Raw genomic sequence first — 144,179 nt, forward strand, 5'->3', positions numbered from 1 at the left:
ATAGCATATGACTTAAGAGACATTAAAGGCTCAATCAATCAACTGAATTTGGTCATTGTTAAATGTAGAGGGAGAAGAAACACAAAATCAAAGGTATTTTTCAGATTAAATAGTTGGAGGTTATTTAATAATACAGAAAAACTTGAAGAAGGGGTGAATTTGTGAAAAAAAATGACAAATCCAATTTCGGATACACTGAGTTTTAGGTATAAGAGCTGTTGTTAAGCATATAGAGGTTGGCATTGGGGAATCATCTGTTTACAGATGATAATTAGGCATTTGGGTTGGACGTTTGTATGTGGGTGTAGGTTTAGTTGTTGTCTTTTCCCTTATTATGTTGGTGCAAAAGTAATTGCAGTTTTTGCCACTGAAAGTAATGGGATAGCCATAGTCTGAAAACATAAGTGAATATAAATAATAATTAATCACCATTAAATTATAATATACTATGTGACCAATGACACTACATAATATATTTCATATGTTGTCCCTCATGAACAACACATAATACAATCCACTGTGAATTTTGCCATTATTTTCAATGGCAAAAACCGCAATTACTTTTACACCAACCTAATAAAATATTTCAAATATATTTAAATACGGGTTAGGGAAAAACTGGTGAAGGAAAAATTGAAGGCATCGGACTGAAAAAGAATAATTGTGTAGCTGAGTAGTTTCTTGGGATATTTGTAATTATCTATTACTTCTAAAGAAGGTGGTTTCTGGTAAGCGGAGGGTCTTTAATCTGTTGGGTAGAAATTGTTATTGGCAATCTACTGACTTTCCACATAGCTGAGAAGAGTTCTAAGCAATGAGGCAAGAATGGATTTAGGATAAATGTAAGTTAGCTTATTTTACCTGGATAAAAGGGAAATTAAGACTTAATGGGGAACACCTAGGTATGTAAAAATTAGGACCAGGACTGCTGGGCTCCTTATGTGGGAAGAAAAGCAAAAGGACATCATTCTGGTAACAATCTAAAGAGCTTGAGGAATAGTCACTAGACACTTTTAATTGAGTTTTGAGTGAAATTCTATTCAGCGTTTTACAATAGTTATTCCATTCCTATAAAAATCTCTGGTAAAATCATTCCTTCTCATTAATCCCTAATGTAAATTGACTCTTTGTAGTAAAGACAAAGAACCACATGTTTCTGTGTCACAGATTCTTTTAGACCAACTAATGTATGCATAGACATCCTTTTAGGTGGTGATAGAGAAGATGAGCATCAGAACACACACGTAAGGATATATCTTAGGGTGAACCAAACCTTTACACTATAATAGAAGGAAAACAGGATAAAACAATGATGGTGGATGTGTATAGAAAAAGTGATTTCATAGCAAGGTCAACTGTTGAAAAGGATGGATAAGGTGAAGTTACTGCCAGTTTAGAAATAATGGGGAAAACTGAAATAATTTTGAAGGGGTTGGGGCATGTGAGTTTGCAATGCAATATCAATGTACAATTGCCAAAGGGAATTTGGGAACGCAGTGAGTGTCGGTGTGCCTGCCAATGAAATACGCTTAGTGACGATGGCACGGTTTTTGACCAGAAGTTTGATTGAATTCAATCTGAAGATTTATATGTATTCGAGGATGGTGTAATGGAAGGGCAAAGAGGCAAGGGAACTCACCTACTGATTTGACTGTGCTTCCCACCCCCTGCAGAGTGTCTCCCCGAAGAATGTGACATTCTTGAGATGTTTCATCCCAAGAATGCTTTTAAATGTTGTTTCAATCATGTAAAAGAACAAATTCTCTTTTAAAAATACTGGCTTTCTAATTCCTATTTTATGTGACAGAGGTAAAAAACAAACAAGGACAGGTGGATCATGCTATGGTTTGGATATCAGTCCCCTTCAAACCTCGTGTTGAAATTTTATCCTCAGGGTTTAAAGTGGGGCCTGATGAAAGTTGTTTTTGTCATGGGGGTGGATTCCTCATGAATGCCTTGGTACCATTCTCGCAGTAATGAATGAGTTCTTGCTCTGATACTGGGAAAGCAGATTGTTTAAAAAGAGCTGTGTACCTCCCCTCTCTCTTGCTGCTTCTCTCAACATGTAATCTCTGCATGTAACTGCTCCCATTCACCTTCTGCCATAAATGGAAACAGCCTGAGGCTTTCACCAGAGGTAAGATCTTTTAGCCAGCAGAATCATAAGCCAATAAATATCACTTTCTAAAATTAATTATGCAACCTCAGCTATTTATTTTTATTTTTATTTTATTTTAATTTATTTTTGTTTTTATTTTTGAGACAGTTTCACTCTGAAAACAGTCACCCAGACTGGAATTCAGTGGCATGATCTCAGCTCACTGCAACCTCCACCTCCTGGGTTCAAGTGATTCTCCTGTCTCAGCCTCCCAAGTAGCTGGGATTATAGGCACCTGCTGCCATGCTTGGCTAATTTTTGTATTTTTAGTAGAGATGGGGTTTTGCCATGTTGGCCTGGCTGGTCTAAAAATTCTGACCTCAGATGATCTGCCCTCCTCGGCCTCCCAAAGTGTTGGCATTACAGTCGTGAGCCACCGTGCCCAGCCTCAGCTATTTCCTTATAGCAACACAAACTGACTAAGATAGATCCCTATTAACATCATGTATATCTCACAAGATGCACTCCTTTTTACCCAGAACTACCCGTAAAAAACATTGTTTTTCCAGTTCCAATTATTTCTTTTTAAGCAATTATTATTCTGCTTTATTTTATGAGGCAATGGTGGTTCATCCGAACTTGGAACAACAATTTTCTTGATCACACATCACCCATCTAAATGTGTTAAACCCAAGAGCTAGTAAATTCCTTAATACAAACCAAAGAGTTGGAAATGCTGGCCTGTGGAGAAAACCATGCATATGCTGCAGTGACGTAAGTATTTCTCTCTAGTTGTCTTTACAAAAATTTGTTAGCAATAGTAATGATATTATTTAAGCTGTGAGTCAGAAACCCAAGTGAACATTCTTCTTCAGGAACCAGTCCAAGAACAGTTATATATTTTGGAGCTTTCCTTTTATCTATTTGACAAAATTTTAAATGTATGAGTAATAACATTCTGAGAAGCCTGGAAGGAGAATGTAAAAACTTAAGTCCATCTTGGAAAACATACCCCAGATATAATCCTTCTATAACTCTAAATTATAAGAACAAAACAAAACTTCCTTATATTGTTCCCTCCCTCAGTCATCTCACCTTTTAACAAATGGCCAACCAGATACAGTATTTTCAGTGTTGTCTATTTGAAAATTCATAATCTGGAAATATTTTCATCCATTGATACCACTGAAAAAAAATAAAAACTTAAAAATTTATATTCATGAAATGAGAAGGCACATTATTTTAATGGCAAGGGTTTCGATGGCCTTCATAAAAAACATTCCATATGGTCCCAGAGCTTATTTTTGGCATACAATAAGAATTTCTTATGTTCTGAAACATCTAGCATATTTATTGTTCATTGAAGAATTCATTCTTATCCTAATAATTTACTGTAACAGCAATAAATATTGTGGCACTGCCAAGCTTCGAGGAACATATTTCCTCACTGTTTTTAATGAGGTTCTTATAGCAGCATCTATAATAGATATAAATGCAAAGTGATACTTAAAAATACAGATAATTAATCCTCATGACAGATCAACTAAACCAGCATTTCATAGTAGAGGGGTCCATATATTCATCTTTTAAAAAGCACCTTAGATGATTCAAATGCACAAAGAGGTTTGAGAATGACTGACATACAAGAACAATTTACTGATATATTGCCTTTTTGTTTGTTTGTTGTTATCGTTGTTTGTTAGGTGACTAGAGTGCACATAATCATTGTTTCTTGCTAGATTCTCAGCACATTTCAATGCCATAAGAACTTTTCAGGTGTTAATATTTAAAATACACTCTGTATCTGATTAGATCAAAAACTCTGAAAGGCATGTATCAACCCAGTTCTTCAAACAATTTAATTTCTGAAAGTTGTGCCTTACTTCATGGCTTGTGCTTGCCTGTCCTTGAATTAGGTCATTCATTTTTTAATGTCATAAAATGATCCTTTATTTTATTACAATTCTATTATAAGGGAGATAATTAGGAGTCATGTTCTTATCCTGGCTACACTAATATTTATAGAATATTGATACTCAGTGGACCTTGGAGAGCATATAATTCAAACTTTTAGTTTTCAGAGAGGCAATACTGTTTAATATAAAGGGTTTTGGCAACCAGCTGGCAAAAGTAGAAATAAAGTGTTTGATTCCCCACACTCCAATCATCAATTTCTAGCTTGGTGACAACAAACATTTAACCGCTATGGATTGTAATATCCTTTTATTGAGAGAATGTAGTATTTTTTGTGAGAAATATGTCTTATAAAGTACCTGACATATAGTATTTTTTTGAACCACTATCCATTATTTCTTAAGGCATTTTATCATCTATTGTCTAATATCAAAGGCAATAGTATTCAACGTAAATCTTGTTTTCAAATAGTCACTGTTGTTTACATAGAGTTGGGATTAACTGTCTTTGATTGACATGAACATATCAATTCTACTACATTAGCAGTAGAATAATTTTTCTGAAAGGGGGCTTCCTAAACCAAAAATAATTATGTATTTTTTTGTTTCTCACCTTTGTGATGATATGACACATCACTCTCATAGCAGTAGAGCAAGCTCTGATTTAGGCTGTACATGAAGATAAAACTATCAATAACAAGCCAAGAAGAACAATAAAGCCTTCTAAATAGTGTAATGTAAAAGCAACACAGTTCTTTTTATCTGTAAAACATCAGTTTTCACTTTGAATTTCAGATATTTTTACTCAAATTCACATATAAGCATGAAAAATTTAAAATCATATTTATGCCTAAGTATGTTCTAATTAGATGTAAACATTACTTTTTATTTATTGCTGTAGGAAGAAACTACCATTACTTCCTTATGTTAACTGACAATAAATGTTGATAAATAAGAGTAAAAATAGAAGGTTTTAATCACATCTATCTGCACTCAAAAATTATAATATTTTCCATATCTATATTCAACAAATAAAAAATTCTCTTCAAATTCAAAGTAAGATTTAGCATTTTTTTTTTAACATCATCATAGAAGTACATAATTAGAATTTCTTGATTTCATACTGTAATAGCAACCTGGAATTCTCCCTCCAGCCTTTTCTTTACGACAACTTTTGTTTTCTTTACTATTATTATATTGGAAAGTCAATGCTCATGGGGTAAGATGAAGGCTTTTTTGTTACATTTTCGAACTTTTCCATACTTTCTCCAAATCTAAATTCTCAAATTATTCTCTTTCTACTTGCTTCTGTGAATATTCTCCTGTCACTAGTTGATTAAAGTGTCTCTCTTTTGAGTCCATTTCTTCTTCATATCTTTGTTTATGCTGTTTTTTTTTTCTCTCCACCTGGACCTCGGTATTAAATTATTCTTTTATTTTGACAATAAGAAAATGCATCTAATCTTCAAAATGCAATTCAACTTGCTTCTCTTCTTCTTTTTTAAATTTTCAAATACAGATGTACTTTGGAGATATTGTGGGTTCAGTTACAGGCCATTGCAATAAAGCAAATATCACAATAACGTTAGTCACATAAATTTTTTTGGCTTTCCAGTGCATATAAAAGTTATGCTTACAATATGCTATCATCTATTAAGTGTGCAATAGCATTATGTCTAAGAAACAATGTAAATATGTGAATTAAAAAACACTTTATTGCCAAAAAATGCTAATGATAATCAGCCTTCAGCAAGTCATGATCATCTTGATGGTAGAGGGTCTTGCCTTGATATTGGTAGCTGCTAACTGATCAGGGTGCTGGTTGCTGAAGGTTGGGGAGGCTGTGTTAATTTCTTAAATTACAACAGCAAAGAAGTTTGCTACATAGATTGACTCTTTCACAAAATATTTTTCTATAGCATCCGATGCTGTTTGATAGCATTTTATCCACAGTAGAATTTCTTTCAAAATTGTAGTCAATCTTCTCAAATATCTCTCCTGCATTAACTAAATTTCTGTTTTGGCAGGCCAAATTCCAAGGATTTTCTCCTGCTAATAAACTTCCATCACATGCTAAAACCATTTCTCAACTTGTTCACTGAAGTTTTATTATGTGAAGTGTGAGAGGGTGAAGATGACCCTCCAAAGATGTCCACCTCCTAATCCTCAAAACATCTGAATGTGTTATCTTACATGGCAAAAGGGACTTTCCATATGTGATTAAGTGTCTTTCAACAGAGAGAGTATACTGGCTGATCCAGGTGGATCTAACATAATCACAAAGGTTTTTATAACATGGAGTCAGAAGGGCCCAAGTCAGAGACAGAGATTGGAAAACTAGAAGCTAGAAAAGTAAAGGAAATGGATTCTTCCCTACAGTCTTCCTTTCAGGATTGCAGCCTGACCAACAGATTAATTTTAGCCTTGTAAGACCCATTTTAGGACTTCCATCCTCTAGAACTATAATATATAAATTTGTGTTGCTTTAAGACACTCAATTTGTAGTCATTTTTTACAGCGGTAATAGAAAATTAATACATGTGGTAACCTCATGTAACAGTGAAATGGATGCTTTATTTTAAAGATGTAGATGGAAATAGAAAGAAACAGAGAGTCCGTCACAAAGTGTTGTCTTATTTCATGATATCTCACAGCAAGAACACAACCAGCTCCCAGTGGTTGAATAAACTGCCTCGTTGATCTTGAATGTATTTCGAGCATATCTACAAAAGTGGGAAAATGTCATACTTCATCATTAAAATTAAACAATTTTTTTTCTTTGACTACACTCCATGTGTGGCTACAATTAACTTTTCTCCCTCTACTCTATGTTTCCTATCACTACTCCATAACTTTGTCTCATCTTAGCTTCTGTTTCTGCATGACTTGCATCAATACTTTGTGGTTTTCACTGATGCACATATTGTGCACTGACATTTCTTTACAATATTTCAGTTCTGCTTCCAAACACCTGTCCCTATCTCTACATCTCCAGTTCAATTTTTGGGGAAACAGCATCATAATGGTCCACATACTACCTGATGATTTTCCATTTGGATTTGGGTTCATTGTATTTATACTTTGCATCCACAACCTGATTATGAGAACTTTGGTGTTTAGGAACAAATACTGTGCTGTATTTAATACCATTTCATAGCATAGAGCCCAGATTAGCTAGGTTTTAATTAATTACTTTGCTAATTGAATAATGAAGTATTACCATCAATATTGTCAATGGACAGGAAAATGACAAAATATTTTTCTGCCAAATTTGCAACATGTTCAATGTCAGGTAAATATGGATATCACAATCTTAATTATTCAATATCTTTATCAATTTTCAGGCATGTATTTGTGTGTGTGTATATATATATATTTATATTTGGAGCATAAGCTATAACTTACATATAGTGTTTCAAGTTGAGCCAATATTTATATTTTCACTAACTTCTCAGTTAAAATATTTAGTCAATTAATGCTTCATTAATGAATCTATTAACTTAAAAGTATCCCTTTTATTAAAGGGTATACACTTTCTTGTAGATTACAAAAATTAAGTTCTAATTAACTCATGCATTTTTCTATCATCATATTTCTTTTAAATTAATACAGCATGTTGAAACACTATAGGTAACTGTATAGCATGGTAACATTAATAAATATTGATGTTGATTATTTTTACTCTATTTTTTCTATACTCTTCCCATGCTCTAAGGCCCTATTACATAATACTTTCAATTTCACTAATGAATAAATGATGATTTCACTTATTAATGACAAACAAATATGCCATTCAACTCTAATTTATCTTATAAACTACGTTTTATTAAGGAAATAAAAACAGACTAAAGAAATAAACTAAGATTTATTCTTTTGCCATGATACATTTTTGTGAAACACAATGGAATAGTCTGCCTTACAAAGGACATATTTTACACTTGTGTATATCAAAACTTAGGTTTTGTCTACCAAATTACATTTTGCTAGAAAAAGAACAGTAATTCACATAAAGTACTGGAGATTAGGAATGCCTTCTTATTTAGTGTTTTAAATGGTAATGCATTTCTATTATTGTTTATCAAGAGAGTACCTCCCCTCTTGCAGAGATTAAAGACCTGTACAGAAATGCATATTTTATATTATGCATAGCATTCGATTATTTATTGGCAAGAGATTCCTCCTGAAAGGGGTCTAGGTACATTGTTGTGCATATTGTCTTTGATTGGTCATTATGCAATCATTTCATAATTAATTGATTAATTAGAATATAAAGTACATGAGATGGCCTATTTTTTAAGGGCATAGAGACTGAAGATATTTCACAATCTTTAAAGTTAACTGGATGAGCCAATAATGCCCACCATGCTTTACTCAAGTAAGCAGTGCAGAAAGTGAAACAGATAGTGTTTTTACTATTGGATACAGGTTATTATTTTTTTTAATGTTTGTTCCCTTATCATGAACTACCATCTAATCATTGTTTAAGTAGTAAGAAGAAAAACACCATAAACAAGAAAACTAGAGATCAAGAAAAGTCTGAAAGTAATGTGAAGAGAAAGCAAGTCTTGGAACTCTCAAATCATTAAGCTAAAGGAAAAAGTCAACCTGGGAATGCCTTAGAGCCAACCTGCCTCTCATTCTACTCAGTCACTCCTTTGCTCACTAAGATAAATTCATGTCTGTTTGCTTCCTTTGGAAAAGCTAATCAGAAGCTCAAAAGAATGCAACCATTTGTCTCTCCTCTACCTATGACCTGGAAGCCCCATCCCTGCCTCAAGTCTTCCAGACTTTGCTTCCGGTTGACCCACCTCTCCACACCAAATCAATGTGTCTTTACATAAGTTGATTGATGTCTCATGTCTCCCTAAAATGTCTAAAACCAAACTGTGCTCTGACTACCTTGGGCACAAGTTTCAGGACCTCCTGAGGCCGTGTCACGGGTATGCGTCCTCAACACTGGCAAGGTAAACTTTCTAAATTACCTGAGAACTGTTCCAGATATTCGGGGTTCACAGTAAGATACAGATAGTTAGTCTTGGCTAAAGTATTTTCTCCAAGTCCCTTTTTTTAATTGCCTTTTAGTTGCAAGAATAAGGAACTCAAAGTGAAAAATTGCAAATAAGTAATAAAAAAAGACCACACTTTTTTTGTAATGTCCTCTTTATTACACTCATTAGCTTCAGTGTTTGTATATGTTAAGAACCTCCTACCACTCTTTCACATTCACACAAGAATCACAGACTATGTCAAACCCCTGTGCTAATTTGACCTATAATCCATCCTTCTTTGAAGGATATTGTTTTTGTGCATTTACAGTCACCTAAAATCTAAATCTTGAATCAAGAATATTATTTTTCTACTTGGCTCAAATTTACAGCATTGTTAATACAAAATTAATAATTTATTTTTAACTTGGTCTATTACAAAATAAGATGCAGTGTGCAAATTATAATAGTATTATATTAACTTAAATAACAACTAGAAACAAAGCTACAAAAGTCTCTTTGAATGGTATGATGTTTTTCTCTATTGAGAAACCAAAATTTTAATCAGCAATAATATTAATATACCTGCTAATATTTAATTGTAAGTTTTTAGGAAACATAACAAGAAATATTCAAATGCATGTTTACTTATAATTATTTAAATAATTTCACGAGATAGATCCTGTGAAGTAAAGCTCAGAAAAATTTATATAAACAGTGTGGCTTATTAGTGTGACTGTAGCTGTGTGAGTAAAGAGAAAGGATGGAAGATGAGGTAGAGATGAGGTCAGAGAAGTGACTGTTGCATTGAAAATAGACTGAAGTATAAGTATAAAATAGAGAGATCACTGAAAAAGTTATTGTAATAATCCAAGTAAAAGAAGATGATAGCTGGGGCATGTGTGGTAAAAACGGACAGAAATTGGAAATATTCTGAAGGTGCCTCCTACCAGAATTACTGCTTATATTTGGAACATAGGAAAAAGAAGATACAAAGGTAATCCTAATTTTTTTTGTCCCCAAATAATAGGAACGATGGAATTCCCTTTAACTTGGATGGGAGAGACTTCAAAGGAGCAGGTTTGTGAAGTTAGGTCATGTTCATGGGTTCTGAGCCCTAAAGAATGGAGCTGCTGATGTTTGTCATCATGGGAAGAAAACTGTCTGAAAATGAAGCCAACACAGAGGGTAGCAGAAGCATGAGATAGACAGTGAAGCATTCCCATCGACTTTCACAATTTTATCACAAAACTACCTTTTATTGGTATCACCTTTACTTGCTAGGTTGTAGCCACTCTGACCTGCTTTCCAGTTTTCCAACAGGTAAATCTCACTTTAGGGCTTTTGCACTTGCTGTTTTATTTGACTGAATTGTGCCCCTCCCCACCACTTCTTTATGGTACCCTTTGGTCACCCTTCAGATATAAACACAAACTCTGAGAGCTATGATTCACATTGCTTCACTGACCATTCCAAAGTAGAGTACTCTGTCACCTTTTACCTTCACACACTCTGCTTTCTAGTGTATATATATATATACACACATACACACACATGCATGAATTTATTTGTATATACATATATTATATACATTCATTATAGTTATGCTTTTATGTATATGCTTATTTTATTAATACACGTTATTATGTGTTTTTTAATCATTTAAATTTGCTGATTTAATTTGACGAACACAAGGATACAACTTACTGCTATATTTTAAGAAATGATCACAGCCCTTTGAACACAGAAAATGTAAATAAACTATAAATTTGCTTTTTCTGTTTTTCTTTCAGTAATCATCTTATACTTTATTATTTATTCAGGGATCTTAATATTGTTAATGAAATGTTGACACTTCCTTTCCTTTTAAGATGACACAGCATAATTCTGCTTTGATTTTGTATATTTAGATCTACCATTTTACTGTAGAAGATACTTTTGTTTTCACTATCCAGATTAATGCAAACATCCATTCTAATAATTGGAAAAGCAGCTTTCTAATGCAGGCTGATTCCATCATCATTTGAATTTTAAATCTATATTCTTCGATGTGACTAAAAACTTCAATGCATACCCTTCACCTTACCATATGGAGTGTATAGTGGTGACACATTAGGGTAAATGAATATTTTCACAATGCAAATTATTTAGAACAGTCCAAATCATGCCTAAACTTTCACTGATGGAATTGCCTAATTTGCCAGTAGAAAATACTGACTTTTTATCCAATGTAACCGTGGTCATTAATCAAAGATGAAAAGAATTAAGAGACTTTAATTCTAAAGTTATGCCTCTAGATGAGGAGAAGATGTTCAATTTATTCTTTTAATTTGTATCATTTTATACTTTATTACTGAAAACTTCAGGATCATTTCAGATAATGATAACATGCAATTCTTGAGAGCATTATTATTTTTACCTCTCACCCTTGTCCACATATTTGTCAGCTGTTGAGAATTATTTCCACTGGTGTTAACAATTACGAGGTCTCTTATGAACCCACAATAAGTTATGTGGGAAATACAAGCGGGAGTAAGATGGACTCTCAATTCTGACTTCTAGTTGCTAACAATATTGAAGGGAAAGGGGGACTGTGAGGGAACTTTGCATCAGGAAAAGGCACGAGGTATTAAAGTGTTAAATGAGTTGAATGGGGCATAGGAACAACAACAGCAACAACATTTAATGAGGAAACTTTAAGAAGTTAAATTATAGGAATCTTTAATAGTGATGATTATATTTAGAAATTCCATATGTCTCTCTTTTCTTGACATATTTCTTAATATTCTATATTAGTTATATGATAACTAATATAGAAAACAGTCAGTACAAATGAAGTGAGCTGTTGCCCTACAGCCAGCACAAGAAAACTCTCTCATCTCATTTCTTTTTTTCCACTTTCAGTTCTGGGATACATGTGCAGAACGGGCAGGTTTGTTACATTGGTATATATGTGCCATGGGGGTTTGCTGCACCCATCAACCTGTCATCTAGGTTTTAAGCCTCATATGCATTAAGTGTTTGACCTAATGCTCTCCGTCTCCTTGCCCCTCATCCCCCGACAGGCCTGGGTAAGTGATGTTCCCCTCTCTGTGTCCATGTGTTCTTGTTGTTCAACTCCCACTTATGAGTGAGAACATGTGGTGTTTGGTTTTCTGTCCCTGTGTTAGTCTGCTGATAATGGTGGTTTCCAGCTTCAATCATATCCCTGTAAAGGACATGAACTCATTCTTTCTTGTGGCTACATGCTATTAAAAAACAAACAAACAAACAAACAAACAAACACTCCTCCTTTTTTTTCCTCTGGAAATATTTATGTTTGAATAGTTTTTTGTTGTTTCAAGACACATTGAACATACTTCTAAATTGTATGAAATGACATTTTTCATCTTTATAGGGAAAATATTGTGATAAAATATATTTGCATATTCTAATTTAGGTTATGTCAATATCTTATATTCACATTTGTGAATGCTTGTCATGCAACATATTCTGTATTATTCTTAATAAATGGGTTGAATGTAAAATTATTCAGTATTTTGGTATTTAAAATGAAGTAGTTTTATTATACTGTCTGACAGCTCTCTTTGTCAGTGAAAGAAAATTTTATTAATTAAAGTGTGTAGCTATTCAGGTTTAATTATTCAAATATTAATGTTAATAGAAATATAAGATCCTATAATTTGATTAACAATTTTTAATCAATATAAGAAGATATTGATTGTGTATTAACAGTTATTTCCATAGACAGGAAGTATAATTTAAGGTAACCAACGTAAAACATTGAGTGTACTTTGGGTTTGATAAAAAGTAATAAATTGAAATTAACGATATTTGAGGATATTCACATAATTTAGGCAATTTACTGAGTCCATCTTTGTACTTCCATATCCCTGGTCTCTAAACTGCATTTAGAGATATGAAACTTCTTGAGATTTCTTGACTCTGGCCTAGTCACTGATTCCAGACACATAGAAACATGGTCAAGAGAGATATCAGTAGATTTAGTACTTCAGTTTCCTCTTCTTCCTCATTCCACACAAACCACTGCATCACGTAGTAGATGATAAGTAAGTATTTTTAATTCTCCCAATATACTGGAGAAAAGAGACTTGAAAACTCATAATGCAGTCATATCCCCATGAGAAAATGCTTTTTATATATTTTTCTTGTTGCAACAAATGTTTATGACAACTATAAATGGCCTATGTTTGTGATAACAGCTTGCAGAAACCAAAGGTCTTGGCTCTCCCATGAATTATATCATAGAAATGCAATACCTGTTTTCATAACCTCTGTGCTCAGGTCATTTATGGGAAGAATAAAATTGGGAAAGCATATATTTTTTTAAACTCAAAACGTACCACTGTTAAATCTCTAATCTATAAGCACGGAAACAAAGATGAACACCAGGACTCTACCTTCAAAGAGCTTAGAGTTCAGTAGAGATGATAAAAGATGCACACAGAGAGCTGCAATACAGACAAGATTTCAAGAGGCTATGTGCTGTATAAAAGTTACAAAGAAAATGATGGTTTCAAACACTCCATTGTGACCATCTTTCCAGGCGTGTGAAGACATACAGCCGAGAAAATGTAGGGATGTGTATCGGGTATCAATTTGTAGTAAGTTTTGGAGTTTTTTAATTCCAAAAATTCTTGAAATTTGCTGACAAAATGTTATTTTAAGTACTGCTACTTTATATAGATAATGAAAAAGATAAATAGTTAATATGTCAATGATGTATTTTTAAACATATAAAACTCAAATTCCTAAGTAAATACTCAGCCTTCACAATTATGACTTTTTAACTTACGGATCGTTACTGACTTCATCTTAATTGATATGACAATTTTCTTTACATTCTGTGGCAGCATTTGTCATTGTGGTTTTATTCAGAACGAACAACTCAAATATCTGACATCTTAATTTGGGGACATCTGTCAGTCTAAGCTAGAACTGATCATTGAATTTTTAACAACAAAATGTAGCTTATAGTGATAGAATGTAAAATAATCTCTAAAATAATTTAATCATTTTCTATAAATTATGTATTCATGTCAAAATTATGCTATGTCAGCATGGGCAGTATATAATAAACCTCTTTTTCTTATACATATTTACTACACAATAAAATGTATTACCCACAATTTTGTGTTGCAAGAATATACTTTTCCTCTTGTTAAATTGCAAGCAATTTTTAATCCTTCTTTAGTGAACCAAGATAAAATGGACCTTCCTCTTGGCTAATTCCCAAACATCCTGTACTTCCATTACTACATGTGCGATGTTTGATCCAAAAATAAATATCTTATGAATATTGCCAATAATATTTCTATGATTTTTTCACCAGATTTCAAACCAGCACATTGTTGAAATTAACAATACTAATGGTTGATAAAAAGGCCATCACGGATTCTCAAATAAATCAGAGGTTAAGAGTCCTTTAATTAAGTACATGTCTCCTTTTCTTCCCATTTTTAGATCACTGCTTCAGTCAGCCACTTTTACTGACAGGAATGCATTTTATTCCTCAGTTGTTTCATGTAGAGGGATAGGCAAATGACTGAGAATCATTGTATTATTATACATTAAACAGAATTTCATATTTAGTAAAAATAAGTCACTTTTGATGCCATAATATTTAGACAATTTTCATAGATAAGAAAAGTCTACACAAATTATATTTTCCCATTCCAAAAGCTGGTCACATGGACAAAATAATTCTTTTCATTCATTCTTGGCCTTCGAAGTTGCCCTAAACCCTTAGGAAAACGTAGATGTTGGAATTGTGTATTAAGAATTGAGTATGGTCAAAATGTAATTATTGAATTAACATTGGACATACACATAGAAGGCACAGTGTGAGAACAAAATCTGCATTTTCCACTGATAATGACGTAATGTTTTCATGGCCCATATTTGGAGAAATACTGTCATGGAAGCTGCATGTGTCTTTGGATTAATACTGTTTGGTTTCGGACCCTGAGTCCGCCACTTTTTCAGATAAGCCAACTCAGGCATTACTTAATTAGTGTTGCTAAGTTTCAGTTAATTCAACTGGAGGCCAGGAATAATATGCTTTCTATTTCACAGAGATGCAGTGAGGATGCATTGAGGTTGTACATGCAAAGCATTGGCCCAGAGACTGGTATTAGGAGAGAGATTGATTAAGTTCTCTTGTCATCAATGTCACCATCATCAGAGGATAAACATGGTAAAACTCCATATTAAAAATATTTAAGATATGAGAGATACAGTGGATCATGGCGGACAGGAGGCAGGACTACATTGTAACTCTGGACAGAGCAGTATGCAGAGGCTTGCATTGTGAATTTCAGCTCCAGATTGACTGCAAGAACGAACCAGCAATACTGAGAGGACTCACAGACCCTCTGGAGGAAGCAGACTGCTCCTACAAGACCAGGGAAACACCCCAAATACTGTGAGTGTCCCAACTGCAGAAGTGGGAAAGAGAGACCCTCCTTTCCCCCCCACACACACCCACTGGAGAAGCTGAAGGTCTGTTTGCTGGAGACATTCTCGACTTTACCTGGAGCTGAGTCAAGTTAGAGAGCGGAGCTGACTGAAATACAGGGATGGAGGAGGCAGCAGGGAGACCCTGAAAGCTCGCTGAATCCCCTCAGCCCATTCCTGCCTGGCATCACAGGGATCCATCAGGAGGGTGGCCAGAGGAGCAGGGGGTAAAACCCCACTGGGAGAAGGACCTCCCCACCTGAACTTTGTAACAATTTGAGCAGGGAGAGAAGCCTCCTGGCCAGAGCGCAGGGGAGGGTGTGAATCCGGCTTGCAGACTTCACAGGTGGGGGAAGAACTGAAGCCCTTTTCTTTTGCAGCTGGAAGGCAGAAAGCCTCGGACAAGTTTTTAAGCCCGCCCTCCGCCTGTAAACAGGCTGTGGGTGGCACCGTGGGAGTGAGACCAGCCCTTCGGTTTGCGTGGGAGCTGGGTGAGGCCTGTGACTGTGGGCTTTTCCCTCTTCCCCGACAACCTGCATGACTCAGCAGGAGCAGTGGTAATCCTCCTAGGTACACAACTCTGGTGACCTGGGAATCTCACTCCATCCCCACAGCAGCCACAGCAAGACCCGCCCAAGGAGAGTCTGAACTCAGACACACCTAGCCCTGCCCCAACCTGATGGTCCTTCCAGTACCCTGGTAATGGAAGACAAAGGACATATAATCTTGGGAGTTCTAGGGCCCTGCCCACTGCTGGTCCCTCTCCACCTTACCACAGCTCATGCTTTCTGGAAAGCGCCACCTCCTGGCAAGAGGTCAACCAGCACAAAAATAGAGCATTAAACCACCAAAGCTAAGAACCCTCCCGGAGCCAGCACCCTCTGCCACGACCACCAGAACAGGTGCTGGTATCCATGGCTGAGAAACCCATAGACAGTTCACATCACAGGACTCTGTGCAGAAATCCTCAGCACCAGCCAGGAGGTGGATAGTCTTGCTGGGTGGCTAGACCCAGAAGAGAGAACACCATCACTGCAGTTTGACTCACAGGAAGTCATATCCATAGGAAAAATGGGAGAGTACAACAAGGGGACACCCGTGAGACAAAAAAATCTGAACAACAACCTTCAGCCCTAGACCTTCCCTCTGACAGAGCCCACCCAAATGGAAAGAAACCAGAAAAACAACCTTGGTAATATGATAAAATAGGGATCATCAGCACACCCCAGAAATCACTCTAGTTCACCAGAAATGGATCCAAAGCAGGAAAAAATCCCTGACATACCTGAAAAAGAATTCAGGAGGTTAGTTATTAAGCTAATCAGGGAGGGACCAGAGAAAGGTGAAGGCCAGTACAAGGAAATCCAAAAAAATGATATAAGAAGTGAAGGGAGAAATAGTGAATGAAATAGACAGCTTAGAGAAAAAACATTCAACAATTCAGGTAACTTTGGACACAATTTTAGAAATGCAAATTACTTTGGAAAGTCTCAGAAATATAATTGAACAAGTAGAAGAAAGAAATTCAGAGCTCAAAGACAACGTCTTTGAACTAACCTAATCTAAGGAAGACAAAGAAAAACGAATAAGAAAATATGAACAAAGCCTCCAAGAAGTTTAGGATTATGTTAAATGACCACACTTAAGAATAATCAGTGTACCTAAGGAAGAAGAGAATTCTAAAAGCTTAGAAAGCATATTTGGGGGAATAATCAAGGAAAACTTCCCAGGTCTTGTGAGAGACCTACATAGCCAAATACAAGAAGCACAAAGAACACCTGGGAAATTCATCACAAAAAGATCTTCACCTAGACACATTGTCATCAGGTTATCCAAAGTTAAGAAGAAGGAAAGAATCTTAAGATCTGTAAGACAGAAGCACCAGGTAACGTATAAAGGAAAACCTATCAGATTAACAGCAGACTTCTCAGCAGAAACTCAACAAGTTAGAAGGGACTGGGGCCCTATCTTCAACCTCCTCAAACAAAACAATCTTCAGCCAATACTTTGGTATCCAGCAAAACTAAGTATCATATATGAAGGAAAGATACAGTCATTTTCAGACAAATGAAAACTGAGAGAATTCTCCATTTCCAAGCCACCCCACTAAGAGAACTGCTAAAAGGAATGCTAAATCTTCACACAAATCCTGGAAACACCTCAAAACAGAATCTCCTTAAAGCATAAAGCACACAGGACCTATATTTTAAAAAAATACAAGTTAAAAGGCAAAAGTAAAAAACAAAAAAACAAACAATGAAGGCAACAAAAAGCATGATGAATGCAACAATACCCCACATTTCAATACTAACATTTAATATAATGACCTAAATGCTCCACTTCAAAGATACAGAACTGTAGACTGGTTAAGAACTCACCAACCAACTAGCTGTTGCCTTTGGGAGGCTCACCTAACACATAAGGACTCATATAAATTAAAGTAAGGGGGTAGAAAAAGGCATTTCATGAAATTGGATACTGAAAGTGAAGAAGGGATAGCTATTCTTAGATCAGGCAAAACAAACTTTAGAACAACAGTGGTTAAAAGAGACAAAGAGGGACATTACATAATGGTGAAAGGCCTTGTCCAATAGCAAAATACCACAATCCTAAACATATATGCACCTAACACTGGAGCTCCCAAATTTATAAAACAATTACTAACAGACCTAAGGAATGAGATAGACAGCAACACAAAAACAATGGGAGACTTCAATACTCCACTGACAGTACTAGAGAGGTCATCAAGACAGAAAGTCAACAACAACAACAACAACAAAAACAATGGATTTAAACTATATCTTGGAACAAATGGGCTTAACAGATATAGACAGAACACTTCATCCAATACCCGCAGAATGCCCATTCTATTCAACAGCCCATGGAACTTTCTCCAAGATAGGCCGTATGACAGGCCATAAAATGAACCTCGATAAATTTAAGAAATTTGGAATTATATCAAGCACTCTCTCACACCACAGTGGAATAAAACTGAAAATCAAATTCAAAAGGAACTTTCAAAACCAGGCAAATACATGGAAATTAAATAACCTGCTCTTGCATAAGCATTGGGTCAAAAATGAAATTAAGATAGTAATTAAAAAATTATTTGAGCTGAATGACAATAATGACACAACCTGTCAACACCCCTGGGATACAGCTAAGGCAATGCTAAAAGGAAAGTTCATAGCCTTAAATGCCTACATCAAAAAGTCTGAAAGAGCACAAACAGACAATCTAAGGTCGCACCTCAAGGAACTAGAGAAACAAGAACAAACCAAACCCAAACCCAGCAGAACAAAGGCAATAACCAAGATCAGAGCAGAGAGAAACAAAATTGAAACAAACAAACAAAGAAACAAACAAAAAGTACAAAAGATAAATGACACAAAAAGCTGGTTCTTTGAAAAAATAAATAAGATTAATAGACCCTTAGCAAGATACTGAGAGTGAAGAAGGGGTAGCTATTCTTATATCAGGCAAGACAAACTTTAGAAAAACAGTGGTTAAAAGAGATAAAGAGGGACATTACATAATGGTAAAAGGCAAAAATGAAATCAAGATGGAAATTAAAAAATTATTTGAGCTGAATGACAATAATGACACAACCTATCAACACCCCTGGGATACAGCTAAGGCAGTGCTAAAAGGAAAGTTCACAGCCTTAAATGCCTACATCAAAAAGTCTGAAAGAGCACAAACAGACAATCTAAGGTCAGACCTCAAGGAACTAGAGAAACAAGAACAAACCAAACCCAAACCCAGCAGAATAAAAGCAATAACCAAGATCAGAGCAGAGAGAAACAAAATTGAAACAAACAAACAAACAAAAAGTACAAAAGATAAATGAAACAAAAAGATGCTTGTTGAAAAGGGTATCCTTTCTTATATCATGCAAAGAAAAAAATAGAGAAAATCCAAATAACCTCAGTGAGATACGAAACGAGATATTACAACTGACACCACTGAAATACAAAAGATCATTCAAGGTTACTATGAACACCTTTACACATAAAAACTAGAAAACCTAGAATAGATTGATAAATTCCTGGAAAAATACAACCCTCCTAGCTTAAATCAGAAAGAATTAGATACCCTGAACAGACCAATACCAACCAGCGAGACTGAAATTGTAATTAAAAAATTACCAACAAAAAAAAAGCCCAGGACCAGATGGATTCACAGTAGAATTATAGCAGAAATTCAAAGAATTGATACCAATTTTTTTGACAATATTCACCAAGAGAGAGAAGAAGAAACCCTCCCTAATTAATTCTGTGAAGCCACCGTCATCTTAATACCAAAACCAGGAAAGAACACAACCAAAAAAGAAAAATATAGACTAATATCCTTGATGAACATAGACACTAAAGTCATTAACAAAATAATAGCTAACTGAATCCAACAACATATCAAAAAGATAATCCACCACGGTCAATGAGTTTCATGATAGGGATGCAGGGATGGTTTAACACACACAAATAAATAAATGTGATTCACCACATCAACAGAATTAAAAACAAAAATCACACAATCATCTCAATAGATGCAGAAAAAGCATTCAACAAAATCCAGCATCACTTTAGGATCAAAATCCTCAGCAAAATCGGCATAAAAGGGTTATATCTTAATGTAATAAAAGCCATCTATTACAAATCCACAGCCAAAAAAGTACAGAATGAGGAAAAGTTAAAAGCATTCCCCACCCCCCTGGGAATGGGAACAAAGCAAGGATGCCCTCTCTCGCCACTCCTCTTCAACGTAGTACTGCAACCCTTAGTCAGAGCAATCAGACAAGAGAAAGAGACAAAGGGCATCCAAATCAGTAAAGAGGAAGTCAAACTGTCCCTGTTTGCTGATGATATGTTCATTTACATTGAAAACCCTAAGGATTCCTCCAGAAAGCTCCTAGAATGGATAAAGAATTCAGCAAAGTTTCCAGATATGAGATTAATGTACATAAATCAGTAGCTTTTCTAATATGCCAACAATGACCAAGCAGTGAATCAAATCAAGAACTAAACCACTTTTATAATAGCTGAAAAAAAAAATACTTACGAATATACAAAACAAAGGAGTCAAAAGACCTCTACAAGGAAGACTACAAAACACTGCTAAAAGAAATCACAGACAACACAAAAAATGGAAACATGGCCCATTCTCATGAATGGGTAGAATCAATATTGTGAAAATGACCATACTGCCAAAAGCAATCTACAAATTAAATGGAATACCCATCAAAATACCACCATAATTCTTCACAGAGTTAGAAAAAACAATTCTAAAATTCATCTAGAACCAAAAAAGAGCCCACATAGCCAAAGTAGGACTACACAAAAAGAACAAATCTGGAGGCATCACACTACCTGATTTCAAGCTATACTATAAGGCGATGGTCACCAAAACAGCATGGCACTGGCATAAAAATAGGCACATAGTCCAGTTGAACAGAATGGAGAACCCAGAAAAAATAACAAATACTTACAGCCAACTGATCTTTGATGAAGGAAACAAAAACATGAAGAAAGGACACCCTTTTCAACAAATGGTGCTGGGATAATTGGCTAGCCACATGTGGGAGAATGAAACTGGATCCTCATCTCCCACCCTGTACAAAAAATCAACTCAAGATGGATTAAGGACTTAAACCTAAGACCCGAAACTATAAAAAGTCTAGAAGGTAACATTGGAAAAACCCTTCTAGACAATGGCTTAGGCAAGGATTTCATGACAAAAAAACCCAAAAGCAATTGCAATAAAAACAGGATAAATAACTGGGACTTAACTAAACTAAAGAGCTTTTGCAAGGCAGAAGGAAGAGTCAGCAGAGTAAACAGACAACCCACAGAGTGGAAGAAAATCTTCACAATCTATAAATCTGACAAAGGACTAATATCTAGAATCTACAACAAACTCAAACAAATCAGTAAGAAAAAAAAAATCAATCCCATTGAAAAGTGGGCTAAGGACATGAATAGACAATTCTCAAAAGAAGATATACAAATGGCCAAAAAACATATGAAAAAAATGCTCAACATCACTAATGATCAGGGAAATGCAAATCAAAACCACAATGCAATACCACTTTACACCTGTAAGAATGGCCATAATCAAAAAAATAAAAAACCAGGAGATGTTGGTGTGGACGGCTCTACACTGCTGGTGGAAATGTAAACTAGTACAGCCACTGTGGAAAACAGTGTGGAGACTCCTTAAAGACCTAAAAGTAGAACTACCATTTGATCCAGCAATCCCACTACTGAGTATCTATCCCGAGAAAAAGAAGTCATTATTCAAAAAAGATACTTGCACACACATGTTTATAGCAGCACAATTCAAAATAGCAAAATTGTGGAACCAACCCACATGCCCATCAATCAACGAGTGGATAAAGAAACTCTGTTATAGATATATGATAGAATACTACTCAGCCATAAAAGGAATGAACTAACAACATTTACAATGATCTGGATGAGATTACAGACTATTATTCTAAGTGAAGTAACTCAGGAATGGAAAACTAAACATTGTATATTCTCACTGAAATGTGGGAGCTAAGTAACGAGGACACAAAGGCATAAGAATGATACAATGGACTTTGGGGACTTGTGGTGAAGAGTGGGAGGGGGCAAGGGATAAAACAACAAATATGGTGCAGTGCATACTCCTTGGTGATGGGTTCACCAGGTTCCCACAAATCTCCACTAAAGAACTTGCTCATGTAACCAAATACCACCTATATCCCAACAACTTATGGAAAAAAAAAAAATTTAAGACAAGAAATTTCTCCTAATGTTTACTAGTTATTTGATAATATACTACTTAAAATTTATTTAAATTTTCATATTATTTACAGTTACACTTGCTTTATTTGAGTTTTGTTTGGGGTAGATTATTTTATTTCCCTGAGACATGAAATCTTTAAAGTTATTGTACTAAAGCAATTTGCATTTGATAGTGACAGAAGGCAGGCAAATGCCTAGGCAGAGAGAGGAGTACTTGGTGTAACCCTAGTCCAAGCCAAAGACAGCTTGAAGCCTGAAAGCCAAGCTAAAAGTTAAATCCTCAGACCTGATTGAGAATTTGTTCTCCTGTTTGGTGTGCTTTCCTCTGATTCATTTCCACCCTTCATCTATTTTACATATACCTGTCTTCTCCTAATTGGCTTTCTACACTGTCATGGTCACCTTTGAGTGGCATTTTCACTTTAGTCTTTTTGCATATTCACAAACCAATCAGCATTCACTCCCCATCCTGTACCTATAAGAGCCCAGATTCTACCAGTAGAGAGAAGCTGACCTGACTTTGGAGAAGAGACAACCTGACTTCAGTGAAGACAATCTGCCCTTCCTAACTCCTCTCCAGCTCCCCTCTCTGCTGAGGGCCATTTTCACTGCTCAGAAAATTCTTCACCTTCACCATCCTTCAACCATCCACGTGACCTTCTTCTTGGACACTGGACAGTAGCTTGGTACCCATTAAGCCTGGGTACACAGAAAGGCTGTCACATCGGCCCCTTTCCCTTGCCTGTGGAGGGTAGCCACCTCACGCGATGAGGCAAGGGGTCAACTGAGCTGCTAACACATTGCTGTCCATGGATGGCAGAACTAAGGGAGCACTGCAACACCACATCCGGGGCTTTAGTGTCATGGGCACCCTCCCTTGGGTGCCACTACATTCCCCCAGAGGCTACAGGCCTGGTCTGGCTGGGGGACCCACACAGAGCTTGTTTCTGTATTGGTGCCTGGATCCCACACCTGTTCATTCATGTGCTTCCTCCTATAAGGGGTTGAGCCCACAGGCTGGGTAGGGGGGCGCCCCTCCAATAAGTTCAGTAAAGGGGCTGAGAAAAATCCTGCATCACATTTTTATAAATGTTGCAAATTGCTAAGCCATTTTAGCAGAGGAAAAAATGACGTATTAAATTATAAGCCTGGAAAAATCCAGCTGAAATATCTAAGATGAGTGAGCAACTTATCTTCTTAAGTACATTTATATTTCCTTTCTTATGATAAAAGTGAACAATGCAAGACTGGTAGAAGCTCTTCTACAAAGAGGACCCACATATGTAGCTCTTTACTCTCCTGTTATGCCACACATGAGGCACTGAAAATTTAAAGAGGTACTCTGCTAACTTAACTGTCTATGCCCAGCAATTTCATCTAACAATAAGGAAAAAGCTATCTGAAACACCTAACTTAAACATAGGTCTCAGGGGAAATCTTTTGCCTTCAAATCAACAATGGGCAAATGGATGTTAAAGATTGATGTTTCATCCAGGGATATTAAAAGTAGGTGTTGTATTGCTTCTAGGGGTTTGATTAAATGTTCTAGGCGTTCCACCCATTTTTTTTCACTTTTAGAGCATTTATTTTCACAACACATTCTCATAAGTTAGTACTCTTAAAGCAGAAGTAAGACATACACTCCCACTTTCCCATGTGATTTGTGTGAAGAGATGCTTTTTGAACTATATCCAAGCATGGAAATCCTGATATTCTTCTAAATTGGGTTTTCCACTACTTACATGTTAATCCCATGCCATGAAAAATCATATACTGTAAAAGACACTAGAAGCATCCTGAGGTCATGGAACAGTTTGATTGCCTATTGGTTTTATGGTATATATATTGGTCAAAACTCATTTAACTATACAATTAAGATTATGCATAAATGCCCCATACATAAATCTGCTTCAGTTGAAAAACAAAAACAAAAACGTGGGTCGTGCTGGTATTGTTTATTTGCATTTTAAGATATGTCATTTATTTTATTAACAGAGATATAAACATGTGCTCCCTTCTTCTAGCTAAATCAAAAGGAATTAAGCTTGAAGTCTGGAATATGTGGCATCATTTTCACCTAGGAGCAGCGTTTTACTATTACAAGAATGAGATTGACAAGAAATGTCAGCACAAAGCTGAAAACAGTGAAAAACATGGTTTCACAATGATATAGCCATCTTTTAATTACTAGGGTTTCAGATTTCTTGTATTATTTTGGGACCAATGTCTGCTTTAATTTACAAAGAGCGTCTAGAGTTTAAAGAAGCCTAATAAGCATTTTACATCACCTGAATGTTTCTAACAAATTGAGAAAAAAGGTAAAAAAGTACAAAATGTCAGTTTTATAAGGCTACCTTAACTGATAGAGTTAAGTGAGACCATGTGGGCTTGTTATCTCCTGAGCTTCCATCCAGGCCTGGCAGAACTCACTTGGGGAAGAGTTTAAGTCTGAAGAGCAAGTGCTCCTGTTTTGTTTTCTCTTTTACACTGGTTTGAGATGGAGATGGAAGAATAAATAAAATCCCCAGTGTTTATACTTTTTTGGTAGATTAGCTCTGTCAAATAGAAAAATGCATACCAATAGATTTTTTCCAACAACCAGGTAATTGCTTACATCTGTGTAGATAAAAATAAAAAGTGGAGAAAGGGAGAAGAGTTTAGGGAACATTAAAATCCGAAGGGTGGAGGTGGGTCATTTCCCATTTAAAAATAATTGAAAGTCATATACTGAAAATATGTGAAATTAGAATATGATTTTAGACATCACTGGCCTCTGTCCTTGACTTGATGTTATACAGATCACTATCATCAGATTTTAGTGACCTGCAAATGCATCAAAATTGTCCTTTGCCGACTTAGATTTTGTTTTATGTTCATATACTACAAAAACATCAATATAAAAAATTAAATTTTCAAGCACATTCATCAGGTACTGCTTGGTTAAAAGGCAAAGGTATTTGTCAATCCCTGAAAATTATTTCCCAGATCTTATTCCAGCAGTATCACCTGCTGGAATTAGGGGCAAATACAAGGTCAGGAGATTTCTCTATGTTTGATAGGATTATTACATCTTGGAGGTCAGAAAGAGTAGGAAAGAAATCAGTCACAGGGTAGGACACTGAAGCCTGCTTGTAGGTGCAGGATCTTACCAGCAAAATTTCCAGGCCTCCTGTTACCTGTCTAAACACTCCAATAGTTTCTTATTTCACTCAGCGTAAAAGCCAAAGTTTTGTTAATGTCCTAGAAGGTCCTACATGATAAGGTCTTTCGTTACTTGTCTGTTCTCATCTATAACTAGGTACCCCTTGTTAAGTCTCATCTAGAAAACTTACTTCCTTTGTATTCCTCAGACACAGCAGATGTGACTCCATCTCAGGACATATCTGTATAGCTTATACCTTTACTTTCTTCAATAATTTGTTTAAATGTTACTCTCTCAGTCACCCCTATCTTATAATTAACTCAATGCTTCTGAAACCCCTTGCCCTGTTAGTTGTTTTCCATGGGACTTATCAACTGTCATTATTTAATGTACATATTTATTATATAAGAGTCTGATTCCCTTTACTAAAATACTAGATTCCACAAAAGAAAGTGTTTTCATCTCTTTTATTGACTGCTATATTTGATGAATAAACGAGTAGCCTCATATTGGATGACTAAAGCAGAGGGCATTCAGGATTTCTTGATGCTATAGGAAACATCTTCTATCTGCCACGGTCTGTTATACTCCTGACACGTGCAGCCAGCTCACCACGTGGCAAGCATTATCTTCAAGAACAACCTCCTTCTTAGGGATTTTCCCAGAATAATACTCCAAAGACCTTACTGCTTAGCTGTCTCTTTGATGCTTATCTATATGCCTCAGGACCAAACCTCAGTTCCTGGTCCCTTCATGTTGAGGATTGCTTTAGACTAACAATGAGCTGCTTGCCCTTCCATCTAAGTCTCCATATTGCATCCTTGCTCACCATTCACCAGAATCACCTCCACCATCCTTCCTAATGGAGGAGGAGCAGCCTGCAGCCTGCTTCACATACATTTACATCTTTAAAATATGCAGCCTTCAGGGTATCAATTTGCCACCTACAATTTTGTTCTTATAGCCACGTCTGCATTTTTAAAAATATTCCAGATAAATCATGTAGAACACAAAGAAAAGAGTCTCCTTCCACCCCTGCCATTGCCTTCATTTTACCATCTTATTTTCTCTGTTCCTCAGTTGATTTTCCTCTGCTTTCTGTTGAGTTACTTTCTGCTTGCCTTGGGGTCTCTCTTCCCAGACAGTCTCCTGTGGGCCTATTTCCCATGCCATGCCTCTCTGTATTTTAAATTTCAGAAGCAGGTGTGGAGTGTAGGCATCTGAAACACATCATCTGCCAACTGGGTACAGTGGTGAATACTGAGTGAAGGCCAGGGATGAAGCTGGGAAGGGGCTTGAAGCCAGGGCTGAACTGATTCATGCTGCTAAGCTGTGTAACAGAAGTCAAAGAGCCAAGAAAAAGAGCCAGATATAAAGTTTTCATCATATAGAGGTTTTAATTCTGGGAACAAGAGTGACTTATTTTTAAATACTAGAGTCATCATTTGCTAGTGATGTTAAAACTTCAGAGAAAGTTTTATTTCTGCTGTTTTCATCTAGGACTGATAAAACCTGTTTTTACTGAATACATACACCCAACAAGCTCGGGTCTTCCCGAGGTTCACACCTTTGTGTAATAGTCTCCTTTGACTGTGGACAGGAGGTGTAGCCTGCTTCTAATACATAGAATCTGGCAAAGGAAGGTGAAGAGATGTCACTCCTATGGATGTATCATATTATGTAAGATTCCATCTTGCTTTCAGACTAGCTGTAGGGACACTCCTTAGTGGCTTGATGAAGTAAACAGACATGTTAGGAAACCCAACATGACAAGGAAGGTAGCCACCTGCAGTAATTGGGGGCAACCTACAGCAGCTGTGGGTGATCTCTATCCACTACCCAGTCTGAAGCTGGGGCACTTAGTCATACAGTTGTGAAGAAAAATGAATCTTGCCAAAACTTTAAGTGAGCTTGAAAATAGACCCTTTCTCAGTCAAGCATCCAGATAAGAATGCAGCCCTGGCAGACCTATGCTGCAACCTTATGAGATGCTAGGCACACAAGAAAGCTCAGCTGAGCTCAGGCTCCTGACCCACAGAAACTGTGAAATGATGAATCCTGGTTGTTTTAAGCCTTCTATTTTTTTGTTTGTGATAATTTGTTACCCAGTAGGAGAGAACTAAGACCTAGAGGCTTCCCAATGACAAAAAAAAAAAAAAAAAAAAGAAGAAAACATTAAAGGATACTGTCATATCAGTAGACCCCACAGGAGCCCTGAATTTTATCAGATGAGATCATTTTTCCTACTATTCCAACAAAATTTGATTATACGAGGATTGAGCAACTGCCAGTTCCTAAACTAAGAGATGTTTTGACCTTAGTGATCACACTTAAAAATTGAACTGGACCAATGAGATTTTCTTTATGCAGTTGAAACTAAAAAATGGCCTTCATGTCTCACAGGTTTTTAAAAAGAGCATAAAATTTGAAAGTGCGTGTGGATGTGTTTACTATAAAGTGTTGCTCTACCCACACATAAGATATTAATATTTCATTTTAATTATGCCTTTCAAAATAAAAAGTACCTAAATGTCAGGTGTAGTCAGCGTGGATTTATAATTATCTCTTCCGGGTTGTGTTGATGTTTCCATGTTAGATGGATTTAAAAAAAGAAAAACCTTTGGTGATGTATCCATTTATATTATTAAACACTCTCAAGTAAGAGCTTTTTAAATCTTAACTTTTTTTCTGATGGAAGAGAAGACAGTATAGGGCTCCTGAATTTAGTAAAGTGCAAAAGTGTGCTAATAGCAGAATGGTGTAGAATGTAAAGAAAAATAAATTTGTTAAATCATTTGAAATGTTTGGAGCAGTGCCTGGAAAAAAGAAAGTACTTGATATATGTTAGCCATGATTATTTTCATTGTGTTTATCACTCATTACCAATGTCATTATTAGATATTTGGTGGGTGGGGATAGAGTTGAGTAAGAAGCAGTTCTCAACATTAAAGAGCTTGATAGGAAAGGCATAGTATATTTTACAAAAAAAAAAAAAAAAAAAAAACAACAAACAAACAAAAAACAAGTGATACATGGTAAAGTTTACTTCAACAAAGTCCATAAATAAATATTGAACTCAGGTCAATGATTTGCATGCCAAAGTATTTAGGGATAAAGTGTACTGAGGTCTGCAACTGACTTTGAAATGTATCAAAAAGCTAAGATGGATTGATAAATAGATGGATGGATAGATATGGGATAAAACAAATATAGCAAAATGGTAATCGTAGAATCTAGGTGGTAGATATTAGGGTGTTCAGTACATAACTATTTCAACTTTTATATATGTTTGAGCCTTTTCATAATAAAATGTTAAGAATAGCATAAAAAGAAATTTGTAATTTTATTATGGTTTGTCTTGATGGAAATCCAAAATCAGTTTACCTTAATAGCTGTCACATAGTGTATCTGATGTATTTATTGTTTTAAAATAATAATTATTGAGTAGTACCTATTATGAAAGATGGCAGGTGCCATTGCTAAAGTGGTGAATATTTTGAAATAACTTAAAGAGTGTAATTGGATTGTTTGTAACTCAAAGGATAAATGCTTGATGGTATAGATACTCCATTCTCCATGGTGTGCTTATTTCACATTGCAAGACTGCATCAAAACATCTCATGTACCCTATAAATATATACGCCCACTATATACCCACAACATTAAGAAAAGGTTAAAAAGGTAAAAAAAAAAAAAAAAAAAAAAAAAAAAAAAAAAAGAGGTGAATAGGCACAGTACATTTTGTCAAATATTTCACACCTATGAAAATGTTATATGTTTTAAATATTTATGATTCAACCATGATTAAAATTAATGATCCAATTAAAGACAAATATTTCAGCAATTAGTAAATGAGAAAATCCAGAAAGAAACTTTGATATTACATTTAAAACTGTAACATTACAGAAGACATTACAGTGGTCCCTCCATGTCAATATATGCAGAACCCATGGATATACAGAACCAATTGTAAGAAACTTGAATATCAGTGGATTTTGGTATCTGCAAGAAGTCCTCGAATGAATCCCTTGAAGATACTGAAAGACGACTATATTCTCTTTTTAATAAAGAAAATAAATATTAACAAATATCTGCATACTAGTTGTCATCGTGAAAATCATCAGGAAGTTAAATTGTTTCACATAATAAAATTGCTAAAGACCAATCCTAAATGACGAACAGGTTTCCTTTCATAGTTCCAGAAATGTTTGATTTAAAAATTAGCGGGGCGTGTTGGCGGGCGCCTGTAGTCCCAGCTACTTGGGAGGCTGAAGCGGGAGAATAGCGTGAAACCGGGAGGCGGAGCTTGCAGTGATCCGAGATGGCGCCACTGCACTCCAGCCTAGGCAACAGAGCGAGACTTCGTCTAAAAAAAAAAAGAAACTTTGAATATATACATGCTTCTTACAGGGAACTAAATGCTAAATGTTGGAATTTTGTTGTAGAAATTAATGTTGATTCACTTAAATGAGTAAATGATGTTACAGGAAGTTGTCTGGATTGAAATATGAAAATACAAACAAGTCGCTCTGTGAGCAGAGGAAGGAGCCACCAAAAAATAGAGGAGTAGGCGATGGTTCAGTTTTGTTTTGGAGAATGAGAATGAGTTGAAAATCAGAAAAGAAATAGCAGAAATAAGGACACAGAAGTGCAAAATAATTTTATATTAAGGACTGGTGTGTACCTTTATTGACATTCTTCGTGTTAAGTATACTCAAGAAGACCCCTTTGAATAGTTGTGGCACAAACCTCTTATTAATTACTTTTACCTAGTTTTAAGGTCCCTTCTCCTTTCTAAATAGTTCTAGGGTTATGATCCTACTTAAATTTTATGACCAGCATGAAAAATTCTAGAAATTATAGATCCTTATTATCTAGGATCTATATAACATCTGAAACTTGTTATTGAACCCAAACAGACATCTCAGTCCATTTAATAGGGGAGTCATATACTCAGTATATTTTTAGAATATACTTTGTAATGGCAATTTCATATATACTAAATTCTGTGAAGGGAGAGTGATGTGTAAGAAATACATGAAAGAAAATGTATAAATACCCAAATAATTCCTTGAGCAATGGAAATAGAACATTGAAAGTGCAATGTAAACTGTAGTGTGAATGGTTAATTTTTTGTATCAACTTGTCTGGGCCATGGTGCCCAGATGTTTGATCAAATACTGTTCTGGATATGTCTGTGAAAAAGTTTATTGGATGAGATTAACATTTAAATCACTGGACACCAAGTAAGGCAGATGACCTTCATAATATGAGTGGGTCACTTGAAGGCCTGAATGGAACAAAAACTGACCTCTCCAGAGCAAGAAGGAATTCTGCCAGCACACTATCATTGAATACAGACTGCATCTCTTCCCTGAGACTCCAGTTTGGTGGCCAACCCTGCAAATTTTGTACATTCACTTCCAAAGGTACATGAGTTAATTCCTTAGAATAATTTTTTATCTCTCTGTCTACATGAATGTGTGTGTGTGTGTGTGTGTGTGTGTGTGTGTGTACGTGTGTGTGTATTCTATCCCCCTGACTAATACAACTGGTTTTGTAACAGTGAACATTTAATCACTGTGAATAATAATTTCCCATCTCTAAAATAAAGGAGTTGGACTAGCTGACTTCAAATTTCCTTGCATCCAGTTTGTCTGTGAACTACAATTTTAGGTCATTTTCTCAACAAATTGTGATATAACAAAGCTTGGATGCACTGCGTTTTATTTCCAGTGTTAATCACTTATAATATGTTCTTTAGTTCTAATGGACAATAATTGTAATTACAAATAAATTGCAGTAGGAAATTTTACATACAAATTAAGTAGCATGTGTATTTACTATGTTTCTAGAAACAAGTTTGTAACTATATGAGACCAGCACTAATGTTTAGAGATGGAATATGTTTCTCAAAATATCACTTTGCTTATTTCTATGCATTTTTTCATGAACTGACCAGAACAACTGATACTTGGTTATCATTTTGGTTAAGAGTTATTGCTTTGATTGGAATTAAATTTATTTTCAAAGGTTTTTCCATGTTTACAACGTTATTTTGCTTTGAAAAGCTAATGATCTATGCAGAATGTTCATGCATATATCATCAAAAGCATTTACATAAAGACACAAAATAATTTATTTTTTCTGATAATCCATCCATGTTGGCAACTATGTTTTTTAAGCAGATGGCACTATGACAAATTACCCAATATGTAGATATCATGGCATGAAACTGGAAACTTTGCACAGATGCTTATAATGAGATGTTCATGATCACATACTACTTGTACATTCAGAGAATAACAGATCCTTCTGTTATGAAAGAAGCTTATGTGGTGAGTTTTTTTAGAAATGTTTAGTGGCACTGCTTTGGTTTAAGGATGATGTATTCCCCAGTGAATATATTTATTATGTTTGGTGGTTTCAATCTTTGAGGTAAAATATGTTCAAGAGAAGATTTTGATGGAATGTATCAATTTAAAGTTTATTCATTTTATTTTAAAAGAAGCTGAAAATACCCTGGGCTTAAAGTGTTTACAAAACAAAAGGTGTTTTAAAATACCTTTAAGCCCAGGGTATTTTCTGGATCTCCATACAATTTCACTATTTAACCACAGAGCTCTCCAGTCTATCATTTGAGAATAACTTCATTTTCTTACATGGAGAAAAATATTATTTCAAGTGAAAAATAAATGGTTATATCAAGATATACGAATTGAGGTGCTATATCAATTCTCCTCTAACTACAGGTTACAGAATAGGTAAAATGAACCATTCAGGAAAAAATAAAAGCTGTTATTCAAAGGAACAAGACTAATCAAACTGGAGTTGTAAAAGACTTTAGATAATATAAAGAGAGAGCTAGTGACTTGGAATCGTGAGTGAAAATTCCCAAGGAAGTCAAATAAATCACATGTAATATAAATATGAATAACTGGCAGAAACACAGATCATAATGGCATATTTCTCAGTTCTTTAATACTGAGATATTAAATCTCTAATATTTGAATGTCTGAGTCTCAATTCTGACATCAATGTTGTTTCTCTGATTTATGTATGGAGAAAGACACAAAGGTTCTAGCATATTTTAGATCCTAGCTTATTTATATTACTCTCTGTTTTGTGTATGTCTCTCATTTACCACACTGCTTACAAAAACACACTTTCCAAAAACTCAGTGGAAGAAGATACGAGACCATGTCGAACATACACAAATATTTCTGAAAAATAACAATTCTCACCTAGCTACATATGTATTATACAGGCAGTCATTATTGAACTTTAAGACTACAAACCACAGCTGATGAATTATATGCCAATTTATGTGCCACCTATCTTTCAGTTTTATATTTCAAAACTGTATTACAAACACTTTTACCTAGGCACATTTGAGAGTTGCTTCAAGTGTGTGTAAATTTGAATTTGGTTGATGCATAATAAATTTGATGTGTCCATTTTATTAAAATTTCAATATATCTGGAACTTTTATTGAAATAAATGATGACAGCATTAAAAACTAATGGTATTTTGATTATTCTTATGTGGTCCTAAGTTGTCATATTTTTCTCATTAAGAAAAATATACATTTTTTTAACCACACCTTTGTAAACGTACCATACAAAATAAATCGATACAAAAATGTGGAAACTGTGTTTTTCTTCCTTCAGTTTGTACTTCACATTAAATATACTCTGGTTTAGGAAATTTTTTTAAACATATAGGTAAATTTATAAGAGTATGACTTAAATAGACACAGAGAAAATGAATACTTTTTCCCTATATTTCCTTTTTTTCTTTTGCTTATCTATTTACTTTTACATTTTTTTAATTGTTGAGAATTGTATTTAGTGGCTATAAGAAAACTACAGAACCATCCATGAATAATGAGGCCAGCAGTTTTTAAAATGTGATCAGAGATCACATTTTCCCTAGGACTCTTTCAGGGTTTTCATAAAGTCAAACTATTTTCCTAATACTGAGACCTGGTTTGCCTTTTCACATTTATTATCTGAATAATGTATAGTGAAGTTTTCCAGAGGCTGTACAACATGTGATATCATAACAGATTGAACTTAGAAGTGGATATGAGACTCCAGCTGTCTTTTATTAAGGTAGAGAGTTAAAAGAATTTTCAAAAATGTGAAACAATGACCCTCTTTTGATTATACTGTTTACTGATCTGAAAAAGAGTTATTTTATATAAAAATGTATTTATGTTAACACATAAGTATATTACTGAATTAAATAAATTAATTCTTAAGTTTTTAAAAAAATTTTTAAAGGTCTAATTTTTAAAGTCATGTAGCTTATGCTTTTTATTGTTGTTTGGCAAAATCTTCATCAACAATTTCCTGCAGGTTGCCTGTGAATCATCCCATGGAAGTGATTCTCACACATGCTTTTTTTTTAAAAGGTCTATTAAAGCAAGATGCTTTAATAATAGGTATAATTTATATTTTAAAAATATTTAAAATCCTCAATATTTTTTAAATATATAAAGGAGTCCAACGTCTCAAAACTTTGAAAACTTCTGTCCTAGATTAATCTACAATTCTGGAGATTACTGCCATTTTCTCCATGAATACGAAAACTTAAAATGACAAGTATCTCCTGCTTTTCTTCTCTTATCCTATTCAGTGAAAATATATTAAGAATTTTAATAATCAAATTATTGTACTAAGCATTGGGGCTAAAAGGGTCTGTAAAACCCCATTTCTATATCAGAAAAAACAGTGTCCTGGAGCTATTATACGCTAATCAATAAAGGGGTGTTACCCGCTTGTGGTACTGTAGCATGTTTCTGACACAAAACATTGTTTACTGAATAGTGCTTTCAGTATTTTTTATGTTAATTATTTTGCCTTAGTTATTCTTTAGCAGAAATGGTAGCACTAAGTCAAAGTTATTACCTTCCTACACCTAAGATCCCAGTGCTTGAGTTGCGCAAGTTCCGGGGTGCATCTGGGCTATATATGCTGCCTCAAGGAAATTTAACATAGCAGGAATATAAAAAGAAGAAAAAAAGCCCTTACAATAGGCTTTTCAAGGGTCTATTTTAAAATCAAGTTTTGATTTATAAAATTTAGCTTTTGTAATAGAATAAAATTGTATTAATTTGCTTTCACACTGCTGATAAAGACATACCTGAGACTGGGCAGTATACAAGGGAAAGAGGTCTAATGGAGAACTGACAGTTCCACATGGCTGGGGAAGCCTTACAACCATGGTGGAAAAATGAAAGGCACGTCTCACATGGCAGCAGACAAGAGAAGAAGAAGGCTTGTGCAGGAAAACTCACTCTAATGATGACCATCAGATCTCGTGAGACTTACTGCCACAAGAACAGCATGGGAAAGACCTGCAACCATGATTCAGTTACCTCCCACCGGATCCCTTCCACAACATGTAGGAATTCAAGGTGAGATTTGGGTGAGGACACAAACAAACCATATCAAAAATATTCTCGAAAAGCAAAAAAGAAGTCATTTTAAATGGCAGGACATATGTTTATGTCACATCAATAATTGGAGAAATGAGGTAAAGATGTGAAGCTTAGCCCCTAGAAGACATACTTCATCTGGTCTGAAATAGAGTTTAGAAGAAGACAATGAAACCTGCAATAGTGAGTGCTGAAACTTCCAGTGACCATGTGTCAAGAAGCAAATACAGCATCATAAGCCTGGCCAGTATGAGCCCTACCTACCACTCTCACTGAGCACCAAGGAAGGCAAGCCAAGGCTTGAAGTGTACCAGTTCTCACATGAGCACATGCCTTATGTAAGTTGGTTTGAGAAGTCATGTAGTTTATGCTTTTTATTGTTGTTCGGCAAGGTCTTCATCAACAATTTCCAGCAGGTTGCCTGTGAGTCATCCCATGGAAGTGATTCTCACACATGCTGCGAGATTTTTCTGAGCTTTATTCAAAATTGCCAATGTGGACACTTCAATATTTACTTCTTGTACAATTGTAGGCCCTTTGAACATCATAAGAGAATTCACGAACTTACAGTGATATACACAGGAAAAACCTTAGTGATTGCACTATAGAGTCCAGTCCCAGATCTGTTATTCATGCGGACTTATATCCACACCACAGAATCATTACCAATCCCTAGAATAAAAACCAGAAGCCTAGTTATTTGAGCTCAAGGTCATTATCTTTTAGGAAAACAAACATATATACATGTATACCAAGGAAGAAACAGGTTATTCAGGGAAAGTAAGAAAAGAAGAAAAAGAGGGACCTATAAAATAACCTGTAAATCTTCTTTCTAGGACTCTGAACTGTCAACATATTGAGCCTCTTTTCAGGTACAGAATGAACATACCCAGAGCAACATCTTAAGCTCTAAGTGTTGTGGCCTAGAGAATATTTGAAAGGGGTGGGATTTATTGGAAAAGACCAGAGCCAATATGAAGGCCAGAAAAAAAATTTTCAGCTGGAAATGTGGACACGATGCCACTTTTGCGAGGTCTTGGGAAGTCAGAGAAGAATATCACAGAGTTTTATTATTGTTTAAGATATGAGGACATCTCCATCACTCTTGAGCCAGATGTCATTGTGAATCACAACAGGATAATGATGCACAGTTGCTCAAAGAAAGCGCTGCCTGTGCTGGTGGCAAAGCTACTAATGAAGAAAATGTAAATTCATGGGCCCACCTCAGCCCTATAGAATCAGAGACTCTGAGGATGGAGGTCAGCAATATGCTTTAGTTTGCCCATTAGGTAATTCTGAGGCACAATTACTGTTTTAGGGTAGTACTGTTTTAAGTACTACTGTTTTAGGGAAAGGCATAGTTCCCTCTAGTGTTCATATGGGATAATACAAATTAGGTTCCAGATTTTATCTAGCCAAATTTGGAGAAATGGCAAGTGGGTAGAACAATCAAGTTTGATAATATTCAGCTTTCAACCTCTAGGATTAAATGGCACACTTATGTAAGAGTACGTGTCTTTTCCAGTAGGGAAAGTCTTACTGAGGTAGGATGAAATCGAGATTATATTTTGTAGATTAAAGCAATATAATTCTATTCCTAATAAACTTGGTTGTACCCTGGCTTCCATACCTATTGAAATAATGGCATGCTTTGTATTAGAGCAAGGTCAAATACAGCCTAAATAAAGTATTTATTGTTCAACTTTTAAGTTAGATGTCTTTTTTCATTTACAGAAAGATAATAGGCGTTGTTAATTTTCCCCCTACATTTTAGAAATTTCATTTCAAATATCTAGATGGAACTTAAAAATCTGAGCATGGCTCTTTGCTAAAGCCAAAGTATATAGAGGACATAATAGATAAATGATATCATGGCAGCTTTACTGTGATTTAGAAAGGAAATAAATGTTTGAACAGTGCTAGGAATATAAATATCCAGATACTTAAGGTCTTGAGATCTCTGATAAGGACCCAGGCCCCAAGCCTTCAATTGGGAAAAGATAAAATAAACCCAAGGTTGGGAAGGGGGTGAGCTGAAAGAGACCTTATCCCTGAGGTATGTGATAACCAAGAAGACTAGAAATAGCGGCCTGACATGCACCTGCAGAAGGAATGGCAAAAATGATGTCACAAGGATCTCTCAGCTTGCTTGAGGCATGCAAGAGCTGCAGAAATTCTTAATTTTCTCTTTGGATATGTGGCAATACCAGGAAGACCTGTGACCTGTAAGACACACTAAATTAGAATCAGAGAAGAACATAATCAGATAAACTTGTGATCTGAGACTGTGGGGGGGGGGGGGGGGCTACACAGTCATCATCAGTGAATGCCATCCTGATAATCTAGAACCAGTCAGAACTGCGGGCACACCTGCAGCCATCAGTTCAGGACTGATGGCCAGTGCAAAGGTCAGTGAGGACAAGATGATGTGTATGGATAATAAATACCTTTGATAAAGACTAAAATGCTTCACACTGAAGCAAGGCACTGAACTTCAAAAAGTCATGGCAGAAAGAGACCCTTATGAAGCAGAAAATAGTTCTGATAGTGTGTTTCAACTTTATATCGACAGAATATTTAACTGAAAATAAAATAACTTTTAAACCAGAAGAGATCAAATTACGTTTTAAGAAGCAAGCGTAAGATCCACTCCTCTGCCACCATCATCAGCAAGAAAGTGTGTTCTGAGAGACAATGAGGTCGGTTATAGACAATAAATTTACATTTGCTGAGTTAAAATTGTAACTCAACACAGAAGGTGCCATGATCCACGGAGCTATCTTTTCCAATAGTCTTCTTAGGTCTTCCAAGTAAAACTCCTCTTTTACTTGGAAATGAGGCACTTTGGTAACATTTCAGATGAGTAGATCAATTTTCTGTCCAAAGCAATATTATATTTGAACTTAATTAAATACACATTCTTTATCAGAAACAATAGTTATCAGCAATTCATGCACTGCATAAAAGCAGCAATAAACTGTGTTTGTTGAAATGGAATTTCTGCTATCATACTAGCATCTCTTCAAATAAATTTGAGAAGCTACAATAATCAAGAAGCTTCTCAGGAATATTATTTTTGAAAATCAATAGGACTTATTTACCACAGCTAAGTTGAGTAACCTGACATGTGTGTTTTTCAGCATTGACATCCATTCCAGGCCATCAGATATATTGCACAGCCAAGATTTGAGTGCAAACAATCCAAGATATGCTACATAAAGTGATGCCAAATGTGATAATAAATGTCTTCTACAAAAACAAGGCTTACTCATAAAAGCCATTCTTTGTGAACAGATAACTCATGCTGACAGCTTGTGAATTCCAGAATTCTTTAGGCAGTTTTTCTACTGCTTTTCTCTCCAGCCCAAGTTTGTAATGTTAACTGATCAGCACAAAAAGATAGTTAAGAATGCATTTTTAAAACAGAGTTTAGATAATTTGGTGTTTGCAATAGCATACAACAAAAAGCTTTGATATGTTATATTATCTTCTACATGTGTAGACCAGTACAGAAATCTAAGCATTAAAAAAAGATTCTAGCAAAGCATGAATGTGCATATAATTGTTTGTTGCTTTATCCTTAGACAAAAGTTTCCAAAGAGGGTATGTTTTAAAATGCAGCCATAAATCTACTTAAAGTGCTTCTTATTCAGGCTTGCAAACATAGCATTGTCTTTGTCAATTTATCTGTCATCTGTTCTGATAAGTGACATTGTTCTTGAGTAGTAATCAATTGATGTCTCCGTGCCATCTGGCATTCTGTTGCTAAGCACAGCTGCAACACTGTAAGGTGAAGTGTGAGTGGCAAGAAGCAGGGTTTATGTTCATCACTATGTAACATTCCAGACTACACAGTCAATAAATCCTTTCTGTGCCAGGCTGATACCATGAACTGTTTTATCTTAACAGGTGATGAAATTCCTTGGTAATTTAAGAAAATATGATGAAAAGTAATCATGCCAGTGAGATTTTGAAGATCTTTCTTTGTTTACAGAGTGATCTCACAAAAAAAGGATACTGTTTTTTTTTCTCTTGAATATATATATAAATCATTAATAGCCATATCATTACACAAAAATATATTACCATGAGTTCATATTTGTTTTCTGTCACATAGAAATATGTTATAGTATTTCTCATTGACTTCCTTTTACCATCAGTAAGGGCTTATGTAATTGGTCATTAAACATCTTAGAGTGAAAGCTTCCGTTATTAGTAATTATACAGAGAAAACAGGCATATACCGGAAGTCTCCCAGATAAATGTACTTCAAGTCTTCGATTACAGAAATTGAGCCCCATTAAATATTGTAAAATTTAAGTAAAAGCTTAAATTCTGATTAAAATAGCTCTCAAAACACTGCTAATGATCTGCCTCCAAAATGTCATAAATAATCAGCTGTTACTAAGATTATGTGTGGTATATTAAAATTTTATACAAATCTTCCTCTAAGCGAAAACAGTAAGGTTTTGATTGGAGCCATGATTACTAATGCCTACATGCACATATACATTCCATGAAGTCTCCCTTTGCCATTGTATTTCATGACTACAACCATTGGCATAATCACCTTAGGTACGTGTCTAACTAATTCAGGAATGTCTTTCTGAATTTGATGTTTCAGATTTTCTTTTGCCTTCCTTAGATAAAAGAGATACGCTCAACCTGCAGATAAATTGCTTCAATGAGTGCATCCAGTTGGAATAAAGCTGGCTGGGAAAATACCCTGGGGAAAGGTACTGACAAATCCTTGTAGTAGATAACCACCTATAATAGATGAATGGCTTCAAAAAATATCCCCAGTGATAAGGAGCATTTTTTAAGTGTGCCTTCTCTTTTTAACAATGAAATTCTTAGAGAAAGAGGCACACTGTACATTGAAAGAAGTTTTAAGAAAAAGAATAGACATATTTTATACTTTATTAATATAGTCAAACAAGTACCAAATTTTTATATAGTAGATATTATGTGCCAGGAAATTAGCAAGGTGAATTTTATCTTCGTAAATTCACAAAATTAGGTCCCTTTTATAAATTCAAATATAGGAGTGTGACACGAGAAAATTAATATGTAAGCAACCATAAGGTATTTACTCTAAGTGCATCCATTTTGTTTTCTGTGACTACCTACCCCAGCCTTTTCAGATGTTTAATTGACTTAAGCACTGAGTATAACTAAGCTTAAAAATATGTCTATTTTTTTAGACAGGTGAAAAGCAGGAAAATAGAAATAGGACTAATCACTATTGGCACTACAATTTGTGCTTTGGGAAACAGAATATGCTTAGCAATAAAAATAAAAATATTGGCAGGGTGCAGTGGCTCACACCTGTAATCTCAACACTTTGGGAGGCCAAGGCAGGCTGATCACCTGAGGTCAGGAGTTCGAGACAAGCCTGGCTAACATGGTGAAATCCCAGCTCTGCTAAAAATACAAAATTAGCTGGGTGTGGAGGTATGCACCTGTAATCCCAGCTACTCGAGAGGCTGAGGCAGGAGAATCGCTTGAACCCAGGAGGTGGAGGTTGCAGTGAGCTGAGATCATGCCACTGCACTCCTGCCTGGGCAACAGAGTGAGACTCCATCTCCAAAAAAAATAATAAAAATATTTTTCTGGTCATATATTTGCAAATTATTGCCAATTAGTGAAAAATTAACTAAAGACATACAAAAATACATAGGATATAAACCATATTTTAAAATATATCATAATTGTTTTACATTAACTTTTAGGTACATGGATAAATAAATTGAGAGATATCCATTTTACTTATAAGAAAACATTTTCCTTAATTAATGAAATTAACTGTTGGAACTTTTAAAAATACTACACAATGGTAAATATTAATAGTTTTCTATACTATGCAAATTTGGCCTTTTCCTTACTAACAAAATACAAATTCTATTCAGGGTTGCAATATGGCAGACTAAAAACACCTTCACTTTTTAGTTTCCATTCATGGTCATGTACCTCCAGATTCCTTATGTAAGAAAAATAAAACTCATGCTGTCTTAAGCTAATATGAGTTGGTTTTCTGTTGCTTTTTTATAAGCCAAATTCTAGTGGATGGATATACTATTATGTTTTTTTTTTTTTATGACATTTCATCTAGAAAAATAAAAAGGTCCAAAGTCAAGAAACAATGGATGTTGGTGAAATTGCAAAGAAAAAGGAACACATACACTGTTGGTGGGAGTTTAAATTAGTTCAACCATTGTGGAAGACAGTGTGGTGATTCCTCAAAGATCTAGAGGCAGAAATACCATTTGACCCACCAATCCCATTACTGGGTTTATACCCAAAGGAATATGAATTATTCTATTACAAAGATACATGCATGTGTATGTTCATTGAGCACTATTCACAGTAGCAAAGACAGAGAATCAACCCAAATGCCCATTAATGATAGACTGGATTAAGAAAATGTGGTATATATATACCATGGAGCAGCATGCAGCCATAAAAAGAAATGAGATCACGTCCTTTGCAGAGACATAAATGGAAATGGACACCATTATTCTCAGGAATCTAATGCAGGAACAGAAAATCAAACTGCATGGTCTCACTTATAAGTGGGAGGTGAGCAATGAGAACACATGGAACATGAACACATTATGGGGGAACAATACACAGTGGGGACTTTTGGGGGAGCAGGGGAGGGGGAGCATCCAGAAGAATAGCTAATGGGTGCTGGGCTTAATAACTAGGTGATGAGTTGATCTGTGCCGCAAGCCACTATGGCACACGTTTACCTATGTAACAAACCTGGACACACTGCACATGTACCCCAGACATTAAAATAAAGGCTGAAGAAATAAAGTTTGTATTATTTGGTTACAAAAAACAAACAAACAAACAAACAAACAAACAAAAAAACCCTCAACATAAAACATGCAAATTCAAATATAGTGTGATATATAAAGAAGAAAATATACAGTAATAGAACACAAAATGGAGTCAACAAATTCCTATTTTATAGCATGAACGTACTATATAAAGAAGGGAGAATAATGATTAAATTAAGCATATAAAGGTATTTATACCTTTTAGTAGCTTTAGTAATTTATTAATTCTTTATTTCACACTAGAGAGGGAAAATAATCACATACTACTATTTTAAATAAAAAACTATAATAGAAGAAAAATACATTAAGATCAAACTGAAACGGAGTGGAATAATTTTTCAGAATATATAAATCTTATAAATGAATGTTCAAAGATAATTTTTAAATAATAAGTATACAATTATTAGAAAAAGATAATATCAAGTGTGGTTGGGAGTATACAATATAGGGATTTATTCATTCGATAATTATTTAATGAGCACCAGAGTTGCACTGTTAGGGCTGAGCACTAGTGGGTGATGAACTGGACATGGGGCTTCTTCTCATTTTAAAACCCATAACTATGGGGAAAAAGACAAAACTGTTAATGAACATACAAATACATTTAAAATTCAAAATTTTCTATGGGCTATGGTGAGGAGTCAAGCATCAAGAAGTTCAATAAATAGTATAGATACATTATAAATATATTATCTCTCCATATATAGCAACTATCCAAACATTACATTCATCCAACCAAATGCATATGCAGTGATAAACAAAACAAAAATTAGTATGTACTTAAAATGTATTAAAAACACATCGTGCCATTCCACATGTCGATGTTTTCTCTTAACTCTTTGGTATTGATGTTTATCTTCATTCTTGATTAGTACATGCTATTCTACTTTGGACCGTGAAAGTTTGTCTAGTCATAATCTGGTCCTTGTGTTTTTCATACATAGGTCTCATATTCATGCAGAAATATGTTTGTGTATGGTTTATAGTTAAAGTAGAAATGTAATCAAAATGCTTTCTGTATGATGAACAATTGTTTCATTTCACTTATTACATAGGTCATGTTTTAATATCCCTCTAACATACCATATAATATATCCTTATATACAACTGAGGATATAGAATCTCTATTCTCTTCTACAAGGTTATTTATCACTATCCAAATGCAATATATCCAAATGCTATATAATTTTAATCCTTGAAGTGAATTAATATATCAAATGAGACAAATTAACTTCTCTTTATTTTTATTCTCTAAAAATATATTGGCTATTTTGATCTCATTACTTTTCATAACTTTTCAAGTGAATTTTCAGGTTTGTTAAAAATTTTGGAGGAAATTTTATTTGGAATTGTGTAACAAATAGAGACTGAACATCTTGCAGGCCTGAGATTTCCCACGTGTGAACAAGATATAGTTTCCTATTTGGAGGAGAAGAGATCATCTGTTGATGAATTTAATAAAACTGTAAAACATTTATCATACAAAGTGTATATTTTGTTATATTTATTCTCAGATATTTGATAGGAATATTTCAAAGAACTCAGTTCTGCTTTTGGTGCTCCCATTGTCATTCCCCCATCTTCTGTTTTACTAATTTCTCTTCTCATTACTGCAATTTCTAAAGTGATATTTTCTCTTGGTTTTCTTTATCATTCTTTTCTTTAGATCTTGCATGGGATTCTTCACTGTTAACAATTCTGTTTCTTTTCCAACAAGCATTTACATCTATCAGTTTTCTTTTAATAATAATATCTATTCAGTTGCAAGTTACAGTGGGTTATGTGTAGTGTTTTTGTTATACATTATTTTGTAATATCAATTTGATTATTCTTTTTAAATCCAGAAATAGTTTATAAGTGGTTTTCAATATGTATACTTCTGTGTTTTAGAAAGATGTGAAAATCATAAAATATATATAGGATAAGAGATGGGTAGGTGATAAACCGAACTTTTGGCAATATCATAACAAGATGTCTGTGTATTACTCCATGTGATGTTTTCCCCAAAACTTAATGAAATAGGAAAGACAGAAATGTATATTCTCTCTTGAGATATTATATTAGTCAAGGTTCTCCAGAGAAAGAGAACCAACAGGATATGTAGAGATGGAGACGATGTAATTTGTTATGGAATCTGGTTTTCATGGTTATGGAGGCTAATTCCCACAATATGCTATCTGCATACTAGAGAGCCAGGAAAGCTGTTGGTGTAATTCCATCTAAATATGAAGGCCAGAGATCCAGAAGAACTGATCAATGGTGTAATTTCCAATCCAAGGTCGAAAGATCGACAATTGAGTGGGGATGATATATGTCCAAGAATCAAGAACCAGGAGCAGAAGATGAGCAGAGGATGGGAAGATGAATGTCTCAGCTCAAGAAGAGAGAGAAAATTCGCTCTTTCTCTGTCTTCTTGTTCTCTAGGTGAGGCTTCAAGGGATTAGATGACACCTGCCCATATTGGTGAGAGCTACTCAGTCTACTGATGCAAATTTTGATCTCTTCTGGACAGACCAAGGAAAAAAGTTTTCCCAGCTATTAGGGCATTCATTTACTCAGTTAAGTCGACACAATCATCACAGAGCTTTACTTGCCTTTTCTGTGACTACTGATTTAAATTTACAAAGTTCATGTAGACATAGTTTTAATAATTTTTCCATAAAAATCAGTTAGATATGGTTGTCTATCTGCAGAAGAATACTTTGTGAGGCCTGCAAGTAAGTTGTCCTTTCCAATCATGTTTCTGGGGGTTTGTAACACTAATCTATATGTTTTATGTCATGTTGATCATTTAAACAGAGCCAAAAATCTGACTTCAGAACAATGATGATGCAGAAAACAGCTAAAGTACCATAATTGGGTTTAAGGAGGAAGTCAGGAATAAAACAGTTACTTGGAGGCAGTAAATTATACTGGTTTTTTTTCATGGCTAGCAAAATAAGCTTCTATGTATTTAGAAATACACCCTGAGTAAATCTCTTTTTTATGATAAAATCATGCTGTGAATATAATCACCAAATATGAGCAGACTGAAAAACATTGTTAAGATACAGATTGTACTAAGACATATCAAGATTAATTATTATGTGCCTAATTATATTTAGTAATTGCAGCCATACACTAGCAATACAGTGTTTAGCTAAATGTCAGATTATTTGGCATTACATTGGTGATCCAGTTCCAAAACAAAGGTGAATCTCAGCACTTCACAATTTCTGTATTGTAGCTTTTGACTCCCCACAAGAAATAAGATTTAAATTTTGGCATTTACAAAGCTATTTTGAAATAATAAAATACAGTTTCACAAAAAAATAAAAAATAACAGAAAGACGGATATCTGGGAATGTTGCAAAGATGATAAAGGGAAAGAAGACTGAAAACAAACATTGAGACAGAGAAAAAAATCTGAGAAGACAGCACCAGATGACCCTGGTTTTGAAGGTGAGTCCCTGCTGTGGAGGGTACCACTGGTTTGCTCTTCTTTAACTCTCATGTCAGAAATGACTGCATGGCTCCAAAATGTGATCTTATGATAATCAAATTTATTTTATACCAAGCTTATTTTTACTTGAACATATTATATGCAAATTAGGAAACTTTTCAAATTACAGAAATGAAGAAATTATATAAAATGGTACAATTTTCTACCTCAGAAACATAATAGCATAACAATTTTTAATTAATTAATATATTTAATATTCAGCGGCTTTATTGTATTAAATGAGACTGTACCATTTTTTCCCTGGAAGCCCAACTCTGGATACTTTTGTATCCACTGTCTCTGTAACACATATACACAAATACACACACACAGATACACAGAAACACAAAAACCCACATACACATCTGCTCCAGAACTTTTAAAAAACAGTGTTGGTTTCTCCTAACAAGTTTGAAGATTCTCAGGAGAGAATTACACTTCACCACAAATATCTTTCTAGAAGTCTTTATTATGCATCTACCTTCCCAAAACTTCTACTCTTTAGGGTGGTTTCCCAAATTGCTCCTTTTTCTTTAATTTGTTATCTTTAGTCTTCCTCTCAATTTGTTTACTCCATTTCCTCTTAAAATCTCTTTGCCTCAGTTTCTTCAAACTCCAACTTTTCTTTTCTTTTTTTTTTTTTTTTGAGACAGAGTCTCACTCTGTCGCCCAGGCTGGAGTGCAGTGGCGAGATCTCGGACCACTGAAAACTCCGCCTCCCGTTTTCACGCCTTTCTCCTGCCTCAGCCTCCTGAGTAGCTGGGACTACAGGCGTCCGCCACCTCGCCTGGCTAATTTTTTCGTATTTTTATTAGAGACCAGAGTTTCACTATGTTAGCTGGGATGGTCTGGATCTCCTGACCTCGTAATCTGCCCGCCTTGGCCTCCCAAAGTGTTGGCGTTTTATTATTCTTAACTTGCTTTGACATGAAGTTTGTATCATTTCAATAATGAAAATTTGGCAGCTCCATCTCTTCCTGATTTTCTTAAATATAATGCAAAATAAAAATAAATTGATTCCATAATTTTGTATAAATATCTCTGCCAAATCATCTGAGCATAAAGTCTTAATTTCTATTCTTCCAAATCTTTCTCTCTCTCTGTGTGTGTGTGTGTGTGTCTGTATACGTGCACACCACAATGGGATTATATTTTTCATAATGTTCTGCAAGCCACTTCTTCAAGAATTTTCACCTGTTATTTTTTTCTAAGCTAGTACCACCAAATTATTTAAATTTCCAAAATTTATCCCCCAAGAAACCCATTTCCGGTCATGAACCACATACTGCATGTGATTATGTCTCTTGCATTTTGCCCAGGCTTTCATAGAACTTTACTTTCATTGTTTTGTTGAAATGACCAAGCCAGAATGTTCCACTTTTAGGAATTGTCTGGGTGCTCCATTGAGATACAATTTGTTTCTTTCATTTGTTTTCTTTATTTCATATAAAGTGGAATTCATATCTCAATGTGATAATAAAAGACTCAAAATTTTTAGATAGACTAGGTGATATTGTTTACCTAACATTTTACTGATTCTGCTATTTGTGACATTAAAATTTACCGTTTGCTTTAGTTATAAAATTTGAATTGTAATTTGTGTGGTTTCTCAAGAATATCATCTATCCAGTTTTCCTTCAATCATGCATCTAGTGGTCTTAACACAATTATTAATTCTTAACTGAATGAGTATGTTCATAAAGGTTTGAAAATTTTTTTCTGCCGTGTTATTCCTTCTACCTATATTAATTATCTTTCTTTTTTAAATTAGAGTTGTTCCATAATAACAGGGCTTTTCCTCACAAATAGTTTTATATTCTATTACTAGATTATTGATTGAATTCACTTATTATATTTACAGCTAGAGAGAAGGGAATGTTCATAGATCTTACCAGAGTGGTGAGGGATAAAGGACAGTGGTACTGCAAATAACTGACATAATTCAGAAAAATTAATTTGTAAATGCACATATTTTATCTTATGTGTAAAGGAAGACATAACTGAAAATGGCTTAAAATATTAACACATAGTGAATCTGAGTAAATAGTATATAGAAGTTGTCTGCACTGATTTGAAAATTTCCATAAATTTAAAATTGTACAGAAATAAAAAGTTACTTTTTAGGAAATGAATAAACACCTGAGATATGGGTGGTCACAGTTATAAGCAAATAAATTAAAAATAGTACATTTTTATCAAATGAAATGACAAAAGAGAGAATATGTAACAATAAATTGTGTTTTACGGCATGAGAACAACACAGTTTCCTGGACAGCTGGTGACAGTATAATTGCTCCTGTGTTGTGAAGGTAGTTGGTTGATATATCTTAGTCATAAAAGCATAGATACCTTTTGAAGAATTCTGATTTAAGTAATTCTTCCACAGAAAATAAGAAATATTTAAAAATATTTGTAATTATTAAGTCAATTTTTATGTTACTATTTCCAGGAAAAATTTAAAACAGTGTTCATATACAATAAAAACAAGTTAGATAAATTATATTGTACCTATACAAATAATTAACATATAGGCATATAAATGAAATTAAAAAAATATTTGGTAGCATTATTTTGGAAAAACTTAAGATAGGTTATATGAAAGTAGGCTACCAAAGACTATGTGTGACGTATTTCCAAATTAGCTTGAAGCAAAAGGTACAGTTGTGCATGAGAATAAGGAATAAAAAAAAGAAAAAGCATATACATATATATATGGTAGCACAAAAATGTCCTTAGTATCCAGGCTCCAGGACTTTGCCTCTTAGCGTGTAGTTTGTGAACTTCCTCTATCAGCTTCACAGAGGACAGTAGTATAACGCTGTCCTCAAGTCTACTGAAACCAAAGTCCAGGGATGTGGCCTAGAAATCTGGATGTTTAAATAGCACTTTGATTAATTTGATAACATGCTACTTTGCAATTTTTCTGAGAGTGAGACTCCAAGAATAGTTAAGGGTTTGGGAAGAGTAAATTTAAGCCAATTCAGTAAATTAGATGATAAACAAAGAAGCTTGCTGTTTTTCTCTCTTTTTTTATGTTTTAAAGTAATGAGTTTCTCCTTTTATTTGCTCAAGCCCTGAACAATTTAGTTCAGAATTTTTTTCTTACTTTGATTCTCCTGGCTTTGCCAATTCCATGAAAATCCACTTGACATCACATTTCCTTAGAAGTTGTTGCTTTTTCTTGATTTTATTTCTGTTCTTAGAATCTAATATTCTAGTGTCTAACCAAATTGTTGTTGCCTGTAAATCTCTTTCCATAACTCCTTTACCCAAACTATCTGTATCTTCATGTAAAAAGCACCACAGACCTCCCATCACTCACTCTCCCTTAACCCCAAAATATCTATGTGTTATCCCTTACAGATGTCATTTCCTGCAAGGCCTTCCTTGTTAGTCACCACAACATCACTAAAGAATTTTATTACCTATGGCGCTGGACCTACTTCTAATATCTCTGGAGATATCCACCTTCAAACACCTGCCACATCCAGCTGTGAGGGTTTGGTCCCTGCGCTCCAGAGACATGTTCAGGTTAATTCTAATTATAAAAACATTTCCCTTTTGGGCCAGAATTGTTGGGAAATTATTTCTATTCAACAGTCAGTGTAGGATTCCAGAAGACTGAATGTATATATATACATATACATATAAACATATATATACACACACACACACATATACACATATATGTATATGTACTTTGTCCCCATCATATTTGTTTATTCCAATTCTGGGAAAATAAATTAAGAAAATAACTAAAAGATGCACTCAAATATTGATATAAAAAATGCCTATTGTAATAATACTTACATTAAAAAAGTCAGAAACTAACCTCAGTATCTGTATGATTTGGAGCAAGTTACTTAAACTCTTTGTGGCTATATTTTCTCAGCTGTAAAATAGGGATAATAGTAGTGCTTATTGTAAAGGTAGTCATGAGTTTTAAATGAATTCATGTATTCAAAGTGGATAGAATAGTGCTTTCAAATAATATTTATTACCTAACATTATTATTATCATCATATAAGTAACAAGAGATACAACAAACCATAATATGCCCATATGATAATATATCATGCAGTAATCAAAATATTTTAATAGGAAATTAATATTATAAGATAAAAAGCAAGAAGAATGATGATAAGCCATTTGACTACCACTGTATTTATCTGCATGACTATAACCACATACACATATTTTTAAAAATTGACTGGAATACACAAAATGATCTTTTCATTCTCTGTGATATGTAAAATGTAGAAATATACTTTTCTGGTCTGGATGCAGCAGCTCACATCTGTAATCCCAGCGCTTTGGGAGGCTGAGGCGGGTGGAGCACCTGAGGTCAGGAATTCGACACCAGCCTGTCCAACATAGTGAAATCCTGTGTCTACTAAAAATACAAAAATTAGCCAGATGTGGTGGTGGGTGCCTGTAATCTCAGCTACTCAGGAGGCTGAGGAAGGAGAATTGCTTGAACCCAGGAGGCAGAGGTTGCAGTGAGCCGAGATTGTGCCACTGCACTCCAGCCTGGGGGACAGAGTGAGACTCCATCTCAAGAGGAAAAAAAAAAAAAAAATATATATATATATATATCTATATCTATATATCTATATCTATATATATATATATATACTTTTCTTTATATCCATATTTATTTCAGAGAACACAGTGCTATTGTAAAAAGTGAATAAAATTAATATAAGTTAATTAATATAAGTTTAGAGCACTTTTTTGGCATCAGTATGCCTAAGGGAAACTAATGTGTAATACAAGATTAATGTTTTTCACACCATCTCAAATCTTACTGAATGCTGCTATCTAGAAAAGAGTGGTAACTGAGTTACAATGGGACCGTAAAAGCAAAAAACCACTGTGACTGGCTAATTGAAAGTGATCACAGAGCCAAGACCATAATGATTGTCCTGCCCAAGCTTCAGCATATATGGTTGCAAAATCTGAGCAGTGTTAGTGCCGTGTCAAGTGTCTTGTGGTATTTCATCAGTGTCGCTTACAAGGCATACTCAACATTTAACAGCAGGATCATTAACCATCCAGGTTGTGAGGTAATGGAATAGTGCTTGCCTACTAACCCTAAAACAAGCTCACTGTGTGACCTCCATCCTTCCGCTGGATGTGAGTGAGAAAATGATGACCTCACAGAAACAAAGCAGCTGCTGTAAGTTGAGCCACAAGGAAGAAACTTCCAAGACAGGAAGAAGAAATGCTTTAGAGGTGCACTGAAATAATGAACTAATGTGGCATAGCTGTGAAATCATGTGAGGAAAAGAACTACAGGGGCAGTAACAGAAGATGGTTCTTTGAAGTAAAGACATTGAGCAGAAGAAAAATTGCCAACTTGTGTAATCAGTTGATGTTGCTAGTTAGCCAGTTTAAACGGGCATTAAAGATAAAGATCTGGTTGAAATCAATAATTTTATTGTTTGGCTTCCTGTTTAAAGATGAAAATGAAATACGTGTATATATGTCACATATTTTACATAGCAGTGAGTAGATACAGGAAGCGTATAAAATGCTCTGCTGAATTGACTAGCATCACAAAACATTCCTTAATAGGCTGACTGTAATGTTAACACAGGAAACAATGCAGTGGACTTGTGTTGGAGAGAAGAATTTTGACATTTGGATTTTTAAAAATCATGTATATTGAACCCATGAACTCTCATGTAGAACATCAGATTTACTATATTTTAAACAGAAATGCCATCACTATATAGATCATTGCAAATTTGTCAATATACTTCCATTTTAAAAGCCTTTTCCTGCTTTAATTGATTTACTAATTAATTTATTTTCTTGAGACAGGATCTCACTCTGTCACCGAGGATGAAGTGTAGTGGCACAATCATGGCTTGCAGCCTTAATCTCCTAGGCTCAGGTGATCCTCTTACCTCACCCGCCTCCCAAGTAACTGGGAATGCAGGCGTGCACCACCATGCCTGACCCATTTTCTTGTAGAAATGGAGTTTTGCTATGTTGCCCAGACTTGTCTTGAACTGCCAGACTGAAGCAATCCACCCACTTAGGCCTCCCAAAATGCTGGGATTACATTCGTGAACCACTGTGTTCCACCTCCTTTTCCTCCTTTTTAGATAGATTATGTATTCTGCACCTTTTGTGTAACTAAGTTGTTATTACATAAACTATATTCTAAATACATTATAAATTATGATCATGATAAATTGGTGATCGTGATATTTATTATTGAGTCAATACTGCCTAAGTAGCAATTTTCACAGAAAAGATAAGTTTAAAAGACCAAAATGGCTATTCTCTTGGAAGCATTTGACATGAAATAATAGACTAATACAGATTAAAATTCTGTTTCCCAGCAGGTACTAGAGGTAAGAAATATAGTAAGCTTCTGACTTGAATAAACCTTGGCTTTCTCATCTGATGAGGTGGTTAATAATAATAACTCTCATATTTGTTGGAATAATATAAAATATTTAATGTAAATTGTCAATTATAATGAATGGCATAAATTAGAATTACAATAAATGCCAATTATATTTGTTTGTTTGAAAATTTAACACTCTATCAAAAGGCAAAAAAAGTGCTCACCTGCAAATATTAATACATGCTTTCTGTTTACTCCATAGTGAGCCCAAAAGTAAGAGATTTAAAAGTGAAAGCTATCACTTACAGAAGATTCAGAATATACTGCATTGAGAAGATAGGGATTAAAGAGTTCATTAAAGGTTTTTTTTAAAAATTATTTTCCTGAACATCATTTCAAGAAAGATGAGCGCCAAAGACATAAATATATTCCTCAGAGCATGTGCACTGCCAGTTGACAAATGTGTCTCTTTTATAGAGTTTGGTGAAAATTATTCATTTTCTTTTTCCTGTCTTGACCAGAAAATTGTGGCTTCTCATCATATATAACTGCCTGCAGGGTCTTCTGAATAGGAAATTACTAATGCTGAAATTTGCATGACTTAAATAAGAGTTGGAGTGTGGGGGTTGAAAGGAGATACATATCAGAGACATCCATTCAGTTAGTAGAACTAAGTTTTTGATTTGCATAGCTTATATATAGAGAATTCTCTTTCTTATTTTCTCTTTTACTATCTTCTCTAGCTGCATAATTAGCACAGATTGAAGCTATAATGGATTTCGATAATAGCGCTTCTTTAGAATGATGTATACATCTTTAAATATTAAGACAAGCATAGGAAATATGTATATTCTAAAAATGTTTTTTTTTTAAAGTTTGGATAGTGTTAAAAGAAACATGTATTTTCTGTTACATTTCAGATTATTTTAAAGAAGCTTCTATGCTTTTTTTCTTCATTCTTAGAAGACTACCTGCAATTGTAAAGCATGAATCCTGTAATACTACTGTAAATGAATCACTATTGCATTCATACCATTAGCCTCTGAACAGATATCAGAAAGTAAAGACTGGCTGCCTCTAGATCAAGTTACTGCTGCCAACTCTCGCGAGCTTTGTCAGTAACAGTTGATTGCTACATTCAGTAACACTGAATGTCAGTGCAGTCCAATTTACAGGCTGGAGCAGCAGCTGCATCCTGCATTTCTCTGAAGTATTACATGATTTTCACTCCTTGCAAAGTTTACCACCTTTGTTGCAGAGAATCGGGTAAGTTGCTCTGAATTTACACCGTCATATAGCGATCCAAGTTACTGTAAAGCTGATTCTGTGGGATGAGAGTGATCTCTTCACGTGTTTGTTGTGTCCCTTTGGTGCTCTGTGGGGAACAGTTACTGAAGCTTGCAAATGGGACAGAGGAAGCGAGCCAGCAGGCACATGCATCAAATCTTCCTATTATTCAGGGAACGCAGACTTTGTTTATTTAACTGCTGAGAAAATAATGAATTTATTCAACTCTGTATAAAGGACCATAGCACGTGTGGAATCACAGTGATATATATTCTAAGTGAGTTTCCTAAGAAAAAACATTTCATACTGGCTTACCCTTAAATGCATTGTTTATTGAATGTCCCTGTATAAGTAATCTTTGACTAGTCTTACTTTGTTTTTTTTTTTTTTTTTCTTTTTAAGTGGGATACAGTTAATAGTTAACTTATTTTTTGCTGAACAAAATACTTTTCTCAGTCAACATTTTGTCACCTAAAACTTTAACAATAACAATTGATAAATGAAACATTGAAGTTTATTTTATGTAAAAAAAAAACTGTTTTCTAATTTGATTTACAATGATTATGAACATGTCCCCTTCGCCCTTTTTGTTCACTTTTTATAGGTTTGTTTAAATTGCAGCAAAATGTTTTACATTTGCTATTATTTTGCTATTATAGAAATAGTAAGCAAATATACCTTCTGCTCATCCTATAATCTTGTAAAACTATTATTTTGATAACATCAGTTCCACTTTAACAAGGGAATCAAATATTAAGGATATAAAATGTATGAATGATTAAAAGTAAACTGAAATGTGATTTCATTGTTTATGACTTCTATTTTTTATATACTTTTATGAGTATGTCTTCTATGTTATTATGAATATATTTCCTGATAATAAATTCGATTAGGGGTTCCTGTCACTAGTCTGTGTAATACCTTCCTTAATATAAACTCATAGTTACAATAAATACAATGACAGTTTACTTATATAAATAGTTACTTTGTTTAAGGATGTCTGAGCTTTCAAGACATTTGAATAAAAATCTTCAGAATTTTCTCTGGATATGAAATAAAGTAGCCTTTTGGATGCCAAATAAAATTTCTAATTGGATTATCAAAGTTCTGTTATATTCTCCTAACTTTTTTGGTTATCATTTGTTTGAAATGTCCCACTTTTTTAATTGTAAAAATATGTTTGGGATGTACTCCATATTTCATTTTTATAAAATATAAGCTAATAGTAGCTAAATAAGTCACATGTTATCTATAAATTTGGTTCCTTCTTTGATTCATTTCTTGATAAGTGTAATACATACTTATATTGTATATTATCTTCATTTCGATGGTTTCTTACCAGCATCTGTTTATTCTTACCGAAATTAGACGGTCCCAAATGTTAAGAGAATTGTAATTGGATAGCAACCTAAGAGAAAATTTAATTTTCAAAGAAGACTTAAGAAATCTCTCTAATAAATATTCAAATTATTCACACGATGAAATTTGTGAATGTTCTTCCTAATTGAGGACAGATACACATCTTAAGTTTCTTATATCTAATGTAGTGTCTTCTATATGTATACATGCCTAAAGCATAGCTGAAGAATCCCTGAAAGACAGTGATGTAGTCTATTTATAAACAGACTTCCTCAATTCCCTGCTTCACTTAGTCTGCAACAAAACAAGCTTTTAAGTTTGATATAAGATATTGTTGTTCTAATTTCATCAAATACATTTAATAGTGCTTGTTCTAGATCATATTAATATTATCTAGATGACTCTTTCTCTAATATTTTAGGAGGGTTTATTTCCAAGTAGAAATAAATATTTATTTAATTGTAACTTTTTAAAAGATAAGGAAATTACTATATACACAGGGAAAATATTATGAATATTTACTTGACCATCCTTTAAAAAATCTTGGTGGGCCCATTATTTTGAAAATCTGTTTGATATTCAAGTATCCCAAATAAAAGTTCTTTATACAAATTATTTTATCGTACTCATATCTTATAGTATAACATTTCGTATTTTTTCTTAATGTCAGCTAGGGAATTGTGATGGTACCTTTAAAATTGAACTAAAAATGCAAAAAAAAAAAAAGATTTGTCACCTTTTTTGAAATTTATTAACAGTTTAGCATTTTCAAAAATTGCCAGTAAATTTTCTCAATTCCAAACTAAAACTCAGTTCCTCCAGAACTCAATTACCTCAAAAACTCAATTCCTCAAAAACTGTGATTTTCTCAATTCCAAACAAAAACTCCCATCTTTACTCCCATATCAAATACTATTTTGATAAGCAAATTGTTCTAAGTTCCGATATACAGCTGTAATTGTGAAAATGTGCCTCATTCTTTATGATAAACATATTATGTTCTCTCAGAATCGTTTAATGAGACAGTATCCAATTGTACCAGAATTTATTGAAAGAAAAATAAGGCTTTATTGAATATCTTAATCATTAATAAAAATTTTGAGATATAGACTCAACATTTTTGTTCTATTTTCATTTATTTCTCTTTTGATTGCCCAATTACATGATAAACATATTAAAATTTGTAAAGTCTTTTAATGTCAAAACTACAGAGCAGCATGTTAGAATAGAGAATACCAGATTATAAGAAGGGCAAAGTGATGCTTATTTAAAAAATAAAGTACTGCAATTAAATATAAAAATATTCTCCTACAATACACTGAGAGTAAGTATATGAACATCTGCATATTTTTACATTAAAGTACACACTAAATGTCATATAACACTCTGCAACAATACATATGAGTTGGCATTACACTGTCATTCTTGCAGTGAATATATGCTTACAAGGATTGTTTGGATTGTTAATAATTTATTTGCAAGTTGATGACTCAGATATCATTACCAAAAAATTACAGATTTTAATTCATATCATATTGTTATATAACAAGATTTACTCAGCACAAAATATAAATATAAACATACAACAAATTTTGTATTAAATCAAATTAAGTGACTTAGGAAGATATTGCAACCATTTAGATGTTATAGCAATTATTTAACATAAACAATGAAACCACATTTCATAATTACACAAAACAAAAATACAGTTTTGTAATAACTACTTGCTTTGCAATAAGATTATTAAACTGTTTATAGAACAAGTTTGAAAACTATCAGAGACCAAAATTTATTACAATTTGGAGTTTACTTTCTAAAGACAAACTAATATTCAACGAAAATCGAGAAAAAAAAAAAAGATGATTTTTGCATTAGACTTAGAAGAACATTGACTGAACTAGGCAAGAGGGAGAATGGATACAACCAGGGATGCTGCAATTAATTTATTAAATTGCAGCTTAGAGCGAACAGCCCAATCAGCTTTGCACCTTATTCACTCTTCCTAGAGGATGTTTTCAAAAAAGAAAATAAAAAATCATACTAGCTCTTTGTTTTTCTCCAAGTGCTCTCCTGCATTTATTTAAGAGAAAGGGATTAGTGATTATCAGAAAGAAAAAAGAACTGAAGCAGTAGTGCCTCTAAAACTTTGATTATGTCTGAAATGTTATTAGTGTCAGGTAATGGGAAACTTTAAGTCATTGTTATATTTTATTTATTTACCGTGATTTATGATACAGTCATACAATACATAATGATGTTTGAATCAATAATGGTGGTCTTATGCAATTATAATATAGTATTTTCACTGTACATTTTCTGTGTTTACATGCACATACAGTTACCATTTTCTAACAATTGCCTACAGTATTCAGTATAGGAACATGTTGTACAGATTTGTAGCCTAGATGCAACAGCCTATACTATATAGCCTAAAAGTGTGGTAGGCTATAGCATCTAAGTTTGCGTGAGTACACTTATAATATGTGTACAATGATAAAATCGCCTAACAATGCACTTCTGAGAATGTATCCCTCTCATTAAATGGCATTTGACTGTACAACAAATTGCATTTATTATTATGTAATAGTACCTAAATATCATGAATGTAGAAATGCTGTTAAAAATATATTTTAATTATGTTTTATTGATCTTAGCACACATCTAATTCTACCAAACAGAACTGAAAAATGATAATCTTGTGGACTGATTTTTTTTTAAACCTTATTATTATAGCGGTCATTTTATATGTAAATATATATGCATATACATATGGATATTGTTAGAATTAGATATAGGTATAGATATAGATATATCCATTAAGTATCAAGCCCTGAACCAAATGCTCCAGACCATGAATTAATCAATTCAGATATTTATTGGTATAAAAAATACTTGTAGGTCACCAGATGTCCTGTGACCATTGGTGAATTAGGCTGATTTGAATATGATATCCTAGGTCTGGGACATAGACATTAGAATCGTTATTTATTCTCTTTGTTTTGAGAAATCTAAATTAAATAAAGAAAAAAATTAATACAAATGCTTAGTGTTTGTAGGATTCGTTCATTGGTTGTGTAGGTTGGATTGCAACTTGAGAAAAAATAAAGGGAAGACTTTGTACATTAATGGATCTTTGTTATTATTATGTGAATGAGAATTAGTATTTGCAATTGACAATTTTAGTTGGGTTTCTTTCAGTTACATAAACACTTTAGTTCTTTTATGGCCAGGCGTGGTAGCTCATGCCTGATATCCCAGCTCTTTGGGAGGCTGAGGCAGGCAGATCACTTGAGGTCAGGAGTTCGAGACCAGCCTGGCCAACATGGTAAAACCCCATCTCTACTAAAATACAAAAATTAGCTGGGAGTGGTGGCACACTTTTGTAATCCCAGCTACTTGGGAGACTGAAGCAGAAGAATCACTTGAGCCCAGGAGGTGGAGGTTGCAGTGAGCTGAGATCGCATCACTGCATTCTAGCTTGGCGACAGAGTGAGACTCCATCTCAAAAAAAAAAAAAAAAAAAAAAAAGAGACATTAGTTCTTTTAAATGATATTTTCATTACATTTTGCTGTCCCTTTTTGTCACAGTTTCCAAATCTGATTTTTAATTTCTTTCTTATTGAAAAGAAACTTATGTCTGCATTATGAATTTCTGATAAAACTTTGATCTCCCCAAATAGTCTATGTCATCCATTAAATATTGTTTAATATTTCATAAATGTCAAATACTTATGATTTTGTAGGTCACAAAGATTATTTTTGCTTCTGCCATGTGGCCCAATAGTTTCTAAACTTCGATCCTCTAATTTCAGTCATTTTTTTCACTATAAAAATGTAAGTAATTCTGACTGTGCTAACACATTTAGCTTCACTAGCTGCATATACTTTAATCTGTTAACAAATTGCTATAACAAATATTAATACATGTTGATTAATACTGAGTATAAAATTCCTCTTAAACCACAATCTTTTCCCAGACATTACAATACTAGCCCCTGCTTCTCTCTATTGACATTATAAATGTGATAGAGAGTCTCTCATGTTTATTAAATTTTAGAGAAATTACCTGGAATATATCCTCAACCTTCACTCTTTATTTTTCCATAGCCCTTACTAGTGGTAGCATGTTTGTTAGCTTTCACAATTTGTAGAATAATGTTGACTACCATATATTCGTTACTTAATATTCTATGAATAATTTGTCTAAATTATCTTCAGTTTATATACTAGAGGAAGATATCGTACAGAGGAAGATATCACTTGGCAAAAGGGACCACAGAAAAGACAAGGAAAACAGAAAAGGACAATAATGACAATCTATTGATCCTTAAAAGTTCTTAACCTACTTGACAGTGCTGCCAAGAACCAGCCAGTCATGATATTTCAGAGAATATATGAACTTGTATTTTCTCCTCTTACCAAGGTAGAAATTATATCTGATGTAGGTAGACTACTGTTTACTGCTTTTTTGGTAGAACTGTACATATAGTCAGAAGTAATATTAAATTTGACTGGGACAAACATTCTACTAGCTCTTCGTTACAAAGCTTTAGCAATAAATATCCCCAAAATGAATATTTTTTATTTTCCATTCCACTATTATTTTTTCTAAATTGAAAACTAAAATATCTCTTGTTTTCATAATTTGTGTTAATAACTACTATATTTTAGGTAATTATCATCAGTAAAGTATAATACGCTATATGCAGAAGGCTTATAAAACATTATACTTACCTCTTTTTCAGAAATCAATATGCATAACAAAGTCACAATCATATGCATCAGATTTCTCTTTTGGTTTCTTTTGCTCTGCATGCTTATTGGAAAGTCACATACTGAAGATGACATCGTAATTGCAACAAAGAATGGAAAAGTCAGAGGGATGAACTTAACAGTTCTTGGTGGCACGGTAACAGCCTTTCTTGGAATTCCCTATGCACAGCCACCTCTTGGTAGACTTCGATTCAAAAAGCCACAGTCTCTAACCAAGTGGTCTGATATTTGGAATGCCACAAAATATGCAAATTCTTGCTATCAGAACATAGATAAAAGTTTTCCAGGCTTCCATGGATCAGAGATGTGGAACCCAAACACTGACCTCAGTGAAGACTGTTTATATCTAAATGTATGGATTCCGGCACCTAAACCAAAAAATGCTACTGTAATGATATGGATTTATGGTGGTGGTTTTCAAACTGGAACATCATCTTTACATGTTTATGATGGCAAGTTTCTGGCTCGGATTGAAAGAGTTATTGTAGTGTCAATGAACTATAGGGTGGGTGCCCTTGGATTCTTAGCTTTGCCAGGAAATCCTGAGGCTCCAGGGAACATGGGTTTATTTGATCAACAGTTGGCTCTTCAGTGGGTTCAAAAAAATATAGCAGCCTTTGGTGGAAATCCTAAAAGTGTAACTCTCTTTGGAGAAAGTGCAGGAGCAGCTTCAGTTAGCCTGCATTTGCTTTCTCCTGGAAGCCATTCATTGTTCACCAGAGCCATTCTACAAAGTGGATCCTCTAATGCTCCTTGGGCAGTAACATCTCTTTATGAAGCTAGGAACAGAACGTTGACCTTAGCTAAATTGACTGGTTGCTCTAGAGATAATGAGACTGAAATAGTCAAGTGCCTTAGAAATAAAGATCCCCAAGAAATTCTTCTGAATGAAGCATTTGTTGTCCCCTATGGGACTCTCTTGTCAGTAAACTTTGGTCCAACCATGGATGGTGATTTTCTCACTGACATGCCAGACATATTACTTGAACTTGGACAATTTAAGAAAACCCAGATCTTGGTGGGTGTTAATAAAGATGAAGGGACAGCTTTTTTAGTCTATGGTGCTCCTGGCTTCAGCAAAGACAACAATAGTATCATAACTAGAAACGAATTTCAGGAAGGTTTAAAAATATTTTTTCCAGGTGTGAGTGAGTTTGGAAAGGAATCCATCCTTTTTCATTACACAGACTGGGTAGATGATCAGAGACCTGAAAACTACCGTGAGGCGTTGGATGATGTTGTTGGGGATTATAATATCATATGCCCTGCCTTGGAGTTCACCAAGAAGGTCTCAGAATGGGGAAATAATGCCTTTTTCTACTATTTTGAACACCGATCCTCCAAACTTCCGTGGCCAGAATGGATGGGAGTGATGCATGGCTATGAAATTGAATTTGTCTTTGGTTTACCTCTGGAAAGAAGAGTTAATTACACAAAAGCTGAGGAAATTTTGAGTAGATCCATCGTGAAACGGTGGGCAAATTTTGCAAAATATGGGTAAGTGCTGATTTTTGTCATTGTTCTCTGACTTGGTTTGATCTGTTTTGCTTAGCTTTGCTTGGTCTCTGGGGAAAACTGTATTATAAAGACACAGAAATGTTTTAATTATTTATTCTATTTGTACGAAAGCTGGTTTTATTTTTTCTTATGAAGTGCGTTTCAACTCCCTGTGTCAGAGTGTTTAAAAGAAATCATCATCATAGAAATTTTATAAAAAAAAATCTTCTGATTTCATCTCCAGAATATTTCAAAGCATTTCAACAATGTTAGCCAAAGTTTGTATAGAAAAAGATGCTTAGTTGGAGAACTAAAATTAATGTGAGAATACTTTTTAACCTGCAATTTTACAACGTTCACAGATTGAGGTCAGAGTAGGTCTGTTTCTTTCCAAGTTCTTCAGCTTGGTACCTGATACATGAAGTAATACATCTCTGCTTAGGAAATTGAAGGAACATGGTCCTGATGCAATTGGCCCTCAGATTACCCAAAATACACAACATTTGCCATTGTATTGTTTGGTTTTTATTTTTTTCCTAATAGACCTGTTCAGATTTGAGGCAGCCTATGTTTCACTGGGGCTATGGGGGTTTAGCTAAGCTGTTCTCCACCTGAGCAGTCTTATGGTTGATATTAGATAATCAGAGACATTACAAATAACGTATTTCCCCCACATATTATGAATATTGTGATATTATGTCCTCAAGAGTCAGAAGAAAATAACCATTTAGAATATAATTTTTAAATGCATGCGTGTATCTATAGAAAATATTTTTTTTTTCTTTCCACTACATTTGTAAACCAAAACCACATTTTATACACGGGAGTAAATTGTACCAATGTGAATAATTTTAAAAAAATAGAAATTTAGAAATTTATTTATACAAGAAGTGTTTACATAAATCATAAATTGATTGATGCAATAATTCAGTCTTTCACACTATCTTTTATAACTAAACAAAATGCTGATAGTTACATTACTGCTCTCTGGTGTTCTTTTCCACCCTCCATTTGGAATTCTTTGTACTTCATGTCACTGTGTGTATATTTCTACAATATCAATTGTACAATTCTTTTCAAATCGTTTAATACTTATTCACTGTGGAAAAAGTTATAATTCTTCCACCTAGCATTGAAAGGCCTCTATAATCTTGCTGCAACTCACATTAGTCAGTAACACCAGGTTCTCGGTGAGCCAGTTATCTCACTAATACCAAAGATTCTCAGCTTAACTGCAGCTTAGAACTTTTTTCTAGCAATATGCCCTGTTTAAAACACCTCTTTCCTCTTTAATGACAAAGTGCTACATTTTTGAAGACTTAATCTACTACACATCTCATACAGCATTTCTTTAATTACTAGAGGTGCAGTTGCTTCAGACTTCTTGTTCACTCTCACAGAAGTTGACTGTAACTGGTCTATTTCCTCTTTCATTGTAAGCTGTTCCTCCTCAACTATACTAAACTACCCTCTTGAAACAGAATCTGTGGTTTTGATTTGATATTCATTGAATTACTATGATGGGTATCTATCATACTTAACAAATATTTAGCTAATGATTGAATGAGAGCTGGTAAAAGGTAGTATGAGTAAAAAATATTATATTGCCTTTTCAAGATATGTGGATTATTATATTACCTGTAGCTGTAAAATATTTTATTCCTTCCCAACATCAGCATAATTTCTGCTCAAGGAATGAAGCATCAGCTTATTTTTAGAGCTATATTAGAATTACTTATATCTCATTCTGCTCTCTCCCTCGAGGCTTTATCCATATTACATCTTTATAAATGTTTTTAATTATTTCTTTAAATTCTAGGGACTGTAAATAATTTAAAGATTTAGGGATAATGTTTTGAATTATTGAAACCTAAATTTTTCAAAAGACTTCATTTCTTTTGCATATTGCAATAATTAAAGAATTTACATTTTCTTGTTTCACAATGGAGAACACAAAGAATCAGATGTGTTAAATGCCTTGTTTTGGCACCCATATAATAGACCAAAGAAGAAAATCTTTGATGATAGGATTAATTATTTAATACTTAATTATTTAATAATTATTTATTTAATTATTTATTAATTATTTAATAAGGTTATTTAATATTAGCCTTATAATGGGAAATAAATAAAAATTAACATTTTAATAATAATAAATAAAAGTAATGGAGATCATAAGCTATAAAAAGTTAAACTGTAAAGTAGCGCAGCAATAACAAGATGTTATTTTAGTTATTTTATTCACAGATGATATTTGCACAGTTGAACAGAGATAATAACACTATATATTCGTGTTAAGGGTTTATTTGATGTCAAGCATAATGTTAATATCCTGATGTTCATTATCTATTTTCAAAGTATACATGTGAATTAATATAGAAGCTTTGAATAATTAAGTGAACTGCAGTGAAAACCAAGTTGACAACTGTTAGGTCTGGAAATCTATCCACATCTTTCTGACCACAGACTTGATGTCCCAAATCTGTAATTTCCAAGGGCAAAGACTTTCCTCCTTGGACCCTTTCTTTCTACCCCTCAGGAACATTTAACAATGCCTGGAGCCCTTTTTGAGTGTCACTACTGCGGGTACAGATGAAGGCCCAGCATTAATGCCAAGATTGAGAAACTCTGCTAGTGTCTACTTCCCCAGAGCTTCAAAATGTCTTATTAAGAAAGTAAAAGTAGAATTAGAGCTATGATTATCATTTAGGAAAATGAGTTTTCAAGTTCATGATTCATGAAATGTTTTAATAAATTCTTCTTAATTAGTAAATCTATGTATATTATTTATAATCATTTAAATATAATGTACATTCTGTAAAAAATACACATAATAAACATACAGATCAGTAAGTTTTGCCAATATGTACAACTCCATAAAGATAAAGCATAATTTCATTGCCTCAGAATAAAGTCCCCCCACCTCTTTGCAAACAGTCCTCTTACTCCCCATGTCCAGTCAATCACTGATTCTATTTTTATTATAGATTAGTTTTACCTTTTCTGAAATTTTATATTCATGATATCATAGCTTATATAATCTTGTGTCTGGCTTTTTCTGCTCAGCATAACAGAGCTGCAATTCATCTGTGTTGTATGTGTAAAGAGTTTATTTGTTATTCACTGCTAAGTACTATTTCCTGTGGATGATTGTACCACTGCTAGTTTATCCATTCACCCATACGTTGTTTCCTTTTGGGGATATTATGACTAGCGTTCTATGAATATTTTTCTGGAAGACTTTTGTCTTGTACAAAATCTGTAGAAGATTTTTTTTTCTCTTATTTTGAGTAAAAGTGAGAGGAATTGCAGGAACATATATAAGCACATGCTTATTTTTTTAAAGAAACTGTTCAACCATTTTCCTTAGTTGAGAACTTTATACTCCCAAAAGCAATGACGTACCAGAGCCCCACTTGTTTCGCATCTTCAGCATCACTCGCAACTAATCAATCTTCAATTTTAGCTGTTCTTCTGGCTTTGCAATGACATCTCTTTGTGCTTTTACTTTGTTTCTCTCTGATGGATATAGATGTGGAACATCTTTTCTTATGCTAACTGGTCATTGGTATGTTTTTCTATTTTGAAATGTTTAAATCTTTTGCAATTTTTTACTGGGTTTATCTCTCATTGACTTGTAAGAATTCTTATATATTTAAGATACATATCCTATGTACTTTCAGTATTTTCCCCCAGTTTTTATCTTACTTTGATTTTTGACATGTTGAATTTCAATGAGTCTCAGCTTATTAATTTATTTCCATCTTATCAAATAAGTATTTCCCTACACCAACATTTGTAAAGATTGTTTTTCTTTCTGTTTTTTTTTTTTTTCTTTATGGTTTTAGATTTTTACTTTTGATTCATAATATATTTAAATTCATACCTGTGAACTTTTAATGTAGGGGTTGAGGTTCATTATTTCCCATATAAATATTCAGATATTACATCACTATTCATTAGAAAAAAACACTTCTTTACTTACTAAATTACCTAGGCTACTTTCTTGAAAATCAACTGACCTTGGCCGGGCGCGGTGGCTTAAGACTGTAATCCCAGCACTTTGGGAGGCCGAGACGGGCAGATCACAAGGTCAGGAGATCGAGACCATCCTGGCTAACACGGTGAAACCCCGTCTCTACTAAAATACAAAAAACTAGCCGGGCGAGATGGCGGGCGCCTGTAGTCCCAGCTACTCGGGAGGCTGAGGCAGGAGAATGGAGTGAACCTGGGAGACGGAGCTTGCAGTGAGCTGAGATCCGGCCACTGCACTCCAGCCTGGGCGACAGAGCAAGACTCCGTCTCAAAAAAAAAAAAAAAAAAAAAGAAAAAAGAAAATAAACTGACCATATATGTGTGGATATGAATGAGTACATTTTATTCTGTCACACTAAATGGTCTAATGTCTATTCTTATGCCAGTACTGGAGTGTCTTATATAGCATGTCTTATGTAGTATGGAAAGTTTAAAGGAGTACACTTTGTTTTCACAAACACAACTTTTGATTTAAAAAAAAAAAAGTTATGTCTATTTTAGTTTTGCATTTCCAAATAAAGATTAGAATCAATTTCTCAGTTTTCACAAAAGCTGATGAGGTGTTGAAATTATTGATTAATATAAAGAGAATGTTTATATTAACATTACTGCTTTTTAAATCCATGAATATGGTTTACCTTTCCTTTTATTTTGTTATGTTTTTAGTTTCTGTAAATATTTAAAAGTTTTATATGTACAGTCCTTGAATATATTTAATTAAATTTATTTCTAAGAGTTTTATGTATTCTAAAATTTAGATTTTGCTAGTATCTAAATATACACTTGATTTTCTATGTCATGCAATCTTGCTAATTTCACGTATAAAGTTTAGTAGATTTATTAATATTTTTAATTTGGGGGCTAAATAAGCTATTTTCTGTGAATGGTTGTGGACAGTCGGCTTCTTCCTTTTCAATATTTATATCTGTTGTTTTCTTGTTGATGATTTTGTCATTGCATTTTCTAGGATTGTTAGCACAATATTAAATAATAGATGTGAAAGGATATAGTTTCAAATCTTAGAGGGAATGAGCTCATCTTTTTAGTATTGTCTGTATTAACTATAGTTTTGCCCTTTATTAAATTTAGGAAATTCTCCTCTATTCCTATTTCTTGAGAGTCTGTATTATAAATAGATATTAAATTGTCACAAATGCTCTTTCTGCTTCTATCGAAAGGACCATTGTGTTTTTGTTGCTTTGTTTTCTCATTAATTTTGTTAGTGTGGTGAATTATATTAAAACAATCTTGAATTCCTGGAATAAAAACAACTTTGTCATAATACAATGTCATTTTTATATTGCTTTCTAATAATAATATAATTGATTGATGTTTTCCTCTTATTCATGAGGAATATTAGTATATAATTGTATTTATTTTAATTTATTTGTAAAGCTTTCATGTAAGAATAATCTTAGGCCGAACATGGTGACTCATGCCTACAATCCTGCCACTTTGGGAAGTCAAGGCAGGAGGATTGCTTGAAGTCTGAAGTTTGAGACTAGCCTGAGCAACAAAGTGAAAGAGTCCATCTCTACATTAAAAAAAAAAAAAAAAAAAAAAATGTTGGGAGGCTGAGGCAAGAGGATCACTTGGGCCCAGGAATTCATGGCTGTAGTGGGCTATGATCATGGCACTGCACTGAAGCCTGGATGACAAAACAGATCTCATCTCTGAGAAAAAAAAAAAAAAAAAATGTAGTAATCTTCCTTCTGCTTCAAGATTTTTTAGTTTGCATACCATTGAGATTATTTAAGTCTTTAAATATTTAACATATTTCATCAATGAAACCACTTAGATCTGGAGTTTTCCTGATGGGAAAATAATCTTATTATAAATATAATACTTCATAGGATATAGAGCTATCTAGACATCTATTCCTTCTTGATTCAGTACTGATAGTTTATAGTTTTCAGGGATTATTTTTCCAGTTATTCCATTATCAATTGGCATTCTCCTTCTCTTAACTGTCATAGGTTTGCATTGCCCATTATCCAGTTTCTGAAATTCATTGCCTTGTTTGTTTTGTCCAGTATTATAATTGTTTATGATGAGAAGGCTAATCTTACCTTATCATGGATGAAAGTGAAAGTCCAACACTTTCCTCTCCATTGGTATTTTAAGGACATCTTAACCTTTATAGATCTCATTCAATTATATAAAACTCATTTTTCAGTTATTTTATAAATTATGAAAGAGATGGAAGATTTTCAAATTTGATTTCTTAATAAAATTAAAGGTTATTCTGAGCTAACACTAAAGGATATTCAGATTTGGTGTCTTCAGTTTCAGTGTTTTAAGATTTCTTACAAAATAGAAGTCACAATATAATTTAGGCCTTTGCTAACTGGAATTGCTACCTATATATATTTTATTTGCTTTTGTTCTTCCTCTAATGCTACCTGTAGAAATGAACTTAAAATTTTACCTAAAGAGCACACAGGTCTATATGTGCATTATGTCTATTACATTATAATATATGCAAAAATATCAGTACAACATAATACGTCTACCAATCACCCATCCAATAAATAACTTGATAGTAAAAAAAATTAAGTTACTAGAACTTAATGAAATATTGTCAATACTATCCCAATGGTACAGAAAATTGGTGAAATTAAGCTTGGGTTATGAGAAAGACTAGAGCACTAAAGAAGGAAAATATGCCAAATGTAATTAGTAAGATAGTATAAAATGGAGGTTATCATTATTTCAAAACCCCTCCAGCTTCTTTCTACTCTTGCAGATAATCTTTTCTTTACAATATCCTCCCTTGGTACTATCTTCATTCAGAGCTTCTTCAGTGTAAAATCTCAGAGAAAACCTTTCACAGTGCAGTTGCACAGCCTTCCAGATCACGTGTGACAGCCAATGTAATGTGCCCAGTGTCAGTCTTTCTACAGATCCTTTGTATATGTAAACTTAGGCAAACTACTTAAAATTCCATGGTATTTTTTTCTAATCTGTAAAATGGGAATATAAATATAACTATCTCATTGCCATTAAAACTTGCCGTTGACAGAAAATTGTATTCCTCTTGTCTATTTAAAAAAGTCAGTTATTTCTCATGCTCTAATCTCATCTAAGATTAAACTTAGATTCTGTGCCAAAAAAAGTACAATTGTTTAATTTCCTGACTCAAAACTACTTAATTAATCAATTAAGCTTTCAAACAAATACAGGTAAACTTCAATATTGAGGCAATTTACTTGCTTCTATACTTTTTCATTCATTCATTCATTCATTCATTCATTCATTGCCTCTTATTTATTTATCATGTATTTATTCAGAACCTCTCTGAAATGATTAATATTTTCTAATGCTTTTTGCCAGGAATAAATGTTCTGACATGTCACTTTTATTTTGTCCGCTTTTGATATCATAAAATCACAAGCTACTTAACAAAGTAATTTGAAAGTAACATCATAGCACACCAACTGCTATTCTCATATCATAATATTTTATTTATTTATTCCCTTACACTTTAAGGAAATTTATCACAGAATGAACAATTTATTAAACTTGAACAAAAATGTATTAATAAATTTTTCACTACTGAAGTTAACTGATCTGGAAAAAAGTAAATGAGAACAGTTCTTGATGTTTGTAATGGGGAGTGGGTAAGACTAAATTACATGCTAAGCCAAATGTTGTTAATACACAAGGTATTTTAAAATAATCAGGACAGTTTGAAAATAGATATTCACCTTTTTACTAAATTTTAATTGTAATAATCAGAAATTGCAGATTTGACAGATTCCTAAAGGAATCAATTTTGTTTCTGATTTGAGATACACACACCCACACTGAAGGAAGGGTGGCCATATAGATGGCCATAATGTCATTAAAATACCTGAAATACACTCAATAATTTATTCTCCAGAGCTTTTCATGTAGTTTTAATTTAATAATATTTAACATTAAATTTGTATATTTTTATATAACACAATAAAAAATGGATTTAAATAACAGTATTTTAACATCACTTATTTCCCAAATGGGTATATTTTCTTGGTGCACTCTCTCTTTTTTTTTTATTGGAACCATTCCATGTTTTTAAAGGACTATAGAAAAACAGGGTAAAGGTCAAAGAAATTATGGGTGGAGAAATCATGCTACTTCATTCTAAATATCTGCATAGGAATGTAGCATATATTTATACTTATATAGTATTTGTGCAAATTCCTTCACTAAGAAATTAATTTGCAAAGTATAATTGAATTTACATTGTTATATTTTTCAAATAATAAATATTATAGAACTTCACCACAATACAATTCTTAGAGGTCTCTTCAATATATCAAAATAATATCTGTTAAAGATACTCTTAACATGAACAGCGTACTATCACAACAACAAGGTATGAGGTATGTGCATTCTATTATTAGAATTTAAAAATGCTGAAATGATGAGACTATCTAACATTTTTTAAGTGAGAAAAGTGTGTTCCACAGAAGAAAAGTGAATTGCAACTAATAGGTGACAGAACAAAGATTAACTGTGACTCAAGGCTATTAACTTTCATTTCCTTCTATTATACATTAGCCAGGCTGCCTTTACTGTGAATTCTTAAAAGCAGTCATTAAGTATGCTTACAAAATGCATTTGGTTGCAAACTTGTAATTTTAAATGTTAGCATGCTTATACCTGCTTGGTTAATGTTATAGAGGTAAGAGCAGAGAACAGACTAAAATTAGACATCATGAGACTTAGAGGCAAGTTTATGTTTGTGGGACTGTCATCTGGCCATCTAGTCCAATTATTATCAGACTTATAATTAGATTTTCTGACAGATAATAGTTCATGTGGTTTCCAGAGTGAAGAAAAAAAAATTTACACTCTGATTCTATAATTATTTGTGGTATATTATCATAATTAACCCAATGAAACATTTTCAGGACTTTAAAAAAGAATCAGGGCTTAATACCCTTGAATTTATTTTATTGCTATCATAACAGCATCAATGTTCTATCACTTTAAATCCTTTTTTCCTCCTTAGAAATTAATTTAGAAGTTACTCAGAAATGAATAAGGCAAAAATGCCAACTGCAGTATTCCTGTAACTTACCTTATTTTAACAGATAGAGTATAAATGTAGGTTAAAAAAAAACTGATACCCATTAGTGTCATGTATTTGAAAAGAAAGAATTGTGTTATGAGACAATTTAAACTGTACGTAAGATCACTTTCAGAACCATTTCAGAATGCAGCAATATTTTACAATGAATGACAGTGGAATGAGATAGAGAAATCAGATGTCCCCCAAAGGGGCAAATCTATAAAGAGAGCTATCAAACTGAGATATGTTTGATCAAATATTTCAGAACACTCTCTCACAGTGCAGCAGAAAAAAATACCAATGCACTCTTAGTATAAAATGGCTCATTAAAACATGGAAAATCTCATTTATAGGGTCGATTTACTTGGAAATAATCTGATTTGTTTTCTGTGTTTCCGCACGTTTTTTAGTTGGAAAAAGTATAACATTCAGTCCACTTGTACATATTAAGTTCAGTCTGATATTAATAAATCATTTTTTTAGAAATCAAAGTAATAATTTCAGGAATGTACACATTGATGTAATGCTTCAAAAGACCTGTCAGAAATAATAGCTTAAATATTGCAAAGTAACAAAACATAGTAAATAGAATGTGAATTTAAATATTTTTTCTGTATGGAGTTTTCTGTTCCACAATCAGATATGACTCAGGCTAACGATTCTCTGTTTATTGAATTTAGCAAAAACATAAGAACAGAAACACACCTAAAATATTTTTAAAACTACCAACACAGAAGACAAGGTTAACAGCATAAAAGAAAATAAGATCCAAGCAAGGTTCTGAATATTCCAGATAGACTTTGCATGTATTCTTTACAACCACTCTGTGTAAAATGCATCAATATCCCTATTTTACAAATCAAGCAACTGATGATTGGAAAGTTTCACCATATTAGACGAGGTTTCACCATATTAGCCAGGTGGATCTCGAACTCCTGACTTCGGATGATCCTCCCGTTTCGGCTTCCCAAAGTGCTGAGATTACAGGCATGAGCCACCACGCCCAGCCTAGGTTTTTAACTTCTACCTGGGATTATTTCAACATTTTTAGAATTAAAAGTAATTAAAATAAAGAGTATTACATCTCTTAAAAATGTTAAAAAATATATCATTCCAATTATTTTCTAGGAAGTATATTCCTTCATAAATGCATTTACCAGTAAGTCACTCTACTTTTTATAGTGTTCATTATTGTTTCATATTTCATAATTATGTATTTATTTAAAATGTGAAAAATACATTTGATCATAACAATATTTCTGTAGCTGTAATTATAAACTGGTATAAAATTTAATAAAACAAGGTGCTTCTGATTCTTCAGCATTCCCTCAGATAGACATTTTTGAATGAAAGTCATGAGATTGTTTCCAAGGTGCAATGCTTTTAAAATCACAAGTTATTAAATAATACTTTTCAGTATAAAATAATTATGGTCAGATTGATGAGTTTTAAGAAATTATAGCTGCTGCAATATTCCTTCTCTGTCTATAACACTCAAGATCAGAGTGCTAAAAAGCAGAGCCTCACCACCTTTATTTTCTATATGTTAATTTTTTTTCAGTATTCTTTTATCTTACCATAATAGGTGCTATTAACTTGATGAGATGATCCACACACTTACTGTACATGAAATGTTAATATTAACCAATCCACAGATCTCTGTTATTTAAAAACAAGTTAATTTTTACCTTATAAAAATTAAATTGAACACTTTTTGGTATATCAACATCTAGGAATTGATATCAAAATAATATTTATTTTATGACAAGTCAAAATATTAATTGGAAAAAAATATTTTAATATATCATTAAAAAGAAACATCATAACCCAATGATGTAATGAGTGTTAAATTTTAGGTTATGCTTAGGAGCCGTAATACTAGTCTTGCTTTGGGTGATTCGATAAGGTTTCTGGAAGCCTTATAATTATACCTTCTCTGGATGTGTGTGGTGGATCACACCTATAATCCCAGCACTTTGGGAAGCCATGATGGGTGGATCACCTGTATTCAGGAGTTGGAGACCAACTTGGCCAACATGGTGAAACATCATCTCCACTAAAATTACAAAAAGTTAGCTGTGTGTGATGGCGTTCGCCTGTAATCCCAGCTACTTGGAATGCTGAAGCAGGAGAATCGCTTGAACTCAGGAGGCGGAGTTTGCAGTGAGCTGAAATCATGCCTCTGCACTCCAGCCTGGTGACAGAGCAAAACTACGTCTCCAAAAAAATATATATATATATATATATATATATATACACACACACACACACACACACACATACACACACACACACACACATATATACATACATATATGTTTTTTCAAGTTGCTTGAAATAAAAGTCTACAATTTTGATGGAAGACTTTGTAATTGTATGTTAAAATTTTTTGTATGATTAGGTCATATATTACGGAGACTTGTTTATTCATTTTTTCATTTATTTAGTCAACAAATATATTGGAAATCCCACATGCATCAAGCATTATTGAGGTAATAGGGATGCAGCAGTAAACACAACATAAATAGGCAAAGATGACAAAGCAAATAAAAAACAGTGAGGCATGCAGAACAGAGAGAAAATTTTTACCCTCAAGGGCCTTACAGTCTAAAGAAGGAAAAAGACAAGAAACAAATACATACTGTGTCTTATCATGGTGAGAGTTCTGAAAAAAAATGTAAAACATAGAAGCATAGAACAAGATGCAGATAGAATGTGTTATCATTTGTAAGGCGGTCACGAAAAGCTTCTGACAAAGTTGTACTAAAATACAGGGACAGAGTAAATCATGTGAGTATCTGGGGAAAAATTTTCCCAGAAGAGAGAACAACCTCTAAGACTAAAGTATTTGGGATGTTGCAGGAAAAGCAAGAAAGATAGTGCGGCTGGAATAGGTATGTGAAGGGGAAGTGATAAGAGGTAAAGTCAGAGAAGAACAAAGAGCCAAGATATATGATTTGAAGCTTGGATGAGTTTCTGAAATCTTTCCTGAGTGAGACATTTAGTTATGAAATATTCAGGAATTCGAGTAGTATATTTTGGCTCAAACATTATAAAGAAATCTCTGACTGGTAGGTACACAAGAATGAAGTGTACAGAAGAACTAGGAGGTTATTACAGCAATCCAATTAAAAATGATATATCTTAAATTGGGTAAAAGTGGGAAAGAATGATCAGAATCAGGTTATACGTTGAAGGAAGGTCTGACAATATTTGCTGAGATATTGGATGTGGAATATAAGAGAATAAATTGAGACAAGGATACTATACTGCAAAATTTTTGACTCAAGCCACCAGAAGAGTAGAGGTACCACTTCCTGATATATTGACAACTATTGGAGGATGTGGTTGGGACAGTGAAATCAAAAGTGCTATTTCAGACGTTTCAAATTTAAGGGACCTGTTTTTCCAGAAATATTTAAATTAAATTATTTAATTTAGATTTAAATTTTTATTGTGCCAAAACATCTGAAATTCAAGGGAGAAAAGGGGGCTAAAGTTATAAATTTGGTATCTAAAAGTATGAAGATTGTATTTAAAGCCATGAGACAGGTTTATTTCACTTACAGAAGTTTTAGATAAAACACATGTCTAAGTACCCCAAGGTTAGAGGGTGAGAGGAGGAAGAGGAAACGAGGAAACTGTAGAGAGAGAATGGAGTAGCCAAATGGGTTGGAGGGCAACTACGAGAACATGGTATCCACTCAAGACTGAGTAAAGAAAATATTTCAGCCAAGGAATATCCGTATAAAATACAGAATCAGTGCAAAGAAAATTATGTGAAATTGTGTATGACTGTGGGTTTGGAAATGTGGACATATTGGTAGCAAACACATGGTTTTTTGATGGGATGGTGGGAACTAAAACCTTAATAGAGATGCAAATGAGAATGAGAGGAGAGAAATCAGTAATTGCAATTTGAGGCAACTCTTTCAAAGAGCATCACTCAAAAGTGGATCAGGGAAGTCAACTCAGGGGATGTCTGGACAAGAGAAGGTAGAGGTGTTTTTGATTGACTTTGCTTTTTCATGGGGAATATTGCAACATGATTGTGAAAGGATGGGAATGGTATAGTGATTATAGTAATCAATCTGGTTTTGTGTAAGCATCATGTCTATCTACTTAATTTTATTTGCTTTATTTATAGAAAACTATCCTCATAAATACAATGCAAGCCACATGGTTAGAACTTAAGTCATCAGTAAGTAAGACTATGTGGAGCTCAAATAAAAGGAATCAAGAGACAGGTAGCAAAGAGAAAAATAGGCAACATCCTAGATATTCTGAACATCAAAAAAAGTATGACAAATATTTATTTGGTATGTATTCCATAGAAAAGGTCATACTGAAACCTATTGACTTGTAGTGTGCCCTAAATTTTAAGAGAATTACTCATTGATTTTTTTTTTTTTTTTTTTTTGATGAAAGACAAATCAGAAACAACAATTTTCTAAGAAGGCATAGGCAGAAGGCAAGTAACCTTAAAACAGAACTGAGAGGTCATAGTCTAACTGCATGACAAGAAACGGGGAAAATAACTTCTCATAAGAAAGCTGGTATAAGTAGTGACAAAATATTGACCCTGAGACCACAAAACATGTACGTGCTGCTCTCTGTGTGTCCTTGAACATTCATAGAAGTATTATGTAATGTCTAATAGAAAAATTAATCTGTTAAAATATAATGAATGTTATGATAAAAATAATTGAGTCCTTAAAGAATATACTTCTCTTGTAATATGTAAACAATAATAATAATTCAGCCTATTGTGTAGGTAGGATAGTCTTAAGAAAGTACCAACCAGTTAGCCTTTAGAGTCATAATTTAAATATATAATATTAACAATTACATCAATTAAATTTATTAGTTGCTAATATTTGCTCAGGACTTCACTTTCATGATTATAGCAATTCTCTAAAGAGGTATCATCATCCTCAACAGGTGTTAATAAGAATATTGAGGCTTACAGAGCTGAAACTGCTCAAAATTCCACAGCTGTTAGTGAAAACCAGAACTCCAAATTGAACTTTGTGGTGTGATGGATGAACCCAGATCCATCTTCCCTAAACTTTGCTCCCTCTTTATTAGAATTTTTGTATACCACTAGGAAAGGAAAAGAGCAAAAATTCCATCTCCTTTGACCTTAGGTTTTTTTTTTTTTATTTCTAAAATCAAAGTGTTAATACCTATCTCCTTGGCTGTTATGGAAATTTGAGAAACTATATGTAATATGCCTGACATTATTCCAGATACATACTCTAAGTAATATTGCCAGATAAAATACAGAACATTCAGTTAAATGTGAAAATAAGCTACGCCAGGAATACATATGTAATATATTATTTTAAATATATAAGTATGATACTAATACTAGCATATATTGGTATGAATATAATACTAATACTAATATGTATTATAAATATATTTATATATTATAAATATAATATTTATAATTAAACATTAGTATAAATTAAAAATTAGTATAAATATAATACTAGTTATAATATATATTAGTATCAATATGCCCCATAAATCTGATGGGGTTTAATTGCACTGAACATTATTTGTATTTTAGTTGGAATTCACATTGAACTGGGTGTTTTGCTTTGTTTTCACTAAATCAGGTAAACCTAACTGCAAGGTTATGGACTACAGAGAATAGGAAGTAGCCTGAAGGAAAACAATTTTGACAAAAGCTGAAAAATATGTCAGAGAGAAGTTTAGAGAAGTTCAGCAAAGGGCCCAGGGGTTGGTAGGCAGAACAGAAATCAGGCCAGCAAGAACTGGAGAATGAGGACTCAAGGGACAAGCTGCATTTCTAAGATTTGGCTGAATTCCTGAAGATAGACTCTTGGCTAGGCAGGGCTCAGCATGCACGTTTTAGGTTTCCAGTAAGGATTAGTGAGCTGAGGAAAGTAAAGATTAACATCATAAAAAAGAGCAAAAACTAAACTATTAACATTATAACTAAACTAAGCTTGCTTTCTCCTTTAACCTGAATCTCTAAAGCTATAACTATGTATTTGCATTTACTTTATTGTTTTTGGATTTTTCTTTCATTTTATCTTCTTAAAAAATGGTAACATCTAGGGAATAAATATCTCAAAGAAGATAGTCATAAAATTTTTGAATCATATTAATGAACCCTGAAATAGAGAATGAGAGAATAAAATAAACCAGAAAACGTATTTGTAAAACCTTAAACTAATTCTATTTACAGCACTACACTGCAATCTCAGATTTCATGTGCAAATTATTTATTACTAAATTTACTACTTACAATAATCTTATATACTTAGTATACGATTAACTCAGATATCATAATATGAGGGATACTACCTGTATTTATTAAAATGAAATCATTGTGGAAGTCAAAGAAACCTAACCCTTATGAAAAATTACTAAATTTCTAGTACATACAAATTCTAATCTTGTTTTCTCCATCAAATTTGGGGTCAGATATTCTGTTAGTTACTCATACTTACAGTAGAGTATGTGTGTAAATTAAGACAGTTTTTTTTTTTTTTTAATTTCTACCTTAAATTATAGGTGATAGCTGAACTGGTTGTTTTTTAATCTTTCTTAATTTAATTACATTATTTATCTTCCTTTAGTACAAGGCAGACCATTTATATATAAAGAAAAAATAATGTTAGAGTCAGATAAATGATTATCTACTAAATATAAAATTAAACCTTATCTTTATCATTGTCCTTTGTTATTCTTGAAATTTCTACAGAAAATATGCTTTTAATCATACATTTATTTTTATGGTGTTTCAATATTTTTTCCTTCTTTTCTGGACTAGAAAAGATTTTGAAGTAAAGGAATCTAAATCATAAGTTCAATCACAGTTGTAACACAATCTGCTTGTAATCAACATTTCAATGAGATTTCAATAGCATTGACTTTACAAAATGTTAGTAAACCAGAAGTGTGAACCTACTTCAGGTATAAACACATAATCAAATATCTACAAATGGAAAAGAATAAGACGATGAACATGCAATCTTTAGTAATTTTAGAACTAGAAACTATTCATGTAACATATAACAAAAATATAAAAGAGAACAAAATAGATGATTATTGTAAAACATTAAACATAATGATTTGATTATTTAACACCTATACATAATATAAAAATTAGTTCAGCAATAGAAAGATTTCAACTACATATTAAATTATCTTGTAAATGTTATTAGTAAGTAATCGTATTTAACAGTATGATGCAGAGAACTGTTTATTATAATTTTGCAACTTCTGCTGCTAAATTCACAGTAATCTCTCATTTTATGATTTTTTTTCTGGTAAAAAAAGTTTTAAACAATTATCCTGACAGAAAAAAAAAGGACCCTCGTGGAATGCTTCAGACCAAAAGTAATGATGATAGAGTAATTAGAAAAATGTAAAAAGTCCTATTACATTATGAAGGATATTGAACATTTCTAGTAGCTTTCAATGAGGACAGAGAAAAAGAAGTATAGAAAAAAATTCTGGAAGAACTAATGCTGGTGTAAAGTGCTATGGACCACAGTCCTTTAATGACTAGACTATACTTTCATTTCTGAGGGGGCATTTAGGAAGCACCTCTCCAATACTCAGACATGATTAGAGTATATGCATATTCACTGTATTATGCTTCCTTTGAGAGAATATTGATTAAACCTTTTTCATTATGAGAAACTACCACATTAAAATGCAGCCCAAACTAAATAACAATTATGCCACTGGCAACTGAAAAACAAAATGGACATTTTTATGTAAAATATTTAATTCTCTTCTTGTTTTTCTGTTGTTCTACAGTAGTTAAGTTCTAAATACAAGCAAGAGATAAATTTTCAAATGAAATAAAGATATTATCATACAGAAAATTGGAAATGCCCATGCTAAATCCAGTTTAAGCATGGAACAGTCCATTTGTTTGAAAGTATACTAAAATCATTTTATTGTGTAACATGCAAAATAAATGGTTAGTTTATCATGCCAATAATAACAGATAATGTCTAAAATTATATAGAGAGTATAAGTATGGATAAATACTTGATAAAGTATGTGATAAAGATTTGATAAAATACATAATAAACTCTTGTAGTGGTACCACAAAAAAAATCAAAAGACTCATGAGATCCATTTTTTTCATTGATAGATTCATGTCGAAGAAATAGTTGGATAAGGATATTATAGTATTTTTAATACTTCCAAACTGTTCAGCTATTGATAAAATTGTGTATCTTACAGTTGGTACTAAAATATTGAGAATGAATAAAGATCAAAAATATTTATGTATATAAACTTGTTTGTTCCTGATGTAATTCAGATGGTCCTCTGTCTGTTCTTGAAGGTCAGTATTCACAGTCTTTCATATCCAGCCTTCAGATATTTTGAGCTTGAACTAACATACAGTAAAAGGAATCTCTGGAGATTGAAAGATGAGAAGAACAGAAAGGAAAAAATGGAGGAAAAACAGTCAAAAGGCCAGATATGGTTTGAAATGGGGTTCTGTATCCAAGTTTTTCTGACATCAGGGCCCATTTCTTTTCACTAGATCACCTAGCCACATTGTCACTCTAAATTTACTGTTTTTGATTATTTTTTAATCCTTACTAGGATCAGTACTTATTATTAATAATATTTCTGTTGCTAGGCTCTAACTGTATGCATTAGGAAGGTAAAACTATGGTTTTCTGTGTATACTATCATCTTGCTGATGAAATATTATATCTAAATTATTATATTAAGTTTTCTTTGAAATTTCTAAATTAAAAATAATAATACTGAGAACAGAATTCCAAAACTAGAATTTTCTAAGAGCAAATTACATTAATTTTTTGTCCGTTTAGATTTTTTTTGGTAGACACAGAGAATTCAGTTATTCCTAGAGCATTACCGTTGTCTGTTCATGCAAAACCTCCCTTATGTTTAAAATAATTGTATTATTTTTTCATTTATCACACATTCTTGCATTCCACACACACACACACTTACACTGCTCTATTAGGTACATCTACATACAACTTGTTATCCATTCATTAATATGTGGGTAACTATGTTTTCACTTTTTTTGTCAGACTGGTTTCCTTCGGTATCAAATGGAAATTCAGATGAAAGAAGCCTTAAACCTGCATCTGCATCTTTAGAGATCATTTCTAAATTTAACCCTTCTGTCAAGAGTCTAACTGCCTACAAAATGGAGAGGTCTAATCCTCAATTTTAAATTCACCTACAGTTTTACTTTTTCACTTCTGAGCAAGAGAGGTTCAATTGTTGGGTTTTTATATTCTACTAATTAAAATATAATATTACTGTTATTTTCATGACCGATTTTTTAAAATAAAGATTTCTTGCATCTTAAATATCAATTAGGTAACGCAGCTCTACTTTTATCATCACTGTGCAATAAATTTCAGTCACTTTAACTTATAACTCCAATAAAATGCAGAAGGAAAAGGATACTTCACTCCCACTACATATTTTAGTTAGAGTTGTAGTATATTAATCTTGAGCCAAATCCTCTGTTCTTCTAAAAGTTCTCGATCAGTTTTATCAGCTGGATATGTCATGGTGTGTCCTTTGAGATGAAAGCACCACACCAGTTCTTCATTTAACAGTATACTAAAGACCAAAACATTTTGAAAAAGACAGAAGACTAACAGCAAGCTTACCTCAAATACTGCTAAGGAAGCCAATGTAGAAAAACTTACTATTCATTTCAAATGGAGGAACTTAATTCTCCAGGTAGCCACAAAACAGAACTAATGAACACAATGCATCCCCACTCCCAGCAGTACTTCGACTAGTGGTGTTTGTTTGCATATTTCCTATCATGTTTGTCATGCCTTTAGTAGATGATTTGGCTGGCACAATATCCTAGCCTAGCCTCAGTGTAGAAATCTGGCAATAAAACAGCATATCCAAAGATAAAATAAGAACCAATGTTAAGTGATGAATCCATGCAAAGTGCTCAGTGAGTCTCTTAAAATAAGCCTATCCACACACACAGGAAGGAAATGTATGTGCTGGGAATCTGCATTCTTCTGGAACACCATATGTAATGTCTATTGAGATATTTTGGGTGGGAATAATCTTCCTAGGAGGGATAATAGGGATAACTTTCATAGACACTTTCTGTGAACCAGAACCTGCTGCTAGAATATCAGAACTTGAACAGACGAATATCCTTACCTCACACTGAGTGTAACTAAATATAACACAACTAATTCTTGTTATCAGATATTTATGTTTAAAAACTCAGTAAGCAAAAGATAGCCTATCTGAAACATACTACTTTGTCTACAAAATATATCTCAACTCTGTAACTGATGTTAAAGAATTATGTGAATGATGTAATATGATGTCTATCACTTAGTAAGCATGACTAAGAATAGTAATTTTAATAATAACTTATACTACCAATAATCATAAACATATAAAAGTTTCCTAGGAGTGTGGAAAATTCAGACCACTGTAAAATACTAATGAAAGAATGAAAATAGGAGCATTTTCTCATAAACTATGATAACATAATTCTTAGCATGATAATACTTTTTAAAAAGTTTGACATTTAAAGAAATTTAAGACAATGCTCTACTAGACACCCTTAAAGTGAGCTGCTGCTATTACTGTAAATTTAATCATTATAAAAGCAATGACACTTCTCTTAGATGATTTGTGTACATTATCATAGTATGTATTTTTTTCTTTGGGAAATACTATATCATGAAGGTATGCTACCCTTGTGTTATGAAAATGCATGGAAATTTGGGTGAATTATTAGACTAAAATATACCTAACAAACATTTGCTTTAATATACCTCTGATAAATTTGTGCAATGGATCTAAAAAGTTATACATGTAGGATTATATAGACATATACATAGTGAAAAATAACATTTTAAAGCATATTGGATATAAAAAGATTTAAAATTTACTCATTCATCCTAAATGTTTATTGCATAAAAATAAACTCATTAAAAGTATATAGTAAGTAAGTTTTATTCAGAATACCATACAAAAAAAAAAAAAAATACATGAACATTCAAATTTTGCAACAGTGATGTTTTCACAACAGCTGAGAACTCTCATACATGCTTAAAATTTAAACCACATGGAATTTGGGTTTAGCTATGGTTTTATACCTGGATTTAAATATTTTTGCTTATATTGTCTTAATGTTGTCCATCCAATCCCTCAAAAGGACCACATAAAATACAAATTAACATTTTTGCAATATAGAAACATGAGGGCCATAACAACTTTTTCTTCCATAATCTAAATACCAAATAATATTATGATATCCGTTAAAAAACTTTTAATAATATTTTGATAAATACATATGGATCATTTACTTTTTACATAAAGTAAGCATAGTCATTGGCTTTCTTACTTTTTAAACTTAATATAATATATAAAGTCAAAAGGGATAAAAACTGTAAGTATATTACTCCATAATTGATAGCTTTCTTTTTTCTTATGTTTTACTTTCTTAACTTATCCAGAGAAAAAATTATATTTAGCATTTTTCTGCAGTATATGCCCGTGTTTTGTCGATATGTATGGCTCTTTAGAAGTACATTTATAGCAATATAGATGTGATTCAGAATTAGTCTTTTTGAGTTGTAGCAGAAATAAAGTAACCATAGGATAGTCATAGCCTTTTTGCTTGTTTGTTTTTTTGAAAAGACAGGATCTTCCTCTGTCTCCCAGGCTGGGGTGCAGTGGTGCAATCACAGCTCTCACTGCAGCCTCAACCAAACAGGGCTCAAACAATCCTCTCAAAGTGCTGGGATTACAGGCATGAGCCACCTCACCCGGTCTATAGTCACAGCCTTTAAAATTAAATATTTATTTTTCATGTTTATAAAAGAAGACCAAATTGGTATTTAAGTAAAACACATTTTAAAGATAGTCTTATAACATCATAGACTGTGTATCATTTGTTCATAAAAGTCACTAAAGTATTACAAATTAAACATATCAACAGCTACTAAAAGGAATATATGATTTTCTCATTATTTTCATATGGTATAGGTATCTGGTATGCAAAAATTAGGTATATATTTGACATGTTAAAATAAATCTTGGAATAAGTTTTCCATCAGCATATACAAATTAATGACCAGAACCTGTCACTATTTTTCAATAGCTGGAGTTGGAACACTTAACATTATTTAAAACAAGCAACAATATACCAGGTTGTCAGTTTCTATTAAAGGAAATTCAACTGAACAAATGTTAAGCATAAAAACTTCACTATGAGTAAATAATTTTTGCATTAAAAAATCTCAACCAAGTGCAGTGGCTTATGCCTGTAATATCAACATTACGGGAGGATCTGTTTGGCGGATCGCTTGAGGTCAATTCAATACCAGGCTGGCCATCATCGTGAGACCCCGTCTCTACTAAAAATATTGTACAAAAAAATAGCCAGGTGTGGTGGCATGTGCATGTAGTCCCAGGTACCCGGGAGGCTGAGGCAAGATAATCACTTGAACCAGGGAGGCGGAGGTTGCATTGATGAGTCAAGATCATGCCACTCCACTCCAGCCTGGGTGACAGAATGAGACTCTGTCTCAAAAATAAATAAAAATAAATAAATAAATACATAAATAAATCTCATAATAACATTTCTTTATCTTTATCTCAGTCATTATTAAGTAAATATCTGAGTGTACTATGCTGTTGATGGTAACTGGTTGTTGAAAACAACTATGTTTTAGGTATATTACAGTATTATTGTATTCCAAACAGGGAGAACTTTAACTATAGTTCCTAAGGAAATTTACTAGACAAATAAGGTTCCAGGAAATATGACTTGATTTTTAAAATGGCCCTTATCATGAGAGAGCACAGAAAAAATAAAAATCATTTTATGTCAGAAAGGTAGACAAACATTATAATTCAATTATAATTTACCTCAATCTGCAAGGTTTTTGTACTGAACTTATAAAAAATACCAGCGTGAAAAATTTTAATGAATTAACGTGAAGAACTCAGTGAAACATTTTCTTCAGTTTTGAAATCTTTTAGCTTTAAAATTTAAAAGGAAATGAAAATTAGATACAATTTACATTTCCTTTTCCACTCCACCAACCCCCCAAAAGGTAATAATTTCTTAAGGAAAATATGATAGACCATAGTTGTTTTCAAGTTAGAGATTTTGATTGTATTTATTTAACATATCCTCCTAAAGACATGGCGTCATGTTTTATAATTGTTTCTGTAAGATTATAGTGTTCTGGTCATGCTGTTTTCTTCCTTTAACAACTGAGTTTTGCATAGTCAATCAACACTGTCATAAAGAGAACCAAATATAGCCATTAAACAATTAGAATAATACTTCATTTATGATTTAGCTATTATTTAGGCAGATTTAAAAAACTATATAATGATTATTATAAAGATGTGTTTACACCATTATTTATGTATCTGGTTCTAATACCTTTTGGTTTTATCCAACATTATGAATGTAAATGATGATCATAAAATATCTGATATTTTATATTAAATTGTACCTCACAGCTGCATGATTTATTATAATCATTTCACAAATACTTATTGAGCACCAATTGTGAGCCACGCATTGGGCTAAGTGTTATGGAGTCAGTATGAGTATATCGTAGAATAAAATGCAGGCCTACCATCACAGAGGTTACCACTTACTGCTGGCAGATCACAGCAGATAAGCAATTTACCAAACCACATAATGAGAACTATACTATGGTTAACTACAGGCTTAGGAAATAAACATAGGGGAACCCCAGTCCAGTCCTAGAAGCTTACAGAAACTTTTCTCAAAAAAATAAAAAATTCTGGGGGAAGATGAAACAGTACAGGCAAAGACCGAGAAGTGATAGAGAAAGAAAGTAAAAGGTCAGGTGTGAGGAGACGTGATCTGGGGAGTTATGAAGAAACCAGATTGTACATTTGTAAACCAAGCTTGTTTTAGATCACATGCCAAGAGCACCATGTGAAAATTTTTCTTTAGTGTGAGGGGAGAATGCTATCAGATTTGAATTTTAGAAAAATCATTCTGTGTGCAGAAGAGGGAGTGGCATAGAAGAGAGTTAGAAAGCTGACAGGGAGAATGAGAAGAGACACATTGTCGCATTCCAGGGCAGCAATACAAATTGTGTACACTGGGGAGTAACTTTGGGAATGAAAAGACAAACCAGAGGATGGATTTCAGATGTTCAGGGAATATTATCTATGAGCTCTGGTAATCAGGTAGATATGAAGAGTGTGTGAGAAGAAAGGAAAACCAATTAATGTGATTCAGTTTTCTTACTTAGCAATACCCAGGTCTATTTCATGAGTTAAGAACGTATGTAGGACTGAAAATTAAAGTAAGACGAAGTGTTTTAAAAATTAGAAAAAGAATTGTGGCATTTCTAAACGCAAAGAAAGTAAGTTTAACCAAAATAAAAGTGAAAGGTTGGTAAAGATTAAAAATACGGTCGTTGTGCTTAATGATTTAGGTTATTGCTGTCATCCATTTGTGCTGTATCTCAGATCTTACAGAATCATATGAAGAGACATGTCTTTCCATCTGCCTGTCTGCATATGAGTGTGCAAATATCATGTTAAATAATTAAAATACGTAACAAAACCTTGTAAGCCACTAAGAAACATGTTTGAAAGTCCTTTGGAAATAGGTTTTTGTAACCTGTTAGTAACCTTTAGTAACCTATACTGCAATCTACATTAGTCAGACTAACACATTTTCTAAGCTTCTAGAGCCCTCAACTCTTCTTTTGGGATTTGCAATCTGGCAGCAAAACTAACTGCAGTTTCAATTTATGAACACTTATTTTACCTTTTGGCTTTAACTGATGCGTGACTGATCGTGAAGTTTCTATTTCATCTTCACCCCTCTCAAGTGATGGCTTTTTTATTCCACTACTCATGTACATACAGCCATATATACGTATATATGCCTACTAAGAGCTCGTCATTGTTTTGAAAACATTATTCCTCCTTCCTCCACAGAATAAACTCTCTTGAAGTAGATTCTACTAGATTATATCAGAGTATACCATTTACATTTTATTCTTGCTGCATTCATCTGCTTAAAGCCTGCTGAATCTTACTCATCCATTGGAGATGTTTTAGCATCTAGCTTACTTTCCTTCTATCTGCTAAAAATTTGTAAACATTTTTAATTATTGCAGTGTTCATACAAATAAACTATGCAATGCTTTGACCTTTTTATCTTAATCTTTCTCACCTGCAAGAATCACAAACTTGTTTATGTTTAAATATGTGATTGCTATCAAACAGCTTAATTAATGTGTCTGGATATAAACGTGTATACACACTATGTTAATAAATTCAAGACCTTAAACTCAAGAGATTCTTTAATGTTGCCTGGCATTAATGTCTCTAGCCAATTTATTCCCTCAGTGCTCCTAAAGGATATTTATACCTGTTCTGTCTTCCCAAAACTCAAAAATTTCTTCTTTACTCGCACAGCTACAAACTTGCTTTTTATGCAGTCACACACAAGAAAACAAAATCCAAAATTAATCAGATCACAAAATCAATTAGCCTATCAAAAACCATGGCCAAGTCCTCTCTAACTCCTTCCAGTTGCAATGTCAATTATGCCCTTGTCTCCCATCTAGACTTGCCGGTGGGATTCTCTAGAGCCCATTCACGCATGACTATGCAAGAATTTAGTTCTAAAAGTATTTTTCTTTTTTTAAAAAATCATTTTTGCCCTCCATTTAATTATTCATGTAGTTTTACTGCTGTGAAAAAAAAATGCGTAATCTGAAAAAAGACCTCATATTGTTTAATAACTACTTTCCCATTTTCATATTCTTCTTGACAGCAAAACTCACTAATAACTTACCTCTACCAATTGCCCACTTTTATCCTCTCATTCTTTATTTAAACTATTTCGCTATCCCAGTTACCTCATTCCAACTATTCTCATATGAGTCTGTATTTCCATGTTGCCAAGTCACTTAATTATTTCTGAATCATCTTAACCTATCATCAGTATTTGATGTGTGTGTAATCTCTCTTCTCCTTGAAGCATCTGCTTCAGTGGAGTCATGGAAACCCAGGAACCATCAGAGTTTTTTTTTTCTAACCTTTCTAGGCTTACCATTTTAGCCTCCTTTGTGATTTCTTCTCATGTCAAAATACTGTAGTGTACTGCAGCTCAGTCCTTGGACAACTCTTTCCTGTGCATGTTTTTTTCCATGGGTGATGTCAGTCGGTTTTACTGCTTTAGCTAACTTCTACATACTGATGACTTCTAGTTATATCTGCAGCCCAGGTCTCTTCCTAAACCCCTGAGCCTTATGTACATATCTACCTAAGTATTTAATGTGCATTTCAAACTTTATATATTCTTAATTTACTTTTAATATTCTCCTCATATACTTCCCCACTTCAGTTAAAAAAAAATTTCATTCTTTCTCTTGCTTTTGCCAAAAAATTCAAGATCAATATTGATCATCATTCTCCATAGCCAGTTAGTTAGTAAATTCTGTCAACTTGACCTTTAGAAAAATAACCAAGTCAGAATTCTTTTTAAGAGTTTACATTGTTTATAATTATTATGCCGATTACATATTTAGTAATTTAGAATAGTCAGAAATATAATCTGTGAATTGGATGATATTAAGAGATTATTGTTAAATAAATTGATTAAGTGTGAGAGTGTTGTTTTGGCTCAGTAAGAATATGACCTTTTTTTCAGACGTGCATACTAAATTTCTTAGCTGTACAATATCATAGTATCTGTACTACAGAATTAAACAAGTGAATAGAATGAGTCAGAAACTCATTGCAACTTCCTACACACTTAGATTTTTCCTTAGCATGTATTTACTTAACTGATTGATCTTGCTCATCTTTCTCTCTTTCACCAAAATGTAAGCTCTAAAAAGAGGGGACTTTTCATTTATTTTGTTTGCAACTATATTCCCAGTACCTACGACATTATTAGGCACACAACAAGTAGTCAATGAATACTTTTTGAATATATGAGTAATTATTTATTAGTTGATTATTCCCACCTTCCCAATCTCTAAATCTTCCCAGAGCTAAGTTCTTAGATCTCTTTTCTTCTGTTTTCCTGAACTCTTCCTTAAAAAAAAAAAAAAAAAAAAAATTATCTATTGGCCGGGCGTGGTGGCTCACGCCTGTCATCCCAGCACTTTGGCAGGCTGAGGCGGGTGGATCATGAGGTCAGGAGATCCAGACTATCCTGGATAACACGGTAACATGGTGAAATCCCGTCTCTACTAAAAATACAAAAAAAGTAGCCGGGCATGGTGGCGGGCACCTGTAGTCCCAGCTACTCGGGAGGGTGAGACAGGAGAATGGCGTGAACCTGGGAGGCGGAGCTTGCAGTGAGACAAGAGCCTGCCACTGCACTCCAGCCTGGCCGACAGAGCGAGACTCCGTCCCAAAAAACAAAACAAAATAAAAACAAACAAACAAACAATCATCTGTTTGTAAATCATTTGTTTCTATGACATTAAACATCATGCAAATGCTCATGAATTTATATCTCTGTAAATGTCTCCTTCATTAACAAGTTACAAAAAAAACAATTTTGCTATTTAAAAAATTTTTCCCCATTCCACATCAGCAAATTCCTATCATCTTGACCTTCAAAATGGATCTGAAAGTAACTTAGGTCTCGTTATCTTCAGAACTAAAAGCCTAATCTGAGCCACCAAGGTATCTTTTCTGGTTTACTACAATAGCCAGTCTCCCTGGTCCCACCCTTTTCTCTTCACAGTTTATTCTCCTCCCTATGTTGGAACGATCCTTTCAAAATATAAGCCAGATCTTAGCACTGCCTGGTTAATAACTCTTCAGTGATTTTTTTATTTTATCTTGAGTAAAATCTAAATTTCTTATCATTATCTAAATGGGCCCATATTTCAAATTATTTGACAATCTCTGATAAAATAATATCTCTGCTCACTATATTCCAACCAACTTGGTCTCCTTCATATCACTTATTGCAAATTAATGGATAAATATGCTCTGATAATTTGAATAACTTCATGCAAATTCAACCAGCTTTTAGTAGCAGACTCCAGTTGCAAAGCTAGTGATTCCAAACCATGCAACATATAGTTTTCACCTCAAAGTGTAATGTGCTACTGGAAACAAGTTGGGGACATTAATGAAATTACAGAACATAAAATGTATGGGCTGCAGACAGTGAAGGTTAATATAGCATGGTTCTGCAACACTGAAGTGGGTAATAGCTAAATATAGGTGTGTATGCAGTGTGTGTAATATTATGACTAGACCTCAGGAAGACATTGTGGATGAAAGAATGTGGAGACACAGATGTGAATCACCACGTGTAAGTATAATTAGAAACAAAAACGGATACATTTGTCAAAATAGTGTATAGAGAAAAGAAATTTGGGGCGAGGTTATGTCTTGGGAACTCAGAATCTGAATCATAGTTTGGTTTTTTACTTTTTACAACATTTAAGTAGTAAGATCTTACTTGTTTCTGGAATACTAGGTCAACATAACAGCAATTTCTTTCTTTCTTCCTATCTTTTTTTTTCCTTCAGACAGAGACTTGCTTTGTTGCCCAGGGGATGGAGTGCAGTGGTGCTATCTCAGCTCACTGCAACCCTGCCTCCCGGGTTCAAGCAATTCTCCAACCTCAGCCTCTCAAGTACTTGGGATTACAGGCACCCACCACCACACCTGACTAATTTTTGTATTTTGGGTAGAGACAGGGTTTCTCCATGTTGGCCAGGCTGGTCTTGAACTCCTGACCTCAGGTGATCTGCCCACCTCGGCCTCCCAAAATGGTGGGATTGCAGGTGTGAGTCACCACACCAGGCCAAAATAACAGTAATTTTAAAGGTGAAAAAGGGACATATATATCTTTAATACAATCTTTGGTTGGTAAATTTAAAAGTCCTAAAAATCAGTCTGGTACCATCTGCTACATGGATGTGTCTACTAATTACCAAAATTTCTCCTCATTCTAATTTTTCTTCCTATTGAGAATCATTGATTTATAGTGTTAAAAGAAAATGCTTTAGGAAAACTAAATTTAACAGAGGTTACTTGAGCAAATAATCAAAAACAGAAGAAGGTTCAGAGACCTATTCCCAACAGCTTATGACTGGCTAAAATGGTAGTGCAAAACAGGTACAGCCTAAAAATAAATAAGTACTTTAACTAAAAACTATTTTGTGGCTAAAACTCTTATCATTATATAAACAATATAAAAAATAGTGTGACTTGCTGGTAAATGCATGCCTGAAAGAATGCACTTCCTAGAAAAGAATTGGAATGATGATCCTTAAAATTATAAACATTTTTAAAAATGTAATACTATTTACTTTAATTACTTTTAATTAAATTTCTAAAAATATGTTTTATTACTTTCAAAAAATATTAAAATAATTCAGGTGAGATGTTAAAAACTGAAACACACCTTTAAGTATGAATTTCTTGGGTTTTTTCACTTTCAAAGAAAACACCTTGACTTTTAATTGAATTTCCAACATAATATGATGCATCAAAAAGAGCACGGCATTAGAGGAAAACAGCTTGATTTTGAAGGTGCGTTTGCCACATAGTTGCCAAGTTAATTGTTCCCTTTATGTCCATATTTTTCTAATAAAACCTACCTCACATGGTTATTGTGTAAACTTGCCCAGTGAGTAATATGTATATATGTATGTGCAAATAGATCTGGGTATACCTACGGATGAGTCTGTAAGCAACAGCTAGATTGGTAATAGGATGGTATTGTAGCTGTCTTCATTAAAGTCCCTTCCTCTGCTTCATTATCCTCTTCTTCCTTTGGTAGTTTCCATTTATTAAATGTTTCATTAAGATCCAAGCAGGATTCTAACTATTCCAGATAGATTTTGCATGTAGTTTTTATAACCACTCTGTGTAAAATGCATTAATATCCCTATTTTACAAATAAAGCAACTGATGATTGGAAGTTCAGGTCACACAATTAACATTGTTTTAAATATTTTAATTTTTGTGGGTTACTTTTTCCACCTGTGTGTCTTGATGGTAAAATATTATTTTAAATTGTGGTACCTAAAATAATACCTTAGGAATCCTAAAATCAGAAAAACAAGAGTTAAACATAAGATGAATATACTGTTGGCAGGGATACTTCTCATCTTTCTTATAAAGTTACCATGCTCGGTGTAGTAAGTAAACATTATCCGAAAAGACATTTTCTAATTTCCAATTTCAAAATCTTTCTATTTATTTATTTTTATAATGTATATTATATGTTTTGTTCCATATTTCATAATTATGTATTTATACAAAATGCAAAAAACAAATCTTATCATTACAATATTTCTGTAGCTGTAATTATAAAGCGGTATAAAATTTAATAAAACAAGATGCTTCCGATTCTTCAGCATTCCCTCAGATAGACATTTTTGAATGAAAGTCATGAGATTGTTTCCAAGGTACACTGCCCTTAAATCATAAGTTATTAAATAATAGTTTTCAGTATAAAATAATTACCCTTGTCGTTTTCATTACGGCACATCTGCCTTAGACATAAGAAACGAAATCCTGTGACTGACTTAGTTGCAATTAGCAAGTCATTCAGAAATCACACTCATCACTGTCATTTCAGAAGAGTCTAGAAGGAATTGCTTGTGCTATATTTAGCATGTACGAGAGCTGCAAAGTCCAGTCTGTTCATCTTTTTCACGTTTCTATTTGTTTGGAAAAGCTAGAAAGCTGTAGCCAAAAAGGGCAGGAAGGAAGGTTGGTTTTCAATACCCTTCTTCAGTTCAACTGAGAACTCCTTTCTATGACTCGTCAGTTCCAAATTACCACATTTTTTAAAAAATTTGGTTATCATGCTTGCATTTTCTTCATAGATGATATTACTACCTTAATTCGTATCTATTAATCAATTTATTATTTATCTCCAGTCATTAAACTGATGGAGCTCAGCAATCAGTGACTTATAGGTTCTGTTTACTGTTATATCCATTGCCCACATTCCTGGCACATGTCAGGAAATAAAATTTAATTATTGAATAACAAACAGCTTCCTGAAAAAAAGTCAGTTCAGTTTTTTTATTGTGGATTTTTAAAAAATCAACAGAATACTGGCCCTCATATGCTATTTCTCCAGAAAAGAGTAATCTAATTTTTTCACAATAAAGAGGTTATCTTAAGAGGTCTATATATACGGAGAGAGAGTAGCAATAGTGAATACATCGGGCGTCAAGTACAACTAAAAGTATGTCATAGGGAGAATTGAAATTTATTCTACAGGAAAAACAGAGAATCCCTGGGTAAAATTTATGGAGATATTGTTTAGCTTAGTATTATATTTGACACAGTTCTCTTTGAGAAAAAAAATAAAAATAGCCCCAGGGCCTGGAATTCTAGTAGGGCCTGAATGCAGGTCTGTTTTTCCAACTAGATTTAGTAATGAATAAAGTTATCAGGGATTGGAATGACTTTGTTCAGATTGTGACACATATTCCATTATTAAAAGTGAAAAAACAGAAGTTAGAATAGCTTTGTGCAGATATTCTAGAGAGAATAAAACACTGAATGGAAGATTAGACAATATTACTTCAAGATAACTTTAAATTCTTTTAAATGGCCTAATATTATTTTTGATTACAAAAAAATTCAAGTAACAGAAAAAAAGTTTGGAGAAAAGAATACCCAGAAAAGTGCTACCTGAAATAATTTAAGAATAGAAATCTTTGATTATAAAATATTTCTGATTGCATGCTAATAAAATAAAGTACTTCCATGAGAAATAATTGAAGGCTAAATGAGACATTGTAACACTTTCAAATAGTAGAAAATATGGATGGGACATTTTTAACTTACTAACGATTAGTAAAATAATTGGGAAAAAAGAATTATGGAAAAATAACATGACATTTTATATGGTAGGTAGCACACATATCTTTGTTACCTTTCTAATATTAATATAGATTTGAAATTATTTTGGTTAAAGGTTTTCACCAATTAGCTAAGTATCTGAAATGTTTTATTAAAATGAAATAAGATTATTTTGTGTGTATCACCATTTTAATTATTACAAATTCAATGTTCAATGCTCACTTTGAAAAATTCATTAAGCATGATTTAGGCTCGAGTCTGTATGTATGTTTATGGTAATAAAACTAACTTACCGGCCAGGCGCGGTGGCTCAAGCCTGTAATCCCAGCACTTTGGGAGGCCAAGGCGGGCGGATCACGAGGTCAGGAGATGAGATCATCCTGCCTAACAGGGTGAAACCCCGTTTCTACTAAAAGTACAAAAAACTAGCCGGGCTAGGCGGCGGGCGCCTATAGTCCCAGCTACTCGGGAGGCTGAGGCAGGAGAATGGCGTAAACCCAGGAGGCGGAGCTTGCAGTGAGCTGAGATCCGGCCACTGCACTCCAGCCTGGGCGACAGAGCGAGACTCCGTCTCAAAAAATAAAATAAAATAAATAAATAAATAAATAAATAAATAAATAAACAAACAAACAAACTGACTTATAATGTTTATTTGTTGTGCTGACAGCTTCCTCCATAAATAGTGTCATTGCTGTGGACCTTAATGTGGCACATTGGGTTGTTACATCTTACTTTCCCTATATACATCATTTATGTAGATCTACAAATAAAATTAAATACACATAGATATATTTAAAATTTTAGCTTCACTAAATTCATTATATTACCTAAAATCCCCTCTTTGCACATTAGACACTGTGCGTATTATACATAAAATGACAGTAGGTTCAACACCTTAAAGTTTTTAACCTAAATTCACTACTAGGCAGGAGTGTAGGTTCATAAAAGGAACTTCAACTAAAATAACATACAGTTTTTCTAAAGCAGGAAGAATATGTAAGGCAATTATATTCTCATTATTCCAAGATGAGATCTGTGCCATTTGGAAGGAAACACAATGCTAAATACAGAGAAAATATTTTGAAAATTGGATAGGATTTTCGTAAAGTTTTCAAATAAAATAGAAAAAAAATATTTCAACTTAAAAGTTGAAAAAAGTTTTATTTATCAAAGTTTACCAAGTAAGATGATATAAGTATGTGTTTTGAATAAGTAGTAAAGAAATAAGGAGGCGAGATAGTCACCCACAGCCACAGATATTATCCTAAAAACGGTATTATTTGTAATTCTATCATAGAAGATGAATTTTTTTTTATATTCTGTTTGTATCTCTGTATGCCACTATATACTCTAGTTTTTTGTTTGTTTGTTTTGTTTTACAAAATCTGCATGAGAAGACTGCTTTCTTTTTTGTTGGGATGGGGAGCTCATTATGTTGCCCAGGCAGATCTAGAACCCTAGGACTCAAGCAATCTTTCTAACTCAGTCCAGCCTCCCAATTAGCTAGGATTACAAGCATACACAACAACACTCAGCAAAATTGCTTTTTATTGGGAAACAGTAATTTTTTTTTTTTAATATTAATGTTGAGGTACTTAGTTGAAACCATGAAAACATCAGATTTATGTTTTTGACATTGTAGGCTTTGAGATTTGAAAATTCACCTACCTCAGCCATTCAAGTTGTGTGACATTGGACAATCTCAGCTTCCTTATCTATATAATGTGAATAATAAAATTGCCTCTTTCAAATAATCATAGTTAATGTTAACTGAGTTTTTGCATAAAAAGTGCTTAGTTCAGTGTCTAATAGATACAAAATTTCTAATAAATGTTTTTCAAGTATATATATATATATATTTTATTTTTTTGAGACGGAGTCTCGCTCTGTCACCCAGGCTGGAGTGCAGTGGCCGGATCTCGGCTCATTGCAAGCTCCGTCTCCCGGGTTTACACCATTCTCCTGCCTCAGCCTCCGGAGTAGCTGGGACTACAGGCGCCTGCCACCTAGCCCGGCTAGATTTTTGTATTTTTTAGTAGAGACGGGGTTTCACCATGTTAGCCAGGATGGTCTCGATCTCCTGACCTCATGATCCGCCCGCCTTGGCCTCCCAAAGTGCTGGGATTACAGGCTTGAGCCACCGCGCCCGGCCTAAAGTATATTCTTCTTAAATTTACTCATATACCTCTGAAATAGATCTCAAACAACCTCAAAATATCTTAGCCAACATCCACACCAGTTGTTTAGAAGAGAAAACACACACACACACACACACAGAGTTTGTTTTTTCGTTTGAAAGGATACACTGTAGTTTCAAGTGTATGCAGTATAATTCTAATCACTTTAAAAGTTCATTCTGATGCAATTAGTCTAATGGCTTACTTACTTAGATAAAACCTTTACCAAACAGCCTTTTATCAAACATTGACTCTATGCAAGGCTACAAGAGTCAACAAAACAGACATTTTGTCTGCTATTATGGAGCCTTAAAGTCTAATGGAGGTGATTAGCCAAATATAGGGACCTCCAGTGAATAGTGATATAAAGTCAATAACTTTGAATTCAAGAATATTTATTTGATATGCTGAAACTACCCATTAAAGAAAAACATCACAATTAAGTTTTTGTATAATTTTCCTGGAGTATTATTTCCCAGGTCTTTTCTAATATTTAAGTATTCATTTAAAAATCAAGCTATTTTAAGATTTGTATGTGCTACTACAAAACTAAGTTTCCAGGACATTTTTTTGGCAATTCCTACGCTCATTCCTGAAACTGTGGGCTTGCTGCCATCAATTTTGTGGCACAGACTAACGCAAACAGAAGTGAATAAGAGCAAAACTGATAGAATTTGGAAGACTCAAAAAAGAAGCCAATTTGTTTCAAGTTTGAGATTATTTTCTTATCTATAATTAATGCAAAGTCTGCCCCCTTATTAAAATAAGTGTTCTAGTGCCATTATTTGAAAGTACATTTGAGCTCTCTACAGATCATTAGGTTGTCACTCCTCTGGGATTCATATGATCACATTCAAATGATAACAGTTGCTTTGCTGTCACTAGAAAATGAAAATGGGTACAAACATAATGCATCTTCATATTTAGAAATTAGGGAAGACATCTGGATGTACTTGCTTAGCTAATGAATAAATGGAAAAATGGAAGAATAAAGGAAGGAGTGAAGGAAGAAAGGAGAGACTGGAGGGAGGGAGGGAGAGAGGAAGGGAAGAAGGAAGGAAGAAAGGAAGGAAGGAAGGAAGGAAGGAAGGAAGGAAGGAAGGAAGGAAGGAGAGGGAGGGAGGAAGGAAGGAAGGAAAAGAAAAAATGTCTAATTTTCTTTAATACCGTTTAGTATTCAGCCCAATTCATTTTCTGGAGTTGGAGGAGGCTAAACATTGCCTAGTATCCCTGTTTAATTCACCAGCTAATTATGCAAACCTTTATATCCAAACAATGCAGAGGAAAGAAGACAGAATGATCTTCCAGACCATGAAAGCTTTGTTCATCCATCATACCAACAGTGTACTAAAGATCTTAGAGATCCTTTGTCTGGCAACTCTTTGACATTTCAGCTGATGAATAACTGAAGATGTGCAATACAAAGAAATTACTAGAAGAGAACTGTGCACTAGGAATCAATTTGTTTTCATGACTCTATCCAACTACTTCAGTGAAGTATTTAGGAGAGTGGGTTAAGTACACAAGCCTCTTTTAAATACTTATTAAGATTAAAATGTTCTCATAATATATAAAAATGTGCTTTAAGTGGGCACTTGATTCCCAGTTAGAAATTTAGGATTAAAAAAACACAGTACATCTCAGCAACAGTGAAAATTTTGATTTGGATTAAAATTAAATCTACATGAAGATTTTGATTTGGATTAAAAAGATAAACATATTTCTGTGTGCTTAAGGCGTTTTTTACTCCATTTTATTTCCTGAACAGAACAGAGCTTAACAATACTGATTGACAACATGAACAAGACTCTTCATTAGGACCTAGTAATAAAACAAATGATTAGAGTAAGGTAGGACTCCTGATACCAGAAATCACTCAAGAAGTCTCACCTTATATGCAGGGTTCAGTTTTGCATTTTTGTTTATATGTTTTTATTTCCCCCTAAAACAAAATGTTTCTTTCTTACTTATGAGGCATCCACTTTGATAACACATGCCAAGCTATATTATATCATAATTGGTCTTTGCTTATTTCTAGTGATGAAGCCTCATCCCATATTTTTGCGTGAACTACAGCTGTTAATTTTTCTTAAAGTTTGAAAATTATGTGCAACTGATATGTCATCTTCCTAGTATTTATTTAACTGAAGTGTAATATGTTCCTCTTTATTAGAGCTGAATAAAAAATGTTTTCTTTTTTTATTTCCTAGAAAGTTTAGCACATTGAAATATTTTGCCTTTGATCAAATTTGTGTACAGGATCATACAAATTATATATTTCCTGTAGGGTTCTTCTCTCCTTCTCTCCTCTCCCTTTCTCTTCCCTTCTTTTTTCTCATAAAAACCTATATCCAGGCCGGGCGCGGTGGCTCACACCTGTAATCTCAGCACTTTGGGAGGCCGAGGCGGGCAGATCGCAAGTGAGGAGATCGAGACCACAGTGAAACCCCGTCTCTACTAAAAATACAAAAAATTAGCTGGGCGCGGTGGCGGGCGCCTGTAGTCCCAGGTACTCAGGAGGCTGAGGCAGGAGAAGGGTATGCTCCTGGGAGGCGGAGCTTGCAGCGAGCCGAGATCAGGCCACTGCACACCAGCCTGGGCGACAGAGCGAGACTCTGTCTCAAAAAAACTAAAACAAACAAACAAACAAAAAAAACCTATATCCAAATTCTCCGTGAAGCTGAGAATGTATTCCAATCCACAAGTTAGGAATGATGAAACAGTAAAAGTTTAATAAGCCACTTGACCATGGACTCTTATAGCACAGTATATTTAGATACAAGAAATCATCCTTAGTTAATTTCTGAATTTTTGCAAATTTCTAAGGTATGTTATTATAATCCTATCCCTCTGGGTACCTTGATTCCTGCCTGAAAATAACAAATCTTATTATTTAACAAAGAAAAAAAAAACTGAACAAACTATAATGAATCTAGGAAATTGTTTTTCAGTAATCATTTTTCTCATTTCTACCGTTAGCAATAGAAATATCTGGAGATGGGAGGAAGCAACTAATAAAAGTGAAGTAGATTTAGATATTTGCATTAAATATAATCTAAATTGCAAATAATCTTACAGTCTCTATCCATAGCTGTATTATACAGTTCACATTGCTTTAGCAACTTTTTCTGCCTTTATTACATCTTCCAGAAAACAAAAATACAGTTATAAAGACCTTCTTAACAAACCATAGAAAGTCAAGATGGAGAATATAAGTGGGCCTTGAAAACTCTGAGTTAGATTTTAGTTTGTGAACAGGCTTAAGAGATACTCTTCTATAAAATGATGCCTCATTAGCAGATGAAGCAAGCTGAAGTCAAATGTTGTGCTATCTCACCGCACCTGAAGAACCAGTGTGAGTTTTTAGTCAATGTGAGTTTTAGAAGATTAATATTTACAAGATATTTTACTTTAACTTAACACATGAGAAAAGGTGAATTTCTCTTTTTTAATAAAGTGAAAAGTTTTGTTTTAGAACTGATAGTGAATTGATCCAACATACATCCAAAGTTCCGAAAGCTACTCACTTCTCATTGCAAACGCATTTTTTCAATGCATACTTTCCTAGGTTTATCATAGGCACTGGGCATGAATAAATAGATACGATTGATTTTTTCTGAAGCTCATTTGTATCTTATAATATAAAATAAAATTTTATATAAATGATATTTGTTCAGTTACTTTGGGTATTTCTAATATTCGAGTTACAGAATACACAGACAAACACACAGACACACATATAGAGACGGGGTTTCACCATGTGGGTCACGCTGGTCTTGAACTCCTGACCTCAAGTGATCTGCCTGCCTTGGCCTCCCAAAGTGCTGGGATTACAGGCATGAGCCACCATGCCCAGCCGTGAACTCTTGATATTACACTCCAAACATGCTCTTCTTGCAGTCTTTCCTATCTCAGCAATGTCAACTACATTCATTCTTCCAGTTTCTCAGGCCAGAAACTTTGGAGTCAACCTTGCCTGCTCCTTTCCTCTTTAATCTATCGGCCTAGTAACAACTCTAGCTACAAAATATATGTAAGATCTAATTCTTTCAATTTCTGCCACTACTACTCTAGTTCAAGTAACCATCAACTCTCACATAAATTATTTTAGTAGCCTCCTAATTGGTCTTCTTGAACCATCTGTAGTTTATTCCCAACACTATAGACAGATGATCTTTTAAACAATGTAAATGAGATCTTATGGTTTCCTTTTTTCCCCAACCCCCAAGATGGAGTCTTGTTCTGTCACCCAGTCTGCAGTGCCATGGCGTGATCTTAGCTCACTGCAGCCTCCACCTCCTGGGTTCAAGCCATTCTCCTGCCTCAGCCTCCTGAGTAGCTGGGATTATAGGGGCCCGCCACCGTTCCTGGCTAATTTTTGTATTTTCATTAAAAATGTGGTTTCACCATGTTGGCCAGGGTGGTATTGAACTCCTGACCTCGTGACCTACCCGCCTCGGCCTTCCAAAGTGCTAAGATGACAGGCGTCAGCCACCATGCCTGGTCAATCTTGTTCTTTCTTTGTGCAAACCTTCCAATTCCTCCCTCTCTTACTCTGAGTAGACGCAAAATACTTTTGAAGACATACATGGCACTAAGTAATGTGACCTTACTGTCCCCTCTCCAACCTCACCTCCTACACTCATTCCCTTGCTGCCTCTATTCTAGTCACACTGTCCCCCTGCTTTCCTTGGAAAACTCTAAGCGAACGTTTTTCTCGTGATCATTGTTTTCCATCCCTTCTGCTGAAATACTATTTCCCCAAACAACTGTTTGGCTCATCCCTTTTCTCCTCAAGTCGTCACTTCATTTTCTATTAAATATTACAAAGCTCCCTTACCCAGAGCTACAGAAAGTCAAGTTTAATCTTCCAGTCTGCGAAATTGGTCCAAGATTTCTCACACCAGTCAGAAGTTTAGGGTCCGCATGACTACATTCACTTCAGACTAGCTGTTTACCAATATGGAGTCCCTTTGGACTCCCTCAGATTTTAGAACTCACAAGAGCTATTCTCAGAACTCAGGAAAGCCCTGTAATTACAATTACAGCTTTCTTATAACAAAAATATATAAATTAGAACTAGCTGAGGATGAGACACGTAGAGCATCTTCGACTTAGAATGTTCCAAATGCAAAACTTCTCTGTTCTCAGAGATCTATTATCTTCATGACATCTATTGTGCTTATGTATCTATGGAGTATTGCCAATCTAAGAAGCTCACCTGAGCTTTGTATCTCTATTTTTTTATTGGGATTTTATTATTATGTATAGGCAAGATGGAATGAATCATTGCTCACATGGTTAAAATCAGTCTTCAGCTCCTTCCCCTCCGTGGAGGTCAGGATGATATCACATAGCTAAAAGTCTCATCCCTCTAATAACATGGACGGTATTTCTGGCAGGGCTAGTTTCTACCCTAAGATGATCAGTGTGGCCATCCCCACCATGAGTCATTTCATGAGCCTAAGTTATTATATACTCACCATAAGGCATCATGTTAGCATAAGCTATCATGTATAACACAATAGTCCAAGTGTTTAGAGATTACATTGCAAGAACAAGAGACAGACAACAATCAGATGTTTTATTATGGACTCCCTCACCATCCCCCTGCCACACACACACTGATACTTACCTGCCATTTCTATTTATCCCCATTCCTCATTTTATTATCACTAGCACCTGGTATCATCTGACATATTACATCATTTCTTTATTGATCTTATTTCTTGTCTTTCTCATCAAATAAACATGGCAAGATAAACGAATTTCTATTTTGTATTTGTTGAATCTCTTATCACTCAAATACTACCTGACCTAGTACACACTTTATAAATATTGGTTGAACGAATGAATGAATCTGTTTTCTAAATTTAGGTCTTCTTATAGCCCTTCTATTCCTTATATTAAAATAGAATTTCATTTAAGTGACATGGAATGGAATCCATAAATATTTTAACGTTTTAAAACTTTTTCAATATATGTTCTTCAAACCTCTTATGACAGTGAAATATTTCATCTAAACTTTTAATATATAACTTTTAATATATAACTATTAACTATAGCTTCATTTTACTAGATTTTAAAGCTAATTAAAATACATTCTCTCAAAAACTACTATAGCTTACGTAGAAATAACTGTCTCTGAATTCTTAAGGATAATTTTAATTCTCATTTTAGGCTTGGGTAGGCAATTCTAGGATTCTATAATTCCAAGAAAACTTTATTTTTGAAGCTAGATGCAGAATTTTTCTTCATATCAGGGCATCCTGAATCAATTGATGTCTTTTTCTTTAATCTGTTCATAAAATGAGTTATCAACTGTGTGCTCAAATATCAATGGCAAGCAAGTAATTTTCTGTAACACAGATGTTAAAGAAAGATACTCTCTGCTTTTTTTGTTGTTAAATTAGCTGTGTCTTAAAACCTTTCAAACCTATATATGAAGAAAATTCTAATGGGTGATCTATAGAGCATTTTGGTATACTACAAGGTAGAAAAAGAAGCTGATACTGATAAAAATAGAGCATATACAACTTCATGGAAAATTTTAATTATTACTTTTTGAAGTCTTTATTTTGTGACAAGAACAAAAACTTCTTTGAGAAACAGCAAAGTCAAGATGCTTAAACTGATCTTATGATTTTGAGATTTAAAAATGTAATGCTTTGGAATCGTGTATAGTGGAAATATGTTGTATTTCACAAAGTGTTTAATTGATACAGACAGAATTGTCTCTCTTGCTACTTTGTTTTTTTTTTTTTTTTTTTTTTTTTTCTTTGTGAGTCATGGAGATTTCTTCAAATTATAGAATAAAATACTTCATCACTTCAACAGTTATTTCAATCTTTTGAAAACTGTATCCACATCTACAGGCAAAGGAATGTTATTATCTCTAAATTACAATTTGGTATGTCATGAGTTATTTCATAGGACAAAGTTTATTAAATGAGCACCGGCAGTGCTTTGCTCTTGAACTCAAGTACAAGTCAGCTCTGTTTAAGTCGCCATTCACAGAGGACAGAAATGAATGTGCAGCTAAAATGGTGCCATAATTAAATTAGAGCAGAATTAGAAGAAAAGTGGGCAATTTAGGAACATAAGAATTGCTGTACTGAATCAGACCATTGGTTCTCCTGGTTTAATATCCAACCTCCAGCAGCTATACTTGTTAGTTTCTACAGCTTTAAAAGAAAGAAAAAAGACTACATAATTTACCTAGACAAGTGTGCCATCTGTGATCTAGAGAAATTTTCTTCTTGACCTCTCTCAAATAATACCCTAAAGCAGGAGGTTTCAACCCTGCTATGATATTGGTTTAACTTGAATAGCTCTGATTATTAATAATTCTTATTAAAATATCCCATTCCTCCACAAAATGAACTAGTACATCAAGAAACTTTGTCTCTAAAGCTCCTGAATTCATGGTTGAACATGTCTGCATCTGTGATAAAATAGGAATATATGGTGCATATTCAATATAAGTTCTTGATGGCAAAAATCTGCCTCTTGATAACCATACTTTTATTTCTCCTTCCAAATTCTACTGGACTTAGAGACTTTGGCTAAACAAAACAAAGCAAGACAAACTTAGATCTGCTCATACTACTCCAAAATTTCTATCTATTAATAATATACAGAAGATATCTGAATGATGAAGGATTTTTTGTGTTGAACTTTTAGAAAAGTTCAACTAAAGTTTTTTGTATATGATTTTGCATAAGGTTGAATAAGAGCAAGGAATGAATTACTTATCTTTGTCACTTTAATCTTTTGTTTATGTTAGAGAAGGCTGAGAAACTTTATAGTTTCTTGATTATTCTAAATACCTTGAGATCAATATTTCTAAAATATTATGCTCACACTAGCCATTTAGTCAAAAGTTCCTCGAGAGTAGTAAATGCCTACAAGTTCGATTCTAAACAATTTTCCAGGGCTGTTAGACCTTAATGTGATAACACTAATATGCTAAGTACATAAATTCAATGGTGTCTCCTTCTATCCTAGAAATAAACAAAACTAGCTTTTTCATCATTATTTGAACGAAGAAGTAGATTAATCATTAATGTCTATGTTAATTCTATCCCTTTTTCTAGCTTTCCCAGTTTTCCTTTCCAGTTCAGTTCCTTATTTCCTCTCTTTCAGTCAGATTCCCATTCCATAAGGTAATTTCCTTTCAAGCATGTAATAACTGTTCCCTCTTCTGAACAATTTGTGGCCCTTTTTTTAGACTTGGTTTATGCTGTCTTATGTTGTAGTTCTTTGTTTCCCTGGGTTTTCATGCTTATAAATTCCTCGAGGAAAACTTTGTGTTTCATATTTATATTTCTAGAGCCTAGATCCGTGTCTAACTCATACTAATAACAAAGATATGTTATAAGGAAATCTACAGATGTAGTGACTGTGTAGAGCCACTTTAAAAAAAATTCTGAGTTCCTACTTGTGTGACTTTGGCATTAATATATTATTGAGTGCTATAAAGGTATCAATGAGCTCAACACTATAGCTATTGAAGAGATAAAGTCGACAATTATCCATTTTCAAATCACAACTATAAATATGGAAAATATCATGAAAAGATAATATAAAAGTTTTGAATGAGTTTAGACACATAAAATTGGAAAATAAAAGAATTCCGAACAGAAGTAACAGCTGGAGCAAAGAGAAGAAATGAAAAAAGGAGGGATTTACTGGGGAACTCTACCTAATTCCTATTGGCTGGGTTTATAAAAAGAATATCTGAAAATAAACTTGGAAATATGGGTGATACCATGTTCATTAACCTTAATATGAAACCACTGAAGAATTATTGAAAGATTTTTAATTGGTAAACAGATCTAGGAGATGTTAGATAAACTTAAATGTGGGACTGAAAGAAGTTTTCTGGAGTAATGAGATTATTACATAATAAGATTTGTAATTAAACTTGGTATTAAACTCAGGAAGTATTAATAAGAGTATATAGAATGAAATAGATATAAAAGATGTATAAAGTGATATGATTCCTTATTGTGAAATGATTGGGTCTAAGATAAGGGAAGAGAATGAAACAAAAGTAGCACCACCCTTTGAGCACATTTAACTGTGAATGAAGATATATTTTATTGAAATAACAAATTTTTTCTTCCAATATGTTAAGCAGAAATGCATATAAAAAAATTCAACTTTAAATTTTAATTCTTACAATTTTAAATAACATAGTGGTTCTCAGTTCTAAAACCACTAAGCCCAGTTCACTTACGTTTCATATCATCAATATATATCCACACGTTTTCTGTCTTAAACTCTTTAAAGCTCTTGTGAACATTGTTAGAAAACAATATTCTTTTTAATCTAACAATGATTTCAGTTTTACTATAATGTCTCTATTTTATTATTTAGGAATCCAAATGGGACTCATAATAATAGCACAAGATGGCCTGTCTTCACAAGCACTGAACAAAAATATCTAACCTTGAATACAGAGTCATCAAGAATATTGACTAAACTACGTGCTCAGCAATGCCGATTCTGGAAATCATTTTTTCCAAAAGTCTTGGAAATGACAGGTGTGTGTGTTTTAGTGTTTGGTTATTTAAAAGATGATGGTTTATGTAAAAAAGGGATGAAGTATACTCTCCAAGGCATGATGATGGAGTTACTGTATGTATCTTTGACTTTAAAATAACTTGATTTAATTAATACATTATTTTTAAGACTTTCTTCTATCAAGTTTAGATATGTTTTGAACTCTTACTATATAAGCAGTACTTTAGTAGTTAAATAAAGAAAACTAAAATATAAATTTCACCCCGTGGAAATATGAAATAGAAAAAGGAAACTAAAATAGAACCCTACTTGTTATTCAGAAAATCTTTATGGAATTAATTAATGAGCAAAGAAATAAATATATTAATCATAATGTATAGAACTAAAAAAAAGTATGCAAAAATTGGTAAAAACAAATTTATTGATAAATAATAGAACCTTGATTTAAAGGGAGAAAAAAACTCCAAAGTTTACATATTTAAAAACACAATAAAAAATTTCTAAATATTCTGAACTTGGAAATATTTATCTAAGAGTGCACACACACACATTACAAAATATAATATTATATAATATTACATATTTTAAACAAATATTTAGTTAACTAGTCTTCAGAAAGTGATTGATGAGAAATACGTAAGGAAATACTATCAAAATTTGTTCATTTATTATCTCAATATTCATTATTAAGAAAATATTCAATCCACTTGAGTGATCAAACATGTGTCACCTTAGTTTGATCTTCTCTGACAAATATGACATATATCCAACGCACTGTCTAATTTTTAAAATGTCTGCTGTTTATAATCCATGTGGTTCCTTAAGTGTACTTTCTAAAAGTAATTTTCAGCCATCAGACATATTGCCTGTCAGGTCCTTCAGAGTTTGCTATTCTGTTCATCATGATGCTCTGTAATTTTCAGGCTATATGTTAGGTATCATAATACAGTAGATGTTTTCCATTTCTTGTTTAGATAAGTTAGGGGCTAGTTTCAGCAAATATGGGCATCTCAGAGCTGTGTTTGATTGTTTCATATGCCTTTGGATTATCAGACATTACTCACCAAAATTATAATAATGTACTCCATCTGCTTGGGAAATGTTTCTGATATACCAGTGCTCTGCGTATTACCAAATGTTCTGTGACATAATATATAACTAGAGATGGGATTCTGCTTCTCTTGGCAGAGCAACAGTGCCGTCCTTGTGTCCTCCGGGTGTAAATAACGATGAGGTAACTCATTAATCTGCCAAGAGACCCAAAGAGATACTGTGATTTACCGTATCACATACTACATATTCTTAATCTTTATTTAAAATATTTTTATATGAGAGGGTTATAATTTGAGATAAAATGAGTGGGTTATTTTAAGTGACTTATTTATTATAAGCCAAGCTGAGCCGTTCTGGTTGAATCACATGTGATCTATTGCAATTTATGTGATGATACATTAAAATTTGAATGTCAGCATTTTTAAAAACTATCCTTCACAAATTTCTGTTTCCAAGTACTTACCTGTCAGAAAGCAGATTAAATAAACAAACTCCAAAGTTTTTGGCCAGCTGCCGCTATTTCCCATATAATGTTGAACAAATTCCTAGCTTGTGTAACACTGAGCTCTATGGAAATACTTATCTAGCTGTGGTCTAGGACCATGCATAAGGTTGTGTTCAGTGTGGCTTGAAAATATAATTTTGTATTATACCATTTTTTCTAATTAATTCTCCCATAATAAGGTTTTCATATTAGATATATTTTATAATTTTAAAGTAAATGCATGATACGATTATTGTAACATGTATTCATTAGTAATAAAAATGTTACATTTGAACAAAGTCAGTTTGAAGTTAGAAGGATTTATGTTTTATAAATAAATAGTGTGGACAGATTAAAAAGATTAAGGGCCCATGTTCTTACCATACCTTACATTTTTCAAGTCACAAAACTTCAAATATTTTAATCTTTAATGTTTTGAGAATGGGTTATTCAGATGACCTGGGCTAAAGTTTTTGGATTTTTTTTTTAAAGCAACTCTATACGTAAAGAAAAATTTCAAATAATAACTACTAGCTGGCTTTCTTAAAAGGAAAAATGTTTGCGTTACTCAAGATGGAAGCCCAATAAGCTTTGTAAGTACCACCTCAGCAGTAGTTTACATTTGAGCAATAAATGTTCTCAAATAAAATGATTCTTCAGACTTGTTTAAATACACAAATTCTAACGCTTACTTTCAGACCATACTTCAGCACACGGCTATGCTGTTGTTGCATGCACCTCAAGAAATAAAATTCACAATATTTATTTCAAATGTTACAAATTCAAATTTACACAAGAATATAACTATTCAATATTACAATCTCATACCTATTTGAAAAAAGAAAAGGAAGTAAAAAAATGACCCATTGTCAAGGATAATAATATTTCTTCACTAAAAGTGGAGGGGTAAATTTATTTAAAGAACAAAAGTCCTTCGTTTTTTCCCAATGAAGAAAAAACGTTAGATCCAATAATTCCTCCTTTGACCTTTGAATAAATCATGCTTTCCAACACTAAAAACCACGTGTAAATTTAAGGGCCAAAATACCCTTTGGACTGGTTACTTTGAGAGTCATTTACTACTATTTGCTAATCAGCAAGATTGTCAGTCAAAGATGAGGGAGTGCAAAGGTGATTTTGAGAAAATAATGATACTAGCTTATTGTCTTAATATGCCTGAATTATAAATTCCTCATTAAAAGCAAAACAAAACAAATAAACAAGTGGCTTTAAATAACTTAGTAATCAAGTTAAATTAACTGTTTCACTTTAAATTACATGAAGTCTTCACAAAGCCTAGCCTGAGTTTATACGGTTCACTCTATGATCTTACCCTATACTCAAAATTACAACAGAACAATTAATGATTGAAATTCATTGCATAAAGAAGTATGCATTCCGTGACAAGTTTAATAACTGATCAAAAACAGAAAAATAATAATGTGATGGAGACAGAAGAGATTTTCAGTGAACGCTCAAATACATGAAGAATGTTGTTGTTGTGTCTTAATTATGATGGCAAACATAATTAAATATCAGTATAATCTCTTCTATCTTCACTTCCACTAGCAATTGTAGGTTAATTCACCTCTGCATTCTCTTCTGCTAGCGTCTGAATGTTTGTGTCCCCCTAAAATTCATATGTTGACATCCTAATCACTAAGGTGCTGGTATTGGAAGGCAAATCCTTAGAGAGGTGATGAGTTCATGGAGACAAAGCCCATTCAAAAGGGATTAATGTTCTAAAAAAGAAAAAAAAAATCCTGAGAGAACTCCCCCATTCCTCCATGTGAGAACATAGCAATGAGACTGCCACCTATGAACCAGAAAGCAGGTTCTCATCAGACACCAGTCTACTGTTGCTTGATCTTAGATGGAAGTCTAATCTGCTGGAAAGCCTCCTCAACTGTGAAAAACAAATTTCTGTTGTACATAAGCTACCCAGTGTATGATGTTTTATTATGCTAGTGTGAATGGACTAAAATATTTTCTAATTCCTTAGACTTTATTAAATAGACTTGGCTCTGGTGAAAATTTACTCAGTGTCCTTTTTGGCTAGACAAAACACAACAACCACACACACACACACACAAACTTATCATTATTATTTTCACAGGAGAGAAAACAATTTTTTTTTCAAATGAGACAATACATGCAAAACAAAGATCACAAAGAAGTGAACTGAAAAAGTTATGCCAATATGTTTATAAATTTACTATTTCACAAATTGCCTTCCATGACTCTTCCTTCTCTTTACCCTGTGAGACATTAAACAAAAAACTGATTCCCATCTTTTCTATCGCCCCAAAACCCACACACAAAGCAAGTTGTCTCTGTTTTACAATCACAACAAGACTTGGTGACATTTGAAATAATTTTAAAGCAGTGAAATCACTCATATTACTGAGTTGGTTAAAAAGGATATTATTGTTGATTTAAAATTGGGCATAGAAAACTGAAGAATAAAAATATAACAGATTAATAGGTCATATGTATCTAGGTGAATATATATATGTAATGTATTCATACTTATATGTAGAGCATCTAACCTTTTATTAAATTTATGTCCTATTAATATGCTTTGAAAATTTATACTAAAACTACTAGCCTAGGTATAAAGTACTATCCTTTTTCCAAGGAATATTCAGGTCAACAATATGAGTTGCTACATTTAATTATGCACATTGTAGCATAGAAATTCACATTTTCTGTGTGTGTTTACCACTCATCCATTAGGCAATTATTTTTAGAAAATAAAAACTTTATTATTTTTCATACCACATAAAAATTGATAATCTGCCAGCTTTTAACTGTTTTATGCATACTAAGCCATTTGGTCTTTTGCAGAATTTTCTTTATTTTTTTATATACTGTAAGTTCTGGGATACATGTGTAGAACGTGCAGTTTTGTTACATAGGTATATGTGTGCCATGGTGGCTTGTTGAGCCTATCAACTCATCATCTAGGTTTTAAGCCTCGCATCCATTAGCTGTATGACCTGATGCTCTCCCTCTCCTCAATCTCCACCCCCGACTGGCCCCAGTGTGTATTGCTCCCCTCCCTGTGTCCATGTGTTCTCATTGTTCAGCTCCCACTTGTGAGTGAGAACAGGCTGTGTTTGGTTTTCTGTTCCTGTGTTAGTTGTGTTAGTTTGCTGATGATGGTGGCTTCCAGCTTCATCCATGTCTCTGCAAAGGACATTATCTCATAACTTTTTATGACTGCATAGTATTCCGTGGTATATATGTACCACATTTTCTTTATGCAGTCTATCATTGATAGGTTTTTGGGTTGGTTTCATATCTTTACTATTGTAAATAGTACTGCAATAAACATACATGTGCATGGGCTTTATTTATTTATTTGAGACAAAATTTCACTCTTGTTGCCTAGGCTGGAGTGCAATGATGCGACCTCGGCTCACTGCAACCTCCATCTCCTGGGTTCAAGCGATTTTCCTGCCTCAGCCTCCGGAGTAACTGGGATTACAGGCATATGCCACCACACCCAGCTAATTTTGTATTTTTAGTAGAGATGGAGTTTCTCTATGCTGGTCAGGCTGATTTTGAACTCCTGACCTCGGGAGATCTGCCTACCTTGGCCTCCCAAAGTGCAGGGCTTATAGGCGTGAGTCACTGCACCTGGCCATACATGGGTTTATAGTTGGATAATTTATATTCCTTTGGCTATACACCCAGTAATGGGACTGCTGGGTCAAATGGTATTTCTGGTTCTAGATCCTTGAGGAATTGCCACACTGTCTTCCACAATGGTTGAACTAATTTACATTCCCACCAATAGTGTAAAAGCATTCCTATTTCTCCACAGCCTCACCAGTATCTACTGCTTCTTGACTTTATAATAATTGCCTTTCTGACTGGTGTGAGATGGTATCTCATTGCGGTTTTGATTTTTATTTCTCTAATTGTCAGTGATGTTAAGCCTTTTTTCGTATGTTTTTTGGCAGCATAAATGTCTTCTTTTGAGAAGTGTCTGTTCATATCATTTGCCCAATTTTGATGGGGTTCTTTGCTTTTCTCTTATAAATTTGTTTAAATTCCTTGTAGATTCTGGATATTAGACCTTTGTCAGATGGATAGGTTGCAAAAATTTTCTCTCATTCTGTAGGTTGTCTATTCACTCTGATGATAGTTTCTTTTGCTGTGCAGAAGCTCTTCAGTTTAACTATACCCACATTTGTCAATTTTGGCTTTGGCTGCAATTGCTTTTGGCATTTTTGTCATGAAGTCTTTGCCCGTGCCTTTGTCCTGAATGGTATTGCTTAGGTTTTCTTCTAGAATTGTTATTATTTGAGGTTTTACCATCAAGTCTTTAATCCATCTTGAGCTAATCTTTGTATAAAGTGTAAGGAAGGGGTCCAGTTTCAGTTTTCTGCATATAGCTAACCAGTTTTCTCAGCACCATTTATTAGATAGGGAATCCTTTCCCCATTGCTTGTTTTTTCAGGTTTGTCAAAGAACAAATGGTTGTAGATGTGTGGTGTTATTTCTTAGGTTTCTGTTCTGTGTCATTGGTCTATATGCCTCTTTTGGTACTAATACCATGCTGTTTTGGTTACTGTAGCCTTGTATAGTTTGAAGTCAGGTAGCGTGATACCTACAGCTTTGTTCTTTTCGTTTAAGATTGTTTTGGCTATGCAGGCTCTTTTTTGGTACCATATTAAATTTAAAGTAGATTTTTCTAATTCTGTGAAGAAATTCAATGGTGGTTTAATGGGAATAGCATTGAATCTATTAATTCATTTGGGCCGTATGACCATTTTCATATTGATTCTTCCTACCCACGAGGATGAAATGTTTTTCCATTTGTTTGTGTACTTTTAGTTCTTTGAGTAGTGGTTTGTAGTTCTCCTTGAAGAGGTCTTTCACATCCTTTGTTAGCTGTGTTCCTACATATTTCATTCTCTTTGTAGCAATTGTGAATGGGAGTTCATTCATGATTTGGCTCTCTGCTTGTCTATTATTGGCATATAAGAATGCTTGTGATTTCTGCACATTGATTTTGTATCCTAAGACTTTGCTGAATTTGCTTACCAGCATCAGGAGGTTTTGAGCTGAGATGATGGGGTTTTCTAAACATAGAATCATGTTGTCTACAAACAGAAACAACTTGACTTCCTTTCGTTTTATTTGAATACCCTTTCTTTCTCTTGTCTGGTTGCCCTGGCCAGAACTTCCAATATTGCATGAATAGGAGTGGTGAGAGAGGGCATTCTTGTCTTGTGCCGGTTTTGAGGGCATTCTTGTCTTGTGCCGGTTTTCAAAGGGAATGTTTCCAGCTTTTGCCCATTTAATATGATATTGGCTATGAGTTTGTCATAAATAGCTCTTATTAGTTTGAGATACATTCCATCAATACCTAGTTTGTTGAGACTTTTTAACATGAGGGGATGTTGAATTTTATCAAAGGCCATTTCCCTTGCAGAATTTTCAAAGTTTCTTTTCCTAGAGAGTGGAAAATGTACTTGCATCCATAGTAGGAGATTAATATGTTGTCAAAATTAAAATGAGTATGAGTAATGCTGGTATAATCCCCTCTCCAAAATACCACTTAACGTTTTTGTTAAAGTCAACATAATTATTTTGCAGGCTGGGAGGGCGACTGGTTTGCAAAATATTTATTAATGAAAACTAATGTGAAATGTTCCTAATAGCAATTACCCATGAAAATATAAAAAATGGAAAGAGAAAAAAAATTCTAAATAGACATTTGTGGTGGTTTTAAATGGGTTATCTTTCCTAGGTAGTTGGCAGTTAACTAGTTTCTGAATGTTTTTCAGGACATCAGATGTATAACAAGATACCTAATATAAATGTAATTTATCATTTAAAAAATCTTTGTTGTCAACTAATTTGGTAACATTTACAGAGCCTATACACTGTTGTTGTGAGCCAGGAACTGCACTAGCAGCTAGAGGTGCACAGATGAAAATGACAGGGTCTGCTCACTCACAGTGAAGTGGAGTGAGGGCCCAGGACCATGAAAAACTTTTAAGAAGAGAAGATACCTGCACTGAATCTCATTGTGAAGGCAAAGTGGATAAGCAGGAACCAGAGATGAAGTGTCTTGTGTATCATGCTAAGGAATTTAAATTATATCCTAAGTAAAGCCATTTAGTAATTTTAAATGGGAAACCGATATGTTCTGGTTATTGATTCATAAATGTATAAGCTTTTACTATATTCACGAGTTTTATTTTTTACCTTTGTCTTCTTAGAGTATGTAAGACTATTATATGGCATCAACATGATAATTTCATTTCTGAGGTAGGGTTGTTCTTCCAAATAGCCTCTTTGGTTTGCTGGTTCATTCGCATCAGAAATATATTCACTTCTCTTATATTTATTTTATTTATGCTTTAAAAATTAATCTAAAATTGCTTTTTCTTGTTTTAGTGTAAAAGTATTTACTAGCAAATTTGCCTCTGAATGCAAATTTGGAAATATCATCTATGTTTGCATAAACAGTTGACTCTGGAAAACACCCCGGGGGTTAGGGGCACCAATCCTTGCACAGTTGAAAATATGCCTGTAACTCTCGAATCTCCAAAAATTTAACTACTGATTAAGTTGACTAATTAAGCCTACTTGACTGGACCTTACCAATAACATAAACATTTGATTACCATATATTGTGAATAATATTTGTATTATATACTATATTATTATAATAAAGTAAGCTGTTGTAAAGAAAATGATAATCATAAGATAGAGAAATTGAGTGGAAGTTGATTATCATAAAGGTTTTCATACTTGTCATCTTCACATTGAGTAGGCTGAGGAGGAGGAGGAGGAGGGGAAAAGGAGCTGTTGGTCTTGCTGTCTCTGGAATGACAGAGGTGGAAGAAAATCCACATATAAGTTGATTTGTGCAGTTCAGACTCCTGTTGTTCAAGGTCAACTGTGTATATACTTTTTACTTTTTCTTTTGAACATTTGTACTTGCAAATTTGCTTTGCCCTTGTACACAGAGATTTGCTTTGGAGAAACTTTGTTTTTGAATATCTTTATACATATGTGTAAGTTATAAACATTCACAAACTGTCTTAAGTATTAGATAATCTTTTTAACTGATATGTCTATTTGATCTTTTGACATCTTGACATGAAATTTATTTTATAAAAAATAAATTATACAGTTTCCTATTTTACATATTTATATATTAAATGCAAATTTAATAAGTTCTATTGGGGTGATAATTAATGTAACAACACATTATTTTTAACACATTGTTTTTCTTTGGCAAAAGTAAACTATCTGTCTCTAAGGTTACATATGTTTTAAATCAACTATATTCTTACTACATAGTTATATGAATAAGGTCCTCAATGTCCTTATTTATTTCTGCTCTATTTTTATTTAAGAAATAATAAAGATGCATGAAATTCTACAATCATGAAGATATTTCTCTGAAAAAGTTATGAGAATTGTAAGCTTTATTAATATTGAAGATCTAAAATCCTATGAATATATACTTATTTACTCATTTATTTCTTGGCCTTGATTGTTACCATGCCTGCTATACATGTTGCCAACTCTGATTTGTTTCTGTTATTTACATTTGTGCTATATATTTGCCCTTGTTCTTTTATTTTCACTCCTCTATATTACTGTATTTTACATGTATTATTTAAATGCCATCAGCTGAGGTCAATGGATAAATACTATGTGACCTATTGTTGATATTATGAATTAAGACACTTTTTATACATATTATAATATAGCATGATCATTGGAGTATTCATAAAGAGGACTTTATATTTACTCTCTACATAAGAATCTGGAAAGGTCAATCAATTGATTCATCATTTTTCTTGATAACATACAATTAAAACCGTAATATATTATGGTAATCTTTCCATTTTGTCCACAGTGTCCAAAACACAAAATCTTACCACTATAAATAAAAGAAGATAATAAAAAAAAACTCTTCTACAAGTTAGGGTTCTTTATTTCTAAAATTAATTTTTATCTTCTTTAAAGAAAACGTCACATCAATATTTGACCTGTGAATTTAGTATCAAGCCTCCACTTTCTTTTTCGCTCTACACATTTCCTTTTCTTCTCTCATTCAGAATTTGATTAGTTTTCCTTTTCTTATAAAAAATATTTATACTTAGAGAATGACAATCAAAGTTGCTATTATCATTACATTTATGGACTTTCAGACACCATGAGGCATGAAAAGAAACATCAGTGGCAGCGTTATTCTTCCTTTATATCTCTGAATTCATACAAAATATATATTGATTCCTTCACAATAAGTACATTGAGTTAGAAGCCTGCATTTTGGTTGAGGTTACAATTCTAAGAAACTTGTATTGTTTGAGCATTATGACCGTTCTACAATATAATTATGTTTTAATCAATTGTAAAGCAAATACATTGTCTACCATAAAGGTCTTTAGTCCCTCAAATTTTAAATAAGTTAAAATTTGCTAATCAAGTTTAATCTCTGTTTATAATGTGCCAGCCCTCACTTTTTTATTATGATGTTCCAACCATTTAAGTTAGACGGTTTTTAATCATGAATATTGCTGATGTTGATAATAATATGAAAATTGAGTTGTGACTAGATTTTGTCTTCTTAGTAATAAACAAGCCAATATGATATAAGAAGAGAAAAGAAAGACAGGAGGACTAAGAAAGAAGAAGATGAAAGAGGAAAACTTTTAATTTTGAATTTGATTTATTTCAAACTCAAAATTTTATTTACTTATTATGGCGTATTCGCTTTCTCCGGATTTTGTTAGAAAATAATTAAACGTTTCATATTTTATTGTCTTAATCAGTGCGCCCCCTATTTCTAAAGCAGAATAGTGTTTAGATTTATAGAGCATTTGTGCACTTAAAATCATTTAAATTGTATAGACATTTGATTATGGCACATAGGAAATAAATGTAAATTTATATAAATCAGTGAATTTGGTATTATTCCATGAACAAGAAAAGAAAAATCAGATCTAGGACACTTTCTATAAGGATTAAAATTCATGGTCTAAATTTTAAATTACCAAAAATTTATTTATCAAGAAAAGTTTTTTCTGGACTTTAGAGTTTTTATTTTATATAAGTAACATTGAAAACAGCATTTATTTATTTTTTAAAAGACCAGAAAAGTGGATGATTTGGTATGATATACAACATCTTTCTTCCACATGTAATCTTTTTTGACCCTTTATAGAAGTTCTATTATTCACACACAAAAAATTAGTGATTATAGTGATTAACCTTTTTAAAAGCCATTTTACATGAAAGTGAAACATTTTATGTAAACTTTCAAATATTTTTTCAATATCCAAGCATTATGAACATTTCAAACCTAAATATTTCCTAAATTACAAGGGATATTGTAAGGTCTGTACAAATATTTAAGTATTTTTATTTTTGTACTAGCTTAAAATGAGTCACTACATTTTCTCCTCCAAAGTAATATCGTACAAAGTTTAATTAATTTCAAAGATTTCTAACTGAAAAGTATGTATTAGAAGAGTTGCCAGTCCCTACTTTCAGTATACATGAAATTACTTAAAAATTTTTGGTAGCTTAGCATTCTAAAAGTTTAAAAAGTAAGAAAACCACAGTTATATGTAATGCTTATTATGCCTTTATATCAGGAACAGAAATATGTGTCTTAAAACATGGTAATTTAATAGATTTTACTGTTCATAATCTGTATTTTTTAACAATACACTTCCAAATAAATCAGAATTTCAAAGTTCTTGCAGTATATAGACCATTTGTGGTTCACCGCCTCACACTATTCCTGCCTACACACTCCTTTCTCCTAACACATGCATATACTTTGCAAACTACTTTTGAAAACAGAAATTATCTTAATCATCTTTCTATTTCACAACGCAATTAATAAACTGCTTTCACAGTAAGTGGCTGAAACAATAACTAAACATTGTTTTCTATTAAAATGTATTGACCGGGGATGGTGACTCATGACCGTATTCCCAGCACTTTGGGAGGCCGAGGCGGGCAGATCACCTGGGGTCAGGAGGTCGAGACCAGCCTGGCCAACCAACATGGTGAAACCTCATCTCTACCAAAAATACAAAAATTAGCCAAGCATGGTGGTGACGCATCTGTAATCCAGCTACTCGGGAGTCTGAGGCGGGAGAAACTCTTGAACCCAGGAGGCAGAGGTTGCAGTGAGCTGATATGGCGCCATTGCACTCCAGTCTGGGTGGCAAGAGTGAAACTCTGTCTCAAAAAATAATAATAAAATAATGTATTATAATAAGGGTAAAATCTATGTGGAATGACAATTACAAAGTTATCCTTATGCATTAATAAATACAGTATGCCCTTTGTATTTATGGATTACACATCCATGGATTTACCTAACCATGAGTCAAAAATATTTGATAAATAAATGCATCTATACTAAACATATACAGACCTTTTTTTCTTGTGATTATTCCCTAAACAATATAATAAACATTTATATAGCACTTTCATTATATTAGGTATAAATTATCTAGGGATGTGCATAGCTTATATGAAAATGTTATGCCATTTTACATAAGGGAATTGAGTATCTGAGGATTTTGGTATCCCTGAGAGGTCCTAGAACCAACTCCCCACAAATACTAAGGATGACTGTATTCATAGATAATTTTCATCAGAAATAAGTATGTTTTATAACTATATATGTAAATTAGACCATTAAATGAAATTTATGTTATTTTAAAACGGGTCAAGAGCACAATATCTACATATCTTCTTGAAAACTAAAGAAAATATGTGTAATGTAATTATCCATAATACAATATATAAACTCATTTTCTATTTTATATGTTACACTTTATATAAATTATATATATTATTTACATTGTCATGTAATCTGTAAAGATTTTATTAAAATCTCTTTTCAGGCAGAGAGAGCTAATAATAGAGAATAAAGAATAAATGAAAAAAGAAAATAATGCTCTACAGTGTAGTTAGAGAAAATGGCTTTTGTATTCTAAATTGTTTTTCAATTAATGAAACAGATTAAAATTTAGATTAATACAACTTATTCTATGTTTTACAGGAAATATTGATGAAGCAGAATGGGAGTGGAAAGCAGGATTCCATCGCTGGAGCAATTACATGATGGACTGGAAAAATCAATTTAACGATTACACTAGCAAGAAAGAAAGTTGTGTGGGTCTCTAATTAATAGATTCACCTTTTATAGAACATTTATTTTCCTTTAGATCAAGGCAAAAATATCAGGAGCTTTCTTACACACCTACTAAGAAAGCTATTGTAGCTGAAACAAAAATGCCGGAAGGATAATATCAATTCCTCACATCTTTAACTTAGTATTTTACCTAGCATTTCAAAACTCAAATGGCTAGAACGTGTTTAATTAAATTTCACAATATACAGTTCTACAATTAATTATATGCATAGTAATACAATGTCCTGCTTCAATTTATTTCTTAATAAATTTAAGTTTTTTCCACCCAAAATTATCAGTGGTCTGCTTTTAGTCACATCTATTTTCATTACCACTTGTAAAAAGGTATCTTTTTTAAATGAATTAAATTTTGAAACACTGTACACCATAGTTTACAATATTATGTTTCCTAATTAAAATATGAATTTAATGTCAATATGAGATATTAAAATAAGCACAGAAAATCATTGGTCTCTTTGTTTTTTTATATAAAGGCAAGAAAGAATCTTAAAATGAGAGACTCAGTCACTTTAAAACACTTTATAATAGAAACAGAATGCTGCTACCAAGAAACAAAATGTAAAATAATGTAATTATTTACGTAATGTCTTCAAATTATATTCTTCATTCGACTCTTCCTCTCCCTCACCTCCTGTTTTCTCAACTATCCACAAACATGTATATATGTGAATTACCTTTCCTGTAATTCAAAAATTTTAAAAACCTGGATGCGTAGAAGTCTAAAGTTAGGTTGTGTACCATCTGGGACAGGGCAACCCTTGCCTGGACCCAGAAATATTAACATATTAGTAGGAAAATTGTTCAATTCCAGAAGAGAAATGGTTGTACTTTCTGTAGACAAACTATCTTATTTTTGCAATTAAAAAAATTACAGAGCTGCATTTATTAGCATGCTTGGCAAGGGAATATATGCCATTGAATAAATTCACTGAGTAGTTTACTAAAGGAGAGAAGTCAAGATATTTTAAATTGCAGAACAAAGGAGTGTATATTATTTATGCTAATTAAGCATTGAAAATTTGCACTCAGGATAGGACAGATTGAATTTATAGGTCTGTATACTGACGGTTAAAGCATGCCCTATCGTTTCTTTCTCTTTTTTTTTTTTTTTTGAGACAGAGTCTCCCTCTGTCACCCAGGCTGGAGTGCAATGGCACAATCTCAACTCACTGCAACTTCCGCCTCTCAAATTCAAGCAATCCTCCTGCTCCTGCCTCAGCCTCCTTAATATCTGGGATTACAGGTGTGTGCTACCACACACGGCTAATTTTTGTATTTTTAGTAGATACAGGGTTTCACCATGTTGGCCATGCTGGTCTCGAACTCCTGACCTCAAGTTATCTGCCTGCCTTGGCCTCACAAAGTGCTGGGATTACAGGAGTGAGCCACTGTGCCTGGCCACATGCCCCATTGTTTATTGGTCAAAAAGTGTCTCTAGTTAGATTTAGTATGTGTCTGTCATCAGCACTCACTCACTCAAAGTTCATAGTAACCTAGATACAATTATAATAAAAGCCATGCCAGTTTTTATATTACTTATGAGGTTACTGTAAATAAAGATATTTGTTTTATAGCTTCTCCCTCATTCTGAGAAAAAAAAACAACCACATACAGGATAGATGGGTTATTAGATTCTCAATTCTACACCACCATCTTTGTTTCAGGTGTCATTCTTTCCAGATTCCACTGTTTCTCTCAATCACTTGAGTCTCCTTTTGATGTAGAGTACTCTGATATATAAAACAACAGGAAGACACCTGTTCAACACCATTAAAGACCCTTTAAAAATATACTTGTTAAGATTAATCATTAGGAAAACAACAGATGTTCATAGAACATATGTAAAACTGCTAGATATTGAGAGGTGACAACGTGCTAGCAGCCCTAGCTCTCGGGGCCTCCTCGGCCTCTGCGTCCACTCTGGCAGCAGTTGAGCAGCCCTTCAGCCTGCCCCAGCACTGTGGGAGCCCCTCTCCGGGCTGGCTGAGGTGGGAGCCTCCTCCCTCTGCTTGCAGGGAAGTGTGCAGGGAGAGGCCAGGGCAGGAACAAGGGCTGCGCCCACCCTCATGGGCCAGTGCGAGTTTTGGTGGGCACAGGCATGGGCTCAGCGGCCCCGCACACAGAGCGGGTGGCTGGCACCGCTGGCCCAGGGCAGTGAGGAGCCTAGCACCCGGGTCAGCAGTTGCAGAGGGTGCCAGCGGGCTGGCACTGTGTTCGAGTTCTCACCAGGCCTCAGTTGCCTCCCTGCGGGGCAAGGCTCGGGACCCACAGCCCATGATGTCAGAGCCTGCCCCCGCAGTTGGTTCCCGAGCAGCAGGGGCCTCCCGGAGGGGTGCCGCCCCCTGCTCCATGGCGCCCAGTCCCATCAACAGCCCAAGGGCTGAGGAGTGCAGGCATGGCTGGGGGTGGCCGGCAATCCCCCTGCAGCTCTGGTGCAGAATCCACTAGGTGAAACCAGCTGGGCTTCTCAGTCTAGTGGGGACTTGGAGAACTTTTATGTCTAGCTAAGGGATCCTAAACACACCAATCATCACTCTGTGCCTAGCTCAGGGTTTGTAAATACACCAATCAGTACTCTTTATCTAGCTAACCTAGTGGAGACTTGGAGAACTTTTCCTTCTAGCACTCTATGTCTAGCTCAAAGATTCTAAAGGCACCAATCAGCACTCTGTGTCTATCTCAGGATTTGTAAATACACCAGTCAGTACTCTGTTTCTAGCTAACCTAGTGGGGACTTTTCTGTCTAGCACTCTGTGTCTAGCTCAAGGATTATAAACACACCAATCAACACTCTGTCAAAATGAACCAATCAGCTCTCTGTAAAATAGACCAATCAGCTCTCTGTAAAATGGACCAATCAGCAGGATGTGGGGGGGGGGGGAGGTCAGATAAGGGAATAAAAGCAGACCGCCTGAGACAGCCAGCTGACACCGCTCATTGCATACCGTGGAAGGTATGTTTTCTTGCTCTTTGCAAGAAGTCTTGGTAATGCTCACTTTTCAGGTCCATGCTGCCTTTAAGAACTGTAATACTCACCACCAAGGTTTACAGTTTCACTGCTGTCTGCGAGACCATGAACCCACCAGAAGGAAGAAGTTCCAGACACATCTGAACATCTGAAGGAACAAACTCCCAGACACACCATCTTTAAGAACGGAAACCCTCACCACGAGGGTCTGCGGCTTCATTCTTTAAGTCAGCAAGACCAAGAACCCACCAATTCTGGACATGGTATGACAAGTCCTAGTCATATGGAAAGATCTCATGAACTACTTTGTCCCATCTTGCATAAACAATTGTTGTGCTCTTGAATTACATCTAGAAATTCCTTGACTTATTATAAAGCATTTGGTCAAATGCAACAAGAAGTGTCAGCCAGCACGTAAACCTCTCCATGTTTGTTCTAGAAAAAGCTAACGTGAAGCTAGTCTTCCCAGCACTGTTGCAGAAATCTGGCTTAAGGTTATAACAACAGCAACAAATCCACAAAAAAAGTTGCATATCAGAGTCTATGTGAGTTTCTTTACTGAGATCACCACTTAGAGGTCGGTTTAGAGGGAGGATTTTAACTCAGGGACTCCCAAGTGATGGTGGAAACTTGGAAGTCAGTATCTGTGGCTTCTCCTTAGAAATTTGTACTTCAGTGGGCACATAGATGACAAAAAGTTTGCTGAATTTAGACATTAACAGTGTATAAGTATTAAAACACCAAATGGAATAAAACCCTACCTACAGGACGGACTGTGGTGAGATGCTATCATAGCATAAATACACAAAGCCACGGGCATGTGTATTTGATACGAAGCCACAGGGGTATTACCTGATTTTGGCAAACTTTTTAGGTATGTTTCTTCAAAGTGTGAGAAAATTAGCTCTAAGTTTAGAAAAGAAGAAATGTAGTAAATCCAACCAGTATCAGGGCATTTAGCCCAATCAGTATTTTAAGTACTGGAAAGTAATTGTCCTTTATCATCTGGTATTTAGGTAGTATTATAAAATTAACATAAGTCACATTTCTTAAAAAAAATTACAGCTGATTGTGTTTTTCTAGAAATTGGCTGCTGAATATTATTGACATGCACAGTATACCAGTCCATTCTTGCACTACTATAAAGAAATATGTGAGAATGGGTAATTTATAAAGAAAAGAGGTTTAATTGGCTCACAGTTCCACAAGTTGTACAGGAAGTATGATGGCTTCTGGAAGGGTTGCAGAAAATTTTCAATCATGGTTGAAAGTGAAGGGGAAGCAGGCACATCTTACATGGATAGAGCGGGAGGAAGAGAGAACAAGGGGCAAGTTTTACACATTTTTAAATAACCAGATTTTGTGTGAACTCACTCACTATATAGTATTAAGGGGGATGTTACTAAATCAGTTACAGGAACTCCACTCCCATGATCAAGTTACCTCCCACCAGGCTGCACTTCCAACACTGAGGATTACAATTTCACATGAGATTTCATATTTAAATATTGGATGCAAACAATATTGAAGAGAATAATTTTTAAAGTTAAGATAATACATTTCTTGCCCATCCAAAACTAAATTTCATAGATAAATTTTAACATGATTTTAGTTATGGCATTTATGAATAATATTCTAATAAATAGAACTTTCCTGACATTGCTGAAGAGGGGTGAAAAACTCAGTACAATTTCTTGTTGTAGCTGTGGTCTTACTATATTCAATATTCTCTGTAATGTAAACAGTTTGTGTTAAAATGAGACGATCAAGAAAAAAATTAGATTTTTTTGACTAAATATACTTAATGTAAATGTGAATCAGAAGCACTATTTATGAACACCATCTTGGTGATACCTTCAGACCGAAAAAGCATAAAACTCCAGTTTTATAAATGTATACATGCATATGTACATGTATACTTACATAATTTATACATACAGGAGACTGTTAATGTCCAACACACGATTACAGGGATGAAAATTGCATTTTATTTTTAAGGAACCATTCAATAAATGTCTCCAAAAGAAGGAAAAAAGACGGACATTTTGAATCCTAGAAAAGGACAGTCTGTGGTGATCATATGAAGGTCATCTAATTAAACATTAAGAAGTAACACAAAATGATATAAATTATTTTATATACATATATAATTTTAAAATTAAAATACATAATGTGTATAATATAACATATATTAGGGCCAGTTGTCATTTTTGATTTGTCATTTTCAACTACAGCTGTAACTGGAAAACATTTCTATTTACAAATTGAATTAAATATTATATTACATTGTCAGTAATTGAGTAAAAAATATTATCAACAAAAATAGCAAGGCATTACTGTTTTACTGGAGGAAAAAATAATAAAAATATCTATATAGCCATGCTGAAATTTAATTGTATATCCAAAGTAAATAATATCTATAATTCAGAATTTTTTGAAAAGTGAGAGAATGAGGGAGAAATTTTCCTCTACAGTTAGCCATTAACCCCCAGATTCAATGAGGTTAACTTACCTTGACCTGTTTTTCACCTGGTTAAAAATCAATCTATTAGAGTTTGCAATAGAAAGAGGAGGCAGAGCAAGATGGCAGAACAGGAGCTACTACAGGATCGTCCCCCGCCCCCACAAAGACACCAATTTAACAACCATCTACACAACAAAAGCATTTCCATGAGAATCAAAAATCAGGTGAGTTCTCACAGTACCTGGCTGTAGTTTTGTATAACTAAACATGACTCTGAAGAGGTAGAAAAAACAGTCTTGAATAGAGACACCACCCTTCCCACACTCCTCAGCAGCCGTGACACGGTATGGGGAACATTTCTGTGCACTGGGGGAGGGAGGGTGTAGCAATTGTGAGGCATTGAACTCAGTGCTGTTCTGTTATAGCAGAAAGGAAAAGCAGTTAAAACACATCTGATGCCTGTCTACAGAGAGAGCAAACAAGCCCTAGCCAGAGGGGACTTGCTAATTCCAGTAGTTGGAACTTGAGTTCCTGCAAGCCTCACCATCACAGGCTAAAGAACTCTCATGCTTCAAATAAACCTGAAAGGCAGTTTAAGCCACAAGAACTGCAACTCCTAGGAAAGTCCTAGTACTGAACTGGGTCAAGAGACAGTGAACTTGGTTGCCAGGGGTGGGATGCGGGGCTGGGGAGAGGCAGCTAAAGGAGAGCTAGCCTCACCTCTCCCCTAACCTCAGGTTGCACAGTTTATAACTCCAAAAGATACCCCTTCCTTCTGTTAAGGAGAGGAGAGGCAAGAATAGGGAGGACTTTGGCTTGCAATTTGAATACCAGCTCAGTCACAACAGGATAGGCCATAGGTCAGAGTCATGAGGCTGCCTTTCCATGACCAATCATCTAGACAACAGTTCCAGACACATCCTGGGCCAGAAGGGAACCTGCACCTTGAAGGGAAGGACCAAGTCCTGGCAGTATACATCTCCTGATAACTGAAAAGTCCTCGAGTACTGAATAACCAGCAGCAATACTCAGGTACTATGTCGAGAGCCTTGGGTGAGACTCTGACACTTACTGGATTCAAATGAGACTCAGCACATTCCCAGTTGTGGTGGCTATGGAGAGAGCCTACTTTTGTTTGAGAAAAGCACACGAAAAAGTAAAGGAGATTTTTGTCTTGCTCATTAGGTACCAGTTCAGCCAAGGGGAATAAAGCACCAGGAAAGCTCTTGGAGTACCTCATTTTAAGCCTTGGCTCTCAGATGGTGATGCTGGACCTGGCCTCAGCTAGAGGGGAGCCTACTGCCCTAAACAGTGAGTGCTAGATGAGGCGGAACTCCACACAAGCTGACTGAAGAATCCTTGGGCCTTAAAGGAACATCAGCAATAGTCTGGCAATACTCTCCATAGTCCTGTGGTGGCAGTGGCCACAGGTTCAGGCTCCCTTGCCTTGTAAACTGAAGGAAGAAGTGAAAATAAACTCTGTCTTATGATTTGAGTGCAAACTCATTCACAATACAATAGAACAAGTGGTCAAATTCTAAGGTTTTTGACTCTAGTCCTTTTCTCCTGGACAACACCTCTGGACTTGCCCAGGGCCTGGGAACGCTTGCCACTCTAAAAGGAAAAACAAAGGCCTGAATAGTTCTTGTGGAGGTCCAGGACCTTGAATGAACATAGGGAGTTGCCAGGGAGTGATTACAACAGGCCTTGGGTAAGATCCAGTACTGTGCTGGATTCAGGTTTGACCCAGTGCAGTCACAGTGGTGGTAGCCACAGGGGTGTGTCACTCCACCCCTAGCATCAAGGGGCTCAGAACAGAGAGGAAAAACTGTTTGGGAGAAAGTAAGGAAAGAGAACATGAGGCTCTTCCTGGTAATCCAGATAATCCTCCAGGATCTTGTCCAAGACTATTAATGTGGTATGCTGTGAGTCTATAAGAACCACAATGTTACTGAGCTTGGGATGCACCCTAAAGCAGATACAGCTTAGATCACAACACCTAAGTCATTTCAAATATCTGGAAAGCCTTCTCATGACAAACAGTTACAAATAAGCCCACACTGCAAAGATTATAATAAATATGCAAGTCTTCAATACAGAGACACAATTGAACATTCCAAGTATCAAAATAATCCAGGACAACATGATATCACCAAATGAATTAAATGAGGCAGCAGGAACTAATCCCAAAGAAACAGAGATATGTGACGTTTCAGACAGAGAATTCAAAATAGCTTTGTTGAAGAAACTCAAAGAAATTCAAGATAATACAGAGAAGGAACTCAGAATTCTATCAGATGCATTTAACAAGGAGATTGAAATGATTAAAAAGAACTAAGGAGAAATTCTGAAGCTAAAAAATGTAGGTGGCATATTGAAAATGCATCAGAGTTGGCTGGTTACGGTGGCTCATGCCCATAATCCCAACACTTTGGAAGGCCGAGGAGGGTGGATCATGAGTTCAGGAGTTCAAACCAGCCTGGCCAAGATAGTGAAATCTCATCTTTACTAAAAATACAAAAATCAGCCGAGTGCAGTGGCAGGCACATCTAATCCCAGCTACTGAGGAGGCTGAGGCAGGAGAATCGTTTGAACCTGGGTGGCAGAGGTTGCAGTGAGCCAAGATAGTGTCACTGGTCACTGCACTCCAGCCTGGGCTACAGAGTGAGACTGTGTCCAAAAGAAAAAAAAAGAAAAAAAGAAAATGCATCCAAGTCTTTTAATAGCAGAACTGAGCAAGCAGAAAAAGAAATTAGTGAGCTTAAAGACAGATTATTTAGAAATACACAGTCAGAGGAAACAAAAGGAAAAAGAAGAAAGCAATAAACCATGCCTAGAGAACCTAGAAAATAGCCTCAAAGGGGCAAATCTAAGACTTATTGTCCTTAAAGAGAAACTAAAGAAAGAGATAGGAGCAAAACGTTTATTCAAAGGGATAGTAACAAAGAACTTCCCAAACCTAGAAAAATATAGCAAAATCCAAGCACAAGAAGACTATAGAACACCAAGCAGATTTAACCCAAAGAAGACTACCTCAAGGTATTTAATAATCAAACTTACCAAGGCCAATGATAAAGAAAGGATACAAAAAGCCACACACAAAACAAAACAAAACAAAACAAAGCCAAACAAAAAAATATTTTGGAGCTCCAATATATCCGGCAGCAGACTTTGCAGTAGATACCTTACAGGCCAGGAGAGAGTGGCATGACATAAAGTGCTGAAGAAAAAAAAGAAGTTTTATCTTAGAATAGTATATCCAACAAAAATATCCTTCAAACGTGAAGGAGAAATAGACTTCCTCAAACAACAACAACAAAATGCCAAGGGATTTCATCAACAGCAGACCTGTCCTATAAGAAATGCTAAAGGGAGTACTTCAACCCGAAAGAAAAAGACATTAATGAACAATAAGTAATCACCTGGAGGTACAAAATTTACTGGTAATAGTGAGTACACAGAAAAACACAAAATACAACTAGCGAGGATGTGGAGAAATGGGAACCCTCATACACTGTTGGTGGGAATGGAAATTAGTACAACCACTATGGAGAACAGCTTGAAGGTTCCTCCAAAAAAAATTTAAAAAAAGAATTACCACATGATCCAGCAATCTCACTGATGAGCATATACCCAAAAGAAATGAGTATATCAAAAACATATCTGCATTTCTATATTTGTTGCAGCACTGTTCACAGTAGTCAGGATTTGGAAGCAACCTAACTGTAAGCAATAGATGAATAGATGAAGAAAACGTGGTACATATACACAAAAAAATACTATTTAGCCATAAAAAGAATGAGATTCTGACATTTATAAGAACATGGGTGGAATTGGAGATATAAACATTACGTGTTCTCACTTATTTGTAGAATTTTAAAATCAATACAATTGAACTTGTGGAGAATGAGAGAAGAAGCATGGTTACCAGAGGCTGGGAAGGTAGTGGGGCTTGTGTGTGGGGGGATGTATGGATGATTAATGGGTACCAAAAAATTGTCAGAATGAATAATACCTGCTATTTGATAGCACAACAGGTTGATGGTAGTCAATAATAATTTAATTATACATTTAAAATACCTAAAAGACTATAATTGGATTATTTGTAACTCAAAGAATAAGTGCTTGAGGGAATGAACACCTTATTCTCCACAATATGATTATTACGTATTGCATGCTGATATCAAAACATCTAAGGTATCCTATAAATATATATCTACTATGTATCCACAAAAATTCAAAATAAAAATCTAAATTAAAAGTAAAATAGAGTTACCAATAAGTGAGATAATAAGTCAACAAAAGTAGCATAATGTTTTAGAGGTGAATCCTAATACAAATAGATACACATATGAAACATGTTATTTCCCTGACCCGTTCATGGGCAGCAACTGGGGTGCATGGGCGTCAGCAGGGATGAACACCACTCTCTCGCTGCTCCACCCTTTATAGGATGGGGAGCGTAGGTGAGCAGGCACAGGAGCCAAAGCTAGAGTTTTTGGGAGTCAGTAATAGCAAAATCCGTACTGGCCCCACAAGAGCATCTAGGAGAGGGTGCCCATGACCCCTGAAGCCCCAAAGGAAATGTTACAGTGCTCTTTTAGCTTTGCCATCTGCAGACGGCTTAAGAGCTCAGTGGCGGGTCAGTGTGACAGCCTTTTGCACCCACATTTATGGCGCCTGAGTTCTTGTTCAGAGTGCAGGAGAAATGATGTTGCACAAATGAGTTGAAGATGGTAAATGCAAGGGATTTTATTGCCAAGGAATGTAGCTGTCAGTTGAAAGGGGAGATAAAAAAAGGACAGGGCAGGAAGGTGACATTCCCCTGAAGTCTGTTCCTCTCTGAAGCTACACCATCAAGCTGACCCTCTGAAGTCAAGCCACTTATTTCCAACATCCAACCATAGTCTCCAATGTCCAGCTCCTTCTCCTGTCTCTGCCATCTGAGTCTAGAGTTTTTATGTGCACCAGATGGGGGTGGGAACGGGCCCTGAATGGTTTTAGAAAAGGCAACATTCGAGCAGGACAACAGGGATGTAAGTTCTCACTTTGGGTTAAGGTGTGAGGCTTTTCGGCGTGAGGATGGGGCCCTTACTTGGGGTCAATACTCTTCTGGCCAGAATTTCTCTGCCTCATGTCCCTATATATAGATAGAGCACAACAGAAACCCATATATCTCACCAAAAGAAGGCTTATTTCTCTTTCATATATTAACCAATGTCTTAGTTTAATACTTTATTGTTACTCTAAAGGCAAAAAAAAAAAAAAAAAAACAACTTTTAAAAGCAGTTAGCTTTCATTGCCTTGATAGTAAGCGATTCATCTCTGGATATCTAGTTGATACTAAATGCTTGCACAATGCTTCCATAACTGTGTTTGGTGCTTATTAAGTGGATGAATGGAATAATATATGAAAGAGTTTCATTCTGCTATGTGGGAAGAAAATTTACTTGTGAATATTTGGGAAGCCAAGAGGATATATGAGGAACCAAGGAAGAGGAGGAAAGAAAGGACAAGATGGAGAAGGAGGAGAGGAGAAGATGGAGGAGAATGAGTAGCAGCGGGTAGTGGAAGAGGAGAAGAGATATCACTGCAGCCACTTGGAACTGAGTTTCTCCAAATGAGCCCTCTAGGCATTTGAGAGTTTCAGCATAGAAGAAGTAATAGATAAGGAAATGGAGATACATACAATGGGTAATTTTATGTAGATTTATGGGGCATTTAACTCAGTGATTTCTAACTTTCTACCTTAACCATACTTTAGAATCCCTGGAGAAAATTGTGGCCTGCTGCACACTAAGCGAAGTAAATGAGAATATCTGGGAACAGAGCCTAGATATTGGTATTTGTTTTTTAAAGTTTCCCAGGTGACTCTGTTTTATTTTTCTACGACAGCACTATTTCTTATGACAGGTTTAATGGCAATGGTTTCTCCAGAGAGGCAAGTATAGGTCCTAGATCACTAGTTTCCAAAATGTGTTGCATATTAGAATCAGCTGGGAAGTTATTAAACATTCCAGTATTCATGCCACAATTCATCCTAATTAAATCACAATGTGAGAGTGGGAGTCAGGCATCAGTATTTTTTAATGATTACTAGTTGGTTCCAATATGCAATGAAGTTGGGGAGCCAATGACCCATTCTAGACAGTTAATTTAAAGAACTGGGGGAATATTCATATTGCTAGAGTACTCACAAGCACATAGCTATAAAACCTGCAATTTTATGCTAGAAAGAAATGAACTTGTTAGTGAACTAATTGTTTCTCTCTGAACAAAAAAAAATGTACACAGTTTACTGATTATTTATAATAAATTTATAGTATAGACTTTTTTATTCATGACTTATTCACTAAAAAGTTATATTTTTAGACGGGCCCAGTGATTCACACCTGTAATCCCAGCACTTTTGGAGGATGAGGCAGGCGGATCACCTGAGACCAGGAGTTTGAGATCAGCCTGGCCAACATGGCAAAGCCTTGTCTCTGCGAAAACATTTGTGTGGTTGTGCATGCCCGTAATTTCTGCTACTAGGGTGGTGAGGCAAGAGAATCACTTGTACCTGGGAGGCAGAGGTTGCAGTGATCCAGTTTCAGCAAAAGATTTTTAAAAAGCACAAAAGAATGTTACTAATATATCTAAACCAATTTATACATGAAATATAAATTCAAAATCATTAGCCTTGACCAAGATACAAGATAGCCTTAACTTTCTTCAACATGACTAAAGTTTAGACAGGTTTTTTTTTTTTTTTTTTTTTTTTTTTTTTTTTTTTTTCCCCCCTGGCCATAGGCCTTGACTGCTCTTTTCTTAAAGCAGTTAGTTGCTGTGGAAAACTTGCAATTGTAACTTTTGTATCTGCCCCTTTGAAACATAAAGAAATCTTCTTCCAGCCTCTTACCAGTTTTATAATCCAGGATATTATGGTTTTTCTCAAGGACTGGGGAAATTTAACGTCAAAAGAGATAGTGTTTCCATTCTCCCAATGTAAGTATGAAGGTAAAAACCTAACTTCAATGGGCACCAATTTCCAAACACAGATGGCCCAATCACATTGAAAAACATTCCCAAACTCAGGAATTACTCAATGTGCTCTACACATTCCATTGATCAACCCTCTTCTAATGCCTTTTAGTACTTTTCCACTAGCTCACCTCAGCACTTAAAAACCATGTTTTTTGTTTCAATAAAGTTGAGTTCAGTCTTTCTCCCCTATTGAAATAGTTTTAAATAAAGTCTTCCTTGCCTGTTTAACTTTACCTGGTGCATTTTTTACTTTGACAGTAACCAAAATCCAACACTTCTTAAAGTGCCTAGGGCACACTCTAAATTTTACCGATTTTCTATTACCATATCAGGAGAATAAAAGCATGTGCCTACAGCAGAATTCCTTTAGAAATAGTGATTCCCTTGACAATCTAATGAAGTGAGTAGCAGACCCTGAATTTATAAGAAGTCTTGAATACCTACTTTTTGTGTAATCTTTTGCTAATACCTTTTAGACCCTAGGCAGATAGTAATTTGCATACCTGTGTTAAACTCAAGTTGTTGGCATTTGCATTTTTGGTATTTATTAATGTTGTCAGAGTTTTTTTTTTCCTTCTTCTTCCCTTCTATATCAAATCTAAGTTTTCATGGTTATACTGTTTTCCTGACAGAAAGACTCTAAACAAATTAATTACTTTATTTTGTATAAAGGGTTTCTTTTCTTTCTTTTTCCATTAATGCAAAGGAATAGCTAGAGAGCTTGAGTCATGGTCTAAAAGTCATTGGTGATTTAAAGGATTACACTTACATCTGTAATGCAAATTTTCATTATATCTTAGGCCTTTGGGAACAGGCCCTGGAAAATAACATTCTGCCAGAAAAAGAGTAATCAGGAAGCTAAAATAACTTACATTTTAGAGATAATGACTTGCAAAGACCCCTTTCAAAGGCACTGTCTATAATTATATATTTGTAAATATATATTATTTTTCTTAAAGAGGGTTCCTTAAAGTGTCTGAGTTTCAGGATGCATAAAACTTGGTTTAGCTCTTGTTTGTCAATACATCAACAGAAATTTGTCTTTAGTTTATAGTCTCAGATACAAAACAACACTTCTAGTCCTAGAGGGTGCTTCCTCTCCCATTGCTTTTAAAGATATCGCCCTGGTTTTCTTTTGTTGAAATGTGCTATCTTTGTTTTACAACATTGTAATATGATAATTTTGAAGTTACTGTCTTCGTGCAAGGTAATAAGTGAATGAAAATCTCAAATGCTAACATCTGCTGTGGCATTTCAATATTAAACTAAATGTGTGCATAATATTCTCTTTGGTAAGTGAATTAACATTTTCACATAACCATGAAAGATAAAATTTTAATAATCTCCTTTGGAGTTGTCTCTTTGAAGTCATGTGCAAAATATTAAATGAGAGTTTATTCCTTCTCTCTTTTCAGATTTTGTAAGCTTTCAAAGACAGGAAGTTAGTACCATGCCCTTCCTCCTAGTTCATAGTATAACAGCCAGTTAGAGAGGTAGTCATTTACTTATAGTGGATTGAAGGTGACCAAGGAAAGCCTCAAATTCCTAATAATCTAAGGTTCTTGATTATCACTTTGCACTGGTATATAAAATTCTACCATTTTGCATGCATTCTTCATTGCCTGAAAAACATTCTAACTTTTCTAACTTTGTCTAGTACCTCTTCTAACTATTTATTCAACCTCTTTTTTAATTGCCACTACCCCTTGAAAGGAGAAAAACTCAAACTATTATATGCTAAACTCCTAATGAAAAGTATTTGATGGATCATATCACTATTATCACTGCAATGCATAGGGTGTCAATTTCAGTAACGTAAGTCTAGCTTGGATCCCATCTAAAGACATTCAATGGTGGAATATTTTGAGACATTTTTCCATCTAAGGTGTTCCTACTGAACAGATTTTAAAAGCAGCCTTAGAGAAGGACTCCTTGATAAAGTATAAGAGGTCAGGTATCCTAGGTCCTCTATCTTCAAAACAATTTGAAGGTTGTATATTCATGTTCCAATTAATTATCTTCTATTTTTCCTATTCATTTATCTCTAGAAAATGTTACTAAGATATGTCCTTATTTTAAAAATATGTGCGCATTAAAAAAATCTTTAAAAATATGAAAAAATGGAATTTATTGATTAGAGATAATCTCTATTTTTTTATGATATATTCCCATATGCATGTATTAATGAATTTTTATATTTTGTAAAGCTGCATACATATATATTATATATACATATCAAAATATTTCTCAAGATATACTGGGACATATATACACGTTTTTATTTACAATTTAGCAGCTATTATTATTATTGTCCAAGTATAGTTTTAGGCACTTGTGATATGGCAGTGTTCAAAATAGAAAAATCTTCTCTCATGGAACTCAAATTCTACTGGTATAGGATATACAATGAAACAAGAAACTAGAAACAGTAAAAGTGCATAATGTGAGGGCCAAGAATAAAATATAGCAGAGTAAGAAAATAAAGATGTACAATTGGACAAAGCCTGTTTGATAACAGATGATATGTCAGCCAAACCTGAAGGAAATGAGGCAGTAAACCATGCAAATATCTTGGGGAATATCAGTTCCAACAGAAGAAATATATGAGAAGGCTCTAGGAGGCTTCTTCTCATATATGGTGTTTAGAAAATTTCAAGAAGGCAAGCGGCTGGGCGCGATGTCTCTCGCCTGTAATCCCAGCACTTTGGGAGGTCGAGGCGGGCGGATCACGAGGTCAGGAGATCGAGACCATCCTGGCTAACATGGTGAAATCCCGTCTCTACTAAAAATATAAAAAAAATAGCCGGGCATGGTGGCAGGCACCTGTAGTCCCAGCTCCTCCGGAGACTGAGGCAGGAGAATGGAGTGATCCTGGTAGGCGGAGCTTGCAGTGAGCCAAGATCGCGCCAGCCTGGGCGACAGAGCGAGGCTCAGTCTCAAACAAACAAAAATGATAAAAGAAAATTGCGAGGAGGCATACTGCTGGAGAAAACAAGGGAGGCTGGTAAGAGATGAGGATAGGAAGTGGGGAGAGGGGCAGATAGGAAACCATTACAGGGCTTTGATCAGATAAGCAACAGGATCTGAATTATATGTTACTTCAGAAGGGTCACTCTGGCTCCTTGGAGACTAGCAGGGTAAGTGTGAGATTGGAAGAAGCTATTTAACTATTCTAGACAAGAGAGGATGATGTGGCCTAACTTAGGTCATAGCTGTGAGAAATGGCAGGTTATATTCATTCCTTTTAAATAAAGGATTTTTTCATAGGCCTATGCTAACACACTATTATAGAGGTTGAGACGAGTTTTGGCAAAAATTGTTGGGGCTTCTTGTTCAAAATCTCCAGGCAAAAACAAAGGAAGAAGAGAAAGATTATATTTAACATGATTGATTTATCAATGTGGAAATCCAATATCTTGTAGTGTTTAAAGGAAATCCCAGTGGAGTGCCCTCCCACAGAGAAGACATTTATATGGATTCTAGAGAGTTCTTTCCCAAAATAGGTGAGAGAGACAGAAAATTGCTTTAGCAATGCTACATTTCATTTTGGTTTTTATTTTTTATTTTTTATTATTTATTTTATTTCATGTTATTTTAGCCTCAAATGAACATGGTCACTGGGATCACCATCAAGGTCTGTTTGCTCTTTGCCTAACTCCCTTTTCAGTAACAGGAAAATTATTAGTTTAAATGGTAGAGTCCAAAAGCTTCTGACTGCAGTGGTATAGACTTTTTACATCGTAAAAATGTGAAGCAACATAGGTTGGGATTATGTGTGACTTGGTGCAGAAATTCCTGTCTTGGAAAAAGTAATACAACCTGTATATCCTCAAAAAGTTTAGGTGAATCAATGTGTCAGAGGTCTTACATCAGAATCTCAAAGGGCAATATCCCCCACAAAAAAGTAAGTAATACGGCTACATTGATATAAACAGGTAACCACAATATTGGTATTAATTGTTCTATTAAAAGAGGCATCCAAAAATACATATTAGCGCAATCACATAATAGTTAGAATTCTAAAACTATTTTTACTGAATCACATTACCCCAGTTTTCAGTTCAACTAGTACATCTACCAAGGATCCAAGGATTTTATTTCTTTGTAGTAGACAGAATAACTCTGACATATTTTCTTATAACACGTTTATACGTTCAGTAGCATTTAAAGACTGCCTTTATTATTCATTGAAGTAATTTTTAATTGAGTTAAGAGGTGTAGTTCTAACCCTGCGTTGCAACAAATCAATTCTTTTTTCTCTAATATATTCATATGCCTCTTCTTTTTATTATCTTAAGCATAGCATTGGTTGATAAAGGTCAAGTTGAACAAGTGGGATCACTAAGCTAAGAGATTTTAAGACGTATATCTAAATATAAAAGTGTATTGTGAATATAATAGTTTATTTCAATAGTAAAGTTAGGAAAATGATGTCTTAATTTAATAATACCCTAAACAAATTTCTGTCTCACATAATGTTTCTGTAAAATGTTGGTCCTAGAACTCAACACAAATTTGGAAACTGGCAGACGATATACAGGAAAACACTGGGGTAAGAAAAGGAAACAGGAAAATAAATGATGAACACAAAAAAACACACAGTAGAAAAAGAAAAATGATTTAAAGGAGCAGATATAAATTGTGACCAAATATGTTGTTATTCAATAAGAAAATAATAATGCAACAAGAAGTGACATAAATCAGCAATTCAAAGCCCAGAAATAAGAATTCAGGAAAGAGGTAGTAGATTCCAGTGACAATGCATGAGTTAGGAGAACACAGGAAAGACATAGAAGAAAAAAAATAAACTCTCAGTTATGAAGTCAACATTAGGGGCAACACAAATTAGAACAATTATGAATAAAAGTAGAATGAAAATATAACAGGACTGAAAAGTAAACCAAATAAAAGGAAAAAAAGTTTTAAAAAACAGATAAAATATGTAAAAAAGATTTTTTAAAAAATCCAATAAAATCAGCACACAAAAATCTGAAAACTGAAATTGCAGGACGAAATAAAATAAAATAAAATAAAGATGTAATTAAAGAAAAAAGTGTATTAAAGGAAGCTTTTGTTTGTAAGTTTAAAAAGAGCATTATTTCTCAAGGGGAAAAAAATGTTATAGTAACACATAAATTTTAGAAACTCTACTAAGCTTTAAACTCTACTTTATTAGAAAGATTAGAAAACAACCTAAGTGTCTACCAATAGAAAAAGAATTCAAGTTAATTTGATTTACTCATAAAATGAAGTATCATGCAGCAGTTTGATGAGGTAACTCTTTATGTGCTAATATGAAAAAATCTCGATGATTTTTCTTAAATTAGAACAAATCAATGTACATAATATTATATCTGTATTTCACTATTTTAAAAAATATGCATGATTTATATGCTTGAAAATGCATATATTATCTCTAGAGGCCAACATTTAAAAAGTATAACATAACAACAAATACCTGTGGGTAGCGAATGGGTTGGCCGTGATACACATATGGGACTGAGAATGATTTCTCATGTTCTCTATTTGAGTGCCTTTTAGAGTTTATAGCATGTGTATATATTACCTATTCAAAACAAATAATGAAATTTAACTTTAAAACGGCTGCCAAACCTGTTTAATTTTTCTCAGGGGAAAAATTACAACAACAACTGAATATCCATACTGTTCCTTTTAGGAGGTATTTTTCAGCATTTTAAAAGATAATGCTAAATAATTCCTTCCAACATGTTAATGCCTTCAAATACTTGGAATATCACTTCATTGCTAACTAATCCTGAAGAACCCATGAAGACAGTGGTACCTAAAATTATACATTTGGCAAGGGTTTTGCTAAAGTTCCCCAATAATTGGCAACATTTCCAGGGAAATACGTCTCTTCCATGCTCTGTGGTACAGAACTCTGGGATCTCAACTAAAGCACTGGTTCCTTCACAAGAAAGAGAAATAATCAATAGGACCCTTAAATACAAATACAATTTATATTCTTCAATTTACATAATGGGATATTAACATGATAACTACAATTTTCTCTCATCAATATCTGAGTCTATGTATATCCTAGGTTGCTGGAATATAGACAAAATGGACATGAGGACCTGCCTAAAGCCCATGTCATTTCCCCACTTCATAAGAGCCACCAAAATTTTGGTGTCATAACCACATTCAGACAGAATTCCTTTAAACTTCATACTACTCACATAGACTCCCTTCTTTTTTCCATTAAGATAATAAGGGGCAGTAATAACAAAGAGCAAAAAAACAGAATAACATGCCCAGTCAGGTTCTTTATCAGATTCTCAGATCTGTTTTCTGATCAAGATAGATCTGACTCTCTGTAGAATTTTCACCATAGTGGCTTCTGTAGTTTATGAATAAAGGAAGCATGACTGTTACGCAAAAGATATTATATTTGCCTTTTTTCTAATACAGCAAGTCTTTCTCGATAAAGAAAGTGGTGCCTTGTTTTACATTCTGGCTCCCATTTCTTATTTCCATTTCCAGCTGCAGTACTCAGAAAGAGCTTACTTAGAAAGGCACTGTGATAGCATATGCCTAGAGGATATCCTTAGGTTGGGTGGTCAGGAGTCAGTAACACTGAAATCTGAGATGAAGATGAAGATGGCAATAATGAGACTGTCATGCAAAGATCTGAGGAAGAGGCTTTCTAAGCTAGTGCAAAAACACAAAGACAAAAATAAACTTATTGTGTTTTAAGAAAAAATTGGAATTTGGAGAAAAACAGAAAAGCCATAGGAGATGAAGTTGAATCATGTAGGGTCTTATAAGAGCATTAGGCTTTGTTATTTTATTTTAAGTTCATTGGAGATATTGGAAGGATAATGAGCATGGTAATAACATGATCTGACATAGATTCAAGAAGATCACTGTGACTCTATGTGACAAATAGATTCTTGGGAAAGGTAGCCCTGGAAGAAAGGGGGGACCAATAAAGAGGCTATTGAAATAGTCCATATAGGAAATGACTTGGGCTGAAATAATTGTGGCTTGAAAGAGAATAGTAGTAGTTAAGTTTCAGATAAGAGAAATAAAATATGCTCTGAAGGTGAAATCATCAAAGATTTTTAATGTATTAAATATGGAGTGTGAAGGAAATGAGTACTTGAGAATGACTAAGATTTTTGGTTTGATTAACTGCATATTGTGGCAGATATTGTGGTGAGATGAGATAGAGAAGCTGAGATGGGGAAGCTCAGGAAGTGGAACAAATCTGTTAGCTGAGTGTGCAATTCAAGTGTTCTGTTCTGGACATGCTTATAATCTGCATTGCTTATATTAAAATGAACCTCATACTTCCTAGGATAAATTAGTAGATCTTCAATTTTGATCTAGAATCTCTCTCCAACCACCTCCCTAGTTAATCCCAATAAAGATACTTAAACCATATCTTCTAAAATCAACTGTTATTTTATTTTCCTTTGAATTGCTTATATCTGCACACTTTCCTAATGGAATATTACATGCCCTGTATAGTAAGCATACGTAAGTTTATTTCTTCAGCTTTCCATGACACTTACCAGGCACAATTGCTTCTCTCTAGCAGCAATCTTTCACTTTATCTATACATTCTAATAGAAGATATGAAGAGTGAGTAAATATTTAATTCATATAAAAATTTCTGGAAACTAGCTCAGCATATAAAGTCTTACAAAAAGCCATATTTTCTATGAACTAATGCTGAAAAAGAGCTCACAAGGAGTATTTTCAGTTCCACCACATATAAAAATAGTAATCACTCTTCCTAGATACATCTTCAAGCAGGAAAGTCAAAGGTATAGTTGAAAAACCAAAGGTATGATTTGAAAACTACGAGTAAAAATATGACTTTTCTCAAAGCAAATCTTTTATAAGTATCTTTTTATTTTTGCTGAAAAACATTTAATTTTGGTTGAAGAAGTTAAAGTACTATCTTCAACTTTTGTCAGTTCCCACTGCTTTGCTACTAGTAGATATTGTATAAAAGAACAGCTATTTCCATTCTAAATTTACATATTTGTAATTAAACCACAATGATTTTTCACAACTTGCAGACATGGGTCAAGAATCTAATAGTAATTCAAAAACTAAGAGGTAATGATAGCAGTGGGTTTGGCTCAACTGTGAGAAGGATGAGTGCCAACTAAATGAGTGTGTGCTCTCCCTCTGATTCTTTTTACAGCTGTAGGAGTCTGCCAAAAATCTATATATTGCTGGCAGGCAAGCAAAGTCAATCCAAGCACCTGTGTTGCAAAACTCAGCAATTGTTTGATTGCTACTACTGATCCATCTGTGAGACTGGTACTTGCCACATGTCAGATGACTCACATAAAGTGAATTGGAAGGGAAATTCCATTAGATAAGAAGGACAGCAAAATTAATGTATCATTTGTTCTTTGTGATTGAAAAAAAGAAAGAAAGTGAGGATTTTACAAATAACAGAATAGACTAGTAATGGCTGCTATGTGACAAAAGGAAAACTTTTAGTTTAAAAAGAAACTAAAAAAGTTCTGTAATTTGAGTAACATAGCCTTTGCTTTAATTAATGACTTGTTACACACAATTGGATTACCTAGTCCAGTAAAGGGGTAAAAGAATGATGTCTTACCAAACAATCCAAAACATTAGGTGAGTTTTATTATTTTAGATTCTTAAGTAACAAAGTTTTCATTAACCGAGACTCAACAAAAATTGTTTTTGAGTCAGAACTTGTCTGAGCTGAAAATACCAATATTGCATTATCAATGAAAAGAGACTTAATAAAAACATAACTGTAAAAATATTTATGGGAAAATGTTAAAACTTATTTTAAAGGCTTTTATTGTACATTTTTGTCTGCCAATATCCTAACAATGTATAAATTACATATAATATACAATAGCAACTACCACTTAGATTTACTGAGCACATGTCAGTTGAGGTGTTACAAGTATTTTATTTTAAGCCTCTTAAAGCTGTTAAAGTTAGAAAACTGGGGCTCAGATAAGTTACCTATCTCAACCATTCAACAAAATGACCTATTTAATATGTTTTAAAGTAAGTTTTATTTCTCTTTATCTTTTTTTTTTTTTTTTTTTTTTTCTGGCTCTATTCATAGTGGTACCTATCAGATAGTACTTAATAAACATTTCAGTCTCTAAGCTACGGAGACAGTACAATCCAATATTATTATATTATAAACTACATGTACAATATTCTACTAGCTGAGAAAATCAATAGAACATAAAATACCCATGGAATAGGTCAATGAGAAATATGAAGGATAAAAACAAATATTTGTCACAATAAAGTTCAGGTGCAAAATGATAAATTTGCATTTTAAGAAGTAACGTTTCTGACCAAATCAATTAAATGACAAAGATAATAAATGCTTCCCATATATTTGCTTTAGTTTCTTCAACTTTTAAAACGGCATTTCTAAAACAAATTCATAAAAATTTATCCTAAATATCTCAGTGTAGTGAGTACACAGATAATTTATATTTCAGAATTTTGCTCCTCTGTATTTTAAAATTCCTACCTATTCACAGTGAAATGAAAAAAACTGAAAGGCACATTTAAGATTGCCCACTATAAGCAATCATCGAACTAGAGATCTGAAGTTAAATTAATTTAAAGCAATGTAAAACGCTTTCATAAAACTAGTAAGAACAGATTCTTCTAAATTCTCAAGTGCATAGAAATATTCACTGAGAATGGATCCTTCATGTTAGATTGTGCTGATTCAAAAGGTGTTCATGTTTTCTATCATTTCGTTAGAATAATTTTCATATAGAAATGTTGAAATAATTTCACACTAAGAATTCATATATACACTGTCAACTCTGCAATTAACATTTAATATATTTACTTTTATCAGATATCTCTTCATCTTGATGTATCTAAACATGCCTCTAAGGAGCAATTTATTTATTTTATTTTTGATGCACTTCAAATATGCATACGTAGATATCAGTCTACGTATTTTTGAAATGCGGGAGTTCCCCTAACCACTTCATGGGACTTGTGAACAGGGTGGTTCATTTACTCAGCCCACAGTTTTCAGCCCCTCATAGGAGGGGAAGCACACAGGTGAACAGGTAGAGGAGCTGGGGTGAGTGCCTTTGGGCAGTGGCAGGAAGGATCCCGTGCTGGACCCGCGGCAACATCCAGGGGGCTACCCATGACCCCTGACGCCTTGGAGGGAGTGTTATAGTGCACTCTCTTAGTTTTGCTGTCCGCGGACGGCTGAGTATTTAACAGCTCAGTGTGACAGCTCTCTGTATCCCAGGCTCTTGTTCAGCGTCCAGGAAGAATCAGGTTGCACAAACGAATTGAAGATGGTAAATGTAGGGGATTTTATTGCTCATAAAAGTGGCTCTCAGTGGGATGGAGAACTGGAAAGGGAATGGAGTGGGAAAGTGGTCTACCCTGCAGTTTGGCCATCCCCCACCAAACTCTTCCCCAAATTCCTACCGTCAAGCTGTCCCCCTGAAGTCAAGCTGCTTCTCTCTGACATCTGGTTGCTTTTTCTCTTCTCTCCTTCTCTGCCACTCCACCACTCTGCCAGTGGGGCCTGGAGTTTTTATGGGTACAGGATGCAGGCAGGGCAGGCCAAAAACAGCATTCAAGTGGGAAAACAGGAATTCATGTTCTCACTTTGGGCCATGGTCCCAGGCTTGAGGGTGTGGCCCTCACTGGGGTCCACCCTCTTCTACCAAATATTTCCCTGCCTCCTGTCCGTATCATTTACACGTACTTCAACATGCATATTATGAGCCAGAGTTCAATAGTTGTTTTCAGTGACTTTGTCATTGTTGTTTTTGAGGTAAATTGCACATCAAGTTAAATGCATAAATCTTTAGTGCTCCTTTCAAAGAATCCTGACAAATGCATCCAGATATTAGTTTAATGTGGACTTAAGCTCATATTCTTGTTACTTTCTCAGTGTCTTTCTAGTTTGGTGGATTGAGGGCTATAAATAAAAGGCATCCAATCAACATCAATAAATGGCATTTTATGAGCACTTTCTCAATATATATCTAGAATTCTAATATGTAAGCAAAAGAAACCAATGCAAATGGATCAAAATCTTTTCTGCCTAAGCAGCAAAGAAATTTACTAAAAATTTTTTAAGTTTACATGTTTCCATTGAAAAGATAGTACTAGGAAGCTAGAAGAGTCAGGCTTTGACACAAGTGGAAGCAAAAACCATGGTAATAACTAGGATCATTAAACCTGGTCAGGGAAGACACAGTGTAACAGATACTGAATACTGCCATAGATGCCATCATTAACTAGAATAAATTCATTCTGAAGTAGCTAGTTGAGCTGCCATGGCCCAAGACCAAAATTAGTTTACTCTGTTTCTATTTATAACTCTCCATTGTGATGCACAGTCCTTGGTGAATTCCCCTTATTGACCCACGTAGATTATATGTGTTATGGAAACTCTGTCAGAATTTAGCAAATTTTTTAACTTCTATAGTGCATGAGGGAGTGTAGTGTCTCGACAACAACCATAAAGAAACAGATTTTTTCTAAATATTGAAGAATTTTATATTCTTTTTAGAATATAAAGAAAGAAATTTTCTAAATATTGAAGCGAAGTTCATATGATTAGCACCAAAAAATTACAAGTATTCAGTAAATATGCAAAATTTTATTTTTCTGCCAAACAATCCTATAAAGTCATAACTAGGGATTATAGAAATAGGGAAAAGAGCAAAGTACTTTTATTATTCTCACAGACCACTCAACACAATGCTTCTGACAGCAGAGTCTCCAGCAGACATCAGCTATGTGTCCTATAATTCAGTTCTGACATGGAGATATTTGTCACCTATACTTCTGACCTATCACCTATAAATTGGAATGCTCAAAACTGTTTTCTTGGGTTTGACTAATTTGGTATGATGGCTCCCAGAACTCTGTGAAATGTTTACTAGTTTAATAAAGAAGGATATAATAAAGGATACAGATGATAGCCAGATGAAGAAACACATAGGGCACAGTATGAAAGGGTCCCAAACACAGGAGCTTCTGTTCCCATGTGGTTGGGGTGAGTCACTCTTCTGTCATGCAGATGTATTTGTCAACCTAGAAACTCTCTGAACACCATGTTTCAAAGATTTTTTGAGGCTTCATCACTTAGGCATGATTGATTATTAACTAATTTTCTAGCCACTCTCTCCTCCCCAGAGAATGGGGAGCTCCAAGCTTCACATCATGGCTTGGTCTTTCTGGTAACAAACCCCCATCCAAGAGCTCACCAAGATTTGCTTCATTTGAATGAGATATGCTCTTATTATCCAGGAAACGCCAAGGACTCAGAAGCTCTGTGTAGGAATTGGGGGGATTAAAGACCAAACATTAGAGAAAAAGATCCTGCTTAGCACTTCTATCATTCAGGAAATTACGAGTTTTAGGAGCTCTGTGCCAAGGACTGGGGGCAGAGACCAATATCTATGTAGATATATTATTTCACACAAGGTCATCAAATATTCTTAATTTATGGATGAAGGAACCTCATTTAGAGAGCTAATGCTCTGTGAATTTGTTCTGGTTTAACTAGTGAGTTCCTGTCAAATTAGAACATTAAGACCTCTCCATCTGGACACAGTAGAAGGGATGTGAAACCTGTTGAGGTTAGATTAGGGATGGTGTAGGCCAAATAGTTCCTTAGCAAGGATTCTAGACATTTAATCTCTGTTATGACACCCCTCTACTATAAAGGATTCTAAACTTGAAAGCTGAAGGCAGTTTTTTTCAGCTACCATACGAAATTGGTCATCAGTAAGACTGAACAGGCCCAGGTAATAATTGTAGAGAAAAAACTGATGACAATCGTATCAGCGGTTCCACTTATTTTTCTGAGTCCTAGCCACAGGAGGCCCTCATGAACTATGAAGTACCCTTATATTCCACTCTAGTCATAAACTGCCCTTTCAGGCCAGGAGTGGTGGCTCACATCTGTAATCCCAGCACTTTCAGAGACTGAGACGGGCAGATCACTTGAGGCCAGGAGTTCAAGACCAACATGGCCAATATGGTGAAACCCCATCTCTACTAAAAAAAATACAAAAAAATTGCCAGACATGATGGCATATGCCTTTAATCCAAACTATTCAGGGGGCGGAGGCAAGAGAAACACTTCAACCTGAGAGGTGGAGGTTGCAGAAAGCCAAGATGGGGCCACTACACTCCAGCCTGGGCAATAGAGTGATACTCTGTCTCAAAAAAAAAAAAAAAAAAAAAAAAATCCTTTTGATTAGGCAATTTCCAGTGGGTTAGTTATTTGCCAGTTTGAGTTATAATCATTATATTAATTATTGCTAGATAATCCCGATCTTAAACCTCCCTTTATCCTACATTGCAGAAATATATCTGAATTTATTAAATGTGGACCTCAACATATTTCAACAATAATCTTTCATGTAATTAATGCTAAATATATTCCCTTCTTAATAAATAATCTTAATAAATAATGCCATCAAATAATCACTTTCTTTTAAAGCAAGGAATACCTGCTTCTACTTTTAGAAATAGATGTGAGCTCAAAAAAGAAGCAAAAAGTACAGAAGAACTATCTCTTCTTTATTTAAATTATTATCCATTTTATCTTCTCCACCCTGTTTCTATAAAACATTAATAAGACTGTATATCTAAGCTCTTATGTCATTGTAACTGTACGTAGCTTTTGTATTCTACAAAAGATTGACTCCAAATATGGCATTTTCTTGCTACAAGTAATGTGCGTAGAAGAGGCAATAACTTATCTCTGCAAGCTCTAATCCCATAATAATTTATTCCAAGACCTTGGCAGCTCATACTTCAAGCACTATTAATAGAAAACTGTGCAAGTAGTGTAGGTGGCACTTTCAGTTTAGTAATGCTGCAGTTAATTTCTTTAATTTATAAAGTATTTATAAATCTCATCTTTGCAGAGCTGCTGAAACCTTGTAGGCAGAAATCAGTTATCTCTTTATCTCAGAGCCTTCCAAATTCTATCCACTCTTGTAACCTGAATGATCACTTATATTCCTCCTGCTAATTCCATGTGTTACTCCCCCCCCCAATCGATCACTGTATTTTATGAAATAGCTAATTATATTTATGGGTCATAATTAGGAATTATTTTGTTATTCCAATTACTCTACAGCATTTTTTTTCTTCTTTATTTACAGAGGACCTGAGGGCTTGCTACCATCCAGATTCCTGGGCTCTATCCCACCACTGTCAGCAGAACTTTCAAATTGTACCTTTATAACTTCCCCATATTTACGTGATACTGGTATAACCATATCGGCCTTATCATGCTCAGTGTTGGCATAGTATAACTTCTCTCATCCATTTATTTTCAACTATCCTGTGTTCTAATAAAATACTGTTTATAGACGTAAGTAGGAATTTCATATAATTTTTCACATCATACAATATTTTCCTCTTTTGATTTTTTTCACAATAATTTAAAATGTAAAAAATCACACTCAGCTGTGGGTCATCCAAAAACAGTCAGTGGGCTGAGTTTAGCCCCTAGACCATTGTTTGCCAACCTCACTCTAAAACACAAAATAAAGTTGATGATATTGCAAATGTTTAATTTAATATTTATAGTTCATTTTTATTTGCTTAATTGATACTTATTATCTAAATCAAGCCAGGCACTGCAGAATTGTAAAAGTAAGTAAGTAATTCAGGCAGGATTCTAAAATTTCAACAGAAGAACTTATACATACAAACATATAGGTAATCCAATATTGATGTGGTGACTGACAAAATGGTATTATATAGAACACTGGGCAGTGCTTTGAGGTTACATTGAGATAGAATTTTCACGCTATAAAGCGCACAGATAAATGTATAGCCTGAGGAGTTTGACAAATTTGTAGACCCACAAAACCACCATCCTGATCAAAACCAAACAAAATTTGCATTACACTGAGAAAATATTATTTGTCCTTTTGGAGTCAAACCCCTATCAAGAGCAACCACTATTGGGATTTCCCTCAGATTAAATAAATATTTGATGTTCTAGAAAGTTATGTAAATAAAACTGTACAGTGTGTTCCTCAAACAATAATTGTAGATTTATTTAGTTTTTCATTTTAGTTCTGCCTGCTATTGCTTCATGTTTTGCTGAAGCTCTGTTATTCAGCACATACAAAATTAAATATTTTTAGACCCTTTTGTTAAACAGACTGATATCATTAAGATGGTCCTAATATCTGATATTAACCTATGTCTTGAAACCTACTTTGTCTGCTATTAGCACAGCAATATCAGCTTTATTATGCTCTGCATTTACACAGTATGTCTTTTCTCATGTTTTTATTTTCAACTTTCCTGTGTTTGCATAGTTAAAATGCATCTCTTGTAAACTGCCTTTAAATGAGTTTGCCTTATTTATTCAGTTTGAGAATCTCTGACTCCTAATTGTATCAGTAAGTCTACTTATAATAACATAATTGTTGATATGTTTGGGTTTAATTAGACTCTCTTGTTATTTGTCTTCTTTTTTTTTATCTCTGTACTTTGTCTCATTTTTTCTCCTTTTATTTGCTTTATTTTAAAATAATAGACTATTGTTATCATTCCATTTTACCTCCTAAATGGAATTTTATTAACCTTTTCAGTTAGTTTTATCATGCTTATTTTAGAAATTATAATATGCTTCCTTAACTTTTAATCTACCTTGAATTAATACCTACCACTTCACATAAAATGCAAGAACTTTATATCTCAGAATTGTTTTCAGTCTCACTTTTCTTCAACCTGATTAACTTCCTGTAGTGGCTCTTAGATTGCTGGTCAATTAGTAACAAATTCTTTTGGGCTTTTTAATCTAAAGTTTTTCCATGTCACCTTCATTTTGAAGGATACTTT

The 144,179-nt window shown here is 34.1% G+C and overlaps 1 protein-coding gene across 1 annotated transcript; it reads left to right on the forward strand.

Moving 5' to 3' along the window:
- The first annotated feature begins 52,636 nt into the window (after positions 1 to 52,636).
- BCHE (butyrylcholinesterase) lies at positions 52,637 to 116,306 on the forward strand. Its single transcript, XM_023213510.1, has 4 exons — positions 52,637 to 52,795; positions 58,921 to 60,445; positions 102,959 to 103,125; positions 115,708 to 116,306. The coding sequence occupies exons 1-4, from the start codon at positions 52,681 to 52,683 to the stop codon at positions 115,830 to 115,832; spliced, it is 1,932 nt and encodes a 643-aa protein (XP_023069278.1). The 5' UTR covers positions 52,637 to 52,680; the 3' UTR covers positions 115,833 to 116,306.
- Positions 116,307 to 144,179: the final 27,873 nt, after the last annotated feature.

The sequence above is a fragment of the Piliocolobus tephrosceles genome, chromosome 2 (assembly GCF_002776525.5).
Source record: "Piliocolobus tephrosceles isolate RC106 chromosome 2, ASM277652v3, whole genome shotgun sequence".
Lineage (NCBI taxonomy): Eukaryota > Metazoa > Chordata > Mammalia > Primates > Cercopithecidae > Piliocolobus > Piliocolobus tephrosceles.

What these genes read in the sequence shown, in the direction of transcription:
- BCHE (XM_023213510.1), top strand. Translation starts at nt 52,681, where the DNA reads ATGTCAGTGCAGTCCAATTTACAGGCTGGAGCAGCAGCTGCATCCTGC. An exon ending in CCTTTGTTGCAGAGAATCGG is followed by an intron (nt 52,796 to 58,920) that starts GTAAGTTGCTCT and finishes CCTCTTTTTCAG; the next exon opens with AAATCAATATGCATAACAAA. An exon ending in GCAAATTTTGCAAAATATGG is followed by an intron (nt 60,446 to 102,958) that starts GTAAGTGCTGAT and finishes TTTATTATTTAG; the next exon opens with GAATCCAAATGGGACTCATA.